At 42.2% G+C, this 144,179-nt stretch overlaps 1 protein-coding gene across 2 annotated transcripts; it reads left to right on the top strand.

Moving 5' to 3' along the window:
• The first annotated feature begins 61,735 nt into the window (after positions 1–61,735).
• SH3BGRL2 (SH3 domain binding glutamate rich protein like 2) lies at positions 61,736–127,167 on the top strand. 2 transcript variants are annotated; one of them, XM_021092127.2, is made up of 4 exons: positions 61,736–61,962; positions 99,926–100,111; positions 119,297–119,377; positions 124,113–127,167. In XM_021092127.2, exons 1-4 carry the CDS (start codon positions 61,918–61,920, stop codon positions 124,122–124,124), a joined length of 324 nt encoding a protein of 107 aa, XP_020947786.1. In that variant the 5' UTR covers positions 61,736–61,917; the 3' UTR covers positions 124,125–127,167. The 2 variants fall into 2 exon arrangements, with proteins under 2 accessions (XP_020947786.1, XP_020947781.1); XM_021092122.2 differs by having other exon boundaries at positions 99,911–100,111.
• The last annotated feature ends 17,012 nt before the right edge of the window (positions 127,168–144,179 follow it).

Raw genomic sequence — 144,179 nt, 5'->3', positions numbered from 1 at the left:
TTCTTACTCTTTTTTTCCCCTTTCTTTTTTTTGTCTTTCTGCCTTTTCTAAGGCTGCACCCGCGGCATATGGAGGTTCCCAGGCTAGGGATCTAATCGGAGCTGTATCCACCAGCCTACGCCAGAGCCACAGCAATGCGGGATCCAAGCCGAATCTTTGACCTACACCACAGCTCACAGCAACGCCGAATCCTTAACCCACTGAGCGAGAACAGGGATTGAACCCACAACCTCAAGGTTCTAGTCACATCGGTTAACCACTGCAACATGACGCGAACTCCAGTAGTTGAATTTTTAAAGGGTAAAACCCGGAGCTCCCATTGTGGCTCAGCGGTAATGAACCTGACTAGTATCCATAAGGATTTGGGGTCAATCCCTGGCCCCGATCAGTGGGCTAAAGGATGTGGCATTTTCATGAGCTGTGATGTAGATTGCAGGCACGATTTGGATCTGGCATTGCTGTGGCTGGCAGCCATAGCTCTGATTTAACCCCTAGCCCGGAAAATTCCATACACCATAGGTGCGGCCTTAAAAAGCAAAAAAAAAAAAAAAAAGTAAAACCCACTTGAATTGCTAAAGCATCATATAACTACAATAAACATATATTCTTATGGACCCATTTAAAACTCTTCTTCTCTTCATATTAACGAGGGGATGAGCCAAGGAATCTCTTACTTGTGTAATCATTGATGGTTTTACCATCACAGCAACGCTGGATCCTTAACCCACTGAGAGAGACCAGGGATCGAACCAGCATCCTAGTCAGATGCGTTAACCACTGAGCCATGATGGGAACTCCTAAGTTTCTTATTTTAATTGTTCTTTTTGATTTTACATTTGCCAGGCGAATTGTCATGACACATGTATTCATGATTCCCTGTTTTTCCTTTTCCCTATTATTTGTTGTTAAAAAAAGAAATCCTTGTTTATAAAACTTCTGGACTTCATCCTTGTTTCTGTCCTGTAGGAGTTAGATTTTGTTCTTCGTGTGTATGTCTGCGTTTGTCTTACAAGTGTGCTGGGAATGGGAAGCCCAAATTTATTTCCTAAAAACAGCCCCTTGAGTTACGCCTTCCAGAATTGGCCCACTTTTTCGTTACAAATGTCATGTAAAAAAAAGATGATTTTCCTTTGTAATACGACCTGGCCATAATACTCTCTAGATTAAATTTTAAGATAAAGCTGAGATCTCTGTCTGGATATATGTATATCCCTATACATGTCTGTCTTTGGATAATATTGTTGAAGTTAATTTGTAGATGAACCCTAATTTTTTTTTTAAGTAAGTGCTCACAAATTAAACATTATTAAATGTATGAGAAATTGAGCTAAATGAATATCAGGTTCATATGATCTGGGAAATATGCAGTATTAAATTGATATCTGGTATTAAGTTTAGTTTAAGTTTGTTAATTTGAAGTAAGAGTTTTAAGAAACAACCCCCTAACCCCCTACCTGACAGCAGCTTTGCTCACCCTATAACACCCTTTTTGTAATCTTGTAGCAACTGCATGCCTTATGTCCTTGCTAGCAGCTCTGCTAGCCATGCTGCAAGCATTACTTAGTTTCATTTTTGTAATCTTGTTTACTCAGCTTCTTAGGCAGGAACACTGTCTGCTCCTCGAAGGGGGAGGGCCAGACTGCTTGCCTGGGAAAAACAAGAATCAAAAGTCTGTATTATAATAAAAGCTGCCCAGAACAAAAACCTGGTGCTCAGTCTCTGGAGGTGACTTCTCTGAGCCCACACAGATGCTGAATAAACCCTGATATTCTGCATCTCTGAGTGCCATTTGTCTCTTCCCGCTGCCACTGTTTGTCTCTTTCCGCTGCCATGGTTTCTGCAACAAATTAATACAGACAGGTCTTTAGAATAATCACATTAATCACAGTGCTTTCATTGTATTTAGGGTTACTGAACAAGACAATTAACTTGGTATGGGATAAGACCTTCTGAGTGAACACTTTGGGAATAATTATATTTTAGAAATGTCTACTTAAAAATACTTTTGCATGGAGTTCCCGTTGTGGCACAGAGGAAACAAATCTGACTGGGAACCATGAGGTTTTGTTTTCAACCCCTGGCCTCACTTAGTGGGTTAAGGATCCAGCATTGCCATGAGCTGTGGTGTAGGTTGCAGATGTGGCTCAGATCCAGCGTGGCTGTGACTGTAGTATAGGCCAGGAACCCCTAGCCTGGGAATCTCCATATGCTGCGAGTGCAGCGCTAAAAAAAAAAAGAAGAAGAAGAAAGAAAAATAGTTTTTCGACTTGTTGGTAATTTAAAACTTTAGAGTTTTACTAAATTAAGATAAAAAATCATTAAATGTTTAAATCATTTTAGGATGAAATACTGGAATATTGATTGCTGAACAAAGCTAAGTTTACTTGCTTTTTGTCCTCCTGCAAGAGGGAAACTAAAGATATTTGGGTTTATTAAACATGTATGTTTAATAAAAAAATTATGCTGGGAGCTCCCTTTGTGGCTCAGCAGTTAACAAACCCGTCTAGGATCCATGAGGATGTGTGTTCGATCCCTGGTCTTGCTCAGTGGGTTAAGGATCTGGTGTTGTTGTGGCTGTGGTGTAGACCAGCAGCTGTAGCTCCTATTCAACCTCTAGCCTGGGAACTTCCATATGCTGCAAATGCGGCCCTAAATAGCAAAAAAAAAAAAAAGCTATTCAACTATATGTTTTTAAAGGTTATAAAATATGTCAGAAAATGCTGATATAACACAGTTCAATTACATGTTCCTTGGTTTTGTTAAGGTTTTTAAAGGTTAAAAATTGTAATATATAATTAAAGATAACTAAAATAATAAGGGAAACATTTTGGTATACAAACAACAGATATATGTTGTTGATGATAGAAGATAAGAGCATCAACAAAATTTTTATTGAGAAAATATAATAATAATCTTGTCCTACAGTTGATTGTTTTTGGATAAAAAAATGAGATGAATTAATTTAGACACAAAGTGATAGATGGTTTGTAAAAATGCTTAAAAAAAGTTTTATATATGGTCAAGATTGTTTAAGGTTAAATTTAATTAAATAAATGAATTTTACCCTCCTACACTGTTGGTGGGAATGTAAATTGGTACAACCACTATGGAAAACAGTGTGGAGGTACCTCAAAAAAGTAAATATAGAACTGCCATATGACCCAGGTATCCCACTCTTGGGCATATATCTGGACAAAACATTCACTGAAAAAGATGCATCCAGAGTTCCTGTCATGGCTCAGGGGAAATGAATCTGACTAGTATCCATGAGGACAAAGGTTTGATCCCTGGCCTCACTCAGTGGGTTAAGGATCTGGTGTTGCTGTGAGCTATGGTGTATGTGGCAGACATGGCTTGGATCTGGCATTGTTGTGGCTGTGGTGTAGGCCAGAGGCTATAGCTCTGATTCGACCCCTAGTCTGGGAACTTCCAAATGCTGTGAGTGTGGCCCTAAAAAGACCAAAAACTTAAAAAAAAAAGAAAAAGATCCATGCACCCCTATGTTCAATGCAGCATTATTCACAATAGCCAAGACATGCAAACAACCTAAATATCTATCAACAGATGAATGGATCAAGAAAATGTGGTATACATACACAATGGAATACTATTCAGCCATAAAAAAGAACAAAATAATGCCATTTGCAGCAACACGGATGGAACTAGAGATTCTCATACTAAGTGAATTAAGTCAGAAAGAGAAAGACAAATACCATGGATATCACTTATATCTGGAATATAATATATGGCACAAATGAAACTTTCCAAAGTAAAGAAACTCATGGACATGGAGAGCAGACTTGTGGTTGCCAAGGGGGAGGGAGAGGGAGTGGGATGGACTGGGAATCTGGGTTAATAGATGCAAACTATTGCCTTTGGAGTGAACAAGCAATGAGATCCTGCTATATAGCACAGAGAACTATATTCAGTCACTTGTGATGGAACATGATAGAAGATAATGTGAAAAAAAGAATATATATAAAACTGGGTCATTTTGCTGTACAGTAGAAATTGACAAAACACTATAAATCAACAATAATAGAAAAAATAAAAATCATAAAATAAAAAATAAATTTTATTATTAACAGTAAGTTAATAAAAGACTAGAGTTTGATTTTGTCTCTATAAAGAGAAAAGTTTTCTTGGAATGGTACTTTAGCTAAAAGATTATGTGAATTTCTTTGCCTTTAAGTGATTTATATTTGTTTTTGAAAGCTTTTGTTAACTTTGGTTAAATAAGTAGTATTTCACAGTAACCTATGATTCTATTTAACCAGGTCTTTTTAAACTTTTTTTATATTTTTGAAACTTCCTGAGTGTCAAATTCTTTTTTTTTTTTTTTTTTTGGTCTTTTTTGCCATTTCTTGGGCTGCTCCCACAGCATATGGAGGTTCCCAGGCTAGGGGGCTAATTGAAGCTGTAGCCACCAGCCTACACCACAGCCACAGCAACACGGGATCCAAGTCGAGTCTGCAACCTACACCACAGCTCACGACAACTTGGGATCCTTAACCCACTGAGCAAGGCCAGGGATGGAACCCACAACCTCATGGTTCCTAGTCGGATTCGTTAACCACTGAGCTACGACAGGAACTCCCCTGAGTGTCAAATTCTAATTAAAGTTCTTCGGACCTCCAGCTAACTTTAGGATGTTTCAGAGGACCCCTGAGGAATCTCAGAAAAAAAAAAGTATTAAACTAACAAGGATTATTTGGCAAATTAAATTACAAAAAAATTATTAAATAACAACAGCAAAATTTGTAAAGATTATGGAACATGTAAATAAAGTGCATTCTGTTTCTATAAAACTGTGAGTTAAATAGTCAGGGGGCTATGAGAGTCCAGCAGCTGCTTGGTTCTTCTCAGCTCTCTGGCAAATCTCATTTTTTTTTGTTGAGTTAAAGCCTTCCCTTATTACAAGGCTGATGCCTTCACAATAAAAAAATAGATGATAGGAGTTCCTACTATGGCTCAGTGGTTAACAAATCCAACTAGGAACCATGAGGTTGCGGGTTCGATCCCTGGCCTCTCTCAGTGGGTTAAGGATCTGGCATTGTTGTGAGCTGTGGTGTAGGTCACAAATGAGGCTTGGATCCCACGTTGCTGCAGCGGTGGTGTAGGCCGGCGTCTGCAGCTCCGATTGGACCCCTAGCCTGGGAACCTCCATGTGCCGTAGGTGTGGTGCTAGAAAAAACAAAAAGACAAAAAAAAATTTAAAAAGATGATAAATAAAGGTTAAAAATTGTGTTCTATAGTTAAGATACACTTCCTACAATCTTAATTTGTCTATATTTGGTAAAATGAGATAATTTTAGAGAGAAAAAGATTATATTACAATAGATAATAAATTATGGTTTTGTTTATCAAGGTCAGTATTTACTCTCTCAAGCTCACTTCCCAAATAGCGCTTTATTGCTATGCTACATTAGTATAAAGCTTAATTAAATCATTAAGAAGATATTGTAGGAGTTCCCGTCATAGCGCAGAGGAAACGAATCTGACTAGGAACCACGAGGTTGCAGGTTCGATCCCTGGCCTTGCTCAGTGGGTTAAGGATCCAGCATTGCCATGAGCTGTGGTGTAGGTCGCAGACTCTGCTTGGATCCAGCACTGCTGTGCCTCTGGCATAGGCCAGTGGCTACAGATCTGATTCGACCCCTAGACTGGGATCTTCCGTGCGCTGCAGGTATGGCCTTAAAAAAAAAAAAAAAAGAAGATATTCTTAGATTGCTTCTGAAGCTGATCATTGTAATCTATCTTTGGGTGATAACCAGGGGATTATAGATAGTAAAAAAACCCACCATTTTAAGGACTATCTGCAACCTAGCTAAGAGACTGCCTATCAGGTATTCTTAAGTACATCATGCACAAACAAATTGAAGGGAACCAATTCTTAAATGTATATTTCCCACTTAAGAGGGACCTCTGCAACAGACTGGGCTATAGAAAGGACTGCTGACCCCCAACAACATCCATTCCCAGATGGAAAAAAAAAAAAAGACAATAATGGCAGGCAACTGACCCAAGAATCTGGACCTGTAACCACCAAGCCATGACGGGAACTCCATACCCTCAGTTTTTAAAAAGAAATTACCTGGGAGTTCCCATCATGATGCAGTGGAAATGAATCCAACTAGGAACTATGAGGTTTCGGGTTCGATCCCTGGCCTCACTCAGTTGGTTACAGAGCCAGCATTGCTGTGAGCTGTGGTATGGGACGAAGACATGGCTTAGACTTGGCATTGCTCTGATTTGACTCCTAGCCTGGGAACCTCCATATGCCATGGGTGTGGCCCTAAAAAGCAAAAAATAAAAAATAAAAAACAAAAAATTACCTAATGGAGTTTTCACAGAGTACAACTACTCATGATGCGTAACACTGCTTAAAGCGTATGTACAATGTTTGTGTGACAATTGGGTATAATTAATAAAATATATAGCTTATAAATTGCTTCCTGGAGTTCCCATCGTGGTACAGTAGAAACGAATCCAACTAGGAACAATGAGGTTGCAGGTTCGATCCCTGGCTTCTCTCAGTGGGTTAAGGATCTGGCATTGCTGTAGCTGGGGTATAGGCCAGCAACTGTAGTCTGATTCAACCCCTAGCCTGGGAACCTCCATATGCCACAGGCTCAGACCTAAAAAGCAAAAAAAAAAAAAAAAAAAAGTAATAACAAATGAGACAGTTCATGCTATAGTCTCCAAAACAAACAAAAGGCTACTTGATTACTAATATATTTTTTTAAAAGAAAACACACCTAAATTTATTTTCCTGGTTGCCATCTATAATAGGAGGACTCTTGAAAAATACTACAAAGGATATTTTGATCATTATCATCAAGGTAATATGGCTAAGAATTTTCAAATGTTTTTCCAGGTGTTATGACAAAACGAAAAGAGAGGACAGATTTTCCTAATACAAAATATTGATGCTAAACTTGGAGCTCAAGATTATTTCCAACCCTGTGTCCATTCCCCAAAGTAGGCAGGACTACACCCCATTCCAGCAGGAAGTAGCCAGAGCAGTTGTTGTCCCATTCCTTCAAAGAGTTAGAGAAAATTTAAACAGAAACTGAGTTCCCCTGCCAAGTTTATGATTAACCTCTCAACCTAAAAACTTTATTGCCTTTCTAGTTCCACAACTTTTCCTCCTCAAGATTGAAAAGGAAAGGGGGGAACTGTAACCAAGTAGGACCCTGTGAGGCCTTTCCAGAGTGGACCCCCACTCATGTCCTCCTCTTGCCTTTTTGACTACAGAAAGACTTTAGTCAAAGAACTGAGTTAATCAGGGAAGTGAAAAAAAAAATACAGAGAAAAAGAAAACAAGTGTAATTCAGCCATTCAACAAAGTCAAGGCAACTTCAGTTCTTTAAAGACTGTAGGGATAATATTCTGAGCCATGTCCTTGGAGCTGTCAAACAGGTGCTGAAACCCCCACCAGTTGGAAGAAGTTAACTCTATGCTGCCCACAAGCATGTAGACCCCAGACTGGTTGGAACCAGAGGGTTGATGACGCTGACTCCCAGTTACCTCTCCACCCACCAATCAGGAAAATGTCCATGAGCTGATCATGCCCTACTCCTCAAACACCTTAAGACTCCTCACTACCCCCTCCAAGGGGGGTGGGCACAGTCCTTGAGGCACTAATCTGCTGTGTTCCTGTCTTTGCCTGGCAATTAAAGCTACTTTTTCTGTTTCCTCTGACTCTGTCTCTGAGTTTCCATTTGACATCGGTAGACAAAGGCAACCAATATTTTGGCAACACATGTAAGGAGACAGGTGCCCAAAAAAGCCCTTTTTAAGGCAGGGTGGGAGATGGGAGTTTCCGTTGTGGCTCAGCAGTAACAAACCTGGGTGTGGCCCTAAAAAGCAAAAGGAAGAAGAGAAAAGAAAAAAGAAAAGAAAAGAAAGGAAGGTAGGCCGGGTGAAGAAGGGGCAGGGTTAGCTGATGCAAATTTCTATCTTGCCTTTTTTTTTCCTTATTTTTTTTTTTTGGCCACCTCCTTGGCATATGCAATTCCTGGGCCAGGGATCAGATCTGAGCTGCAGTTGTGACCTATGTCACAGCTATGGCAACGCAGCATCCTTTAACCCACTGTGCCCAACCAGGCAGGGATCAAACCTGCAGCTCAGCGCCAGTGATGCCTCTGATCCCTTTGTCACTGCAGGAACTCCATTTGTTGCAAATTTCTTAGTGTCAGATCCTTTGTTCTAGTTTCTGTCTGCCTAGGTTAGGACACAATGTTCCTGAAGACCTCCAGCAAAATAAATGTTATTCTCTATTCTGAAACTTTTTTTTTTTTGCTTTTGCTTTTTTAAGGCCACACCTGCAGCATGTGGAAGTTCCCCAGTTAGGGGTTGAATAGGAGCTACAGCTGCTGTTCTACACCACAGCCACAGCAACTCAGGATTCAAGCCATGTCTGTGACCTACACCACAGCTCATGGTAACTCCAGATCCTTAACCCACTGAGTTAGGCCAGGGATCTAACCCAAATCCTCAAGGTTACTAGTCAAGGATACTAGTCTGGTTTTTACTAATGAGCCACAATGGGAACTCCCTGTTCTGCAACTTTTTATCTAAAAAATGTAGCCTACGCCACAGCCACAGCAACGTGGGATCCAAGCTGCATCTTCGACCTACACCATAGCTCAGAGCAATGCTGGATCCTTAACCCACTGAATGAGTCCAGGGATAGAACCCACATCCTCATGGATCCTAGTCAGGTTCATTAACTGCTGAACCTGGAAGGGAACTCCCTAAAAAGTGTAATACTCTTAAAGGTCATAGTTTTAAAAACAGGCTACCTGGTAGATTTCAAGCTATTGGCAGTATCCTTTGGCAAAAGGTGCAGAGAGTCAGGATAACTAAGCACAAGTGACAGAGGACAAAGGTTAAAGTAAGGTTTAAACAGAAACAGATTTAATATGGAGTCAGATCTGTTCTTCTCTATTACACACCCACTCCCTCAGACAGGGAGAAAACCAAACCCTCTACTCCTATCCCCCCAGGCACAGAAGCAGATACTATCTTTCCTCTTACTGCCTGAAAAAAAGTACTCCTTCTTTCACCCAAAGTGGGTTCCGGGCTTCTCTTGCCACACTAATCATTTGTTTTCTAAGTGTGACATTTCCCCAGTTGTCCCTTCTATTACTAGATCCTCATTTGGTGTCACTGATGTCCTTGATTTGCTCCATCACCACAGCTTCCCATTCTGCCCACAAATACTAAAAAGCATCTCAGGAGTCCCTCCTGAAGCTCCCCAGAACCCCCTCCACCAGCTGGAAACAAATCTCAGTGTCAACTGAAGGATTTTACACCTTGATTCTCCAAACTTGGATTATCTGGCAAAAGGGCTCACCTAAAGTGGTAAAACCTGCGAAAAATGCCTTTAAGAGAGGTTTTTCTTCCTTAAAAAGGTGGCAGGAAACTCAATAGGCCACATAGAAGAAGATTTTGTTTTTTGGGTTTTTTTTTTTTTTTTTTTTTTTAGTTTCATAAGCAAAAGTTACATTTATTGCTAAAACAGATATACCATCAACAAAAATTCAATAAAGGCTCAAAGTAGACATCAATTGCCACACATACATAAACCCAAAGGGCTCAAGAACAAGGCTTTGATTAATATATATCATATGAAAATTAAGGTTTTCATAAAGTTGTAAAATATTGCCAACAGGATAAATAAAACCATCAATGATTATACAAGTAAGAGATTCCTTGGCTCATCCCCTCGTTAATATGAAGAGAAGAAGAGTTTTAAATGGGTCCACAAGAATATATGTTTATTGTAGTTACATGATGCTTTAGCAATTCAAGTGGGTTTTACTTTTTTTTTTTTTTTTTGCTTTTTAAGGCCGCACCTATGGTGTATGGAATTTTCTGGGCTAGGGGTTAAATCAGAGCTACGGCTGCCAGCCACAGCAATGCCAGATCCAAACCGTGCCTGCAATCTACACCACAGCTCATGAAAATGCCACATCCTTTAGCCCACTGATCGGGGCCAGGGATTGACCCCAAATCCTTATGGATACTAGTCAGGTTCATTACCGCTACATTACATCAACTACTGGAGTTCGCGTCATGTTGCAGTGGTTAACCGATGTGACTAGGAACCTTGAGGTTGTGGGTTCGATCCCTGTTCTCGCTCAGTGGGTTAAGGATCCAGCGTTGCCCCCTGTTCTCGCTCGGTGGGTTAAGGATTCGGCGTTGCTGTGAGCTGTGGTGTAGGTCGAAGATTCGGCTTGGATCCCGCATTGCTGTGGCTCTGGCGTAGGCTGGTGGATACAGCTCCGATTAGATCCCTAGCGTGGGAACCTCCATATGCCGCAAGTATGGCCCTAGAAAAGACAAAAAAAATAAAAATTCAACTATATCGCAGATAAAGAAGATCTTTTTTTTTTTTTTAAATGTTGAGGTAAACCTCATGCTCTTTTTTTGTTTGTTGGGTTTTTTTTTTTTTTTATCTTTTTTTTGAGGGGGGCCTCAACCATAGCATATGGAAGTTCCCAGGGGTCTAATCAGAGCTGTAGCTGCTGGCCTACACCAGAGCCACAGCAACGCCAGATCCAAGCCTTGTCTTCAGCCTACACCACAGCTCACAGCAACACCGGATCCTTAACCCACTGAGCGAGGCCAGGGATCAAACCTACAACCTCCTGGTTCCTAGTCGGATTTGTTTCTACTGTGTCACAATGGGAACTCCGAAGATCAGTTTTATATGAAATGTTTACTTATTCTCCGTGACATAGCTGAGGAACAAAAAGGTCTTTTCAACTTTATACAAATATATCCGAAGTTTCTTTGGTTACTGGTCATGTCAATATTAAGAGCTAACCATTCATACTATACATTATTCTCTCTGAGATTCCTGAAAAATTATTTTACTATGAAGGACTACTTTTTTTTATTTAATATATGGTACTTGCTTTCAAGAAGGTTTTTTGAGGTGTCTTAAAATGAAAAACATAAAGATAATGGAACTACAGTAGTAAAATAAACGCTTACAGCAGGAATCATCACAACCTTGTAAATCAACTATAATTCTATAAAACTTTTAAAAAAAGAGAAAAGATAAGCCATGCAGAAGAAAGCATACAAATACACACAAAAGGAAGCAAATACAGCTACACTGTTTGAGCACTAATTTGAGTTTCCTAGCAGCCAAAGTAAAAAAGGAAATAAATCATACCAACACTTCAAATTAGAAAAACCGAGGAGTTCCCATTGTGGCTAAGCAGTAACAAACTCAACTAGTATCCATGAAGACTCAGGCTCGTTCCCTGGCCTCCCTCAGTGGGTGAAGTATTTGGTGTTGCCATGAGCTGCAGTGTAAAAGTACTTCACAGACAAGGTTCAGATCTGGTGTTGCTGTGGCTGTGGCCTAGGCTGGCAGTTATGAAATAGGATGTAGGTGGGCCCCTGGGCTGAGAACAGCTGGGACTTGTTAGGCCAAGTAAACTGGGCCTTCTTTCTCTTTGACCCCTCAAGGAAAAAGTTAGTTGAAGGAGCTGAGTTCAGCTGGCGTAGAGAGATAAGACTGTTAGAAGAAGAAGGAGGCAGAGGCTGGAACAATGAGATTGCAGGTGGAGTTTGCTGACCAACAGAGTGGTAGGGAGCTCTGAGCAGGCAAAACTCAGGCTCCCCCGCCCCAGGGGAGTGCTTGGTTTTTTTATAGACAGGGGCTATTTTGTTGAGCTATGTAGTCTGTGACCTTGGGGCTCTCTTTGTCTTTGGGAACTCATCCATTACATGGGCATGTTTGATAAGAAGGACTCTGTGTCCTTTTAGTCCTTGTTTCATTTTCCACCTAAAACAGAGGAACATTCAATCACTCCTGGGGTCAAGGAGACCTCCCCAATTACACATGCTCAGTAAGACTCTTAGGGGTTAGAAAGGGAGGGGGCACGGGACCATAATAAGTCCTGATACTGTCCCCGCATCCTTTGCTTTGGAATCCATCTTTGTAAATATACACATGCATATTGGGGAGGGTCCTATGTCCAGTTGGTGTGAGAATTAAAAAAAGATAATTGGCTAAAGGTAAACAAAGTCCGGGAAGAACCGTGCTATATAAGCGATTTAAATCACCTCTCTTGTGCGCTCCTCACTCAGGGGATGCCCGCACCTGCACTCCTCTTTAGGGTGTGTATTGCTGCTTTGCTTCTGACTTAAATAGACCACTTCTCTGTGTGCTCTCCCACACGTTGTACTGTGACTCTAACAGTCAACTTTAGACCTGTTTTCACAGCCTTTGCCTCCTTGAAACATTCTTGCTTTCAGCAGGGGGCAAGAATCAGGGCAATTCTGCTTCTAGTCTCTAGTTAGTCTAGTGGCAGGGTAACTAGTTTTCACCCAGGCTGCCCAGGTTCATTTCCTGAGCAGAGAATTAAGATCTCGCTCCAAGGGGAGTCCCTGTCATAGCTCAGCAGAAACAAATCTGACTAGCATCCATGAAGACGCAGGTTCAATCCCTGGCATCGCTTAGTGGGTTAAGAATCTGGCGTTGCTGTGGCTGTGATATAGACCATGGGCGACAGCTCTGATTTGACCCCTAGCCAGGAACCTCCATATGCTGTGGGTGGGGTCCTAAAAAAAAAAAAAATTCCCTAAGAAATAAAATGTAGTTTTCTGCACAAAGATAAGGAGATAAGTTTCAAGAGAGAAAAGACCCTGAAGTACTCTTACAGAAGATCTGATTTTTGAAGGGCAGAAACTCAGAGTGTGCTTTTGGATATATCCTGCTTAGTAATGTAAAGAGGGGCACATCAGAAATCAGGCTCCAGAGTTTTTAATCAATATACTAAATAATGGACTTTGGGATAGCGAGTCCAAGGAGACTTTTAATGAAAGGGTGGCTGGAAGTCAGATTTACCTAAAGAAGGAGCAGAATCCACTTCTAAGAATCCTTGAGGGTCTACATCTGCCTACTTGGACTTGATGTTGCCTAAACACAATGGTTAAGAATATCAGTTTCATTTTGGTAACTTTCTGGTCTTAAACTTATGATCCCTCCCTGCCTGTCCCATAAAAGGGATACATGTAAGAGCTGCAGTTTTATGATGGAAACATTATAATTCAGATTCATATTTAAGGTGTGAATAATTTAAAGACTGAAAAACCAGGAGGAAGTTATATGAAATGTCTTTGTTCTTTCTGAGCCTGCTGAGAGAGTGTGTGGGCAAAGGTGGAGAGGGCTGGGGGGAGGAGAAAAGGGGCAAGACTTGGGGGGAGTGAGAGTGAGAAAGGGTATGTGAGAGCAAGAGCAAGCCTCTGCTTTAGAAGGAATGTGATGCTGAAAAAAGCTGACATGCAGAAAACAAGCCTAAGTGGTGTTGCTATGGTTACGAACCATCTGTGCTCTTGTCTACCCCACACCAAAGGGTTATATAACCTTGTAACTAGATAAATATGAAAATGGACCTCACAGTGAAACCCGTTACCTTTGTTATATTTTAAAAGGGTGGTTCTAAATCAAAATGAAACACTACACAACTGCTTTCTAGGTCATCCTCCCTGAGATTTACTCTAAGAGGCAAGCACACCTCCCCTTGAGGGCATCAAGGAATCTCTGAAGTCTTGCAAGAGCCCTGGTTGTCAATCCTTGAGAGGCCATTGTGCCTATTTAATTTACAATTAGGCACTGTCCCAGCAGTTGGTACATTTCTATGTTTTCAACGGCAAATGACTTACAAACAATTCTCTACAAAGAAATGAGACTCTCCATTGACCCAAAATCCAATTTTCCTCAAATGTGGGAGCATGCAAAGAATACACTCTCCCAAGCACAGGGAAAGGAATATTCTGAATTCATCTCTCACCAGAAATAGAGTTTTCTTGTGCAACTATACAGGAGCCATGATCCAAACTGTTGTGACACAACTGGCAGAAAACCCAATTCTGACACTCTTCGCCGCCCCCCCTCCCCCCCCCCCCCCGGCGCCATAGCCCACAACATGTTATATTAGAAACACCCTGCCACAGATAGGCAACTTGCAACCATGACAAGCTAGAATTGGGCAGCCATTGGATTCCTCCCCCACAAGACCTTTCCCCGCACCCATTTTATTTTTGTCTTTTTAGGGGCACACCTGCATCTGGCCCGATTTGACCCATCGTGTGCATATGGCTAGGGGTCAAATCGGAGCTACAGCTGCCGGCCTACACCAAGCCACAGCAATGCCAGATCTGAGCCGTGTCTGCAACCTATACAACAGCTCACGGCAATGCTGGATCCTTAACCCACTGAGTGAAGCCAGGGATTGAACTTGTGTCCTCAGATTCGTTTCTATCGAGTCATGATGGGAACTCCCTTTTTACCCCCCATTTTAAAAAGTTTTGTTGAAGTATGGTTGGTTTACAATGTTGTGGTAATTTTTGCTATGCAAACAAAGTGATTCAGTTATACACATACACATACCATTCTTTTTCAGATTCTTTTCCCGTATAGATTTTCACAGAATATTGGGTAGAGCTCTCTATGCTATGCAGTAGCAGGTCCCTGCTGATTATCCATTCCATATGCAATAGTGTGCATATGCTAATACCAACCTCCCATTTCACTCCCCCCACCTGGCCCAAACCCATCCCCTTTGGTAACATAAGTTTGTTTTCAAAGTCTGTGAGTCTGTTTCTGTTTTGTAAATAAATTCATTTGAAATTCTTTTTTTTTTTTTAGATTCCACATATAAGTGATATCATACGATGTTTGCTTTTCTCCGATTTACTGCACTCACTATAATAATCTCTAGGTCCATCCATGTTGCTGCAAATGGCATTATTTCATTTCCTATGGCTGTGTTATATTCCACTGTGTATATGTACCACATTTTTATCCATTCCTGTGTTGACGGATATTTAGGTTGCTTCCATGCCTTCGCTATTGTGAGTATTGTGAGTATTGCTGCAATGAACATAAGTGTGTGTATCTTTTTGAATTATGGTTTTCTCTAGATAGATGCCAGGAGCGGGATTGCTGGATTTTATGGTAGTTCTCTATTTCATTTTTTGAGGACCCTCCATACTGTTTTCCATAGTGGTTGTACCAATTTACACTGTCACCATTTAAAAAACGTCTACAAACAATAAATGCTGGAGAGGGGCAGAGAAAAGGGCAACCGTTGCATTTTTGCCAGAGTCTCATCCCCAAACTGCTTCTTAATTTCCCTGGGAAAACTCATGTTAGGGTCCCTTGAAGGCCAGTGATTCCCAAGTCTGTATTTCCAGCCTCCAGCTATTCCCTGAACATGTTCTGCAGGAACCTCAAAATTCACACGTCCAAGGATTCATTCAACTTTCCCACCTCCTATCACTTGTTCTGCCTTCCCTGCCCCTGTTAATATGCAGGCCAGAAAGTTCAAAGCTATCTTCAACCTTCCCACCACCAAACACTTTCACCATGTGGTGAGTTATCTTGCTGTTATGATGTAGCCTGCGTTTTCCTCAATGGCCAAAGAAGTACTTTCTTCTCAAGTTAGTGAGAAGGTTAAGTGAGAAAGGATGTGAAGAATGCTCAGAACAGGGCCTGGCACTGGTAAATGCTCAGCAAATGGTGGTGCTTTCATGACCATTCCTCACCAGATAACTGCAAGGGCTTCTAACCCATCACCTGACAGCCTAACTTCCCCACTTTTCCCACCCTTACTCTCTGCTCCCTTTAGGGCCCTGGAGGAGCTCAGTACATAATCATTTGCCTGTTGTAGTTTTCCTGTCCTTGTGTCACCATTGTGTGGTGGGTGTGGGGGGAGCAGACTTGTCTTTTTATATATATATATTTTTTTAATTGAATCATAGTTGATTTGCAATGTTGTGTTAGTTTCTGATATACAGTAAAGTGATCCAGTTATACATATATACATATAAATATGTATTTTTATATAAAAATATATATTTTTTTCAGATTCTTTTCCATTATAGGTTATACAAGATATTGAATATAGTTCCCTGTGCTATACAGTAGGACCTTATCTTTTTTTTTTTTTTTTTGGCTGAGCCCATCCCATGGAAAAGTTCCTGGGCCTAGGGATCAAACCCATGCCATAGCAGTGAACCAAGCCACGGCAGGGACAATGCCAGATCCTTAACCTGCTGAGCTACAAGAGAACTCCTTATCTATTTTATATATAGTAGTGTATATCTGCTAATCCCAAACTCCTAATTTATCCCTTCCTCCAACACTCCCCTTTGGTAACCATAAGTTTGTTTTCTATGTCTCTGAGTCTATTTCTGTTTTATAAACAAGTTCATTTGTATCATATTTTAGATTCCACATATAAGTGATGTCACAAGGTATTTGTCTATCTGACTTACTTCACTTATTATGATAATGTCTAGATCCATTCATGTTGCTGCAAATGGCATTATTTCATTCTTTTTATGGCTGAGTAATATTCCATTGTACATAAGTACCACATCTTCTTTATCCATTTCTCTGTTGATGGACATTTAGGTTGCTTCCATGTCTTGGCTACTGTGAATGGTGCTGCTATGAGCAGCATGTTATCTTTTTGAATTAGAGGAAATTTGGTCTTTTAGTTCACAAGTTTCTAGATGGAGAGAACCACATCAAGCAGCTGTACACAAGGATACAAGGAACCCCTCCTTCCACACTGGCACCAGATGGAGATGACTGGATCTCAGTCTTGGAGCAGATGCCACAACAGGAGGAGCCATGGAGAAAGGTGGCGATGAGTGTATTTTGTGTGTGGCTGGAATGTGAATAGCTTTACTTAGGAGGGAGTATAGTAGATGGTTTCCCAAGATGGCTGCATCAATATTTCCCATCACACAAGCTTTGTGCAATGTGACTTTGCTACTTCTCAAGAGGTGAAGCCTATTTTATCTCCTCTTGAGTCTGGGCTGGCTTTGTGACTTGCTTTGCCTAATAAAATGTGACAGAAGTAACATAGGTCATATAGGGTCATTTAGAAGGTTTTATAGCTCTGCTTGGAATCATCCATCTAAGAATGCTGCCTTGGAGTTCCTGTGGCTCACGAATCCGACTAGGAACCATGAGGTAGTGGGTTCGATCCCTGGCCTTGCTCAGTGAGTTAAGGATCCAGCGTAGCTGTGAGCTATGGTGTAGGTTGCTGATGTGACTCGGATCCCAAGTTGCTGTGGCCCTGGCATAGGCCAGTGGCTACAGCTCCGATTCGACCCCTAGCCTGGGAACCTCCATAAGCCATGGGAGTGGCCCAAGAAGTGGTAAAAAGACAAAACAAAAAAACAAAACAAAAAAAAAAGGAATGCTGCCTTGAGCCCACCACACTGTAAGAAATGTGGAGAGCCACCCTGCAGTTAAAATCCATATGCTGTGGCTGACAGCCCCAGCTGAGCTGAGCTCCCAGCCAATCTGCCACGTGGGTACAGCCACATCAACAATGCTAAGAGAGATCAGCAGAATGAATCACCCAGGCAACCCACAGCATTGAGACGAAAAAAAAAAAAATTGCTGGACTACTAATCATGTGAATGAATATTTCTATAATCTTATTCCAATCTTCTTACAGTATAACTTCCTATCTCCTGCCCTTAGCCTGGGGAATTAAACGACTAGTAAGATCATAAGTTTCCTGACAGATTATTATCCAAAACCCTCTTGAATTTTGTGTTTTGGTAGAGCTATAATATTCAGAGTGAATTTTCAAATCTGGGGAACTGAGTCAATGAATACCCAGATTCAAGGGCAAAGTGCCAAAATGAAATCTGAGCATGCTTATCAGCCATTGACTGCTGGTGCACAGGAGAGTCAACATGCAGAGAAAAACATGGTATCATTTATATGTGGAATCTAAAAAAAAAAACCAAAAACAAAAAATACATGGTGAGGGGTGCTGCTATGGTGAGGCTGAGTTCAATTCCCAACCCAGGCACCGCCAAAAAACCCCACTCGAAATGAAAATGAATGAATGTATTTTCAAAATAGAAATAAATTGGTGCAAGCACTGTGGAAAACAGTATGGAGATTCCTCAGAAAACTTAAAATAGAACTACCATTTGATCCAGCAATCCCCCTCCTGGGCATCTATCCAGAGAAAACCATGACTTGCAAGAGACACAAGTACTTCAATGTTCATGCAGCACTATTTTCAATAGCCAAGACATGGAAACAACCTAAATATCCATCAGCAGCACAGTGGATCAAGAAGATGTGGTGCATATACACAGTGGAATATTACTCAGCCATTAAAAGGAATGAAATACCAGCATTTTTAGCAACATGGATGGGGCCTAGAAATTATCATGCTGAATGAAGCCAGTCAATGAGACACCAACATCAAATGCTTTCACTGACATGTGGAACCTGAAAAAAGGACAGAATGAGCTTCTTTGCAGAATAGATACTGACTCACAGACTTTGAAAAACTTATGGTTTCCAAAGGAGACAGACAGCGGGGTGGGGGGATGTGCTGGGGTTGTGGGATGGAAATCCTATAAAATTGGATTGTGATGATCATTGTACAAGTACAAATGTAATAAAATCATTGAGTAATAAAAAAAGTAACTTAAATTTTTAAAAAATCATCCATATGATAAACAATATTGTCTAACATTAAAATGTGTAGTTTTAAAAAAATGCCAACTCCAATTACTTTCATAATCTTTTTTAACTATCATTTATCAATCCTTTTGTCATTTTTATTTGTTAAATTAACTTCAATAAGACTGTTAAATTAAATATTTTATTTGAAATAAAAAAAGAAATAGGGCTACAGACATAGAAAATAAGCTTAAGGTTACCAAAGAAGAAGGGAGGGGAGGGAAAAATTAGGAGTTTGGGATTAACAGATACACACTACTAAATATAAAATGGATAACCAATAAGGACCTGCTGTGTAGCACAGGGAACCCTACTCAATATTTTGTGATAACCTATAAGGGAAAAAAATCTGAAAAAGAATTCAGAATGTATAACTGAATCACTTTGCTGTACACTTGAAACTAACACAATATTGTACATCAACTACACTTCAATTAAAAAAAAAAAAAAACTTCAGGGAGTTCCCATCATGATGCAGCGGAAATGAATCTGACTAGGAACCATGAGGTTGCGGGTTCGATCCCTGGCCTTGCTCAGTGGGTTAAGGATCCGGCGTTGCTGTGGCTGTGGTGTAGGCCAGCAGCTGTAGCTCTGATTCGACCCCTAGCCTGGGAACCTCAACATGCCGCTAGTGCAGCCCTGAAAAGGAAAAAAAAAAAGTAAGTTTTGTAAAGAAAACTTTGAATCTGTGTGGTTGATTATAGTCAGTTTCATTAAATACACTCAAAAGAGAAATGATTCCTGCTGAGTCAATCAGGAAGTGAAAACAAGAGTCTGAAAGTCTTATGGGAAGGCTGGTCACTGGGAAGTAAACTACTTCATCTTGAGATGTAATCTTTGGCGGAAAATTTTATTTTGGTTACTTCTCCTGGACACAAGATAGCTGAGTTAATCATATTAATCCCCAATGGAAAGAAACCACAGGCTTCTAATTTAAACTAAATAACAATGTAATGAAATTTTATAGCACTATTGAATGGGTCTTTAAAACCCAACTTTGCAGACTTCCTGTTGTGGCTCAGCAGAAACAACCCAACTAGTATCCATGAGGATGCGGGTTCCATCCCTAGCCTCGCTCAGTGGGTTAAGGATCTGGTGTTGCCGTGAGCTATGGTGTAGGTCGCAGACATGGCTCAGATCCTGTGTTGCTGTGGCTGTGGTGTAGGCCAGCAGCTGTAGCTTCAATTCAACCCCTAGCCTGGGAACTTCCATATGCTGCTCCTGCAAAAAGGAATAAAGTAAAATAAAACCTGACTTTGCAAGTTGGGAAAATGATGCCGAAGGGCTTTCTGGAGATGGGAGGTAGGCAAGGGAGCAGCTGCCTGAGGAAAGGCTCACAAGTCACCTGTCATCCTACTGATCCTGGGCAGGGGCTGCAAAGCCTCCTTTCTTCTGTAGGAGAGGACAAGTCTGCCTGGCTTAGAGCTCTTGGTATCTGTGAAGCCTCAGGCCAATCCGGACAAGATTCAACAAGTTTTTTGTTTTTTTTTTTTAACCACAGCCACACCTGTGGCATATGGAAGTTCCCAGGCCAGGAGTCAAATCAGAGCTGCAGCTGAGGCTGACACCTCAGCCACAGCAACACTTGATCTGGGCTGTATCTGTGACCTACACTGCATCTTGCAGCAACGCCAGATCCTTAACCCATTGAGTGAGGCCAGAGATCTGCACCTTCATGGATACTGTGTCAAGTTCTTAACCCTCTGAGCCACAACAGGAACTCTGTTTTTTTTTCTGGTTGTGTCCACAACATGCATAAATTCCTGGGCCAGGGATTGAACCCACACCATAGCAGTGACCTGAGCCACAGCAGGAACAACACCAGATCCTTAACCTGCTGTGCTATCAGGAAACTCCTTTACACAAGATTTTTAGTTGGTGGGCAAATATTTTGTTTTCCTAACCCTTCTTAGCCACATACACACCTACAGCTGCCTTCTTTCCTATTCTTCAGTCTCTGAAAATGTATTTTCTTTATGTTGAGCATTAGATACCCTTGCTGGAAAAATTCAGACCTTTCTGTTGTCATGATAAGGCTTACACTGCATTTCCCTTGCCATTCTGAGCATTGCTGAGTAGTTAAAACTGAGTAGTGATGAACAATGAGTGCATCAGAAAAACAGTCTGACCTTCAGTGTCCTGCAGGCTAGCTGGCAGGCCCCTTTAGAGGGTACTTGCTTTTTGGTTAAAATGTCACAAGTTGCTGTGTCAAGGAAATTTGATCTTTGGCTCTTTAGAAATCAGAAACCTCTATTCCCCCTTCTTTTATGATTTTTAAGCTCGGGAAAAGTTCTTTTTCCAATTGAGCTGATATACATGAATATATTCTATCATTTACTTAACCCACTAAAATTGGATGGGAAGTTCTGCTAGTACTAAATGCTGGATAAGTAAGTAAATGCTATGTAATGCTATTACCTACTACCACTTTTTTTTTTTAAGCAAACTATTTCAGTTTTGGACATTATTTTCAGGATGAAGTGCTGGGGCTTCAGTTTTGAGATAAACATAAATATATTTTCCTAGTTGTTTAAAAGGAAAACACACCTTGCTTCTTTTTTTTGTAGGGGCCACACCCACAGCATATGGAGGTTCCCAGGCGAGGGGTTGAATCCAAGTGGTAGCCGCTGGCCTACACCACAGCCAAACTAGATTCAAGCTGAGTCTGCGACCTACACCACAGCTCATGGCAACACCAGATCCTTAACCCACTGAGCAAGGCCAGGAATTTAACTTGTGTCCTCACGGATGCTGGTCAGGCTCATTAACCACTGAGCCACAACGGGAACTCCCATATCTTGCTTTTTTATTAAAGTAGTGGGCAACAAGCACCCCTCTATGATACATCTCTAGAGTTCTTTAGACCTTTAAAAGAGGCTTAGCTGCTGACTTTGTAACCAAGCAGGGCCCTGGGGGGCTGTCCTGGGGCAGGCCCTTCCCCCATAGCCTCTGCTTTGGCTCCTCTCTGAAGCATAATACATGTCTTGTTGGAGGTTTATGGGAACATTGTGGCCTGCCCTCTGTGGGCACCTGCAAGAACAAAGGATTCCTGCGCCAAGAAGTTTGCCACAACCAATCATGCCCCTCCCTCGCCTTGCCTTTAAAAATGCTTTGCAAGTTTGGTTCAGGGGTTTGGGAAATTTAGGGGGCATGTGGGCACCTATTTCCTGGCATGACCTTAAATAAACCTTTCTCTGCTCCAAATGCCAACATTTCTGTTTGTTTGGCTTCACTGCGCATTGGGCACACAAACTTATGCTAACAACTTTACTACCAGAACCCCATCCATCTTTCTCTCTTATTTTATTTTATCCTATTCATTTATTTGTCTTTTTAGGGCCACACCCATGGCATACGGAAGTTCCCAGGCTAGGGGTTGAATCAGAGCTACAGCTGCCAGCCCACACCACAGCCACAGCAACACCAGATCCAAGCCATATCTGTGACCTACACCACAGCTCATGGCAACACTGGATTCTTAACCCACTGAGCGAGGCCAGGGATTGAACCTGCATCCTCATGGATACTAGGTGGGTTCATTTCCACTGAGCCTCAATGGGAACTCCCTATCTTATTTTATTTTTTGGCTGTGCCTGCAGCATGCAGAAATTTCTGGGCCAGGGATAGAACCTATGCCACAGCAGTGACAACACCAGATCCTTGACTGCTAGGCCACCAGGGAACTCCTTATAAGGATGTAAATAACCTGGTTTCACAACACACCCTTCATAGGGGCCTGGGTGGCTCAAAGACTCACTGTGAGCTCCACTGACTCAGTTTAATTCAGCTGATCTTAAAATTTCCTGCAGTTTGGAGCGCCCTTCCCTTTGCTTATTCCCTGCAGCTTCAAAACCACAGCAGTGGACCTCCAGCTTTGCAACAGAGCATATATCAACAAGACAACCAGCAGCCCGGTGGACAGATCCAGGGATGGAAAGCAGAGTGCTGCAAACATTAGGCTCAGAATGCCCAGCTGGACAAACAGCACATGCTGGGCTCCCAGTGTACCTGGCTGAGGGCAGAATTCCTGGCTCTTCTGATTTCTTTTTCTTTTATCTTCATTAGCATTATCTCCCTCTCTCTTTTAACCCCCCTCCACCCTGCTCCGTTCCTCATGAGTACTTCCTGCACAGATCTCTGGCCTGACTGGCTATTCCAGCTTTTCTTCAATTCTTCCTTCAGAGGCTGGGAGGTACTGCCATACTGTGCGTTCCTAATCCTACTGAGATAGCTGCACCCAGCATACAGGTACTTCACCCTTGAGCGCTCCATCAGTGCTGAGAGAGAAAAGTAGCAGGAGAGGAGAAAAGGGCTCTCCTCGGCCTCCTAGAAAGACTGTTATCAACACCACCTGGATTGAGGTGTGCTAGGAGCATCTGTTCAGTAACTCTGGCTCTTTCAAATCTGTGGTTCATCACCTGATTATGCATGTAGAAGAGGCTCATCCTGGAGTTCCCTGATGTCCTTCCTAGTGGCTAAGGATCATGTGCAATCACTCCTGTGGCTTGGGTTGCTACTGTGGCAAGGGTTCAGTCCCTGGCCTGGGAACTTCCACATGCTGCAGGTGCAGCCAAAAAAAAAAGAGAGATTCGCATTTTCAACAGCCTGAATTTGGTGACCACTTCCTGTAAACAGGAAACATGTTTAACCCATCGAGTTGCCCAGAGGGATTGGCTCATAGACTATTCAAGACCTTCTGACATCATAGGATCCACAGCCTCATCTAAAAAGATCACAATTTAGATGAGGGAGAAAGAAAAAACCCCAGAAAATCAGCTAAGCAATGAGGAGATTCTCAGCCTCCAGGAAAAAGACTTTAGACCGTTGATGCTGAAGATGATGCAAGACATTGGAAATAAACTGGAGGCAAAGATGGATAACTTACAGGAAACACTGAGCAAAGAGATACAAGATATAAAACTTAAACAAGAAGAGATGCAAAATACAATAACTGAAATAAAAAATTCACTAGAAGCAGCTAACAGCAGAATACAGGAGGCAGAAGAACAAATGAGTGAGGTGGAGGACAGATTAGTGGAAATTATGGATGCAGAACAGAAAAGAGAAAAAAGACTGAAAAGAAATGAAGGGAGTCTCAGAGAACTCTGGGACAACGTGAAACGTACCAACATCTGTATTACAGGGGTGCCAGAAGGAGAAGAGAGAGAGGAGACAGAAAAAATATTCCAAGAGAAAACTTCCCTAACATGGGGAAGGAATCACTCACTCAAATCCAAGAAGCATAACGAGTACCATATAAAAAAAACTCAAGGAGGAATACCCCAAGACACATATTAATCAAACTGACCAAAATTAAAGACAAAGAGAAAATCTTGAAAGTAGCTAGGGAAAAGAAACAAATAACATACAAGGGAACCACCATAAGGTTATCGGCAGATTTTTCAGCAGAAACTCTGCAGGCCAGAAGGGAGTGGCATGATATACTAAAGGTGATGAAAGGAAAAAACCTCCAAACAAGATTACTTTACCCAGCAAGGCTCTCATTCAGATTTGAAGGAAAAATCAAAACCTTCACAGATAAGCAAAAGTTGAGAGAATTCAGCAACACTAAACCAGCCTTACAACAAACACTAAAGGAACTTCTCTAGGCAGAAAATAAAAGACAGCAACCGGAAATAAAAATTCCACAAATGACAAGGCTCACCAGTCAAGGTATATATACAGTAAAGATACAAAATCATCCATGCACAATTATACCACCAAAATCAGAAATCATGAGAAGAAGTGGGTACAAATGCAGGACACTGGAGATGAACTTACAATTAAGAGAACACGAACTTAAAACAATCTCATATACATATAGAGTCTTGTATCAAAACTTCAGAATAACTGCAAACCAAAAATCTACAATTGATACACAAACAATGAATCTCTGGAGAAGAAATATATCTCCTAGAAATATATCTCCTAGTAAATAAGCACATAATCCACCATCAAGGGGGTCATTTGACATCATTCTTGGAATGCTGAAGTCTTCTTAGATCTGATTCTGATTTCCTCTCCATCAAAGAATTTATGATAATTATAATTAATGGAACTGTACGATTAAATAATACAGTTCTACAATTGTATTATTAATAACCACTTCTTTCCATGGTACAATGTAAGGTCTATAATGCCTTCTTTATCGCATCACCTAGAATGGTGTAATGCCTATATTGAAGAATCAATAAGATGTAACAAATTGTGAGGACATTTTTATATAGTTACACTGTTTTTTAACCAATTTATGCATTTTATATTTTACTTATTTTCAGAGGGTATATTATTTTTGTTATTCTTACCAGTTATTCTTTTTATTATGCTATATAAAATATTTACTGGTATATAAGGCTTTCTTCGTTATACATTTTAGTTGCATAATATATACAATTTTAATATAATGCTAATTTTTAAAGAAAAATTGTAATAGATAATACTAAATAGTAAGGATGAAAGCCATACAAAATGGGATAAAGTATAGAATAAATTTCCTATTTGTCTCAGCATATTTTCCATTCCACTTCTCCAGAGGGAGTCACTTAATCTGTTTCTTAAGATCCATGATATAGTAATCTGTGTGAATGTAATTGTGTTTAAATATATGTATTTTATTCTGTAAAAAAAATAAAAATAAAAATTCAAAAAAATAAAATAAAATAAAAATTTAAAAAAAAATAAAAATTAAAAAAAATTAAAAGATCACAGTTTATATTGAGACAGGACCCTATACCATGGGGCATTGCAGTGGGTTTTATAAAGATCCCTAGAGTGTCTCACCAGTTATTATTCAGGGAGAAAATTTTCCTATGACCTACAAAACCTTTTACTTCTTTCTTTTTTCTTTTGCTTTTTAAGACTGCACCCACAGCATATGGAGGTTCCCAGGTTAGGGGTTTAGTTGGAGCTACACCACAGCCACAGCAACATGGGATTGCACCTACACCACAGCTCACGGCAACGCTGGATCCTTAACCCTCTGAACGAGGCCAGGGATGGGATCGAACCCAAAACCTCATGGTTCCTAGTTGGATTTGTTTCTGTGCCACAATGGGAACTCTTTTTTCTTTTTTTGATCTCTATTTTATATAGCTGATTTAAATGTTGGGTTAGCTTTTGGTGTACAGCAAAGTGATTCAGTTACAATAACCAATAATGGAAAAGAATCTGAAAAACAATATATATATATATTTGCCAGATTCTTTTCCATTATATGTTAGCACATGATATTGAATATAGTTCCCTGTGCCTTACAATAGACCCTTGTTGGTTATCTATTTTATTTTATTTTTCAGCGATTTTTATTTTTTCCATTATAGCTGGTTTACAGTGTTCTGTCAATTTTCTACTGTACAGCAAAGTGACCCAGTCACACATACATATATACATTTTTTCTCTCATGTTATCCTCCCTCATGCTCCATCATAAGTGACTATATATAGTTCCCTGGTTATATTTTATATATATATTTTTGTTTTTTTCTCAGAATTCAATCTAGGAATCTGGCTTCCCATCCTGGCTGTAGATCAGAATCAGATGGAGCACTTGCTGGACCTACAGCTCTCCTGTCCCAACCCTCATCCTCCTCACTACAGATTGTGATGCATTATATATGGGTACAGTTGGAAAATACACATTTATTTTAAGTTGCCCAGGTACCTGTCTCACACCTGGCAAGGTTTGGGTACACTGCCCCATGAGAATGCTGAAATGCAGAGCTGTGTGCTAAACCTTCCACACCCTGCAAAACTGCTGCAGGTGCAACACTAACAACCAGCTTCCTGGAGTTTCCTTTGTGGCTCAGTGGCTAAAAAACCCAACTAGGATCCATAAGGATCAATCCCTGGCCTTGCTCCATGTGTTAAGGATCCAGCATTGCCGTGAGCTGTGGTATAGGTCGGAGATACGGCTCAGATCCTGGGTTGCTGTGGCTGCAGTGTAGGCTGGCAACTACAGCTCTGATTCGACCCCTAGCCTGGGAACTTTCATATGCTTCGCCTGAGGGCTGGCACAGGGAGGTGTGGTGATTCAAGTTGATAATTTACACTAAACACATATTTACTTTTGGTGCTAGAGGCACCTCCTCATTGGTAAACGGTAGAATTTTCCCCTGTGTGATAAGCACCTTTCCAGTTCCTGACACCGGACATCAGGATATGCATTTGAAGCTGGTGTGCTGACAAAGAAATGAGGTAGCATTGGCTGCAAAATAAAAGCTCTATGGGGGAAAATGTACCTTAAAGATGGGAAGCATGGACTATTTGAAAAAAACTGCCTATTAAGGCCATTGCTTAGACACATCCAGATGAGCATGACCAGAAGACATGGAACGGCTGTACCCATACTGGCTTTTATTTTTTCTCTCTCTCTCTCTCTTTAGGGCCACATTGGGGGCATATAGAAGTTCCCAGGCTAGGGGCTGAATCGGAGCTGCAGCTGCCGACCATGCCATAGCCACAGCAATGCCAGATGGAGCTGCACCCGTGACCTACACCAAAGCTCACGATAACGCCCGATCTTTAACTCACAGAGTGGGCCCAGGGATTGAACCCACTTCCTTATGGATACTAGTCGGGTTCATTAGTGCTGAGCCATGATGGGAACGCCCCCATACTGGCTCTGATTTAACAATGGGCCTGCCTTTCCAGGCCCAGGCTGACAACTGGCACCAGCCCTGCCCTCTCCCTGCTGATAAGCATCCCCCAGCATTAGAGGATTTTCTTTCTTTCACTCCTTGCATTTCTGACCAGCCTCTGCCATCCCCAGCCCTTCGTCATGGTTAACAGAGCCATCTGAGTTGGCCCAATGCTTTTCTTAGGATTATTAAAGATTTATTCATACACAGTTGATCCAACAGACATATTGATCCAGTCACATAGCTCTATTTCCACTAGCTACTAGGATTCCCAAACACGGAATCAATCAGGACTCAGCCTGGCAAGCATTATTATAGAGACAGTCTTATCTTCCACTAATGCAGCAAATATACTTACAGACAAAGAGTTAGAAGAGGCTGGCTAGAATCTTATCATCCACTTATCTAACTAAAAAAAGGCCACCATTCAAGCTTCATTTCTCATGTGGCCCAGCAAATGGAATGCTTATTGCATTTCTACACATGGAAGTCATAATTCCTATGTCAAATTAGAGAATTTTAGAAATATCATCATGCAACCTGTTATTGTTTTAGAGATATACTGCCTGAGTTAAGGGTCCTGCCTTTACACATACTGACTTTACATTTGCTTCTTCAAAGACTGTAAGACAGGAGTTCCGGTTGGGGCTCAGTGGAAACGAACCCGACTAGGAACCCTGCTAGGAACCGCAGCGGTAATGAACCAGACTAGGTTGTGGGTTTGATCCCCAGCCTTGCTCAGTGGTTTAAAGATCTGGCATTGCTGTGAGCTATGGTGTAGGTCGAAGACGTGGCTTGGATCTGGCATTGCTGTGGCCGTGGCGTAGGCCGGCAACTACAGCTCCAATTAGACCCCTAGCCTGGGAACCTCTGAATGCCATGGGTGGGCCCTAAAAAAAAGACAAAAGACAAAAAAAAAAAAAGAGAAAAGATTGTAAGACATTTCGCTGACATTGTTATTCCGAGGCAAAGGAAGATACAATATTACTACTCTTTTTTTTTTTTTTTCTTAAATAGTGTTGAAAGATTCCAAAGATGCTAATTGGAAGAATGAAAGAGAACTTGGATGGAAGCATCAATCCAAGATTGCTGCTAACTAGTTCGTTACTTGACTCATTGAGCTCACTTTTCTGCCATGCATTTTTTCATTCAATATACATTTCTTCAATTATGTGCAAATATTTAGAGGCAAAGGAGTGTTATAAAATGTTTCAGGAGTCATGCTTTTGGCTCCGAAAGACAGAGAGGGTCTTATGCACCTGAGGCCAATGGAGAAAGCTGCACTCTAGGTCTGCCTTGGGTCTGCCTTGTGTCTGGTGAGGCCGCTCTTATCTTCAAAAATGCCCCCAGCAGTTCATAAGTCATGAACTTGATGAACACGGACATTTTTTATAGAAACAGATGTTTTTTCCTTATTCCTATTAACTACAATAACATAAATCATCCAGTGAGGTTCTAGTTGAAAGGTTTAGATTTCATTTTGTGCAGGACAAATCACTCCAAACTTAAATGGGAACTGGACTTTTGACACTCACATTCGAAATGTGATGCTCCAGCTTCCCTCTGGCTTCAGAGTAGGGTGGAGACTTTTCTCACTTACTATGGTCAGTCCTGTGATTTAGAGCTCATGTCTTGGCCACACAACCTTCCTATACAATGTCTAATGTGCCCTGCCTTCTACACAAGGTCTGAGAATATCCAGGACTTGAGTGCATACCTGTCATTTTCATAGTTCAAGAAAGGGCTGGTTGGTATTCCTGCTGTGGCATAAGGGGACTGGTGGCGTCTCTGAAGCACTCAAATGCAGCTTCGATCCCCAGCCCAGCATCGCGGGTTAAGGATACAGCATTGCCACAGCTATGGCGAAGGTTGAAACTGGAACTTGAATCTGATGATCCCTGGCCCAGGAACTCAATATGCTGTGGAAGGGAGGGAGGAAGGAAGGAAGGAATAAAGAAAGAGAGAAGGAAAGAGAGCAAGAAAGAGAGAGAAAAAGAGAGAAAGAAAAAGGAAGGAAGGGAGGAAGGAAAAAGAGAGGGGACGGGAGGGAGGAAGGGAAGGAAAGCAGGAATGAAGGAAAGGTGAGCTGGCCCCTGGTACCCAAGAAGGACCCCAGCAGAGATGAATTGTATGAAGGAGGAGTGAGCAAATGAATAAATGGACACAATTTGCATTCCGGTCTCTGCCATCATCTGTTTCCTTTACTCCTCAGGCTGCAGGATATTCCCTTATAGGATGTGGCATGAGCTTCATGATCTTGGGCCCCATATACTGCTTCTACACAAGATCTGACAGAAAATCTATTGGGTCCAAGAGACAGGAGACCTGGCCATGCACAGAACATAGTAGGCAGGCATGCACATCAAAACGGATTCATTGAATGGAGCCTGCATTCTCATCTCTGATGTGTAAATAACTAGATCATGTGTGATTTGGGGGGTAAGGTTCTACTCTGTTTTTTGTTTGTTTGTTTGTTTTGGGTTTTTTTGCACATGGAGGTTCCCAGGCTAGGGTCTAATCGGAGCTGCAGCTGCTGGACTACACCACAGCCATAGCATCCCAGGATCCAAGCTTCGTCTGCAACCTACGCCACAGCTCAAGGCAACGCTGGATCCTTAACCCATGAGCAAGGGCAGGGATCAAACCCAAACCCTCACGCATCCTAGTCAGGCTGGTTAACGCAGAGCCATGAAGGGAACTCCTTGGGGGCTAAGGTTCTAAACCTAAACTTTTCCACATGTAAAAAGTGGAGTTGGTCAGGGTCACCTTGACTATCCCTTTTGGCTCTAAGATTCTATCATTTTATGATTTTATATCCTGCCTACCTACAGCTTGGATCCATGGTCCGACCTTCCTGTTGGGGTCTGACGGCTGGTGAACTGTCCCTGAGAGGGTGCTAGGTAACTTCTCTGAGTCTCACTGTTGTTTTCTACAAAGGTGAAAAACAATCCCAGTCCTGATTTGTGACTTGAATGAAATAAGGGACATGAGGTTCCTAGAAACATTTGTGACACGTATAAGGTGCATAACAAACGATCACTGTTGCTGTTTCTATCACATATTAGCAGCTTTTCCTCTACTCTCACAGCTAATAGAGCTTTGCTAAATCAACTGGCCTTAAATTAACTACAGTTATAGCTCCTGTGTCCACTTTAAAAATATTCAGTCACAGACTAAATCCAGATTCTGATAACATCTCAGCCATTTACTAGCTGTCTACCCTGAAGTTACCTATCCACTCAGAACCTCAGTCTCTTCAGCTGTAAAATAGAGATGTTTATGTGTCTTTTGCTCGATTTCTCTGGGGATTACTAAATAAATTCAGAAAAGAATCTGGCATGGGAGTGGCTCAAAACTACCAGCTATAATTGCAAATCTCTAATGTTAGGCAAGGCTGGGCTTGGGTTTTAATAACTTCACTAACCACAGAAGAAAATAAGTGTAGTGTATTCAATTCCATTCTTTCAACTACAGCCTGCAGTGATTTCTGCCAGCATTCCCCATGGTGGTTTATTTCCCTCACCCCACCTTATTTGGGAACTTTCAGATTATCATAAAGGATCTGATAATTAGTAGATAAAAAAATTAATCCATTCCAACAATAAGGACAGTTACTGCAATCTTCTCACTGTTACAGTGCTGCTAAAATACCAGCTCACTATGCCTAAGTAACAATGCCTAAGTCATCCAAACCAGGGAGTAATACAAAAAAATTTTTTTTTTCTTTTTTAGGGCTCCACCCATGGCATATATAGAAGTTCTCAGGCTAGGGGTCCAATCAGAGCTGTAGCCGCTGGCCCACACCACAGCCACAGCAAAGCCAGACCCAAGCCAAGTCTGCGACCTACACCACAGTTCATGGCATGCCAGATCCTTTAACCCACCAAGCAAGGCCAGGGATCGAACTCACATCCTCATGGATAGTAGTCCAGTTTGTCACTGCTGAGCCACAATGGGAAGTACAAAGAATCAATTTGATTTGACTTTGACATGAAGCTTTACTGTTAGGGCAACAAACTTCCTCCCGCATTAAGCTCCGCTGGGGATAAAGATCAATTGCTAATTCCTGAGTTCACAGAAACTGAAAGAAGGAAGAGGCAGTTCAGAAACAGTAGGTTTCAGGAAGTTCCTGTCATGGCGCAGTGGAAACGAATCTGACTAGGATCCATAAGGATGCAGGTTCATCTCTGGCCTCGCTTCATGGGTTCAGTTTCTGGCACTGTCCTGAGCTGTGTGTGGTATAGGTTTCAGACATGGCTTGGATCTGGCATTGCTGTGGCTGTGGTGTAGGCCAGCAGCTGTAGCTCTGATTCGACCCTTAGCCTGGGAACCTCCATATGCCACAGGTGCAGCCCTAAAAAGCAAAAAAATAAAATAAAAACAAAAACACTGGTTTTCAGAGAAGCCCACCTTGCTCCAAATCCTCCAGCAATCCACAAAATGCACAAAACCAAAAATTGTCTACTTACAAATGGATATTGTGTGGAGAATTGACTCTGCATTCAGCAAGCACTGGGCAGTCCCATTCACATGCATGGGATCTTTCTGGACATCTAGGGGCCTTGAGGCAGCCCTCAGGGACATATGACTGCATCCCCTCCTGTCAGTGGCTTTGCCCAGGGGACCTAAGGCTCCCTGCTGAGACTGTTTTTACCTAAGAGGTGGGGGTGGGGACACATCTGCAGGACTGTTCACCCAAAGCCAGGCAGCACTCTATTTAGCACAGAGCTAATAAAAATCAACCATTCTGTCCTTTTTTAGAATCAGAAATGAAAAGAATCAAGGGCATCTCTCTTCATTGTTACTATAGCATCAAATACCATATTAAAACCCAGCTGTTTTAAGTGCCTGAAGAAGGCGTTTGGTCCCTAATGTTCCTGAAACAGGTGAGCAAGGACCTTGAGAAGGAAAGAGCCACATTCACTTAAGGGAACGAAAATGACTCCTTTAAAGTATTATGCTTCAGATTATAGTATATTACATTATAATCCATAATTTCTGGGAACATTTGGGGGCAATAATGTAGAAATTTGGGGGTTTTTTGCCACCTGGTAGTTATTTGTGCTTGTGTGTAAACTTTAGAAACAATGTTTGCATGTACCCTGGAACCCCCATCTGTCAGATTCATTCTACTTCAGTTACTCCTGGAAAGCAAATTATTTTGACCTGACTTTTTGTGGTACTATTGTTCTTTCCCTCTGGAAGAAGATGGGTTTGGAGCATTAGGTGATGTGAGACTGGGCATCTGGGCATCTGGCCCCAGTCCCAAGAGCAGCCAGTAGTCAGTGAGGGGAGAAGCCATTAACAGGGAAGAACAAATCTGTCTCTTTTACTCTAACTTTTGTATTCTATTGCTTTTGCTACAAGTTGCCTATAGCCTGAAATGTACAGAATAGCCCCCTCTTGAAGCTCTGCCTTTAAAAGTGTAACACTCTTCCAGTTCCTATAGAGATAAAAAGTTGCAGAACAGAGAATAACATTTGTCTTGCTGGAAGTTTACAGGAACATGGTGACCTGACCTACTAGGACAGCTGCAAGAACAAAGGATTCCTGCACTAAGAAGTTTTGCAACAACCAACCACACCCTTCCCTAACCTTGCCTTTAAAACTGCTTTGCTGAAACCCTTCCAGGGGGGAGGGTGGCATGAGCCACTCATCTGCTTGCCTGGACCTGCAATAAGCATTTTTCTGCTCCAAACTTACAGGTTTCAGTTTGTTCAGCCTGTGTGTCAGGCACACGAATGTGCATTGGGTAATAGCCACATCTGCCACCTCAGTGTCCAGAAGACACTCTGCATGACACAGGCTGGGTGATGGTCTGAGCTGTTCAGTTACTGTTTTTCTCCATAAATATTACCTGTTCTCTTTCCCCTCCCCCTGTCCACTTCTCCTCCATACAGAGCAAGATGGGAAGCAGAAGGGTCTGTAAGTCTTTCTGGGTGTTATTTCTCAAAAACCAAACCCATGGAAGAGAACAGGGTTTGTGGGAGAGGCAGACCCCTGGAGGACATGGTGCAGTGGTGGGGTAATGAGGCTTAGATTAAGTCATGAGATGGGGCTCTCATGATTGGACTAATGCTCTTTTTTTTAAGTTTTATTGAAGTATAGTTGATTTACAATTGTGTGATCATTTCTGCTGTACAACAAAGTGATTTAGTTATATATGTACACATGTTAAGTAGGATAGGATAGGATAGGGACTTGAACTGGGTTATTCAAAACAGGCCATTTATCGATGACCAAAAACAGAGGGCCTATGATCAAACAATGAAGACACATATAGGTGCCAGAGGAATGCTCTTTGGAGCACTTCCCTATAACCTTTTTCTCTGTAAATAGGCATCCTTGCCTGGAACCAATCAGAGGATCCAAACACGCCCCCCATACAGAGACCAAAACAACACTCAGCCCTTACGCAGGGGCGTGGGGGTTGGGGCAGTGGGGGACAGGAAATTAGTGGCCCTGGAGCAAGAGAATAGGAGTTCCCAAACAGGTCCGAGATATAAGGCTATAAGGAAAGACCCAGTTGAGGCCAGGGCCAGTCCCTACCCAAGGTGGCCTACTCTCTCTGATGGCATAAGTGAAACTTGCTGTACACTGCTACCTTACTCTTGATTGTGACTTCTGAGGCAACTGGCAGGAGTGTTTTTCATTTGGGAAGATAGACCAAAACAGCTCATTAAAAGAGCTCAGGTCAGGAGTTCCCATTGTGGTGCAGCAGAAACGAATCCAATTAGGAACCATGAGGTTTTGGGTTCAATCCCTGGCCTCACTTAGTGGGTTAAGGATCCACAGTTGCCGTGAGCTGTGGTGTAGGTCACAGACAAGGCTCAGATCTGATGTTGCTATGGCTGTCGCATAGGCCGGCAACTGTAGCTCCGATTAGACCTGTAGCTCTGATTAGACCCCTAGCCTGGTAACCTCCATATGCCACGGATGCTGCCCTAAAAAGCAAATAAATAAATAAATAAAAGCCCAGACCAGAGCTGTCACACTGTGGTGTCGGTTCGAGCTTGTAAATTCCCTTCACCCCAGAACCACTCCCATCCTGAGTTGATAGCTCCTGCCTGGAGAGACCACCTGCCTGCAATGCAAGACCGCTGGGTCTATCCCAGCACTGCTGCAGCACCTCCCAGCCAGAATGATCTCCTGCCAGACTGCCTGCCTCCATCCTTGCAGGAGGAAGCCTGCTGGCTCTGTCCCGGCAGCACTACAGTGCTTCTCGGCCTATACCTCCAAATCCTTGTCATGTGTGGACAAGCACTATTGAGAGATGGTGAAGAGCAAAAGACACACACACTCTTTTTTTTTTTTCTTTTCTTTTTAAGTCTTTTTAGGGCTGCACCCCAGGTATATGGAGGTTCAGAGGCTAGGGGTTGAATTGGAGCTGCCGCTGTCAGCCTACACCACAGCCACAGCAATGCCAGATTCAAGCCATGTCTGTGACCTACACCACGGCTCACAGCAACACCAGATCCTTAACCCACTGAGCAAGGCCAAGAATCAAAGCTGCAACCTCATGGATACTAGTTGGATTCATTACCACTGAGCCACGGTGGGAATTCCCACACACCTGTTCTTTTTCAGACTATTTTCCCACGTAGATGACCATAGAATATTGGGTAGAGTTCCCTGTACTATGTAGTAGGTCTCCGTTGGGCAACCATTCTATATACTGCAGTGTGTACATGCCAATCCCAAACCCCAAGTCCATCCCTCCCCCCAAAGCTCTGTTAAGAGGAAGAGAGGCCAGCATGATCTCTCCAGTTAATTGTAAGCACATGGCAAGAAGCAGGCCCTCACCAAGCACTGAATCTGCCAGCACTTTGATGCTGGACTTTCCAGCCAGTAGAACTCTGAGAAATAAATATGTGGTGTTTAAGCTACCAGTCTACAGTATTTAGCTAGAGCAGCCCAAGCTAAGACAGGGAATTCTTCAAAGACCACAATTTGGAGAACCTGTCTTCATTTTTAGCAGTCTGATCCTCCCTCTCAGATTCTGAGGCAACCCTGGAAGGGAGAGGAAGGGCCCCAATACTGAGTAAATGAAGCCCAGATCTGTTCAGGTAGGAGTGAACAATCTACCTATTCAGGTATGAGTGAGTAATCTATTCATCAAGATTAAGTTGATGAATAGATTATAGAAAAAAAACCAAAACAGTATTTCTTGCACAACTGCATCTGTGGACAGAATCATTTCAGCACATATAGATAGTGCTATGATCTGAATATTTCTGTTTTTCCTGCCTCAAATCTGTATGTTGAAAACATAATCCTGGCTTATGACAGTTGTAGGAGGTGGGGGCTTTGGGAGGTAATTAGGTCATGAGGATACAACTCTTACTGACTGGATTAGCACTCCTCTACAAGAGACCCCACAAAGTTCCCTAGATCCTTCCACCAGTGAGAAGTCTGGGATGCAGAAGAGGGTCCTGACCCCACCCTGCTGAACCCTGATCTCAGACATCCAGGCTCCAGAACTGTGAGAAAGAATTTCTGTTGTTTATGAGCTGCCCAGTCTGTGGCATTTTATTATAGGAAGCTCAAACAGACTAAGACAAGTGACTTTCTATTTTCAAACCATCTTGAAATTGATTTTATTTTTAAAAATGTATTTATTTATTAAATGTTTGGGGCCATGGCATGCAGTGGCTTGATATGAGATCTCAGTTCCCAGACCAGAAGTTGAACCTGGGCTGCAGTGGTGAAAGTACTGAGTCCTAACCACGAGACCACCAGGGAGCTCCCCTGAATTTTAATTTTGAGAGTCCCACAATTTTTACCTATCAGAAGTAATAATAAATGGGTTTCTACTCTTTTTTATTCTATCAAAAAATATCACATTCATCTGGAGTCAGTGCTCTTAGCACCAAAAGAAGTGCTTTTCTGCTTTTTGTTCTGCCTTTTAAAAGACATATAAGGGCAGGAGTTCTCTTGTGGCTAAAGGTCAGATGTTTTCACGAGAGTAGCTTGGGTCACTGCTGTGGCACAGGTTTGATCGATTCCTGGCCCAGGAACTTCTGCATGCTTCTGTGCTGCCAAATAAACAAATAAAAAAAATTTAAAAAGACATACAAGGTCAAGTAGTTAATTTAACTTCCTTAACCCTGTAGTTTTTCACCCATGATACTGAGAAGCCACTTACTGAATTGACAAAAACCATCTACAAAATGAGGTATTGATATTCAGTCTCTGGCTTTTCCACTCTTGGTCTCCATGGCTAGGCTACCATGCACTAGTTTCTTTACTCATGTTTAGTCAATGCTGAGTGAACTGAGGTTACTTGGCAAACAAACGCTGATGAAGAAACTCTGTATTGATAATAAATTCCTTGAACATTTGTCAAGTATTTTAAGGTTCCCAAGGCAGATCGAAATATTTCATATGGTACTCTTAGCAACTCTATGAAGTAGGTATTTCTATGCCTGCAGAGAACTAAAACAATAGGTTGTGGTGAAGATGTCCGGCTCATTGCTTGTCAAGTGGCAGAAGCTGTATAAAAATTTGGGGAGGTCGCTGGTGGCTCAGTGGGTTAAGGATCTGGCATTGTCACCGCAGCAGCTCAGGTCCTTGCTATGGCACAGGTTCTATGCCTGGCCTGGGAACTTCCACATGCCATGGGTGCAGGCCAAAAAAAAAAAAAAAGCTGGGGGTTATTCCACAGTGACATAGAGCTGGTTTTATCTTCTTTCTTCATTCTCTGAGTCCTGACTTCTTCCTTGATGACAGAGCCACCTATTTTAACAGAAATGTGAAATGTAAATGATGTTTTCCTCAGTTTGCTTCATAATAAACACACATAATGTGTCTGGTTTTTCTAATTCTCTCATGAAGGCTATTGATAGAAAACACTAAAATAAAGAGTATTTGGAGTTTGTAGCCCCAGGCTCCCTTCTCAGTCCCATTGCTTGCTCTTTGTCCAGTCTTCCTACTTCCTTGTTCTCTTGTGCTATTTGGCTCCTTTTCTGGCCTGAGGTTGTTGCCGGCGTGGACAGTGGAGCCACACTGCTTGGTCTGTGGCTCTGCTACTTAGGGGCTGCATGACCTCAGCAAGTTCCGCAGCCTCAGACTTCTCGCCCTGAAAATGTGGCAAGTAGCATGACTGCAATTCAATGGGCTCATGTAAAGAACATGGCATAGTGCCAGGCCATGACGAAGGGCATTGTAATTGTTAGATACTGTAGTCTTTCAGGAACACCACCATCAGCTCATCTGGCCTAAAGTGTGTCAGACATTTTTTTTTTCTTTTTTGTCATAGGTTTTTTAACCTTTTCCTTTAATGTTATGGTCCTCAAACTTTGAGACTTACCAGAATTGCCTGAGAAGCTGTATACCTTGCTGGGTTCTGAATCAGTAAGCCTGGGTGGGGCCTGGGCTGCTGGCCTCCAAGATAGCCTGGGGGGAACCAGTGTTCAAAAACCACAAGTATGGAATTCCTGTCATGGCTCAGTGGTTAAGGAACCTGACTAGTAACCACGAGGTTGCAGGTTCGATCCCTGGCCTTCCTGAGTGGGTTAAGGATCTGGCGTTGCCATGGGCCGTGGTGTAGGTTGCAGACACAGCTCAGATCCCGGCACAGCTATGATTTGACACCTAGCTTGGGAACCTCCATATACCGCAAGTGGGGCCCAAAAAAAAAAAAAAAAAAAGATGAAGAAGAAAAACACAAGTATAATGGGAAGAGCAGATTCTGGAGACCAGCCATGGCTTCAAGTCATGTGACCTGGGACCTGTCACTGAACTCTCCACACCGCATCCAAACATGAGGATACAATTTTTAGCAACATGGATGGACCTAGAGATTCTCATCCTAAGTGCGGTAAGACAGAAAGAGGAAGATGGATATTGTATCATATTACAATGTGGCACCTAAAATATGGTACAAATGAACCTATCTACAAAATAGAAACAGACCTACAGACATAGAGAACAGACTGGTGGTTGCTAAGGAGGAGGGGGGATGTTGAGAAGGGATGGACTGGGAGTTTGAGATTAGCAGATGCAAACTATTATATATAGAATGGACAAGTAACAAACTCATATTGTATTTCACAGGGAACTATATTCAATATCCTGCAGTATGGAGTTCCCATCATGGCTCAGTGGAAATGAATCTGACTAGCATTCATGAGGATGCAGGTTGGATCTCTGGCCTCGCTCAGTGGGTTAAGGACCTGGCATTGCTGGGGCTGTGGCATGGGCCAGCGGCTTCAGTTCTGATTTGACCCTTAGCCTGGGAACCTCCATACGCTGCAGGTATGTACCTAAAAAGGTCAATATACATACACACACACACACACACACACACACACACACACACACACACATATATATATCCTGCAGCAAACCAGAATGAAAAGGAAAAAAATAAAAATAGGAGTACCCATTATGGCACAGCGGAAAAGAATCTAACTAGGAACCATGAGGTTGCAGGTTCAATCCCTGGCCTCACTCAGTGGGTTAAGGATCCAGCGTTGCTGTGGCTGTGGTATAGGCTGGCAACTGTAGCTCCAACTGTACCCCTAGCCTGGGAACCTCCATATGCCGCAAGTGTGGCCCTAAAAAGCAAAAAATAAAAATAAAATAAAATAGATCTTAAGCATCTTCTTTTCCTGTGCTTTTCTGTGAAATATGAAGAAATGTAAGTTTAGAGTACTTGCAAGCAGTTAGTTAATGACAGAACCATGACTCTTGTGCTTTTTAACATGTTTCAGTAGAACAAACAATGCAGATCCTAGGTGACTTGGAGAAGAGTTAATTAAAAGGAAAGTTGACGATTAAAAAAATGCTAATAATAAATAAAGTGCACCAAAGAAGGGCAAAATGAAAACAACAACAACAAAAACTAGGCATAAAAATCCCTCTGTCATGGGGTTATTGTGGCTAAAAGAGTAGCAAGTGTATAAAGGTCCTAGCACAGTGATCGTACACAGAACCTAAGAGAAGTTCTTGGGAGTTCCCCTTGTGGCTCAAATGAAATGAATTCGACTAGCATCCATGAGGACACAGGTTGGATTCCTGGCCTCGTTCAGTGGGTTAAGGATCTGGTGTTGCTGTGAGCTGTGGTGTAGGTTGCAGACGAGATGCGGATCCCATGTTGCTGTGGCTGTGGTGTAGATGGCAGCTGCAGCTCCGATTCAGCCCCCAGCCTGGGAACCTCCATGTGCCACAGGTGTGGTCCTAAAAAAAAAAGAACCTCAAAAAAGTTCTAATTAGTCCTCTTTGAGTTAGAGGAGGAAAAAAAAAAGAAGACTTATGCAGTGAAATTAATAGGTGCTCAGAAAACACTCATTAAAAAGTGAGTATTTGAATGCCAGACCTCGCATGTCAGAGTTGGGACTTGACTTTGTTTTTCCTGTGAGTCAAACTCAGGACCTTAACAAAACCCCAGGCTCTAGCACTTCACTGCAGAGCTTGCTCCCTTATGTTAGGTTATTAGTGTGAACCTACTCACGATCTTTAGAAGGAGGAGTGATGACCACATAGTACTGTGCTGGAAATAGTGGGATTTTATGCACCAGAGAGGGAGTATTACACAACTAGGATTTGGGAGAAGGAAGGATTGCCGTTCCTCCTCTTCCACCTCTTTGTCTTCCATAGTCTTCCCTTCTCTCTCTCAATCTTTGGCAGATGCTCTGAGTTCCAACTGGAACTGTGCTCAGAGGGGTGCCAGAGAGCTTCCTCCTTACCCCTCAATGTGCAATTAGGAGCCAGAAACAATGTTACCCTAGAAACCTGGTACCTGCCATTGCACCATCATGAACAATTCTCTGAACTGAAGAAGCGGAGGATAATTGCCTTGTCAGCACAACCTAAAGTTGCTGACTGTTGTTATGAGTCACTCTTCCTTAAAAATGAAATTTTTCTGCTCAATTCCATCCTCAAAGTTGCAAAGAAAAGTTGAAAATAGTCTATACATCTTGAATTTTAAAGCTGAAAGGGATCTAAAGAATCATACTTTCAATCTTTTTTTGACCATGATGCATAGTAAGAAATACATTTCCATATGAACCTGTACACACACACACACACACACACACACACACACACACACACATTCTATTTTACATTATTGCTTGTTATTTATTCTACTTTTTTCTTTTCTCTTTTTTCTTTTTTATGGCTACATCCATGGCATATGGAAGTTCCTCCTGGGCCAGGGATTGAATCCAAGTCACAGCTTCGACCTATACCACAGCTTGGCAATGCCAGATCCATTAAACAACTGCTCTGGGCCAGGAATCGAACCTGTGCCTCCAGAGCAACCCAAGCCACTATAGTCAGATTCTTAACTCACCCTGCCACAGCAGGAACTACTTCTATTTCACATTTTAATGACTAACTCATTAAATTGGTTTCTTGACCCATTAATGTGCTATGACTTGAAGTTTAAAAATGCTGCTATAGATTAAGGATTCAGTGTTCTTACTGCTATGGCTTGAGTTTGGTCCCTGGCCAGGGAACTTCTGCATGCTGTGGGCATGGCAAAATAAACAAACAAAAACTTCTATTGAGATGACAGTTCAACTTCTCCATGTTATATGGAGGAAAAAAAACCAAAGCCCAGAAAAATGAAGTGACTTGTTCAAGGTTGCACAGTGAATAGAGTGAACAGCAAGTTGCAAGGCAAGAAGGACTGAAATAGGCTGTAGGGGAGGTCAGTGGAGGTAAGGGAGTAGGGGGCTAGTGAAGTCCATAAGCCAGTGAGCCAATGCATGAAGACCTGTGTGTGCTAACACACACATGTGCTCACACATACAAACTCCACAAACTATGGGGGAAACATTCCAAACAAGCAGTGAACCAACAAAGTCCATGTTTTCAACTTTTGGTGGCCAGGGCACTGAAGATGTAGGGAGGGGTGAGACTGAGGAAGAGGCAATCTCGTCTTCTTTTTTTGTTGTTGTTTTTCGGCCACACCTTGGCATATGAAGTTCCTGGGTCAGTGATCAGATCCAAGCTACAGTTGCGACCTCAACCCACTGTTCCGGGACAGGGACAGAACCTGCATCCCAGTGCTCCTAAGACACTGCCAATCCCATTGCACCACAGAGAACTCCTTGCCTTCTCTTAACTGTTGTACCTTCTCTTGTCCTTCATAACATCTTTCCAACCCTTGCCCACATTCCCATACGACACAAGGATACCATCCCTGTCTCCTGTCTTCCCAGGACATCCCTGCACTTCTTGATACCCAGCCACGGTGACTGAAAAACCCATTTGGATCATCCCTCTAAAGTCAGGAGTCGTGGCTCTGTGCTCCCTTGACTATGATGAACCCCATTCTACCTTCATCACCTGAAACACGGTCACGCCTTCAACCATACCAGCATTGGACACTTGTTCTCAGGTCTTAGTCTATGGAATTGCCCATATTCATCTCATTTTTCCACCCATCTGTCTCCAATTCCATCAAGTATTAATTAAATGCTACTAATATTCAAGGAAATGCATGAGGAGTGGAAGATACCAAGTTGTTTAGTACACAACACCGTGCTCTAGAAATTCTGACCAGAGGAGACACAGACAAATGAAGAATTTCCATCCACGTTCCTGTCATGGCTCAGCAGAAACAAATCTGACTAGCATCCATGAGGACGCAGGTTTGATCCCCGGCCTCACTCAGTGGGTTAAGGTTCCAGGTTGCCATGAGCTGTGGTATAGGTTGCAGACGTGGCTCAGATGCCTTGTTGCTATGGCTGTGGTGTAGTCCGGCAGCTGTAGCAATGACTGGACCCCAAGCCTGGGAACCTCCATGGGGGCAGCCCTAAAAAACAAAAAAATTCCCATCCAGGGAGATATATGCCATGCTGCTGGTGGTGGTACTAACAGTAGTAGCTAATAATAGTAATCATTAAATTCTGTCTGGGGCTTCTTACGACCAAGCACTATTCTAAGTGCTGTGTGGGTACAAACTCAATCCTCTTAAGCAAGTAAAGGTAGTTTAGCTGACAGGTGTCAGAGTCAGGATTCAGAGCCAGATGCTCTGGCTCCAGAAGCCATGCTAATAACCATGAGGGATAAAGAGAGACACTGTGGGAATCTGTTGGGGGGATGTCACAGAGAACATCCTGGAGAAGGTGACCCCTGACATGAGTCTTGAAAGGTGATTTATGGAGATCATGGATTGGAAGGAGGCGATCCACATAGGAAAAGCAAAGAATCAGAGGTGGAAAATGATGGACATAATAGGTAAAACAAACATTTGAGCCTGGCTGGAATGCAGGATGCTGGCATGGGAAGGGCAAGAGAAAAGGGAGGCAAGATGTGAATTTTATTTGCTTTTGTTCCCCAGCACACAACGTTCGGGGCTCCAAAAGGTTGTAAAATGCTATGACCTACTCAACGTCCTTCTTTATCCCTGACAACCAGAGGATCTTCCTTCTTCTTTTTATCTGTATGTATGTATGTATGTATGCATTTATTTATTTATTTATTTATTTTCCTTTTAGGACCACAGCTGTGGCATATGGAAGTTCCCAGGCTAGGGAACAAATCAGTGCTGCAGCCAAGGACTGCACCGCAGCCACAGCAACACCGGATCCGAGCCAGACTGCATCTGTGACCTATGCCACAGCTTGCGGTAAAGCCAGATCCTTAATCCTCTGAGTGAGGCCAGAGTGAACCCTAGTACTCATGGACACTAAGTCAGGTTCTTAGCCTGCTGAGCCACAGGAGGAATTCCTCCTTCTTTTTAGAACCCAAATAGCACTTTGTTTGGTATTATCCCTACAGCATTTGCACTGGGCCTCACAATGTCACCAACTCTGCCTTGTCTTGTCCTCTGCTGGATTGTAAGCAGCTCTCTCAGAATCTACAGCAGAGCTTTGCATATAGTAGATGTTTATTTCCTTACTCAACCAGTTCCAGGAAGGATTCAGGAATTGCTTCTGAGTATATACTTGGCACATTGAGTAGAAAAGCCATGACTCAGGTCTGTTGATGGAAACAAGGCATGTGCTTCCTGGGTCATGGAGGTCACGGGCCACAGGAGGGGGAAAGGGTAGTTTTAGGATGGTCTGGGACTGTAACAAGCCCAGACAGAAGGCAGGTCCACGGAGAAGAGGGCTAAAGCTACTTTGTGATTTGGTGAGACTCCAGGAGCAGAAATGGAAAGAGCCATAGAGGAGTTCCCTGGTGGCATGCGGTTTATGATCAGGTGTTGTCAGTGTTACTAGGGAAAAGCAAATCAAAAGTCACTGAATTTTTGACTTGCATTTCTTTAATAATTAGTGATGTTGAGCATTTTTTTCATGTGCCTGTTGGCCAGCTGCTTTTTTTTCTTTTTGCTTTTTAGGGCTGCATCTGAGACACATGGAGGTTCCCAGGCTAGGAGTCCAACCAGAGCCGTAGTTGCTGGCCTACACCACAGCCACAGCAATGCTGGATCCAAGCCGCATCTGCAACCTATACCACAGTTCACAGCAACACCAGATCCTTAACCCACTGAGCAAGGCCAGGGATTGAACCTGGGTCCTCATGGGTGCTAGTCAGATTCAATAACTGCTGAGCCACAATGGGAACTCCCTGTTGGCCATGTGTATATCTTCTTTCGAGAAATGTCTATATAGGTCTTCTGCCCATTTTTCAATTGGGTTGTTTGTTTGTTTTTTACTGTTGCGGTGTGTGAATTGTTTACAATATTCTGAGATTAAGCCCTTGTTGGTTGCATTGTTTGCAACTATTTTCTCCCATCCCATAGGTTGGCTTTTCTTTTTTTTTTTTATGATTTCTTTTGCTGTGCAAAAGCTTGAAAGTTTGATTAGATCCCATTGGTTTATTTTGTTTTTATTTATATTACCTTGGGAGACTCACCATTTGTATGGCTGATGTCAAAGCATGTTTTGCCTATGCTCTCTTCTAGGAGTTTGACGGTGTCTTACGTTTAAGTCTTTAGGTCATTTTGAGTTTATTTTTGTGCATGGTGTGAGGGTGTGTTTTCTAGTTTCATTGATTTACATGCAGCTGTCCAGTTCTGCCAGCACCACTTGCTAAAGAGACTTTTTCCCATTTTACATTCTTGCCTTCTTTGTTGAAGATAAATTGATGTCGGGTGTCTGGGTTCACTTTTAGGTTCTCTATTCTGTTCCATTAGTCTGTATGCATGTTTTGGTACCAGTACCACACTGTCTTGATGACTGTGGCTTTGTAATATCGCCTGAAGTCTGGGAGAGTTATGCCTCCTGCTTGGTTTTTGTTTCTCAGGACTGCTTTGGCAATTCTGGGTCTTTTGTGGTTCCATATAAATTTTTGGTTTGTTCTAGTTCTGTGACAAATGTCATGGGTAATTTGATAGGGATTGAATTGAATCTGTAGATCACTTTGGGAAGTATGGCTATGTATACAATATTAATTCTTCCAACCCAGGAACATGGAATATCTTTCCATTTCTTTGAATCCTCTTTAATTTCCTTGATTAATGTTTTATAGTTCTTGGCATATGTCTTTCACCTCCTTGGTCAGGTTTATTCCTAGGTATTTGATTTTTGGGGTGCGATTTTAAAAGGTACTGTATTTTTTTATTCCTTTTCTAATATTTCATTGTCAGTATACAGAAATGAAACTGATTTCTGAATATTAATCATGCATCCTGCTAGTTTGCTAAATTCATTGATCAGTTCGAGTAGCTTCTGTGTGGAGTCCTTAGGGATTTTTATATATAGTATCATGTCATCTGTAAAGAGTGACAATTTTACCTTTTCTCTTCCAATTTGGATACCTTTTCTTTTGTTTGATTGCTGTCATGACTTCCAATACTAAGTTGAATAAAAGTGGTGAGAGTGGGCATCCTTGTCTTGTTCTAGATTTCAGCTTTCAGCTCTTCTCTACTGAGTATTATATTGGCCTTGGGTTTGTCATAAATGGCTTTTATTATGTTAAGATATATTCTCTTTATACCCACTTTGGTAAGAGTTTTTAATCATGAATGGATGTTGGATTTTGTCAAATGCTTTTTCTGCAACTACTGAGATGAACATGGGTTTTTTTTTCTTTTGTTAATGTGGTGTATGATGTTGATTGATTTGCATATGTTGAACCATCCTTGTGCACCTGGGATGAATCCCACTTGGCCATGGTGTATGATCTTTTTTATATGTCGTTGGATTCAGTTGGATAAAATTTTTTGAGAATTTTTGAATCTATATTCATCAAAGATATAGGCCTATAATTTTCTTTTTTGGTGGTATCTTTGTCTGGTTTTGGTATTAGGGTGATGATGCCTTCATAGAATGTCTTTGGGAGTGTTCCTTCTTCAGTATTTTGGAAAAGTTTAAGCAGGATGCATGTAAGTTCTTCTTTGTATGTTTGGTAGAATTTGCCTGTGAAGCCATCTGGTCCTGGGACAGATGTTTGTAGGGAGTGTTTTTCTTACATATTCAACTTCAATTCTAGTGATGAATCTGTTCAAATGATCTATTTCGTCTCAATTCAGTTTTGGTAGGCTGTATGTATCTAGAAAGTTGCCTATTTTTTCTAGGTTGTCTATATCTAAGTTTAATAAGTCAGTCTAGATTAAAATTTCCTTGTCCCCAACTGTGTTTATGTTTTTGGTTTATTGCTCTTGTTTTTGCGTGTTTTTTTGCTTTCTTTATTTTTTTTTTTTTGCTTTTCTTCAGGGCCAAAAAGCAAATGGAAGTTCCAGGCTAGGGGTTGAATTGGAGCTGCAGCTACCAGCCACAGCCACAGCCACAGCAACTCAGAATCAGAGCTGCATCTGTGACCTACGCCACAGCTCACGACAGCACTGGATCATTAACTCACCGAGTGAGGCCAGGGATTGTATCCACATCTTCATGGATACCAGTTGGGTTCCTTTTTATTTTTTTTCTTTTGGTTTTTAGGGCTGCACTCGGGGCATATGGAAGTTCCCAGGCTAGGGGTCGAATTGGAGCTACAGCTGCCAGCCTACACCACAGCCACAGCAACGTGGGATCTAAGCTGTATCTTCGACCTACACCAGAGCTCACAGCAATGTGGGATCCCTGACCCACTGAACGAGGCCAGGGATCAAACCCACATCCTCATGGATACTAGTCAGATTCGTTTCTGCTGCACCACAACTTTGGGAATTCCCCTGGTCAGGTTCTTAACCCGCTGAGCCATGACAGGAACTCCTGCTTTTGTTTTAGAACCAAGATCCAATCAAGTTTCACTCACTGTATTTGGTTAAAGTTAAACAACAACAGCCCCTCAAACTCTGCTATATTTGTTTTGCTTTATGACATTGACTTTTAGAAGAGTCTAGGCCAACGTCTGGTAGCATAAGCCATATTCTGGATTCTCTGGTTCCTTGTGGTGTTACTTAACTTTTTCCCTGATTTTCCCTGTAAACTGAAAGTTGGGTGTAAAGGCTGGATTGGAATTATGTTAAACACTTTTGGCAGGGAAACTTCCTAGGTGATCTGTACTTCATATCACTTTCATCAGGAGACACAGAATGCCAACAATAATGACACAAAATATGATCACTTGGCTAAAGGGACAGCCCACACAGATCCTCCCATTGTCAAGGTGGGATTCCCTTGAAAATTTGGCAGGGTGTGGCTCATCTGTCCTGTAATGGAGATTTTATTTAATTTTACATATTGTTTAACTGATAGTTGCAAAATGATGGTTGTCTAAATTTTCCTTTCTTCATTTATTGGCAGGCATACCTCTGTAAACAAGAACTTTTCTTCACCTACTGGGACTGAATTACATTTACATTTCCTTTTAATTTTTTAATTTTTAATTTTTTTGCCACATCTGCAGCAAAGCAAATTCTCAGGCCAGGGACTAAAACCACATCACAGCAGTGACCGGAGCCACTGCTTTGACAATGCTGGATACTTAACCTCTGAGCCACACGGGAACTTCAACTATAGCAACTCTTTATTCTGAAAGTTAGCAACTGAAGAGAAAGAGGCACTTACCCTGCTTTTTATTTTATTTTATTATTTTTTCTTTTTGGCCACAGCCTTGGCATTTGGAAGTTCCTGGGCCAGGGATCAAACCCTCACCACAACAGCCACCCAAATCTCTGCAGTGACACCACCAGATCCTTAACTCTCTGTGCCACATCCCTGCCTTTTAAAAAGGAAATGTAGGGAGTTTCTACTGTGGTGCAGTGTGTTAAGGATCCGGCATTGTTACAACTGTGGCTCAGATTCGAAAAAGAGTTGCTATATTCACTTTCAATGGTGGCAAATCAGGTTTTTTTTTCTTTCTTTGAACAGTGCTATGGACTCGCAGCTCTATGTTGATTCAATGTTTACAATAAGTTGGAGTCATTTTTGGTGTTCAAATTGCCCCAAATCTTGCCAGAGGGAATTTCTTCAAGCTGGCTGACTCGTGGGTCCTCTAAGATGTCCCCATCATTATCTGAGCACTTCCTTGCTTTCTAGAGCAAGAAAATGTCCTGAACGCACCTGCTACTTTGTATTTACAGATCCAGAGATTGGCCATTTCCCCAAGGAGCCCTGAGACTTTTACTGGAGAATGGTATTTAAAATCCAAGATCTCTGGGGGTTCCCATCATGACTCAGTGGAAATGAATTGACTAGTATCCATGAGGACATGGATTCAATCCATGGCCTCACTCAGTGGGTTGAGGATCTGGTGTTGCCATGACCTGTGGTGTAGGTCACAGGTTCGGCTTGGATCTGGCATGGCTGTGGCATAGGATGGCAGCTACAGCTCTAATTCAACCCCTAGCCTGGGAACTTCCACATGCTGCAGGTATAGCCCTAAAAATAAATAAATAAATAAAAATAAAATAAAATCCAAGATCTCTGTAGTTGGTAAGTTCACTGCCATTGAAGTGTCATTGCCTGTAAGCTCTTCCAGTGGCTAAAGCTAAAAAAAATACTTAAATCATGAGTTAATATTGATATGCTCAATTCAAATGTGATATTACATGGGTTTTCTTAACTTTTTAAATTTTATATTTTACCACTTCTCTCTTACATAGGAAAGTATACATTTCTAATAACAAAATTGGCTATAGATAATAACAAAGTAGATTTAAAATGGAAATAGCAGGAGTCCCCATAGTGGCACACCAGAAACGAATCTGACTAGGAACCATGAGGTTGCAGGTTCAATATCTGGCTTTGATCAGTGGGATAAAGATCTGGTATTGCTGGGCGCTGTGGTGTAGGTCACAGACACCGATAGGATCCTGCATCGCTGTAGCTGTGGCGTAGTCTGTCAGCTACAGCTCCAATTTGACCCCTAGCCTGTAAACCTCCATACGCTGGGGGTGCCGCCCTAAAAAGCAAAAAAAAAAAAAAAAAAAAAAAAAAAAGAAAGAAAGAAATAGCAGAAAATTACTTGGTAAATTTCAGATTTTTTTTGAGGGGTATTTCTTTTTGTCCTTAGCATATATTCAATTAGGAGTTCCCATTGTGGCTCAGTAAGTTAAGGAGCCAACATTGTCTCCTTCAGGGGAGTTCCTGTCGTGGCGCAGTGGTTAACGAATCTGACTAGGAACCATGAGGTTGTGGGTTCGGTCCCTGCCCTTGCTCAGTGGGTTAAGGATCCCAAGTTGCCGTGAGCTATGGTGTAGGTTGCAGACGCGGCTCAGATCCTGCGTTGCTGTGGCTCTGGCGTAGGCTGGTGGCTATAGCTCCAATTCGACCCCTAGCCTGGGAACCTCCATATGCCACGGGAGCGGCCCAAGAAATAGCAAAAAGACAAAAAATAAATAAATAAAAACATTGTCTCCTTCAGGATTCAGGTTCAATCCTTGGCCTCACTCAGTGGTTTAGGGCAACACCACAAGCTACAGCACAGTTCACAGATGTGGCTTGGATTTGGTGTTGCTGTGGCTGTGGTGTAGGCCTGCAGCTGCAGCTCTGATTTACACCTGGCCCAGGAACTTCCATATGCCACAGGTGTAGCCATAAAAAGAAAAAAGAAAAAAAAGAATATATTCAATTAAAGATGAACAGTAAGAGTACTGTATTCCAAAGTGACTTGAAAGAACTATTTTTATATATATTATGTCATCCATATGATATATAGTTAAGAGTTATTTGTTTTGGTTTGATTTCAGATTTGGTTTGCTTTCATTTTGTGAGTAAATTTTATTTTTGAACAGGTAAAATGTGTTTGAGCATTTATATGGGTCAAATTCAAAATTACATAAAAACATAGCTAGGGAAATTGACTACATTCATCCTATCCTCTCCACCTTGTCCCTCTTTCCCTCCTACCTACATGGGACCCATTACTTTATTTCTGTAGTTTGATACTTTATATCTGGGAGTTCCCTGGTGGTTCCATGGGTTAAAAATCACAAGTTGTTACTTCTGTGGCTTGGGCACTTTTTGGTCTAATTTCCTCTCCCCATTTAAACGAAAGAGAACAATCTATATTTACTGCTCTGTGCTTTGTTTTCTTCCTCCCCAACAATATAGCCTTAGAATCCATTTTTGTCCCGACATATCTTCCCCATTCTTTTTTGTTACTGCATACTTTACTCAGCAGTCCTACACTTTCACTGCTATTCAGTCTCAAAACAAGCAGTTTTGGTCGTATTACCCTACTAGTGGACCTTTTAGCCTTTGTTCACACCCTTCTGGTCCTCGTAGGCATTTCACGTTTTGATCTCTGCTAAGGCTTTCCGGTGGGGTGCAGGCAGGGAACCCACGCACAGTTGATCCCCAAAGACTCATCACATCAACCCAGTTGGTTTTGGTGGAGATAAGGGTAACTAGGAACTGATCTCAGCTGTTTTCTCTCTGATCTGGCCCCAGACACTCTGAGTTTTTTTCCTCCTTTAGATGGAGAGCTGGAGAGTAATGAACTAGGGAAGGCTGTGGCTTTCACATAGCTTGATTTTTTTGTTTGTTTGTTTTTGTGTGTGTGATTTTGGGGGCCACACTTGTGGCATAGGGAAGTTCCCAGGCTAGGGGTCGAATCAGAGCTGCAGCTGCCAGCCTACACCATAGTCATAGCAAAGTCAGATCTGAGCCGCATCTGCAATCTACACCACAGCTCACAGCAATGCCGGATAGGATCCTTAACCCACTGAGAGAGGCCATGGATGGAACATGCATCCTCATGGGTTCATTACTGCTGAGCCCTAACAGGAACTCCCACAGCTTGGTTTTTAACTTCCCTTTTCTTCTCTTTCTCTAGTAGGTACAAATGGGAATCACTTCTCTCTTGTGCTAACTTAACAGGCCATTTAAAAAAAAGAAAAGAAACAGGAACCCAGGATTTTAATAACATTCAAAAGACATACCATTTGGTTAGAGAAATACTCTACTGCACACTGAAGCTGGAGCTTCCATTTTCGAAATTAATGTTTCAAATTGCTCAGAATTGCTTTAAATATTCAGTATGTCAGTTCTCTTTATGTTGACTTTTTTGCTGTGCTCATCTCCAAAGCTCATAACACAAACATTCTCTCGTCTTCTTTTTCTGCTGTGTTCCATGCATCAGTCTTAGAGGAGCCGAGGTCTGCATTTTTTTTTTTTGAGACAAACAAATGTCCTTTCTTTCTATTTTATTGAAGTATAGTTGATTTACAACATTGTGTTAATTCCTGCTCTACAGCAAATGACTCAGTTATACATATATATATTCTTTTTTCTATTATTTTCCATTACGGTTTATCACAGGACATTGACTATAATTCTCTGTGCTGTATAGTAAGACCTTTTTGTTAACAAATGTTCTTTCTGGCTGGGTAATTCTTTTGCAAATATATTCTTTCCAAGTTCATTTCTTAAAATATCTGTCCTATTTCTGCCCTACATTTTTTTAAGGGTGGATAAACCGTGTGGCTTAAATTTAAAGATTTTTGCCTTTCCCTACGATTTTTTTCTGACCTTAAAGCGTGATATGGCAAAAAACAAAAACAAACAAAACAAAATTAATGCAGTGAAGTGTGTTTACCATCTAGACAATGCATGCTGGGTTCATGACTGTTGCCTGGCTTATGAACTACTTATGCTTTAGCACACACAGAATAAATTAACTGGGCTCCGGATGGATCACCTATTTGTCCTTGGAGGATAATTGTCTCCTAGGAGTCTGGAGCCCTGTGCAAGGGTCAGTAGCCGTTTCAGCCTTGGAGTCAGGAGCAGGGCAAGGCAATGATGGCTTCTCGGCCGGCAAGGAAGGAAAGGCGATCATGAGAAAGAAAAATAGCACGTGTGAGAAAAGAAGGTGGAAGAGTAGATGTGAGAGCAAGTAGGGAAAAGGGAGAGAAGAAGATGGGAGAAAGGGAGAGGAACAAGGCTACTGCAAGGAAGAGCAGAAAGCGTCTAAATTATGTTCTAGACAAGTGTGGTGGGAAGGACTCTCTTCTGAGGGTCGGAAACCAGGTTTTCCAGTTCTGTATCTTCTATTCATGATGCTACATAAAGATTCTGAGGAACCGGGCTGTAAATCAGGCACTTTGGGAAATACGATGCCTCCCCCCCCCTTTTTTTTCTTTTTAGGGCCACACCCATGGAATTTGGAAGTTTCCAGGCTAGGGGTTGAATTGGAACTGTAGCCACTGCCCTATACACAGTCACAGCAACACGAGATTTGAGCAGTCTGTGACCTACACCACAGCTCACAGCAACGCCAGATCTTTCATCCCCAGAGTGAGGCCAGAGATCGAACCCACATCCTCATGGATACCAGTTGGATTCATTTCCACTGAGCCACTATGGGAGCTCCCTATTGTGCTTCTTTTTATTAGTAGTTAATATTTCTGAATGCTTACCATGTACTAGACATCGTAAACACTTAGCATGGATTATGCCAATTAATTCTTACCCCAGACTTAGGAATTAGTTTTTATAATTATCTCAGTTTTAGTGATGTGGAAACTGAGTCAAGGACTAAATAATTTCCCCAAGGTCACACTGAGCAATGGCTGTAGCACTCATTGTTTATTGCCACTTGCCCCACTACAACCCCCAGTCTTCCTGGCTCATAGAACCCTAGTAATTTGGGTGTATGTATGCCCACCCTTCACCCCAGCTCCTGGGGATAAAGACCTAAACCCGTATTGCCTCTGGCATTCTCCTTTCCCAGCCTCCCTGATAGCTGGCCATGTAACCCAGTTCTGCTCAAAGAGGTTTAGGGAGAAGTCCACTGGGGTGTTTCTGGGAAAGTTTTTACTTGGTGATCAGAGAAAAGCACAGTTTCTGCTTGCCCTCTTCTTTCCTCCTGCTTGAGAAGCTAGTATGACTATCTCTGTGGTTGAGGCAGCCACTTTAAAACCATGAGGCAAAAAACCCAAGGAAAAACTTCATTACCCCGAACATGGCAGAGTAGAAAGTGGAGAGGATTGGAAAGTGTGCTTTGAGGACACTGCTGGATTGGCTTCACTTCCTTGTACTTTGCTTGGTTCTTTTTTTTTTTTTTTTTTTCTTCCCAAAGCAGAAAATTTTAATTTTAATGAAGTCCAGCTTATCAATTCATTCTTTCAAGGATCATGCCTTTGGTGTTCTATCCTAAAAGTCATTACCACACCTAGCAGTTCCCATCATGGCTCAGTAGTGGTGAATCTGACTAGTACCCGTAAGGATGCATGTGCTAACCCAGGCCCCACTCAGTGAGTTAAGCATCCTGCAATGCCATGAGCTGTGGTGTAGGTCGCAGATGCAGCTCGAACCCTGTGTTGCTCTGTCTGTGGTGCAGGCCAGCAGCTGTAGCTCCAGTTCAACCCCTAGCCCCAGAATTTCCATATGCTGCAGGTGCAGCCTTAAAAGACAAAATACATACATATGTGTGTGTGCACACACACACATACACATATATATATCACCATACCTGTGGTCATCTAGGTTGTCTCTTGTTTTATCTTCTAAGAGTTTTATAGTTTTGTGTTTCACATTTAGGTCAGTGATCTGTTTGGAGTTAATTTTTGTGAAAGGTGTATGATGTGTCTACAATTTTTTTTTTTTTGCATGACTAGTCTATTACAGCACCATTGTTGAAAATGTACTCTGCTTGTTGTGTGAAATAATAATGTCACTAATGCTGCTGGACATTCCTCAGATTCAGCCAAACTTGAAACTGTAGATACATCAATAGCTCTGGGAACAGAACTGGCTTTTGGACATAGGAAGGCTGTTTCTGTTTTAGGCTGATAGGTGGTTATGGAGTATTGCAGAATTCTGTCTGCTTTAGCACCTCCCATCCTCAACCTTGACTCCAGATACACAACTGATACTCTTAACAGAGGAACAAAGGCAAAATGTAGCAAAGTGTAGGAAAACTGATGAGATCTTACCTACTGAAAACATTGCTTATTCTACTTTCTCATCTGAAATCAGAACAATAATGATACATATTGCAAACAAGTAAACTTTAGATCACACTACAAAGATTCCTTTCAAAGGACTCATACCCACAGTCCCTCTGCATTGTTCTTGTCACACACGCACTCACTCACTGGCGTTTGTGCTTCTGCCCAAGACTTGAGCTTGTGATAAAACTCTTTCACTCCATCCCCAACACACACACCCTGTTTTATGAATCTTCCTATTCCAGCATCTAGTACAATGCTGGTGCCTAGTAGGAACTCAACACTGGTGGGATGGAATTAAAATTGCATTGTACTCCTTCTATGGAACAGCTATCAAAGTTACATCTCAGGAACTCCAAAGACATATTAATATTTTCTTGATCCTGAGAGATGATTTCTTAAGAATTATTAAAAATGTAAAGAAGTGCAGGGAGTTCCCGCTGTGGCACAATGGGATCAGCAGTATCTTGGGAGTGCTGGGATGCAGATTCCATCCACGGCTCTGCACCAAAGGTTAAGGATCTTGTATTGCAGCAGCTGCAGTTTGGAGCTGATCCCTGGCCTGGGAACTCCATATGCTGCTGAGTGGTCAAAAAAGAAAAAATAAATTAAAAAATTTTTTTAAAAATGTAAAGAAGTGCAAATTGCTAAAGACAGGAAGTTTGCTAAGTTGCTAATAGAAAGCAGGTACCCAGCAAATAAATTGAACCAAACAGACTGGCTTTTCAAAAGCTACATGTTCTGGGAAATGCAAATTGTGGTTAAAGTAAAATAAGCCATTTCCACTACATTGTTCTTGGGGCAAGAAGAATTTAACGGATTTTCCAAATATATCTGGTTTACAATAAGAGAGCAAGGAACACTGGAAGGACTAGAGCTCCATTATTATTATTTTTCAGCTGTGCCCACATCATGCAGAAGCTCTATGGTCAAGGATCAAACTTGAGCCACTACAGTAATCAGAGCCACAGCAGTGAGAACGCTGGATCCTTAATCTGCTGAGCCACCAGGGAACTCCTAGAGCTCCATTATTAAGTGCTTCATTTTGTAATAAACTTAGTGATACCTGGGTCAAATCCCGGCTTCCCAGCACAGTGAATTACATTCACTGGGAAGTCTGGCTCCCTGACCGCAAGTGGTTCTTGTTTTGTTTTTCCTTTTTGGCCACCCCATGGCATATAGAGTTCCCAGCCAGAAGAGATCAGATCAGTTGCAACCAATGCCACAGCTGTGGCAATGCCAGATCCTTAAGCCACTATGAGGGGCTGGGGATGGAACCTGCACCCCAGTGCTCCCCCCCACACACACATATATTTCCCCAAAAAAAGTTGATTAGGAGACTCCTACAAGATTAGAGAACAAAACCAAACAATAAAAATAGTCTTTTCCTTCAAAGCACCTAACTTTTTTTTTCTTTTTAGGACCCTATCACCTGTGGCATATGGAAGTTCCCAGGCTAGGGATCAAATCAGAGCTACAGCTGCAGGCCTAGGCCAAAGCCACAGTGACACGAGATCTAAGCCACATCTACACTGTAGCTTACACCAATGCTGGATCCCTAACCCATTGAGCAAGGCCAGGGATCAAACCTGCATCCTCATGGATACTAGTTGGGTTCATTTCTATTGAGCCACAATGGGAACTCTGCACTTAACATTCTCTGTTCAGTTTTCATCTTCCTGATAAGCCATAATCTCCAGGAGGGTAGGGACTGTGATTTACTACTGAGTCCCCAGCATCTAACATAGCATCTGACACATACTGAATGACCACAGCTCTAAAAAAATGAATCACCTACAAGATTTTTAGTTCTTCCTGTGGTTACCAGCAGACCTCAAAGCTTCCTTGTTACGGTTCCAATAAAGCTCCAAGATGGTGGCCTGTGTCATTCACCTCTCTTCTCCTGTTTTCAGATTCTTGTGGGAACAAGGCATCTGGGAGATGAAAGGATAGGGACCCCTATTGGTTGGGTTGAATGTGAATTGATTCAAGAATATGTCCTGAATGTTGGTTTCAAGCCTAATTTCTTGCTTTATGATTTGCCTCCAGTTCTTAAACATGAGTGCTGAAAGTTCCATCCCATTCAGGGAGTGCTCAGTAGGCTTCTGTTAATTAAGATTTTATTTTATTAAGAATAGACAGAATGGGCCTGAGGAGGCCACATAAAAGCCATGGATAGATTCTTTATGAAATTCAAGCTGCTTTAGTTGACTTTATTGCTGCTTCATTTCACTAACATTCCTTTTATCTTAAGCATGGCCTCTCAACTTCATTAACATCAAAAAGATTTTGTTACGTTCTCTAACTGAACACAGCTCTATACAAAGAGGCTTATATGAACCAGGTCCTTGTTATTTAGAAAGTTCAAATCACAGACATGAAACAGAAATATTTATTGTGTTTATATGCCTTCTGCACATGAAGGCCATTCCCTGATTTACTCTGCATGATTCATAACAGCTAATACTTTCTGAGTCCTAACCACATCCCAGGCCCTGTGTGCAAAACACTTTACTTATATCTTCTCCATTAAGCCCCCAACAACTATGAGGAAAGGGAGATATTGCGAAGTCACACAGGAGTTCCTGTTGTGGCGCCACAGAAATGTATTGGACTAGTATCCATGAGGATGTGGGTTTGATCCCTAGCCTCAATCAGTAGGTTAAGATTCCAGTGTTGTCATGAGCTGTGGTATAGGTCACAGACATGGCTCGGATCCCATGTTGCTGTGGCTATGGTGCAGGCCAGCAGCTGTAGCTCCAATTCAACCCCTAGCTTGGGAGCCTCCATATGCCACGGGTTCGGCCCTAAAAAGCAAAAAGAAAAGAAAAAAAAAAAAGGAAGCCACATAAACTGCCTAAGGAAGGTCCTAGAGCTGTGACAGCAATCCAGGCCTGATCCTTAACCATTGTGACCTACTCCTGCCCTTTGGCTTATAACCTCCTTTCCCATAAATCTGTTACCTACAAACAGCACTAACTCAGCAGGCGCAACTGCCTGCAGCAGGGCAGGGATTGTGACAGGCACGGTGTGTGTGGTGACTGATGTAACTTAAAAAGTGAAATTCTTAGGCGCTAGATAGTACTGGATTAAGTGCTGTTAAGAACAGCAGCTCTGATAACACAGAATTATCCATCAGATTCATTTCTACTCTAAACATAAAATCTGGACAGTTGGGATTCTGGCCTGTTTAAAAGACCTCTTCCTTTAATCTGAAGATAAACGTGAATGAAGAATGTTTCTGTTCCCGGATTCCCCTTCAAGCTTCTGTCCTTGCTCACCTTCTCAGCACTCCTCAACTTGCAATTAGAAAAGACTAAATTATTGCCTCCACAGCCTCATTAGCCGTTGGTTTTCAGGCCGCTGTGATCTGACTTCAGCCTAGTCCTCCTTCGGGAAGTGCTCTCACAAAGGTCAGCAATGAAAACAAATCATTATTATAATCACAGCTGGTGCTTCTTGTGGATTTACTGGGGACCAAATACACTGAGTTCCGCTCTTTCTTTCCACTGGAGGGAGAAACCTGGAGAACCCTGGGGCCAGACAGGATTTGCATACAGCTTTGGATTCGTTGGCTCGGATCTTAAAAATCAAGTCAATGTTGAAAAATCAGAATATTTCAAGAAAGAAAAATATTGGCAACTGACAAAGGATTAATCTCTAAAATATACAAATAGCTCATACAGCTCAATATCAAACAAAAACAAAAACAACCCAATCAAAAAATGGGCAGAAGATCTAAACAGACATTTCTCTCAAGAAGATACACAAACAGCCAAAAGGCACATGAAAGATACTCAATATCACAAATTATTAGAGTAAATGTAAATCAAAACCACTATGAGGTATCACCTCACACCAGTCAGAATGGCCATCATCAAAAAGTCTACAAACAATAAATGCTGGAAAGGTTGTATAGAAAAGAGAACACTCTTACCTTGTAAGTGTGAATTTAAATTGGTGCAGCCGCTATGGAGAACAGAGGTATCTTTAAAAAAAATCAAAAACAGAATTGGCATATGATCCTGTAGTCTCACTCCTGGGCATCTATCCAGAGAAAAGTATAATTCAAAAAGATACATAGGGAGTTCCCGTTGTGCCACAGTGGAAACGAATCTGACTAGGAACCATGAGGTTGCAGGTTCGATCCCTGGCCTCTCTCAGTGGGTTAATAAGGATCTGGCATTGCCGTGAGCTGTGGTTTAGGCTGCACATGCAGCTTGGATCTGGTGTTGCTGTGGTGTAGGCCAGCAGCTATAGCTCCAATTAGACCCCTAGCCTGGAAACCTCCATATGCCGAGGGTGCGGCCCTCAAGAAGACAAAAAAAATACATGCACCTGGAGTTCTCATTGAGGTGCAGCAGCCATGAGTTGTGTAGGTCACAGAGGAGGCTCAGATCCTGCATTGCTGTAGGTGTTGTGCAGGCCGGCAGCTGCAGCTCCGATTGGACCCTCCTCCCCCCAGCCTGGGAAGCTTCATATGTTGCAGGAGGGGCCCTACAAAGCCAAAAAAAAAAAAAAAAAAAAAAAAGATACATGTACCCCAATGTTCAGTGCAGCACTATTTACAATTAGCCAAAACATGGAAGCAACACAAATGTCCACCAACAGAGGAATAGATCAATAACATCTGACATTACCAGGATTTCTTAACTTGGGATTCTTCACGTATTGGACTGACAACTCCCCCCTCTTCCACAAGGGACTTGTGGATAGAATTTAGGGAGTTCATGAACTTCAAGGAGAAAAAAAATAAGAGTTTTATACTTTCACTAATTTCTAATAGAAATTTACCAATTTCTTCAATTACAAATATAGGTAGTAAACCATTGTATTAGCAGCAAATATCTGTGACTTTATTAGCAACAGAAGTCACAGGTTTTTTAACATTTTTCGATTTTTGCCAAGTATCTCAAAATTTGATTTTTTTTCCCCATTATACTTCAAAATCATAGTGGCTACTGACACACTACTAAATCTTGATATTTAATGCATTAAGAAACAAGTAAGCACATTAAATATCCAAAATATATCTGTTGAATATTGATAACTGTTTTGCAATATAAGCAGTTTCCTTTATAATCTTCATTTATTTTCTGTATATAGAAACTTTTTTTTTTTGAAAAGGGTCCACAGACTTCACCAGACTACTAAAAGTTAAGAACCCCTGCTTTAAAACACTGGAGCTTGTTAACTAATCTTACTATGGTGATCATTTCACAATATATATGTATATCAAATATTATGTTGTGTACCTTAAATTTACACAATGTCATATATTGATTATAGGTCAATAAAACTAAGGAAAAAAACCCCACTCTCCCCAGATGGTTATCATGACTTGTAAAAGGGATTAAGTCTTAGGCAATGCAGAGCAACTTCCCTAAGGCCTTACTCCATTTTCTGAGTCGGGTGTTTAAGTTTCAGCCACCTGCTTTACCTGCAGACTTGAACTGTCAGATCTTCATCGGAATCCTCTCTGTGCTTTCATCTTGGACTCTTAGCTTCTCTCCCATATTGCTTGCTACTTGGTTACTCCCTGGGGTCTCAACTTCATAACTGGCTGTTGTGGGTTCCTAGACTGCTATGCTTTGTCCTGAATACAAGCTCTAGAGATAAACCTCATCACCCAGGGTGGGGAAAAAACAAAACAAACAAAACAGAACCATAACCAGAGTAATCTTCTCAAAGTACAGATTTGCTCATAGCCTTCTCTTCCTCAGAATGTGTACAAATCAAGCACCATTTCTCAGATAGGGCTCTTCTGGCTGCGTAAAACAGAAACCTATTTGGGGTGACTCAGGTAATATGAGGAATTTATGGTAAGGATGCAGGAAATCTTACCCATGCTTCAAGGGCAGGGATATAGGAACAGGTTGAACCACAACAGGGATTGGCAAACTTTTTCTGGAAAGGGCCACAGACTAAATGTTTCAGGCTTTGCAGGCTAAAGCTTTGGCTTTGCATAGTTAGGCTTTTCATGGTTTCTGTCACTCTGCCATAGACAAGGATGTTCCCATAAGACGTTATTTACAAGATAGATAACCAGCTGGATTTGACGCACAGGCCAGAGTTTGAGGGCTCCTGGCCTAAGGCATTATCAGGACTCTCTGAAACTCATCTTTGTCACTCTCCACACATTTGCTTTGTTCTCTTCCTGCTGACCCCTTTCCTCAGTTTGTCTGGTTCTCATGTTGGAACAGGGCTTCTGAAAGCACTGAGCTTCCATGTCACAAGATCAAGTTCAAGCTCTCCCTCTTTCTTAGTTCCAACCCCAAATCCTTAAAGCAGAGATGTTGCCCAGCCTTGCTTGGCTCAGAACTTCTCCCCTAGACAGATCAGCTATGGCCAGGGCTCTGGTCTTGCTCTATGAACCAGAGGGTGCTGAGAAAGCACCTTTACAGCCTCTTGGATCAAGGTGGAGGAACAGATTCCAGAAAAGGGCAAGGAGTTGGGCAGAACATCCAGTGAGAAGCCCCTTCTTGTATTCAACCAAAAGTATTCTCAGCGCTGTGCCCAGTTAGCACCCTCCCAGCCCTTCCTGAAGTGGAACCAACGCCCTTGCTGTTCCCACAGACTCTGCCCTCTCTGTTCTACATTCCCTCTGCCTGCCAGCATCATCTGATCCCTCAAAGTCTCTTCTACAAGGCTATCTTTCCCCTCTTTCCTTTATATCCACACAACACTCTATTGGTACAGCGTGTCTTGTTCTGTCGCTATTTCCGTATCTGTCTTTTTCCTTTGCAGTCCATAGATGCTCTTGCTGACAGAGGAAATGACTTATGCGCTTTTCATGCGCTCTGGTACCTGTCAGAGAGGATAGACTCTGAGTTCTCATTTGTTGCATTTAACCATATCATCAAAGCTGAGCAATTCCAAACTGAAGAAAACTTACACTTTTATAAACTGCATTTATATGGAGTATACAGTATCTACCTTAATAAAATTATTTTAAATTATAAATATTTCTGCATTTACAGTAGCCAAATAAAAGTACATTTGCAGAGAGAGGATTTACAGCCAGCACAATTTATATTTAAAATGGTTGAACAGGAAGAAGAAATAAAGTCCCATTAGGACTGTATCTTGTTATTGCACTAAATTAAAAAAAAAAAAAGGAAAATGGAATGACCTCCAATAAATAATAGGGAAGGTTATACCCTTGAAATATTCAAAATAGCTCTAAAAAAACAAATGCTTCAAAACTATTCGCGTTTGTGCAAGAAATCTACCAAAGAGCCAGAGACCTCATCATCTAATTTCTTTCTTCCCAAACTATTAATTAACGTTGTTCCCAGACCTCTGGCAAAGCTCCCCTGCTGAAAGGAAGAAAGTAAATACAGTAAGTAATGCAGAGAAAACTGGTTCTTTTTCTCGGAGCTGTGAGAAGCTTGCGCTTTTGTGAAACAGAAAACGCTTGCTGAAGAACTATTCCTAAACTATTAGCAACTATATAAAAGCTTTTTATTTAACAGCATCCTCCTGGGAGACTGCGCTGGAATGCGCAGCAGGTCTGAAAAAGGCACAGATTTGGCTCAACTGTAAATATTAGGTGCAGAAAGGCGAAGCCATTGTGTAAGGAAGGGGGAGCGGCGGGTGGGGTCCTGATTCCCGATGTTGATAGCAGGATTCTAATTTCGCTTGGTGTTTTTTTCTACTACAATTACAAGTTTGCTAGAAAAATAAAATATCGGTTGTGCTTTCACCTGGGTTTCTAATTTTCAACGTCTACCAAAAAAAAAAAAAAAAAAAAAAAAAAAAAACCAACAAAAAAACCGAATTCCGCTCATTTACCCTCAATCACCTTCCTGCAATCTCCAGAGCCTATGGGAAAACAGAGGAGCGCCCAGTCGTCCCCCCACGCCGGCCCCTCCACCCCCTCCCGGGCGCCCGGCCGCGCCACCCCGCCGGTTGCGGGTCCCTGGGGCTCGCACGGCGCGCAGGCGGCCAGGAGACTTAGGTCTCTGCGGGCTCCACGGTGTCTGTTGACGTCTCTGGGTGGGGATGCTCCAAGCCAGTAAATCACAACACAGCACCCAACCCTGGACTTTGAACCAGGCTATTCTCGCCTAGTTTTCTTTTTTTCCCCCTGGTCTCGCCAGGATCCCGGCCACCCCTGTCACAGCTCCTTCCCGGCCTCGGCTGTTCTTCTCTACCCGCGAGGGTCCGGGATCCACGCGCAGTAAGCAGGCGGCTGCAAGGAGCTCAGTCCACCCGCCACTCAGGAAGGGGACCGGGACTACAACTCCCAGCACGCTCCGCGGCCCGCTGCCGCCCCACCCCTCCCCCTCCTCCTTACCTCGGTTGGCGGCCGGGAAGCTCTGAGCTTTCATCTGCGGACCCGGCGGGAGGGAGCCGGTTCCCTGCGACCGTCCCGGCTCAGAGTGCTGTGCCCGGCGGTGGTGGCGAAGGCGGCAGCGGCGGCTCTCAGTCGAGTTCTGCCTCCGCGTCCGCGCCTGCCCGGAGCCCGCTGGGACAGACGGTTTGTCCCGGCGCGGCGAAAGGATGGTCATCCGCGTGTTCATCGCCTCCTCCTCGGGCTTCGTGGCGGTGAGCACTTAGGGGACCGGCCGCTGGCCGGTGTCGGCTCTGTTGGGGTAAGGGGCGTAGGGCGCGGGTCCTGCAGGAAGCGCGCGGCGCTTGCCCGTGAGAGTCTCCGCTCGCGGCGCGTCCGGCGGCGGGAGCCCGCGCCCGGCAGGTGATCCACTGCACTTGGACAACAATGAATAGGGCGGGGAGCAGAGGTGGATGGGGTACCCCAGACCCACCCACGTGCCCACCCTGCTCGGCCTGCTAGGAGACGGGGAAATGGACTCGGCAGGGAGCCCCTAGCTCCAGTTGTGGGGCTTGGGAATTTGGGGGGAGGGCGAGAGCTTCGTGGGTCCCACTTCCCTTGGTGTTAGTTCTTGCCGATTTGGGAATTTCAGCTTGGTTATGTTTTGTTAGGGAGCTTGTTAGGCTGCTGGGTTTGCTAACCTGCCTCCCTAGTGAACCAAGTTTAAGTGGGAATTGCTCCCCACCCCATACCCGGCACCAAGCGCGTTTCTTCAGTTTTATACCAGCGAAAAGTGGGTGGCCAACCAGGTTTGTCCTGTCGTGCCCGGGTTTTTGGTTTGTTTTCTCCTTTTTTTTGTTTTTTTTGCCTAGGGTGCTATATTTTTATATCTATGTAAACGTGGTGCGTTTGGTGCGTTTTTTTCCCCCTGAAATGTTAGTTAGTTTCATCTTGAAATATATAAATTGTGGTCTCTTTAATTATATTAAGCTTTTTTTTTTTTTTTTTTTTGGTCGATATTCTTGAATTTTTTAAGAAAGAATTTTGGGAGGAAGAAGTTACGTAGGTGGATGTCAGATTTTAAGGAAAATTCAGTCATGTATTTGATAGCCCATTAAGACTGGACCAATGTGTTTACATGATTATTAAGATTTGGTTACCTTAACTAAGAGTTAAACTACAGGTTTAAACTATAGATTTAAGAGCCTCTTTAGTGAGGCATAGTCAAATACATCAAAAAGTGCATTATTGATTGCTTAAAATATGGTCTGGTCACTTAGTTGCCTGCCCAGCAACTCAACCAGATTTTTCCAGAATTTGTTTTCTGAAGCAGAAGAGATGGAGGATGGAATGAAATAATTTGCAACACATCAGTGAGATTTTTAATTTAAAAAGGAATTGACTTCTGGAAGGAAAAAAAAAAAAAAGCCCTTTTTTTGCATTAGTAACAATAGATGGGAAACTTCAGTTTATCTTTATATGCAGGCATGTCCTGGTCCCCAGACCTAGATAGTTTTGGTGTTTCTTGTTATTTGTGGCTGCTTAGTCATACCTGCCTTTTATAGATTTCTCCACTGAAGTTACACTTCATGTATTTGGAAACTCCATACTGTTTCGTGGATAGATTTTTTTCAAATTCACTCCTTCATGAGAGTGATGCAAAGTTTTAGGTTTCATCATGGACCTGCACACTTATATAGTTACTGTAATAGCGTTTTACTGACTGCAGAAAGGATGCTTTATAGTATAAAGAAGCCTGCACTATTTATGATGAACAAGTCAAAGTCAAAATTGGTTGGATGCAGTGACTTGACTTATTCGTTCAGTAGGTAGTATATCAAGAGAGTTCTCGAACTCTGCATCTGTTTCCTCAATTCCATTAACAGATAGTAATTGCCTGCCTGCTGTGTGCCTTTTTAATTTTTAAATTTAATGTTAGGTGTTTTGCACATGAAGCTAGTCTTGAGGGACCCAAGCATTGAGGCAGTGGGTGTTGCCTCATCTCTGTCTGAGTTTCTTGTCCTTAGAATGAAGGGTTGTGGTAAATAACTCAGCATTTTATCCTAGCTTGAAGGTGCTTGGACTTGGTAGTTGAGGAAATGTAGATAAATCCCTATAATGGCTTCTTTCGCATTAACAATGCACATGTTGGTATCAAAGTGAATTTATTCTCTTCCTTTGGTCTTTACAGGGCTATCTCAGGTCTCCTCTCTGCCCCAGCCGGTAGTATGTGTTCTAACATGATAGGGTTTGAGCTGGAAGATGGACTCTGTGATCACATATGGGACAGCCCATAAACACATAAAATATGATAAAACTATCTATTTTAATGTGTCTGATCTTCCCAGGTCTCAGACAATCCTCAGTCATTCAGTCTCTCCAATTGTAATATTATGTCCTATGTCAGTATACAGTGTTTCTGTAATTATGTAATATCGATATTTTTGGTGATGATAGCTTATGCTAGCTTATAGGCAAGAGTAATGATTTCTAAGAGATAATGAAGTTGTTTAGGTCAACTACTGAGCAGAAGAGGCCAGCTGAGACTGGTGGCATTGTGCTGTATTGAGTATATTGGGCTGTGTTGGCACTTGTTCTCCCCTCCACTCTCAGGTAGGCAGTGTTGTGTTGACCAACTTTGTTTCCTTAGGTGATCAGCAAGCACATGGGAGAGCAAATGATTTGATTCCCAAGTCAATTTGATTTTAGCTGGAGTTGAAACTATAAGGAAGGGATGTGACTAGAAGTAGGCTTAGCTAAGTCCCAGGAATTCCCAAAAAGCTGCTCTGCCCTAATCACCAATAGATTTGTTTGTTTGTTTGTTTGTTTTGTTAAACAGCCCCTTTAGGGAAAAATCCTCAAGTCTTGTTCTGATTTCCCAGGACTCTCTAGCTTCAACACCTAGCAGTGGTGGTTGGAATAATTAACACCAAGGGGTGCTTGCCCTTTTCCCTAACTCCAGGTAAAATCTGCTTTTACTAGGAAATAAAAGCTATTATGCTAGCTTGAAAGTCAGGACAGCCTATGGAAGTTCCCGGGCCAGGGATTGAATCTGAGCCTCAGCTGTGACCTACATCACAGCTGCAGCAGTGCTGGATCTTTTAACCCTCTGCCAGGGATTGAACCCACACCTCCCAAGCAATCTGAGCCACTGCAGTTGGATTCTTTTTTTTTTTTTTTGGAAGTCAGATTCTTAACCCACTGTGCCACAGAAGGAACTAAAGTCAGATTTCTTATGCAGGTGACTGTGTTGCTGTCATTCACATCCTAGTGAAGGGCATTTTATTTCAGTCATAAGGAAAAAGTGCAGTCACAGAAGGGCCGTTTTAAAATTTAACTTACTCTGCGTCCTGGTAATTTTATCCAGGAAATATATTTCTCTGACTTTTACATTTCAAAGCATTGAAATTAGCCAATGATTTCATTCATTCAGCAAGCATTTTTGAGGGTCTGCTCCTGGCCCAGCCCTGTTCTTGGTCTCCTGGGAATTGGAGGCATGAAGAGGGTGTGGTTTCTGTCCTTAAGGAATTCAGGTGGGGACCAGGCAGCAAAATAAGATAGGAAAGGTGAAACCGCCAGTGATAAAGTACAGCCCAAGGACACATGCTTCTTTCAGGAACATTCTTACAGGAGATAGAAATAATATAGGCGGCAGAGGGATGCTTTGCAGGATGTCAGATAAGGAGGAAATGTGCCAGAAATCATAAAATATGCATGTGGGAGCCTTAGGCAGACGGCAGAGAGAAGGATTGATACTGGATTTGGATGCCAAGCCCACCTAGTTCAGGCTAGAGAGGGAGGAGCCTTAGGTGGGAGGGGCAGGCAGTGAGGGTCCTCATGGACTTCTTTTGAGGACAGGGTGGACTTGAAAGTCCTTGAGAACAGCCCATGATAACAAACAAACTTTTGATGTTCCCCCTGTGGTGCATTGGAAATAAACCTGACTAGTATCCATGAGGATGTGGGTTCGATCCCTGTCCACACTCAGTGGGTTGGAGATCCAGCGTTGCCATGAGCTGTGGTGTAGGTCGAAGATGTGGCTCAGATCCCGCTTTGCTGTGGCAGTGGTGTAGGCCGGCAGCTGAAGCTGTAGTTGAAATCCCTGGCCTGGCCGGGGAACCTCCATATGCCATGGGTGTGGCTCTAAAAACAAAAGAAAAAAAAAAGCAACAAAATTCCTAGTGCTCAGCATCTCAGAGAGGTCATCAAGATCTGTAGCTGGCCTGCAGTCTGGAACCTTTGGTCCCCAGGGAACAAGGTGCTGTCTGGCAGGGTGGGACCCCTGGTATGTGATTTCAGAGAATCCTTTACCCTTCTGCTTGCCTTGACCAAAATTTCTCAAAAGTGTTTCTCTTTCTGTTAAAAGTTCTTGGGCTCAGTTGTTAGAGCTGCAAAGTACCCAAAGAGATTTTGTAGTGAGGTGTCCAGCCACCTCATTTCACAGACAAGGACGTTTGGGCATAGAGACTAAGTGACTTGCCCTGATGTTGTCTATGTCAGTCAGTGCAGAGCTAAGGGTTAAAGGGAAGCGGGGTCTCCTGACTCCTGACTGTCTTTATTGGTGTGTCCATTCAGCTGGATATTCATTCATGCCCTGGTCGATGGCAGCCACTTATCAGGCCATCATTGAAAAACCTATTAAGAACCAGGCAAGCTGTTAGGTGCTGTTTGGTGCTAGGTGCAGATGACGGTCAGGAGAGCAGACACAGACTCTGGCTTCAGTGGCACAAATCAGTGCCGACTCTCCACAGCCCACAGGGTTGGGATGCAAACTATCTCATCAAGGAACATGGAGGGCGAATGTTCCTTCATTCAGCTTGGGGGGTATTTCCACGGGATGAGGTGAGATGAACTAGACAGCCCTGGCATGTCCCTGGATGTTGGAGGGAACAGTTATGGGGAGGACAAGGTACAGAGAAATTGGAAGCGGAGTTGGAAGACATGGACCTTTGCCCCTGTCTGTAGCTATGTTTTCAGGTGAGGGTGGGAGTGGAGGGAAGCACACGGAAACTGCTCAGAGTTGTCCAGATTTTTTTTTTCCTTTTTGTTGTTTTAGGGCCACACCTGCGGCATATGGAGGTTCCCAGCCGCAGGGGGGAACCAGCGCTACAGCTGCCAGCCTATACCACAGCCATGCCAGATCCAAGCCACATCGGCGATCTACACCACAGCTCATAGCAACGCCAGATCCCTGACCCACTGAGCAAGGCCAGGGATTGAACCCACATCCTCATGGATCCTAGTTGGGTTTATTAACCCAGCCAAAAAAAGAAACTCCTGTCCTGTTTGTTTTAGCTGTAGAAAGACATACCCATGCTCTGCTTTGCATGACTTAAAACTTTTAAACATGCAGTCATCAGTTTCATCTCTATAGGATGTACTGTGAAGCTTCACTTGTGTAAGGGAGCTTCCAGAAGGAGTTCCAAGGCACTTAAATTCAGGATGTGACCATGTAGAACAGAATGCACTTTAATTCCTAAGTGATTCTAATGCCAGACGGAGCTAGTGAGAGTAAGCCTGAGCTTGCTAGACTCGTTAACAAAAGCCTGAGTCACATGGCAAGGTTTATTCTCAGTTCGCAGGTAGAGGGGCTGAAGTTAACTGATCTGAGATCACGTGCAATAGATGGTGGGCCCCTGAGTCAAAATCTGGTGGACAGGTGGCTCCAATGCTTCTAGAACAGAGTTCCTCTGCTGTGGGAAGATGAGAATATAGGGACGCTGGAGGTCCTGCAGTGTCCTGGCCCGTTCCCCATGAGAGCTGCCCCTTTTACAATGCCAGTGGTACCCTGACGAGAGACAGTGCTGAAGGGCACTGGTGGGGAGAGTGTGGGGTGAGTTGAGGGAAGAAGTAAGCTGAGGGTGAGCAGGTAAGAAATAATCAGGAGAAGCAGGAGTAAGTTGGGGGCACATGGATGAGGATGTTTTTGTAAGGGAATGAATGTGCGACTGGGGAAAGCTATGTTGTTTTTCTAGGGCTGCCATTATCACAATACCAAGAATTGCCAGGCTTAATAGAAATTTTTGTTTTTTAGGACCACACCTGGGGCATATGGAAGTTCCCAGGCTAGGGCTGAATCAGAGCTATAGCTGCTGGCCTATGCCACAGCCACAGCAATGCCAGATCCCAGACCCACTGAGCAAGGCCATGGATGGAACCCTCATCCTCATGGATACTAGTTAGATTTGTTTCTGCTGTGCCACAATGGAAACTCCCTAAACAACTGAAATTTGTCTCACAGTTCTGGAGGCAGAAGTGAAGATCAGAGTGTTGGCAGCGTTGCCTCCTTTCTGCAGGCTGTGAGGGAGACCGTTCTGTGCCTTTAAGTTCCTGAGACTCGCTGGCGATCTTTGGCATTCCTTGGCATGTAGATTATGGTCCCGATATTCGTTTTATGTCCACATGGCATTCCTCTTCTGTGTGTGTCTGTCTCTGTGCCCACACTTCCCTCTTTTGTAAGGACACAGTCATAGTGACCTTGAGCCTACCCTAGTGACATAATCTGAACTCTTATCATCTGCAACGATCCTATTTCCAAATAAGGTCACATTCATAGGTACCTGGGGGGCAAGGGGGGTTAGGACTTCACCATCTTTTAGGGTGAGGAGTACACAGTTCAACCGGAGCATGCAAGATGAGGGTTGAAAGAGAAGGACTAATTGATGGCATTTCTCCCTTTTTTTTTTTTTTTTTTTTTTTGTCTTTTTTGTCTTTTTTTTGTTGTTGTTGTTGTTGCTATTTCTTGGGCCGCTCCCACGGCATATGGAGGTTCCCAGGCTAGGGGTCGAATCGGAGCTGTAGCCACCAGCCTACGCCAGAGCCACAGCAACGCGGGATCCGAGCCGCGTCTGCAACCTACACCGCAGCTCACGGCAACACCGGATCGTCAACCCACTGAGCAAGGGCAGGGACCGAACCCGCAACCTCATGGTTCCTAGTCGGATTCGTTAACCACTGCGCCACGACGGGAACTCCCCATTTCTCCCTTTTAATTGGAAAGATTATGGGTGAATTTCCAGAGTCTTAAAGTCAGCAGCTGGATATGGAATTATATGGAGTTATAGTCAATGTATAATAAGGTCCATTAGTAGAAAGGGAGATTTATCAATACCCCAAGTGAAGACCTGATCTCAGTTTTTCTAGTTCATTTTAATATTTCCCAAATTTGATATTTTTCCCATTCTGTGATATTTTGAACTTGTTAATATAAACAAGGGCATGGACTTTTTTTACAAAATTAGGGGCTTTTTACAATCAGTTTGTGTTAAGACAAATAAATATTTCATTCTCTTTGAGGAAACTAAATTTTGACAACTATCTATAAAAGTATGAGGTGGTTTCCACACTGCAGGATTGTAAGCTTGATTGAGTCCTTTTTTTTTCCTTCTGTATTTTTTCAATTTTTTGATCCAAACCAGAGAACAACTATTGTGGAAAAAAAACAAAAACAAAAACAAAACAAACTAACAGTTCTGCAGGAACCAGTGTGAGATACTAACTCAAAAGAATATTTCTTCTTTAGGTTTTTTTCATGTTTCATTTATAAAAAGTTCTGAAAAGAATTGTGGATTTTTTCAATAAAGTTAGAAATGGGTGACATAGAAAAAATCTGGATTCTTAGTGAAATGTTTCACTTTTGACATAAAAAGTGACATGACAGTGGTTATTATATGTGAAAGTTTGAAACATTTTATTTTGAAATGCAGATTTGAAAAAAATGGGGTCACGGATTATTAGTTCAGCTTGTAAATGTTAACTTTTAAGAAAGATACCCTCTAAACTCAGAAGGAGACCCTGTTACATTAGTTTTTCAGTAGGAGTGGCTTTAATGCTTGTTAGTTTAGTCACAGGGTTAGCTGAAAACTGAAGTTCTGATATAAATCATGTTCCTGTGTTTATTATTTTTCTGTGATCTTTTTTGTTTTGTTTTGTTTTGTTTTTAGGGCTGCACCTGTGGCATATGGTAGTTCCCAAGCTAGGGGTCAAATCAGAGCTGCAGCTGCCAGCCTATACCACAGTCACAGCAACTCAGGGTCTTCAACCCACTGAGCCAGGCCAGAGATCACACCCGTATCCTCATGGGTACTAGTCGGATTTGTTTCTGCTGAGCCACAACAAGGAACTCCCTCTGTGATCAATTTTATATATTATTCTCAAATAACAAATGCTGCAGAGGGTGTAGAAAAAATGAAACCCTCCTACATTGTTGGTGGGAATGTAAATTGGTACAACCACTATGGAAAACGGTATGGAGGTACCTTAGGAAACTAAATATAGAACTACCATATGACCCAGCAATCCCACTCTTGGGCTTGTATCCTGACAAAACTTCCCTTGAAAAAGACACATGCACCTGTATGTTCATTGCAGTACTATTCACAATAGCCCAGACATGGAAGCAACCTAAATATCCATCAACAGATGAATGGATTAAGAAGATGTGGTCATATACACAATGGCATATTACTCAGCCATAAAAAAACAAAATAATGCCATTTGCAGCAACTAGACACTCTCATACTAAGTGAAATAAGTCAGAAAAAGAAAGACAAATACCATATGATATCACTTATGTCTGGAATCTATGGCGCAAATGAACCTTTCCACAGAAAAGAAACTCACGGACTTGGAGAACAGACTTTTGGTTGCCAGGTGGGAGGGGGAGGGAGTGGGATGGACTGGGATGGGCTGGGATGGACTGGGAGTCTGGGGTTAATAGATGCAAACTGTTGCCTTTGGAGTGAATAAGCAATGAGACCCTACTGTATAGCACTGGGAACTATATCTAGTCACTTATGATGGAGGATAATGCGAGGAAAAGAATGTACATATGTATGTGTGACTGGGTCACCTTGCTGTACAGTAGAAAACTGACAGAACACTGTAAACCAGCTATGATGGAAAAAATAAAAATCATTTTAAAAAAAGATGAAAAAATTTTATGTATTATTCCATTTATCTACTTTGTGAAAAGGGATCTTAGCTTTCTTTTCTTTTCTTTACTTTTTCCTCTTTTTAGGGCTGTACCGCTGCATATGGAAGTTCAGAGGCTAGGGGTTGAATCAGAACTACAGCCACTGGCCTACACCACAGCTTGTGGCAATGCCAGATCCTTAACCCACTGAGTGAGGCCAGGGATTGAACCCGTGTTCTCATGGATACTAGTTAGTTTCTTAACCCACTGAGCCACAATGGGAACTCCTGACTAGCTTTCCAAATTAGAAATTTAGTGAAAATTTGTTTTTTTTTTTTCTCTATGAAATGACTCATGCTTATTAACAGGTGAGGGAACTTTTCCACTTCTGATTATGTATGATTGTCTTTTGGGGGCTTCTTTCTAGTTGTCTTTCATTATCATGTCATTGAACCTTTTTTGATGTTTTTAGACCAATAGCAGTTGGTATTTACCGCTGCCAAATTTTGGATTGGTGATTGGAGTTGCTAGGAGAGGTGGAGCCGGGGCTGGTGAAGTTGCACCTGAGCAGTCTCCTTGAAAGCAGTGGTTTCCCTCTTGTTCTCTTTAGGCTTCTCCGAGTCCATCTGCCAGCACAGGCTAGTTCCTCAGGAACCAGTCTGTGGTAATTTCTGGGCCAGGGATCATCAAATCTGAGCCACAGTTGCAACCTAACCTGAAGCTGCCGCAGCACTGGAACCTCTCTACAGGGCTGAGTCTCGAACCTGTGTCTCAGAGCTCCCAAGGTGCTGCTGATCCTACTGTGCCACAGCAGGAACTCGCCGACTGTGGTCATTTAAAGTTAATGTTGTTATTTCTTTTATGTTTGATTTTTTGTTTTTTCTCCTCCCGAACCCTAAAGAAGAAGTCAGACTAGGAACAACAGTACTTAATTGAATGTTTTCCTTTGGGACTCATGACAGCTCTGCTGCTGTAGGTCTGAAAGTTGAACTAGATGCCAGCAGAGAAGGTCCCCCAATGTGATCCCAGGCACTTCTAGCCTGGAATGGCCCCTGGGACACTCTGGAACAGTTTAGCTGTTCTCCTAGATCTGATCCTTTGTGTTACCATTGACAGCTTATTTCTTTCTGAGGGAACCTGACTCTTTAGGGCTGGCTTAGTAACTGAAAAAACCCCAAAGGAGGTTTCTTGGAGCTGACCCCCAAGAGTTGACCAGGAGGCATGTTGTGTATTGGGGTGTGTCTGCCTTGTTGTGGGACCTTCATGGGCGTCCTGCCAGTATCCCCTCAGAGCTCCCAAAGCGGAAATGGAACCTTGGCTGTGACTGAGGCCAGTTCTACTGCTTCAGGATGCATTTTCCATTTCCTGCTGGTGATAGCCCAGATCTGGAAATGGCTTTTTGTCCCCTTGGCTCTAGTGGCTTTGGGAGTGGAGGGGTGGGAGTAAGAGGTGACTTGCTTGACAGGTCAGTTCAGTGGTATTTGGTAAATGCAAATATATGTAGTTGAAGTCAGCAGCTATTGCTACATACCAATCAAATACTAAAAACAAAACAACTGGGAGTTCCCTGGTGGCCTACTAGTTAAGGATTTGTTATTGTCACTGCTGTGGCTCTGGTTTAATCTCTGGCCCAGGAATTTCCACATGCCGTGGGTGCAGCCAGAAAAACAAAACAAAACAACCAACCAAGACCTACTATACAGCACAGAGAATGATAATCTTTTGTAATAGCCTATAAGGGAAAAGAATTTAAAAAAGAATAGATATATGTACATGTATAACTGAATCACTATGCTGTACACTTGAAACTAACACATTACAAATCAACTATAATTTTTTTAAAGTAAATTAAAAAATACACTACCTATATGCAGCTTAGTTGGGAAAAGAGTTTGTGACTCTAATATCTGACTTAAATTGGTTTATGAACACAATCTGATTTCAAATAAAACAAGTTGAAATGATAAACAAAAGCCAAACAAGAACCCCCAAGCAACGCAGCCAACATAGCTTTTGAGTAGTTTCTTTTCCTTCTGTGGGTTGCACAAAGAGTGGGAGTATGGCCTTCATTCATGACATTCCATGTGGAGTGAAGCTTCCAGGTTCTTGGCTTTAGTAATTACATTCATTGTGACAGCTCCTTTGACTAGAAATTGGCCATTTTCATAAGCCTGGACCCCCAGTTGGCAGGAGGTTTGGGCCGTATTGTCTTTTTTTTTTTTTTGTCTTTTTGCCATTTCTAGTGCTGCTCCCACAGCATATGGGGGTTCCCAGGCTAGGGGTCCAATCGGGGCTGTAGCTGCATGCCTATGCCAGAGCCACAGCAACACAGGATCTGAGCTGCATCTGCAACCTACACCACAGCTCACAGCAACGCGGGATCCTTAAACCCACTGAGTGAGGCCAGGAATGGAAACCACAACGTCATGGTTCCTAGTCGGATTCGTTAACCACTGAGCCACAACGGGGAACTCCCTTTTATTTCTTTCTTTTTAAAATCTTTTATTTATTTTGCATTGTCCAGTAGGTCTTTGTGTTGAATGTCTGCTGATATATTTAATCCTGGAGTCAGTTTACATTCCAAAGTGCTTGCTTCTGCCTTATCTTTGGAGATCTGCCATTGGATAGATGAAACAGCGTAGCCCATTGACTACAGTGGTCATGACTGGGGCGGGGCTTGGCCCAAATCCTAGTCTGCCATTGGTGAGGGGCATGGTCTTAGGCAAGTAGCCTCTGCCTCTTCATTTGTAAAGTGGGACAGGAGCAGTACCTTGTGTATGGGGTTGCTGTGAAGGTTGAAGATTCCTTCAATGACATATTCCATATAGACTGCCTGGTATATAGGAAGCACTCAGTGTTTTATCTGTTATTCCTATTACATCATCATAAACAGCAGCAGTAGGAGTAATAGCAGTAATAAAAACCCAAAAAATTATAACCCTAGCTCATGCAAGATCTTTAATCATTGAAATAAAATATATAGTACATAATACTTACTAAGCCAACGGTGTATGTTGGTATAATTTTTGGAGAGTTTTTAGTAAATTTAAGTGTAAAGAGTTTTCTACTGAAATTTGTATTAACAAGAACATTACAATTTGAGGTTGTTCCCCAAACAAACCACTTAATTAGAGTTCTGTAATTTTTGAACACTTTATAGGGACATAGCATGCTGTGCACGAAGCATTAAACCATATTTATTCACTACCTACAAAGTGCTTACTGCGATGTAAGTGATTATTCTCTGCTGTACATAGTGCATGGTTGTTGTTGTTTTTCTCTTTTCTGGCTGTACATAGTGCATGGTTGTTGTTTTTTTTTCTCTTTTCTCTAGTCTTCCTGGGCTAGGGATCAAACCCGTGACACAACAGCAGCCCTAGCCACTGCAGTGACAATGCTGGATCCTTAGGGTGCTGGGACACCAGGGAACTCCACAATACATGATTTTAGAGTCCTAGTCTGATTTAAGGCTTCCTAAACTCAGTAAGTGGATTTCATCTCCCATGGAAGCTCTGACTGCTGGGTGGTGCCTGCCTGGAGAGCTGGGAGAGGGGTTTTGGAGCCTGGTCTGGGTCAGCTGAAAAACACTCAATGTGATTGACTGTTGATGTCTGCACTGGCACCGGAGGAGGGAGGACCAGAGCTCATTTGCATATGATGAACCAGCCCTGTCTTCACCTCTGTGCGGTTGGGCTCCATTTTTTAAATTTGTGTAACTGAATGTAGAATATTTTCAGACTGAGTAAGAAGGAGGAGAAATATGAGACAGCAGGTTGAATTGATGGATAATGTCCTCTGCAAATATCTCTGATGCGGGAGGGTGGGGGTGGGGACAGGAGTAAAGGGTCAGGATTTCTGGGTGGAAGGAGTGTGAGTGATACTTCCCCGAAAAGACAGTAATTGTTCTGACTGTAAAACTGGACACCAAACCTTGATGCTGGTGAAAGGTAGGCAGGGTGCTTCCAGATCTGCCAGATGGAAAAAGAGATAAGGGGGCTTTGTGGGACAAGATGGTGGAGACAGGGGAGAGAAGAAAAAGCACTGGAGTAGGTGGATTCTAGGATAAGCCTGCCCCCTGTGCTAAGCCTTGGACCTTGACAGGTCAGGTAAACAATGAGTGTTTACCTGGGCCCAGCAATGTGATATTTTCCCTGCAGATTATTCCATCCTTCCAGTCGCCCTACAGGCCATGGTCTGTTATACCCATTTTACAGATGAGAATGGTGAGGCACAGAGTGATTAGGTACCATCTCCAGGATCAGTCAACTCAGTGAAACCACGTTTGAACCCTTGTCTTCTCTTTTGTGTCAGGTACTCTCTTGGTTACTAATCCAAGACCGGTGAGAACCTGGTCATCTGACCCAGAAAGGTGGCCAGGCTAACAGTGTGTGAGTTCTTCCAGCTAACGAAAGGGCCAGGGGCAGGCCTCCGAAGACCATTCCCAGGGTCCCCACCCAGTGGTTGAGCAGTAATTATAGGCACAGTGTCCGCAGGGCTTGTGAAAGCTTGACTTCTTCATAGACTGATAAAAGATGTAAGGAGTATGGGTTGAGATGGACAGCTAATATTTCATGTGATAATAACAGCTACCACTTATAGCTTGTTCAGAAAGTACTCGGGGCTTTTAGTTTGCTCTTTGTATTCCTTAAACTAACTTGGTTTGGCATGGTAGCCCTTGGAAGTGGAGAGAATGTGGATTTTAGGAGTGGGAAGACCTGGGTTTGAATTAGGCCTCTGCTCCACTAACCAGCAGGGTAGCTTAGCAAAGTCTTTTTATTTGTCTGGACCTCAGCATCTCCATTTGTAAAGTTGTTGGAGCTTAAATAAGTGGTAATGTTATTATAAGTTTCATTCATATTTGTCAGCAGTAATTCTCTGGTCTTCGGTAAATGTTCAACTTTAAATGAACTACTAAGATTTAATTAATTAAGGAAAAATTTGTATAATCAGATAGCAGGTTCTGCATTTGATGCAACATTCCCTAGGAAGGCCTGAAATTGACATTGTTTATTAGGGTCTATAGTGTAAGCTAAAGGTCATGGTTTGCTTGTAGAGGCTAGAACTCCTTTGACTTAACAGTACTTAAAAAAAACTTCGAGCAAAGATTTTATTTTAAAATTTTATTTATGCATTTTTTTTAGGGTGGTACCTGCGACATATGGAAGTTCCCAGGCTAGGGGTTGAATCAGAGCTGCAGCTGTGGGCCTACACCACAGCCACAGCAACATCAGATCCAAGCTGCATTTGTGACCTACACAACAGCTCACAGCAACGTCGGATCATTAACCCACTGAGTGAGTCCAGGGATCAAACCTGCATCCTCATGGATACTAGTTGGATTCGTTTCTGCTGCACCACAATGGGAACTCCTGAACGAAGATTTTAAATCCTGGGAGATGTTTTTCTCTCCCACACACATCATCTGGGTTTCTCATTCTTCTTGAGACTTCTGAAGATCTGTTGACCCCAGAGCCTCACTCCATCCTGACATGGATCTACTGAAACTGATTAGTGGCGGCCCTTTCCTTAGGGCATGTACCCGCTGAAGTCTCCATAGCCCCTTATCATTCCCACTGTCTTCCCAACTCTGAGCCATTTCTTCACTCTTTTTCTTATAATAGAAAATATTTCTTGGCATCCATGTCCATCAAAAGTGGGTTATATTGAGAGGGTTATATGTTTCAAGAAGAATGGGAGCCAGTGAAATTTTTTTTTTTGGTGGAAGGAAGGAAATAATAGCTCTCACTGGTCATTAGGTGTTTGTTGGCTGCATTCTTTTATATTAGCTGCCGAACTCCTGTGGGTATTTGAATATTTGATTCTTTGTGAAAGCTAATTATTGTGGGAGGTAAAAAGTGTCTCTCTAGAAATGCAGCTCAGAACTACAACGAAGTACTACCTCATACCCATCAGAATGACCATCTACAAAAAGTCTACACATAAATGCTGGAGAGGGTGTGGAGAAAAGGGAACCCTCCTATACTGTTGGTGGGAATGTAAATTTTATTTTATTTTATTTTTTATTTTTTATTTTTTGTCTTTTCGCCATTTCTTGGGCCACCCCCGCAGCATATGGAGGTTCCCAGGCTAGGGGTCTAATCGGAGCTGTAGCCACCAGCCTATGCCACAGCCACAGCCACATGGGATCCGAGCCGCGTCTGCGACCTACACCACATCTCACAGCAATGCCGGATCATTAACCCACTGAGCGAGGCCAGGGATCGAACGCGCACCTCATGGTTCCTAGTCGGATTTGTTAACCACTGCACCACGACAGGAACTCCGGGAATGTAAATTTTAATACAACCCCTGTGAAAAACTGTATGGAGATGCCTTAAAAAAAACTAAAAATAGAGTTGCCATATGATCCAGCAATCCCACTCCTGGTCATGTACTTAGACAAAACTAAATAGAAAAGATACATGCACCCCTATGTTCATAGCAGCACTGTTTACCATAGCTAAGACAACCTAAATGCCCATCGACAGAGGAATGGATAAAGATGATGCGGTGCATATATAAAGTGTAATATTACTCAGCCATTAAAAAGAATGAAACAGTGCCATTTGCAGTAACATAGATGGACCTAGAGATTATCATACTAAGTAAGTCAGACAAAGACAGATAACTATATGATGTCACTTATATGTGGAATGTAAAATACGACACAAATGAACTTATCTGCGAAACAAGAGCAGATATAGAGAACAGATTTGTAGTTGCCAAGGGGGAAGGGGTGGGGGAGGGAAGGATTGGGAGTTTGGGATTAGCAGAGACAAACTATTATATATGGAATGGATAAACAAGACGATCCTACTGTATATATAGTGCAGGGACCTATCTTCACTCTTGTGTGATAAACCGTAATGGAAAAGAATATGAAAAAGAATATGTCTGTGTATAACTGAATCACTTTGCTGTACAGCAGAAATTAACACATTGTAAATTAGCTATACCTCAATAAAATTGTTTTAAAAGATGGTCTTCTGTTTCCGGTCTCTGCTATGCCAACTTGCCAGTCCCTCAGTAATCTGAGAACTGATGCTTATGGTCATCATTTTCTAGGACAGAGCTTCTTTTCGAAGGGTAAACTTGAAGTTGATCATACCCTGTGCCACGGTTTATCAGCAGCACCACAATTAACATCTTGGGCCACGTATGTCTTTGTTGTAGGGCTTATCCTGCACTGCGCCTTGTCTCTACGCACTGGGTACTGATAAGAATACCCCCTGCTCCCCAGCATGACAACCAGAAATGTCTCTAGATATTCTCAAATGTCCCCTGGGGGGTTAACCTCCTCTCCATCACCACCTGCCCCTACTCCTGCAGAAAGGGAGTGCTCTCAGTGTGAGACTTAAGTTGCTTTAAGCTTGGAAGGACCTGAAGGGATCATTTAGTTACCTGTTTCTTGGTGAGTAAGTAAATGACTAGTTCACATCTATGCTGCCTGCCCTGATCCTTCTGGAGCAGTGTACTGAGGGCCTGGGAGAGTATGGTTCTGGTAATGCCGTTTAATCAGCTTTGTGAGAGTTCCCATTGTGGCTCAGCAGAAATGAATCTGACTAGCATCCATGAGGACACAGGTCTGATCCCTGGCCTCGATCAGTGGGTTGGGGATCTGGTGTTGCCGTGAGCTGTGGTGTAGGTCGCAGACATGGCTCAGATCTGGCATTACTGCGGCTGTGGTATAGGCTGGTGTCTCTACCTCCAGTTTGACCCCTAGCCTGGGAACCTCCAGGTGCTTCTGGTACGGCCCTAAAACAAGTAAAAAATTAAAAAATAAAATAAATAACCAGCTTTGTGACTTTGGACAAGAAACTTCTCTAAGCTTCAGTTTCTTGCCATGTTATTACTGTTTTCTAACTGAGATAATTCATGTAATGTAATATTCACCATTTAAAATAGCTGTTTTTGTGGGTTTTGGTGTATTCCCTCTGTTGTGCAACCATCACCAGTAATTCCTCTTCATTCCTTCACACACACACACACCCCTGCCCCCCAGCCCCACCAGCCCCTGGCAACCACTAATCTACTTTCTGCCTCTATGGATTTGCTTGTTCTGGACATTTCATATAAATGGGATTATACAATATGTGAATTTTTGTGTCTGGCTTCCTTCACTTGGCATAATGTTTCTCATAGTCCATGCCTGTTGTAGAATATATCAGCACTTTCTTTCTTTTTTTTTTTTTTTTCGATAGGCAAGAAATAGATTTATTAAGGTAGGACACTTGTGAGAGATACAAGCAGTCAGGCAAGGAGGTTCTGCACCCTGTTTCTTTTTATAGTTGAATAATATTCCATGTATGAATATACCACACTTTGTTGATTCACTCATCAGTTGGTAGATATTTGGGTTGTTGCCATTTCTTGGCTGTTATGAACAATGCTACTGTGAATGTTTGTGTTCAAGGTTTTGCATAAATGTGGTTTTCTGGGGTATAGTCTTGGAAGAGGAGTTAGTGGTTGATATGGTAATCTCTGTTAGCTTGGTGAGGACCTGCCAGTCTGTTATCCAGAGTAGCTATTCCACTTTACACTCCCATGAGCATGTTATGAGGGTTCCGGCTTCTCCACATCCTCACTATCACTTGTTGTTGTCTCTTTTTCATTACGGCCATTTTAGTAGGTGTGCCGTGGAATCTCATCATGGTTTTTTTTTTGCTTTTTAGGGCCGCACTTATGGCACATGGAGGTTCCCAGGCCAGAGGTGAAATCAGAGCCACAGCTGCCAGCCTACACCACAGCCACAGCAAGTAGGGATCTGAGCCTCATCTGAGACTTACACCACAGCTCATGGCAACGCTGGATCCTTAACCCATTGAGCCAGGCCAGGGATTGAACCCGCAACCTCATGGTTCCTAGTCAGATTTGTTTTTGCTATGCCACAGTAGGAACTACTGAGATTCTTTTTTTTTTTTTTTTAATAAGCTAGCACTTTTTAATTTTTTTTATTCCACACTTAGATCAATCTGAAAAAATTGAGTCTCTCTATATAATTAACCGAGTTAATCAGTTCCTACTTATTTGTGAGTATCCCATGTTCAAGCATGTTCTGGATGCAGTGTTAATATATGACATGGTCCTTTCCCCACAAAGAGCTAATAATCTGATTGAGGAGAAAAGATGAACATAGAAAACAGAGCCACATACTAGAATGATCTATCTTGTAGGTAAGTCTCCAGGGCAAGTATATTTATGTGAATGAGGGCAAGAAATGCCATATTCAGAGCTAGACAGAAAGATAGCATCTCTTGAATTGGGAAAGTACATCTTTTTAAGATTGTAGAAAGTGTCACTTACATAAAAGGCTCCAGTGGAAAACTGAGAGACTTTTTTTTTTCCCCAAAATATTTTGTATGAGCTTGTGAACTGGAACAGATGTCACCCTTCCTGTTCCCGATTTGTCCAAGGAACAAATTTGATTTGTGTACCTGCGCCACCCTTCATTTTAGACCAGATGATTCCTTTTCCACTGTGTGCGTTTCCTGTAGGGGGAGAGTTTGACTAACAGACGTCCTGTAGTGAGTTCCATGGTGATAGTTTGGAGATAATTAACAATTCTAGGAGATAATTAACGGAGATGAGATGATTAATAATTCACCTGTTTGAATTCCTTTTCCATTAAAAGGGGGAGAAAAAAGGATCATCCTTTTAACAAGATTTAATCTATGAAGTTTCCTGCTAATGAAGTTTCAGGTAGCAAAACCTAATTGGCTCCCTAGGGCTTTTACTTTCAGGGCTTAACTTTCTGGCCTGGTATCTTGGGACTTCTGATTGGATTTTTTTTTTTTTTCCTTCCTTTTCTTTTTAGGGCCACACCCATAGCATATGGAATTTCCTGGGCCACAGGTGCAGCAGAGGCCTACGTACCAACACAGCCATGGCAACATCAGATGAGAGCTGCATCCGCAACCTATGCTGCAGCTTGTGGAAACACCAGATCCTTAACCCACTGAGTAAGACCAGGGATCAAACCTGCATCCTCACAGATACTAGTCAGGTTCTTACTTTCCTTTTTAAAAAAATTTTTAAAAGCCTAGTTGATTTACAATGTGCCAGTTTCACTTTGATCAAATCATGACCTACTTTTGCAGCATTTTCTCTCACTATTCTTGGGACTATTGTATACACACACCAGGCTTTTGCTTCTTTGCACTACTGTATACATACATACATGAGGCTTTTTTTTTAACCCCTGCCTTCTTGCCTTTTCTCATGCCATTTTCTTTGCCTTGCCTGTGCTGATCCTGCATTGGGACTAGTCAGAGTCCCCTCCCTTCTTTGAAGCTCATGCTAATAGCATTTCCCAATGAAGCCATCCTCCCACACACCCCCTTTGCTCTCCAAACCTGGAGGACAGCTTCCACAGCTTTCCAGGGCACAGCCCTTACAATGCTCTCCTGAGGCCTCGATGCATCTCACCTTGGCTATAATTATTTTGTACTCAGCTGGTTTGAACTCCCAAGTTCTAAACTCCTTAAGGTCGGGGATGGTTCTGATCATCTTTTTATTCTCCCCCCACCCCCAAGTTTCCTTTTAGAGAATTTGGCATAATGCATTTCCTGAACACATGGAAAAGAAATATTGCTTCTCTAGGAGTTCCTGTTGTGGCTCAGTGGTTAACGAATCTGATTGGGAACGATGAGGTTTCGGGTTTGATCTCTGGCCTTGCTCAGTGGGTTGAGGATCTGGTGTTGCTGTGAGCTGTGGTGTAGTTTGCAGACGAGGCTTGGACCCGCATTGCTGTGGCTCTGGTGTAGGCCGGTAGCTGCAGCTCCAATTCAACCCCTAGCCAGGGAAGCTCCATATGCCACAGGAGCGGCCCAAGAAAAATGGCAAAAAGACCAAAAAAAAAAAAAAAAAGAAAAGAAAGAAATATTGCTTCTCTAGCTTCCACATCAAAAATAAAAGCTAATAAAGAGTTGGTGACCGTGCCAGGGCGGGACTGGAGTGGAGTAGATGGAAGTCTGATTGGAAAATATAAAGGCTTCAAGGGACATGATGTATTTCACTGCTTTTTAAATAAGTGGTACGAAGAATTGACATTATCAGAGGTGAGTTTGTTATGGTCTTAGTTCTCTTATCAGATAACAGAATTCTAGAACTTTCATTTGGGAAGAAGCAGCGAGATTTGTGGGGCAGGGGGCTGCCCTCAGAACATCACACAGATGACTGTGAATGAAATAGGCCCCACGTAGGGGATCACCCAGGGAGGCTCTGAAAGCAGAAGTGGAGAATTCTAGAAGCACAGCTTCGGGCTCTCTTGGGCCTAAGATGAAACAACAGGCTCTGAGAATGTCAGCTACTACATCAAAGGACAAAAATGGGTCCTAAGGATGATTCTTAGTCTAGAGCAGATGAAATCAGGGTTGGCATATTTTGGTTTGATGTACCCTACTGAACAATGCAGGGAACACATGTGCATTTTAGAAAAATTTCAAAATAAAAATAGCTTAAAATAAGATAATAATAAGTTCCTGTTGGAGTCCCCGTCATGGCTCAGTGGTTAACGAATCCGACTAGGAACCATGAGGTTGCAGGTTCGGTCCCTGCCTTTGCTCAGTGGGTTAACGATCCAGCGTTGCCGTGAGCTGTGGTGTAGGTTGCAGATGCGGCTCGGATCCTGTAGTGTAGGCCTCAGCTGCAGTTCCAGTTCAACCCCTGGCCTGGGAACTTTCATATACCAGAGGTGCGGCCATCAGAAAGAAAAGAAAGTGAGGTAATAATAAATTGGTGCTTAAAGGGCCAAGTTTCAGTTATATGGAAAACCTCAAACTCCAATCCCAGGAGAAAGTAACCTCCTTTCTCTTAACTCTATCCCCATGCGGCAACTCCTCTTTGGCCTTCCTTTTCCCTGTCTCTCCCTTCTGTACTATACCTGTAGACTTTTTCCTCCTCATCCTAGGTGCTGTTTACTTTATAGTCCTTCTTTCCATATTTCTGATGCTAAGCTTCTGTTTCTTGCTTACACCTCAGCTGTAGCATTATAGCCCTTCCCATGTACCTTCTCCACTGAGCACCTGCCTTTGGGCTGCTCTAGCCCTGCGTGCACTTGCGTGTTACCTCCTTTGTCCTATGGAAATTACTTGTGGACAAGCCCTGTCTCCAACCCTGACCCCCAACAACTGTGCACAGCCTCAAATTGGACCTTGCTTTGTCACCTCTGTCCCCCTAGTTCCTAGGGCAGTGTCTACAGCATTGCAGGACCTCCCCAAGGTCTTGTAAAACCTGTTGAGTGACTCATGGCTCCTTGACCTTTCGGAGACTCAGGTTTTTCTAGGTCCTGCCTCTCTCTCTGCTCTCTGTCCCAGTTCTCTGTTCCTTTCTCCATGGCGTCTTTGGAGTCGAGATGGAATGCAGAAACTACATGGTGATAGAGGGAGAGGAATTTGAGGTGGAGACACCAGAATTTGGAGGCACTCTTCAAGACAGGCGTTATCTTATCTGGGCTGCAGGAATATTGGGTCTTCTGTTGAAAGGCTGGGTGCTTTCGGAGATTCCAGCAAACTTTCTATGCTCCTAGTGGCGCTTGTGCAGAACCTAAGCAGAATCAGGTGTCCAGTGGAGTGGAGTTAGGTAGTTGGGATTCTCAGCAGACAGGGTGCACCAGCCTAGCTCAGTAGCCCAGGGAGGGAGGAGAAAGTGATGGGGCGGGTCTATGGGATGCAAGCGAGAAGGTGCAGGCTTTCTCTCAAGCATCAGTGTGCACCTGCTATGGAAATATGCACTTATCATATGATCCCCCATAAAATGTCAGAATAATCTGCTGTCCCCATAATTATTTGTCAAAGGTAAACAGGTGTAGTTTCCGGATCATCTCTGAGTCTTTTCATACAAGCGATGATGGGCTGATGTAGAAGTGGGAAGAACAGATTTCAAACACACTGTTGCAGTGCCAAACTCCTGGCTGCAGATAAAGGCATGGCCTTTGGCTGCAGTCCTGTCATTCTCGGTGTGGAAAATACCATCCTCAGCAGGATTTCCTCATTACTGCAGAGGATTTTGACTATGATAGCAAGTTTTGCTGGAGCAGCTTTTTCTACACACTATCCCCTAATTAACAGGAAGCGTGTTTATGAAGTTATGCATAATTTTCATAGATAGTCTTGCAAGATAGTGGCATTCCAGGTTCGTATTTTATACTTGGGTGACTTTTCCCTTTGAAAAAGTAAACACATCATCTTGATGGGGAATGTAAAAACAATAACATCAAACCACCCACATTTCTCATTCCAGGTTTTTGCTAGCGATTTTTTTATGGCTTCACATTGCTAAGTAATACAAGTTATTTGGCTTTTTTTTTTTTTTTTCCAAAATGCAGAGTAAAAATATTTTATTGCCTGAGTTGATGGAGGAACTAGTTAGAGCTATTTACATTTAGCAGGTGGGAATGGAGACAGATCAGCTCACAGGTAGGTAACTAGCAGCTCCTGGAAGGCTCCCTGCTGAGTCCAGGGTGGGGGCAGATGTGAGGCACACAGTCTTCATCTTCCAGAGGATTTTGGAGTTAGATTGGGGAAAAAGGCACAGACACACACAACTGTTAAAAGCAGTACCAGGCCGTATGTCACTAAACTCTAGGTGGATGGTGACTGTGGGTATAACGGCAGTTTGAGGAGGAGGCGATCTGGGAGGACAATGGTTGGTGGAAGTCAGGGTTTCTCAGCATCCACACTGTTGACGTTTGGGGTGGGGGATGTCCTGTATATCATAGGATGTTTAGCAGCTTCCCTGGCCTCTGCCCACTAGCTGCCAGTTGTGACAACCAATGTGACAACCAAAAATGCCTGCAGACATCAGCAAATGTTTCCTCGGGGGAGCGAAACTGCCTCAACTGAGAAACACTGGGTTAGGGTAGTTGAACACAGTGTGGGTTTGGGGCTGAACTTGGAAAAATAAATAGAACTTGGATAGGAAGTGGAGACTGTATGGAGATGATTTAATTGACAGGAGTCATTATATAATGACTCAGCCAATTTTGGAGTTCCCGCTGTGGCACAGTGGGTTAAGAATCCAATTGCAGCAGCTTGGGTTATTGAGGAGGTGTGTATTCGCTCCCCAGCCTGGTGCAGTGGGTTAAAGGATCCAGCGTTGCTGCAGCTGTGGCTGAGATTCAGTCCCTGGCCCAGGAACTTCCATATGCCTTGGGTGTGGCCATTTAAAAAAAAAAAAAAAAAAAAAAAGATCCAGTCAAATTCTTTGCCTTTTTTTTCTTTTTAGAGCCACATAGGTGGCATATGGAGGTTGCCAGGCTAGGGGTCAAATCCGAGCTACAGCTGCCAGCCTACACCACACCCATAGCAACTCAGGATCCGAGTCACATCTTCGACCTGTCACCTGCATTGCAGCTTACGGCAACACTGGATTTGATCCTTAACCCACTGATAGAGGCCAGGGATCAGACCCGCATCTGCGTGGGTACTAGTTGGATTCATTTCTGCTGTGCCATGACAGGAACTCCTCTTTTCCTTTCTTTTTTTTATGTTTTCTTTTATCGATTGAGGTATAGTTAATTTACAGTGTCATGTTAGTTTCAAGTGTACAGCAAAGTGATTCATTTATGTCTGTCTATCTGTCTATCAAGATTCTTTTCCTTTATAGATTACTGTAAGATATTGAGTATAATTCCCTGTGCTATACAGTAGGTCCTTGTTGTTCATCTATTTTATATATAGTAGTGTGTATATGTTAATCCCAAACTCCTAATTTATTTTCCACCCTCATGACCCAGTCACTTTCTCCATCAGTCAGTTTTGGAGCAGGCTGAAAGTGTGATCTGTGGAGTACAGTTGTGGATAAAGATTTAGAAACTTCTCTGGCAAGTTTACAGAATAATTTTATGGTTTTTTTTGTATGTAATAATGAAAACTTGAGGCTTCTATTTTGTGTGTCTTTGTCATTTCATTTTTCTAGAAATTCATTTTCTGAAAGTATCAGAATATTAAAACATTGGGACATTAAAGTATGGGAACATTAGAACAGCAAGAACACCACCAAAGTGGTCCTTTACCACTGAGGCTTTGAGGAGCAATGAGGCTGTGGGCAAAGTGGACTTAGGATGCACAGTGAGAGAATAGGATGGGCTCGCTGTGGCCCGCATGGACCATAAAGGTGGGCTGATGACTGAGCTCTCACAGAGTGCCTGCCACATCTTTGGGCTGGTACTCAGTATTTGCAGGATGAATGAACTAATGCCCACACAGCAGAATGGACTTTGGAGTAGGGAGGGGGATCCAACGGATGTTTTTGAGATGGAAATAACATTAGGAGGGCATGTTTATCATTTGGCCTGAATCTGGGTTTCCTTTTCATCCATCCCATTATTTCCACTTAGAAACCTTTTCTAAGTACTTGGCTTGGGCCATGATTTTAAAGTGATAATTGCCCATTAGGAGCTTCCATTTGTTCATTTCAGACCTTGTGTTTAGATGATGTGTGTTCCTCCCCCTTGTGATTTGTAAACATTTTAATATCTTTGGCAGAAAGATACTTTTGTGATTATTCTGCAGTGCTTAAAACTTTCCCTTAAAGAAATAAAAGTAGCATGCATTTTGGTTCATTTGCATCTTCTGTGAGTGGAACAGGATTTTGTTTGGCCTTGGCACTTTTTTGTTTTTAGCCCAGGGCCAAGGATGGAACCCATACCACAGCAGTGATAACACCAGATCTTTAACTTGCTGATTGCCACTGTTTTTATAGTGGCATTGGTGGGTCTCTGCCTCTTTGCTCATAATTTAAATTCCTGTTTGGATCCCTGGATGTCCTTGGTGTGGGATTGTGGAGGCAGATAGCTTAGCTTGTGACCTTGGGCTTTTGCTCATGTCTTACCTGGAAGCTTTGAAGGACTGAAATTTGCTGAAATTCCACCTATCACTTACTTTTAAATTACCCCTTTTTTTTGACCTCATGTGGCATGTGGAAGTTCTTGGGCCAGGGATCAAATCTAAACCACAGCTGTGACCTCTGCTACGACTGTGGCAAAGCTGGATCCTAAACCCACTGCGCTGGGCCAGGGATTGAACCCTCACCACCACAGAGACAATGCTGGATCCTTAATCCGCTGTGCTACAGCGGAATTTCCAATTACCTACCCCTCTTTTCTTTGTTTGAATATATTGAGCAAACTTATTTTATATTCTGTGTCTGATCACTTCAACATCTGAAGTGTTTGTGTGGCTTTTTCTTCCCTTCTGTTTTTGTAACTCTGACTCATGATGTTGTGTGTTTCCAGAATGTTTAATTTTTGAACATTAACTGCTTCCTTGCTAATATCTTGAAACTAGTTGCTTGAAGTAGTTTAACGGAGTATAAGGCTTTGTATTTTCACTTGGGATGATATTCTGGGACAAGAGTTCTTGATCTCCCAGCTCCTAAACTTAAATCATTGGCAGAGGCAGAGAAACACATATTAGGTTGCTTGTTAGGAGATATGGATTCTAGTCCTGATTACTGGGTTAGTTACCTAGCTCACCTCTCTGTCAAAAGAGCAGTGACAAGTCACTGAACAGTTGAAAGACAAATGGCTCTATTTCAGGATTGTGGTCTGTTGTTGACAGTTTCACATCCATTGTTTCAGCAACTTCATTATTTGCTGAGGCTGTGTACAAAGTACTTTAAAATCAAAGAGGAATTCCAGTCGTGGCTCAGTGGTAACAAACCTCACTGGTACCCATGGGGACTGGGCTTTGATCCCTGGCTTTGCTCAGTGTGTTAAGGATTCGGCGTTACCATAAGCTGTGGTGTAGGTTGCAGATGCAGCTTGGATCTGGCATTGATGTGACTGTGATGTAGGCTGGTGGCTACAGCTCTGATTTGCCCCCTAGTCTGGGACCCTCCATATGCCACAAGTGCAGGCCTAAAAAGACCCCCAAAAAAGAGGTATAGCATACGTTCCCTGTCTTGCAGAACTGAAAATTACTGGACAGGACCCAGTAGCTCTTAGACACCAAGTGAGGAAGTAAGTGGAGGCTATTCTGGACTGGGGAGGTACAGGGTGAGAGGTGGGCTCTAGGTTGATCTTTGTAGGAGGAAGACCTAAATGTTGAGAAGTCAGGAAGGCATTCGAGGCAGGGGAGGCAAGTGTTAGTCACTGTGGTGAGGAGATAAGTGTAGGGAAGGGGAGATGGGAGATGACCTGGAGAGGCTGGGACCTCAAGTGCCAGTACCGCACCCCCTCGAGGTACCTACCCTGCCCCCTCCCCCTCACTCAGCCCTCGACAACCACTAGTCTGCTTCCTGTCTGTAGATGAGTCTACACTCTGGACATTTTAAGTAAATGGAATTATACATTATATGGCCCTTTCTGACCACTTTCTTTCACTTGAGCATAAATAACATTTTCGAGGTTGATCCCTATTGTGGCCTGTATCTGTACCTCATTCATTGGCACGGCCATGTAATACTCCATTGGATGGATGTGAAATGCAAATTCTTAAGCCCCAGCCAAGAATTGGCTCAGGTTCTTGAGCCCCACCCCAGTCTTACCGAATCAGAAACTTTGGGAATCAGCTTCCTCCTTTCCACAAGCAAGTAGGGAAACCACTGCAACAGGATCAGGCGGAGAGGGACTGTGAGCTGCAAAAGTGGGCTTGAGGGCCTGGGCATGGATTTCTACCTTCGCCTTAGGGATGATGGGAAGTTCCTGGAAGGTTTTTAAGCAGAGGTGTGAAACTATTAGGTTTGTGCTTATTTAAAAAGGTCACTTTAGTTTTTGAGGAAAACAGTTTTTGAGGAAAAACAGTTTTTGAGGAAATCTGGCTAGAAGAAGATATAGGAAGATAGAGGTAGATGAGAGGGGATGGCTTGGCATGGGCTCATGTCAGTGAAATGGAGAAGCATGGGTGAGTTCAAGAAAAACTTTGAAAGCAGGAACTTGATGATTAATGATTTAGGGATTCATTGTGTCATCAGGGAGAGTCAGAGATGGAATCAAGGTTTTTAGGTTGGGCAGGAGAATCGGTACCACCGCTAGATCTTCTGAATTTTCTGTTTTTCTAAGATGTGGGTAAATCCTAATTACCTGATTCCCACCACATTTTCTTTTCTTTCCTTTCCTTTCCTTTCCTTTCCTTCCCTTCCCTTCCCTTCCCTTCCCTTCCCTTCCCTTCCCTTTCCCTTTCCCTTTCCCTTTCCCTTTCCCTTTCCCTTTCCTTTCCTTTTCTTCTATTCCCACACCCAAAGCATATGGAAATTCCCAGGGCAGGGATGTAATCTGAGGCGCAGCTGCAACCAATGCCATGGGTACAGTAAGGCCAGATCCTTAACTCACTGAGCGACGCCAGGGATCAAACTTGCATCCTCATGGATTTTAGTCAGACTCGTTTCTGCTGAGCCACAACGGAAATTCCCCATCTTAATAACTTCTTGGTCTTAATCTGTAATTGCAGAAGAGGGGTGACTAAGTGTGACTCCAAATAAATGGCTATTTACGTTGATGTTGGCTGTCAGCTTTAAAAAATTGATGTTGATCATCAGTTTAAAAATAGACAAGGATGGACTTTTAGTTCTAGAGGACAGTGTGGGGATGTTTGTTAATTTCTCTTTGCTTGTCTGAAATCTATTCGACGTTCTATTTTTTTTTTAACTTTATTTTATTGAAGTGTAGTTGAATTACAAAGTTGTGTTACTTTATTCTGTACAGCAGTGATTCAGTTGTACATATATTTTCTTTTTCATATTCTTTCCCATCACTTTTTTTTTTTTTTTTTTTTTTTTTTTTTTTTGCTTTTCAGGGCTGTACCCGCGGCATATGGAAGTTCACAGGCTAAGGGTTGAATCAGAGCTACAGCTGCCTGCCTACACCACAGCCACAGCAATGCAGGATCCTAGCCGCATCTGCCACCTACACCACAGCTTATGGTGATGCCGGATCCTTAACCCACTGAGCGAGGCCAGGGATCAAATCTGCATCCTCATGGATACTGGTCAGGCTCATTACCCCTGAGCCACAACGGGAACTTTCTGAAACAGTTTTCTTTTTTTATAAAAGAAAAATATCTCTAGAACACACTTAAATTTCCAATGGTTGGATAATGTTCTAAATACTAGAGTAAGTACTTAATACAATTAATGCATGCAATGATGTTATAAAAACAAAATATTTTTAAAACAACCGAAACATCCTACCCCAAATATGTATGTTATTAGGGATACCATGTAAAGTCTGTTTCTAAATGTTGAGTTCTTGGAAGGTAATATGAAAACTAATTACTTCAGGGTGATATTATGGTTTTTTTTTTTTTAATTGAAAAGATGACTTAACATTATAAACATGGAAGAAAGCCAGTGCAAGTTAGTGAAGAAAACAAGATACAAAATGATTTCTGGTTAAAAAAGAAAATATGTTAAAAGTATTTATTCAAGCTCAATAATGTTTATTTGTTCAATACACACAAATTGAGTGCCTTGTAACTACCAGGGACTATGGTCTTGTTACAGAGACAAAAAAGCACAGTCTTTTCCATCATTACAATTGTGTTGCTTGGAGGTCCGTCATGGCTTAGCAGTTAACGAATCCCACTAGGATCCATGAGGATAATGGTTTGATCCCTGGCCTCGTTCAGTGAGTTAAGGATCCAACATTGTCGTGAGCTGTGGTGTAGGTCGCAGATGCAGCTTGGATCCTGAGTTGCTGTGGCTGTGGTGTATGCCGGCAGCTACAGCTCCGATTTGCCCCCTAGTCTGGGAACTTCCTATGCTGTGGGTGCAGCCCTGAAAAGACAATCAATCAATCAATAAACAAACAATTGTATTACTTTAATTTATAGCACATATAGTCATTCTTTAAAAAATGGCCCTGTATTTCTTGATTCCCCTTTCTGACACTCTAATTCCCTAAAACTCAAGTTTCAATCTCTCGCAGGATGGCCTTTCTCATTGTTATCTTTGGCTTAGTAACCTGGTATTTGCTTTCTAGGAAGGTAGAGTGAAATAGACACCAGAGACACAATACTTTATGTGTAACCTCATGTTTATTTTATTTTATTATTACTCAATTAATTTATTATATTTGTAGTTGTACAATGATCATCACAATCCAATTTTATAGGATTTCCATTCCACAACCCCAGCACATCCCCCGCACCCCCCAAACTGTTTGGAGACCATAAGTTTTTCAAAGTCTGTGAGTCAGTATCTGTTCTGCAAAGAAGCTCATTCTGTCCTTTTTTCAGATTCCACATGTCAGTGAAAGCATTTGATGTTGGTGTCTCATTGTCTGACTGGCTTCACTCAGCATGATAATTTCTAGGCCCATCCATGTTGCTAAAAATGCTGGTATTTCATTCCTTTTAATGGCTGCATAATATTCCATTGTGTATGTGTACCGCATCTGGGAGTGCTGGGATGCAGGTTTGATTCCCCAGCCCTGGTGTGGTGGGTTAGGGATTCAGTGTTGCCACAGCTGCTGCTTGTTTCTGAAACCTGGCCCTGGAACTCCATGTGCCATAGGGCAGCCGAGGGAAAACAAACAAACAAACAAACTTCCTCTTCCCCTCCATCCCTTACACCAGGTTTCCAGGCAAGAAGGAAGGGAAGGGGTACAGGACCTGGGACCCATAATCCCTTGGCTTCAGCAGGAGGTCAGAGCCTTGTGCAGCAGTTCCACCCAGCTGACTTCAGCCCCCAGCTTAGCAGCTAAATCTGGGTCATGTAGCTGCCCAGCTGAGGGGTGCCTGGGATGCTGGGCTTTCATCTTTCAGTCTTCAGGGAGGGGTAGTGAATAGCTTTTGGAGTAATTAATCTAGAAGCATACTCTATGAGAAATAATACCTAGTTTATGATAAATAATGCCCAGTGAGTCTAGCAGTGTATATTAGTTAAAGAATTTGCCATGAAATGATAGATCTCTAGGTACCCTACTTTCAATCACTGGAAAGTTCCTGCAGTCTTTGACCAGGAAAAGAGTCCTTTGCTCCCTTTTGAGTTGGATCCCCTCCTCCTCCTAGTCTGGTGTGCCTCTCCTCTTTGGTGGATCAAGTTATAAGCATCTATCCTTTCTGTTCTCTTGCTTCTGCCTGCTTTTGACTTGTTCCACAGGAGAGACATAAAAGGCCCTCATCAGTCTTACATCTGCCTCAAGTCAGAAGAAAGAAAACTTGTGTAATTGAAGGGTGAAAGTAGGTGAAATGAAGAACTGTTGCATCAACTACCTAAAGCTTTGCAGGTTCTCAGAAGCTACTTGATATTTTTTGCAGAAGCCACATCTAGGGCAAAGGAAGAATTAATATGCTTGAATGAATGAAGCAGTAAAGCAATGCTTATTCTTTTAATCTCTTTTCTTACTTAATCCTCCCAATAAACCTATAAAAAAAGGTACTGGGTCCATTCCACAGTTTTGGAAATTAAGGCCAAATGAGAAGCTTAGTAATTTCTCCAAGGCTACTCAACTGATAAGGCCAGGATTAAAACCAGGACAGTCTCACTCTAAAGTACATCCCTTTTTTGGTTCGTTCCAGTTTTTTTTGTTTTTTTGTTTTTTTGGTTTTTTTTTTTTTTTGCTTTTTAGGGCCACACCTGCAGCATATGGAAGTTCCCAGGTTAGGGATCGAATTGGAGCTATAGCTGCCGGCCTATGCCACAGTCACAGCAACACAGGATCCAAGCCGCATCTTCGACCAACACTACAGCTTAGCACAACGTGGGATCCTTAACCCACTGAGCAAAGCCAGGGATCGAACCGGCAACCTCATAGTTCCTAGTCAGATTCATTTCCACTGTGCCACGATGGGAACTCCTGTTCCAATTTTTCTTCTCTTCCATCTGTGCTTCTTCTTTAAGCTTGCTTTCCCACAGTTGCTCATGTTAAATCTCAGTTAAAGAAAAACAAGTCCTGTCTTATTCAAGTTGATGATGTCTTTATTTACTAGCAACTCCCCAAGTCCCAGAATGCAGCATCAGCTGTGTTCACCCCTGAATTCAAACATGACCATCAGGTCTGGAAGCATCTGGAAGAAATCTGACAGTCTTCTTAATTGCATAAGTTAACTGGCAGCCTTCTGGGAAAGAACTGATTCTACCAGGGGAGAGAGTGGAGGAGGATACAGTCTTACTTACGTCTAAGTCTGTGCCTCGGAATAGGGGGTAAGTGAAAGTCAAGTGCGGTGTAGTTTATTTAGCCTGGCCTCTGATCCACTTCCCCAGGGATTCCTGAGTCAGGAGGTGGCCACTGAAAACTACTGGCATTGTCACTAGGATTTCCACAGATCACTGAGTGTTGGTGCCGCATCAGCAGACTCATCAGTACCAGCCCAAACAGCTCATCACCCACACTCCCCTGGGGGTGGGTCCCCAGGATTTGGGTGCAGCAGTGGAGTCCTCAGCAAATCTGGGTCCAGCAGGAGTTTGGAGTTGAAAGGGTAAAGGTCTATTGTCTTCATCTGTTCAGGGTCCCATAAGAAAATACCATGGGCAGGTGGGGATTATCAACAACAGAAACTTTTCACAGTTCTGGAGGCTGGAAGTCCAAGATCAGGGAGCCAGCAGGAATGGGTTCTGGGGATACCTCAATTCCGGGTTGCAGCCTGCAGTCTTTTTGCTCTGTCCTCACATGGTGGATGGAGGCAGGAATGTTCCTGGTCCTCTTATATAAGAACACATCACCTTCATCACTTAATTCCCTCCCATGAACCTCACCTTCAAATGCCATCACCTCGGGGGTTGGGTTTCAACATAGGATTTGGTGGTGATACAGAAGGGGCCAAGAAGGCTGCTTCCAAGCACGTGGGAGGAACTTGATTGAGAGCTCCTAGAAATAATTTGGGGGAAGGGGTTGAGGGCACTAGAATTCTGCGGTAGCAACTGGAAGCAGAGTCAAGGAAATACCAACATATTTGCTTCATGTTCAGTTGCCACAATTTGCAAATATATCAACATTCTTATAAAAATGTTTGGGTAAAACAAAATGCTATGTTGTGTGCTTGGCAGTTTTTGAAGTTAACTGACAGCAGCATTTATTTAAACATATAATCATTGTGGCTCAGTGATTAAGAACCCAACTAGTATCCATAAAGATGCGGGTTTGATCCCTGGCCTTGCTCAGTGGGTTAAGGATCCGGCATTGCCACAAGATGTGGCATAGGTTGCAGATGCAGCTCAGGTCCTGAGTTGCAATGGCTGTGGCATAGGCCTCAGCTGTAGCTCTGATTTGACCCCTGGCGAGGGATCTTCCATATGCTGCAGATGCAGCCCTAAAAATAAAAATAAAATAAATAAATAGGCTTATTGCCAAACAGTAAAAAAATAAAACATCCAATCGCATACAACTTCTTTCTTTAGTATCATGTCAACCTTAGAAACCTTTTTTAGGCTCAGGGTCCAGAGATTCTTTGGAATGATTTTATGCAGTTCCTCGTATCTGAGACATACTGCTTGTATGCAGTTACTCATATCTGAGACATACTGCTTTTGAAAATCATACAGCTTTAGCATCCACTGCGAAGTATTGCTGTTTGATCCACATTCCTGTTTGGCTAAACTTCAGCTACTGAATTAAATCATCCTGAATTAAATTTTTCCTGAATTAAATTGTCAATTCAGTTTGATCTCTTGACCATCACCTGGAAATCTTTGATGTTTGGCCCTGGAGTGATCATTCTTTAATCATCAACTCAGTTAATATTTGCTGAGGGCCTCCTGTGTGCCAGACCCTGTACTTCCAGAACTGACAGTGGACAGAAAGGTGAGCATAAAAGCAAGTAAACAGATGAGTAAATACAATTGTAATAGATAATTAATACAACTGAGGTGTTTTGAGAGGGTTTTCCCAGGAGGTATCTCATCCTCATGGTAAGAGAAGCAGCCTTAGAGCGACACTGGTCCTTCTACTTGGGAAAATCTTAGTTGTTCATTAACAGCCATTTATTGAGTGTCTGGTCTGTTCCAGATGCCAGTTCTCAACCCCAGGACACAGTAGTGAACAGATGAGCAGATAGAACCCTCTGCCCACATGGAATTTGTATTCTGATAGGAGAAGGTGGCCAAATGCTTAAAACAACCAGAATGTCAGATGCCAAGGGCTGCAGTGAAAACAAAAGCATTAAAGGGGAGGAGGGAGTTCTGGGGGTGCTGGTAGAAATGTAAAATCACCTGGTCTGGGAAGACCTCACTGAGAGAGTCAGCTTTGAGCCAGAAATGAAAGACCTGAGATCTAGCACAGAGTTGGCAAACTTTGTCTGAAAAGGTCAGCTGGTAAGTACTTTAGGCTTTGGGAACCATACAAGGCTAAAGTACTTACAAAGGCTCAACAGTGCGATTCCAGAGGGAAGGCAGCAGTGAGGGATATGTAAGTGAACCGATGGGGTTGTCTTCCAACCCAGCTATATTTATGGGCATTGAAATTTGTATCTCATTGAATTTTTGGTTATTGAACTGTGTGTATATTTTGGAGATTCATCCCTTTTTGGTCGCATTGTTTGCAGATATTTTCTCCCAGTCTGTAGGTTCTCTTTTCATGTTGTTTATGGTTTCCTTCGCTGTGCAAAAGCTTTTAAGTTGAATTAGGTTCTGTGTGTTTATTTTTGTTTTTATTTCCATTCCTCTAGGAGACTGATCCATGAAGATACTGCTGTGATTGATGTCAAAGAGTGTTCTGCCTGTCTTTTACTCCAGTTAATATTTAGGTCTTTAATCTCTTTCAAATTTATTTTTGTGTGTGGTGTTAGAGAATGTCCTCATTTCATTCTTTTCCCATGTAGCTGTCCAGTTTTCTCAGCACCACTTATTAAAGAAACTGTCTTTTCTCCATTGTATATTCTTGCCTCCTTTGTGGTTTATTAATTGATCATAGGTGCGTGGGTCTCACAGAAGTTTTACATGTCATGAAATGTTATTATTATTTTGATTTTTTTTCAACCATTTAAAAAGATAAAGACCAGAGTTCCCATTGTGGCTCAGCGGTAATGAACCCAACTAGTATCTAAGAGGATGCGGGTTCAGTCCCTGGCCTTGCTCAGTGGGTTAAGGATCTGGTGTTGCTGTGAGCTGTGGTGTAGGTCGCAGATGCAGCTGAGATCCTGTGTTGCTGTGGCTGTAGTATAGGCTGTCAGCTGCAGCTCTGATTCAACCCCCAGCCTGGGAACTTCCATATGTCGCAGATATGGCCCTGAAAAAAGGGAAAAGAAAAAAAAGATGAGATCTGTTTTTGGCTGTGGGCCGTACAGAAATAGTTAGCAGGCTCGAATTGGCCTGTGGGCCTCCCTGTGATCTAGCTGGAGAAGTTTAACAGTGTCTGTTCCCTTTAATTGCTTTGAATGATATGTCATGGTGTATGTTTGAATGATAAGGTAAAAGGCAACTTGCATGAGTTCTTAGATATCTTCCTGTGTTAGGTCCAATAACTTTATTGTTGCTTTACAAGGAAAAGAATAAAAATTCCTCTGTTTATCTGGTGACAAATAGTCATTTCACTTACATGAAATTTATGACTTCCAGCTTTTATTTCTCAGCTCTGCTGTGCAGTAATAGCTTTTATTTTCAATCCATCATACTACAATATTGCTGAAGGCATTTTATGGAGCAATTAAGAGTTTTACCAAGTAGCACTGCGTTTAGAGGCAAACTGTAGAAAATTTGACAAAGAGTGCCTTAACTAGGACTTTATTTGTTTAATACAGAGAGGTTTAGCATGGGCTACACAAGACTAGTACCGAAGCTTAAAGTGTCATTCTCCTGTCATTCTGCTCTATCACCCTTAGCCTATGGTGTTTGTTTTCACATTTGCCAAATGGTTTCTGCACCTTCAGGCACCATGTGCATACTTTTTCTGGGAGAAGGGGGAAGAAAAACCAGGTGCAAAATGGACTTGGTCTTTTCATTCATGAAGTGGAGCCTTCCCAGCGAGCAGCCACTGTCTGTCTCATTGGCCAGCACTGTGTTTTGGGATCACCCCTATAGCTGCAGAGGAGTTTGAGACAACGGGGTTTTTGTAGCTGAGTACATTGCTTTCTTTTTTCTTTTTCTTTTTTTTAAAGTTTTACTGAAGTATAGGTGACTTAAAACACTGTGATCATTTCTGCTATACAGTAGAGTGATTCAGTTCTACGAAGACACATACATCCATTCGTCTTCACATTTTTTTCCCTGCACGGATTATCGCAGCGCATTGGATAGAGTTTCCTGTGCTATACAGCAGGTCCCTGTTCATTGCTTTCTGAAACAAAACTAGGCTTCTGTTACCAAAAAAGAAAGGGAGATTGGCTGCTGGGTAAATAACTGTCATTATCTGTTATGGCTTCTTCTTCTTCTTCTTCTTCTTGTCTTTTTTAGGGCCACACCTGAGGCATATAGAGATTTGCAGGCTAGGGGTCCAATCAGAGCTACACCGAGGCCACAGCAATGCGGGATCTGAGCCGTGTCTGCAACCTCTACTACAACTCGCGGCAATTCTGGATCCTTAACCCACTGAGCAAGGCCAGGGATCAAACCTGCATTCTCATGGATGCTAGTTGGGCTTGTTAACCGCTGAGCCGCAAAAGGAACTCCTGCTATGGCTTCTAAGTGTGTTTGAAGGAAAAAAAACCCTGCCAAAAAACTTGTTCAACATACTGTCCCCTCCTCAACAAGGGCACATTGACGTGGGTGAAGGCAGCAGCCTTTGGCCCACAATTTCCTCCTCTTTCACCTGCTCCCCAAATTTCTTCTGGTGTTCATTGTAAGATACATTTTGTTCAGGATGGTTGAGACGGAGGAGAAAACAGCTCTTTGTGTCAGGGAAGTGACGGTTTATGTTATTGTTATCTGAACTCTGGGTTTATGCCAGCCTGTGAAGTGCCCTTGACGCCTCCCATTGCCACAGGGGAGGCTTTCCATTACCTGGGGCCCTGCTTCTCCCAAGTCCTGCCAGTTTCTGCCCTCTTCACCTGGTAGACCTCAGGGGGAAAGAAAAAAAAGAAAAAAACAACTGGTGGCATGACTCATCTTCCTTCCTGATGATGCTAAGGTCACAAACAACCACTTGGAGCTTCCTTCCCTGGGTTAATTATCTTCTCTTTGTTTATTTGGGTGATTGCTCTAGCACTGTTTTTTTCCTTTTAATCATTTGGCTTTCCTTCTTCTTCTTCTTTTTTTTTTTTTTTTTTTTCTTGCTTTTTAGGGCCCCACCTGCAGCATCTGGAAGTTCCCAGGCTAGGGGTTGAATTGGAGCTACAGCTGCTGGCCAACGCCAGAGCCACAGCAACGCCAGATCCGGGCCGCATCTGTGACCTACACCACAGTTCATGGCAAAACCGGATCCTTAACCCACTGAGCAAGGCCAGGGATCGAACCTGCAACCTCATGGTTCCTAGTCAGATTCGTTAACCACTGAGTCACGACGGGAACTCCAGAAGCTGTATGTGTCTTGATTTATCCTCATACTGAGTATGGGTGAGCTTTTATGTATGCACATTTGGGGGTAATGATGAAGGTTGTACATCTGTACATTATATAAGGAAAACCAAGGTTTGACCATGAACGTTTTCTTGTTGATCACACCATGCACAATTGAAATGTGCTGGCTTTGTAGCGCTCCAAATAGAGGCATTAAATCCAGACCCTTTCCCCTGTTTAAATTTTGGCAGTGGTTGTGTGGGTAGTAGGACTGTGGGTAACTTCTTGTTGGTTTATTTTACACAGGGCAGTGGGGAACCATTAAAGAAGGATTTCAGGACCATGATTGTCTTGACAAGAACGCACACTAGGATTTTGATCAAAATAGGTGAACACTTATAAACTCTATCTGGTTGGGTTGTAAGGGAAAATTAAGTAGGATGGATGATGCTTTTTTGCATGCTCACTTTCCAAAAGAATATGACTATATTCTGCAGTCGGATGAATGAGGGGAAAAAGTCACCTTTTTCAGCCATGAGAAACGGCCTAACTCAAGAAATTGGGGTACTGTCATTTTCAACTTGGATTTACAACCATACAGTAATTCTGTCATTTTATAATATCATTGAGCATACAGTGTTCTCTTTTGCCAGCTTTTTATTTCTGTCCATACTAACTATGCCATCTTGCTAGTCACTCACCGACTTGAACCCAGTGCTCAGAGCCTCTGTGCTCAGGATGAGTAACATGTCCACCCCAGAGACATGGATCACTGAGGCTTTTGGGGAGCTGGATGAAGGCAAATCAGTATGTGAAAGTTTGTTCTTCAGCGTTTTATTTTCTGAGACGAAAAGTCTTTCTAGCTGCCCGGCCACCCCAAAAGGATTCTTTTCTTTGGCCATCATCACATTTACTTCACCACTTAAGTTTTTGTCTATTTCTTTTGCTTTTTTAGAGCTGCACTTGAGGCATATGGAGGTTCCCAGGCTAAGGGCCCAATCGTAACTACAGCTGCCGGCCTACACCACAGACACAGCAACATCAGATTCAAGCCGTGTCTGTGACCTACACCACAGCTCACAGCAATGCCAGATCCTTAACCCACTGAGGGAGGCCAGGGATCGAACCCACATCCTCATGGCTATTAGTCGGGTTCGTTTCTGTGGTGCCACATGACGGGAGCTCCTTAAGTTTGTTTTTTATGCGAGTTCCCAGAATCCTTTAGAAAAAGCTCGCTTGCTTTCTCTCGTTTTACATGCTGTGTTTACAATATTGATTATTGTCGCTCTCAACTCGGTTGGTTAATACAGGACCTTAAATTAACAGGATTGGTGACATTTTGAAAACCTGCAGACATGTTTGCAGCTCTTCAAGAGCACACCTGACCCCTAGTGACTGAAAAAGGAAACATGAAAGATCAGAGGCACAGGAAGGGTTAAGAAATAGAGTTCAAAGTAAGACGATGCTTGTTGTTTACTCCCACCTTACCAGTGGAGAACATTTTTCTCTTGTGAAACTGATGAAAGGATGCTTTCATGACAGTGGCGACGGCTGTGGAATATCTGAGAGAGGCTGCTGAGGGGAATAAAAATGTGGCCGCTCCCAGGAATCAGTGAAGTGTTGACATCTCAGAGGGGCTACACCTGGTCTTCAAACGGTTCGGGGCAGAGGGGGGCTTTCATGACTGTAAATGTCGACTCCTGGGGGTTAAGAGTGGGGAGGAGGTATGGACCCTAAGAACTAAGTGAATTTTCACTTCAGACCTGGCCTGCCCCTCCCCAGACAGTCTGAGTTGTGCCCCAGAATTCTGTGAAGAAATCAGAGTGGCAAAATTTGCTCAGATGTTTGCTGAGTAACCAAGGAGGAGCGGGCAGTGCATGGCCTCAGCAAAAATCACCTTTTTTTTTTTTGGATCAGTGACCTCCATCCATGAGAAATCTGATCCTATTCCAATTGGAAATACTTCCATGTGGTTTCAGAGGAGCATTTCTCCTTATTTGTAGGTCTTCTCTCTGCAGATAAAGAAGAAGCAGCAGGATGTGGTGAGATTTCTGGAAGCCAACAAGATAGAGTTTGAGGAAGTCGACATCACAATGTCAGAAGAACAGAGGCAGTGGATGTACAAAAACATCCCTCCGGAAAAGAAGCCTGCTCAGGGCAACCCTCTGCCCCCACAGATATTTAATGGTGACCGATACTGCGGAGTAAGTAGCTCCTTTGTTACCAAGTTATTCCTTTGCCTGATTCAACACACAGCATCACCTAGAGTGCAGTCGGGTGTTTTCAATGCAGACTGTGACCTCTGCACCAAGTAACTAATATCAAAGGGTAGAGTGGAGGGCGTGTCTGAGTCCAAGGTCACAAACCCTGTGAATGTGAGTACAGGTGGGCCTGTCTTTCTCTTTGCTTTGGCAAAGGGGGTGGGAAGGGAAGCTCAGTACCTGCATGTTAACTGGGATCAAGATTTTAACGATATATTTTGATTAATACATTTTGGGGGGCAGAGTAGAAAGGGTCAGTATTCTTTTTTTTTTTTTTTTTTTTTTTTTTTTGCCGCACCCTTGGCATATGGAAATTCCTGGACCACAGCTGCAACCTACACCACATCTGCAGCAATGCCAGATCCTTTAACCCTCTGCACAGGGCCAGTGATGAAACCCATGCCTCAACAGTCACCCAAGCTGCTGTGGTCAGGCTCTTAACCCACTGCACCACAGCAGGAACTCCAGGGGTCATTATTCTTAAATCTTTATGTCCCTCTAGTGTAAAAAACTACTGATAGCTGATTATAGACGAGTTTCATTTTTTTTGTGATCACGAGCCAGAGGGTCAGTGTGAAGAACTAAAATACTTTAGGTGCCTTCCTGGTATGTGTAGCATTGAGAAGATGAAGGCAGTTCTGTGTGTTATCTCTTTTCCTTCTCACTCCTTAGGTTAAGGGGAAAAAATAGAGAAACATCTCTTTAATGAATAGTTAGGATTTGCTTTTTTATATTAAATTTTTATTGAAATATAGTTGATTTACAATGTTTTATCTTCAAGTGTACAGCAAAGTGTGTGTGTGTATTATCCATTTCCCTTTCGTCCTACTAAGAGATTCTTTAACTTACCCCTGAATTCTTTCATTGCATTTTTTTATGTCATTCCTCTCCCCTCCTTTCTCCTTTCTGATTTTTTAAAAAATAATGTTGTACTTTTATGAGATGAATGCAAGATCATAACTCAGTGGAGTTATTAAATACGATTTCTTTGAAGTTTTCTTCTCTTACCTGTATTGTCTCTGTTTCCACTTATTACCTGTTTTTCACTTTATTTTGGTCCTTTCTCTCAAGTGTGGTGGACTTTCCTCAGATGTCTGGTGATCCTCCTCTTTTGTTTATTTAAGAAGTGAGGCACTAAAAAGCTGATTAGAAGTTGTGTGTGTGCCTATGTGCCGTTAGGCTTGTTTCTCACCAGGCTTTTCTGTAGGATGACTGGGTAGCCTATTAGCATTCTCATTGCAAATACTCATAATAGTATTTGCAGGTCTTTTTTCAGATAATGGTTTCATTTTTCCAGAGAATGGCCTTCTGTTTTCTTGCTTTGGGAATATCAGCCTGGCTCCTAGAGTTCTGGACCCGTAGAGGGAGAGAGCTAGAAGGTCCCACTCTAGGCCATGCACATTTTGACTTCGTATCCCTGTTTTCACCCCCACTCTATTCAGTGCTGGTGTTTATAAGCTTGTGTTGCTTCCCAGAAGCCATGTCTGTTAATAGTCTGTCTCCTCTGGGAAGAGTGAGGCACCCTGGCACTCAAACTGCTGCCCCTATAGACTTTCAGACAGTCTCCCTGTCTCCTGCCCTTGCCCATTCAACCCATCTTCGCATGAGCAGATGTTCCCAATCCCTGATTTTGGGGGGGCCCTGCAGCTTGTTTCTTGATGACGCTGACTGCATAGATTTGACCATCCTCTACCCTCAGCTTTCCTCTCCATTTTTCTATCCACCTCCTGCATATATGGTTCAGGGCTATCAATATCTCCTAGGTTCATTTTAAAAAATGGAGTTTTTTCTGTCTTTTTCTTTATTGGCCACCACAAGGCATATGGAGTTCCCAAGCTAGGGATCAGATCCAAGCTGAAGTTGCAACCTAAGCCGCAGCAGCGGCAACACCAGACCCTTAACCCACTGTGCCGGGCCAGGGTTCAAACCTCCATCTCATTGCTCCTAAGATGCCAAACTCCCTTTTTTTTTTCTTTAATATATAATTCTTATTGTTTTATGGATCTCTCAAGAGGAAGGGGTTTGAAACATCTTTGCTCTATCTCCATAAATGAGAATTCTTCAGAGCTCTTTGAGGAGAGGAATGTATTTGATGAATAAAAGAATGTAATGTGAAGTTACTGCCTTCTCTTTAATTTCACCTCTTTATGACGCTCAATCTCTGTGTATCTTTGTCCTACAGAGTATATGGAAATTTTTTCAGATGGACTGTCTCCTGAGAGCTATCTGCAGGCTTACATATTGATTAAAGTGGCAGATAACTGGCATCTTCCCTGCTGGCGCAGTGTCAGTCCCGTGCTGGGGGTGACGGCAGAGCTAGTGTCTGCATTCTGTCTTCATAGTCTTTTCTGGCAGGAGTTGTGAAGACAGTGTCTGCTCTTATCAAGGTCATATAAATTTGACTTTGACAAAAGCAAAAGCAATTAGAGGGCAACTAACCATGGCCTCCTTCATCCCACCTACTGCTGTGTGCCTTGCTTTACCTGGTGATGGTTTATGAGTGGTCTTATCTGCTTGGATAACCGGTAGAAACCTGCCATACTGCAAGTGACAGGATGCAGTTAGGCATGAAGATTCTCCTGTTTCCTGAAACTGGCTGGAAACTTATTACTTTATTTTAAACTGGATGACCTAGGTATGTGAGACTTACACAGCTGCTAAGCCACTTACTAACCAGTGTGGATAATTGACTTCTCCCCCAAAGCATTTGAATTTCTTGCTTATTGGGAGGAATTTCCCCACCAGTTGGAAGTTCCCTGGCAGTCCAGTGAGTTCTTCCCACCTCAGATTTGAACATTCAGAGAACAATGCAGAAACATAGTGTGAGTGTGCCAGGGTGATGGGCCAGCCATAGCCTGCTAACTAGACATCATAAGGCTGGTGTTGTCCAAGTGGGGCTGATCCTGAGATGTGTTCTTGGCTTCCCAGATACAGAAATTCCTCCTGTTTTCTCAACTGGTCCTCTAGCCTTCATGTTAATTCTGAAAGCTCCCCCCAGTACCTTCATACATTTTCCACCCCTTTAAGTTGTCCATTTCAGTCATTTGTCGGCAAGAACCCTTAATGGTGCAAACTGGTTGTTCTTGCTGTTTCCCTGGAATGTCCTACCATGAGCAAGTCTTCTCCGGAAATGGGGTCCTAAAGGTGAACAGCCCAATGCCTTGGCTTATCTCATGGGTTTTTGAGTCTGATTTGGATTTTAGAAAGCTCAGATCCTCATGTTCAAGGTTTCATCCCTGTTCTTTCTGTGGAACTGGCATGTGTGGAAGGCACCAGAAATGAAAACACATACATCTACACAAGAGGAAAATATTTACTCCCATTTCTTTTATCCCTCCCCATTCAAAAAAAAAAGATTTGGATCTCTTTCTTTTTATTTTTTAATTAAAACTTTTTTCTTGTGGTAAAAATATGTATCATACAATTTACTATCTTAATTGCTTTTGAGTGTACAGTTGAGAGATGTTAATGTATGTTCACATTACTGTGAAACAGGCCCCCAAAACTCTTTCATCCTGTAGAACTGAAACTCTGTATTCATTAAACAACTCTGACTTAGCCTCTCCCCCAGCCCCTGATAACCTTCATTCTCTACCTTCTATGTCTGTGAATTTACCTACTTGAGATGCCTCATAGAAGGAAGTCATACAGTATTTGTCCTTTGTGACTAGCTTACTTCTCTTAGCATCATGTTCTCAAGTTTCATCCATGTTGTATGTTGGTCCATTAAGGCTGTAGTAACAAAACACCAAGACTAGGTAGCTTACAAATAGCTATTCCTCAGGGTTCTGGAGGCTGGGAGTTCAAGATCAGGCTTATACTAGGGCTGGGTTCTGGTGAGGCCATCTTCCGGGTTGCAGGTGGCCCACTTCCTTTAGTGTCCTCACAGGGTGGAAAGCGTAGGGGAGCTTTCTCAGATCGCTTTCCTAAGAGGCATTAATCTTGCCCATCAGGGTTCTGCTGTCATAACCTAGTCCCCTCCCCTTTGGGCATCAGCACTTCAGTGAATGAATTTTGGGGGATACAAACATTCAGCCTATATAGCATTGAAGCATGTGACAAGACTTTCTTTGTATGTATATATCATATTTTGGTTTTCCACTCATCCATTAATGGGCACTGGTTGCTTCTGTCTCTTGGCTTTTATGACTAGTGCACCTATGAATATGGTTTTACAAATGTCTCTTCAAGATCCCATTTTTAATTATTTGGGATATATACATAAAAGTTGGATGGCTGCATCATATAGTGGTTCTATTTTTAATTTTTTTTTTTTTGGCCACACCTGCGGCATGCAAAAGCTCCTGGGGCAGAGATCGAACCCATGCTACAGTAGTGACAATGCTGGATCCTTAACCTGCTGCACCACCAGGGAACTCCTATTTTTAATTTTCTGAGGTGCTGCCATACTGTTTTCCATAGTGGTTGTGCCATTTTACTTCCTCCATAGTGCACAAGAGTTTTCCACATCCTTACTAACACTTGTTATTTTCTGTTTTTTTTGGTTTTGAGAGTAGCCATACTAATGAATATGAGGTGAAAATGGGTAGAGTGGTTTTGACTTGTATTTCTTTGATGATTACTGATGTTGAGCACTCTTGTTTGTATATTTGTTGCTTGCTGTCCATTTGTACATTATGTTTGGAAAAATGTCTATTCAAGTCCTTTGCCCAGGTTTTTTTTTTTTTTTTGCCATTTCTTGGGCCGCTCCTGCGGCATATGGAGGTTCCCAGGCTAGGGGTCGAATCGGAGCTGTACCCACTGGCCTACGCCAGAGCCACAGCAACACGGGATCCGAGCCGCATCTGCAGCCTACACCATACCACAGCTCATGGCAACGCTGGATTGTTAACCCACTGAGCAAGGGCAGGGATGGAACCCGCAACCTCATGGTTCTTAGTCGGATTCGTTAACCACTGTGCCACGACGGGAACTCCCAAGTCCTTTGCCCAGTTTTTAATTAGGTTACTTGATTTTTTTGTTGTTGAGTTGTAAGAGTTCTTTCTATATTCTGAATATTTACCTCATATCAGGTAAGTAATTTGCTAGTATTTTTCCCCGAATCTTAGGTTGTCTTTCTCTTGATTGCATCTTTCGATAAACAAAAGTTTTTAAGTTTGAGGTAGTCCTATATGTCTGTTTTTGTTCTTATTGCCTGTGCTTTTGGAGTCATATCAGCCAATAGTGTCATGAAACTTTTCCCCTATGTTTTCTTCCGGGAATTTTAAAGTTTTAGGTTTTTTGTCGAGGTCTTTAGCTCATTTTTAGTTAATTTCTGTATATGGTATAAGTTGAGTTCAACCTCATTCTTTAGCATGTGGAGATCTAGTTTTCCTAGCACCATTTGTTGACTAGACTGTACATTCCCATTCAGTGGTCTTGGCTCCTTTGTTCAAGATCATTAAACAATGTTCATGAGGGTTTATTTATTTATTTTTTTTGGACTCAATTCTGTTACATTTGTCTATACGTCTGTCTTCATGCTGGTACCACATTATTTTGATTACTCTAAATTTGTGATATGTTTTAAAATTAGGAAGTATGATTTCTTTTACCTTGTCCTTCTTCAAACTTGTTTTGGTTGTATGAGGTCCCTTGAGATTATATATGAATTTTAGAAATTTTTTTTCTATTTCTGCAAAATATACCATTAAGATTTTGATAGGGAATATGTTGGATCTTTAGGTTGCTTTGACTAGCACTGATGTGTTAACAATATTAAGTCTTCTTGTCTATGAACGTGGGATGTCATTTCATTTTTTGTGTCTCTGTTCATTTCTTTCAACAATTTGGTAGTTTTAGTGTTCAAGTCATTTACCTCCTTGTTTAGGCTTATTCCTAAATTTTGGAGGGAAGGAGTTGGTACTATTATAAATAGAATTATTTTCCTAATTGTCTTTTCCTCTTTTCCAGTTGTTCATTATTAGTGTATAGAGACACAGATGATTTATATATGTGTATGTATTTGTCCTGCAACTTTACTGAATTAATTTATTAATTCTTTCATTTTATACCAAAAACTGGTAGTTAGAAATGGGAAAGCAGGAGTTCCCGTCATGGCTCAGAAGGTTAAGAACCAGACTAGTATCCGTGAGGATGTAGATTTGATCTCTGGCCTCTCTCAGTGGGTTAAGGACCTGGTGTTGCCGTGAACTGTGGTGTAGGTCGCAGACGTGGCTTGGATCCTGAGTGGCTGTGGCTATGGTACTGTGGTGTAGGCTGGCAGCCATAACTCTGGTTCAACCCCTAGCCTGGGGGCCTCCTTATGCTGCAGGTGGAGCCTGGAAGTAGACGAGAGCCATGCTAATCTTCAGGAGGCACAGAAAGACTAAATGACCAGCAGTGGTTTTTTGTGGAGTCTCCTCTCCTTTTCTTTCTGAAGTATGAAAGGAAACAGGGAGATGTGTTAGCATTTTCTAACCATCGTTCGAGGTGAAGAAGCACACCACAAGAATACCTAAATGTACGTAGTTATGTTGTTCCCAAGTACAGTGTTTAAGGCTTTTGAGAAGACTACCTTAGGATAATATATTTTCATTGTGTTTGGGGATCTTTTTTGAAGCTAAACAACCCCCTTAATTATTAGTTTTATAAATCCCTGCCTCATATAATTTTATTTTAAAAAGATTACACACACACACATACAGGCACATACACATGCACAAAGGCACACATGCAGACAGTCATCTCTTATCATCTGCAGAGGACTGGTCCCAGGATTCTCCAAGGATACCAAAATCCACAAAAGATCATACTCCACATACTGTTTTGTTTTTGTTTTGTTTTCTTTATTATTTATTTATTTTTTTTTTTGATGCACCCAATGCAGCTTCCTGGTCCAGAGATTGAACCCAAGCCACAGCAGTGACCTGAGCTGCTGCAGTGACAACACCAGATCCTTGATGCACTGTGCTGCAAGGGAAGTGCTGTGTATACTTTGTCCAGCACTGCTTTGTTCTCCAACAAAACTGGCTTCCATGTCATTGTAAACAAAATTTTTAGAGGTTGCATATTATTTCCTTGGGTGGATTATTATAATTAACTTAATTATTCCCCCACTGTGGGCTCTTTAGTTTGTTCCCAGCCACTTAAAACAATAGTTTGTAACTGGCAAGGTGAATAGTGAATGTCATTTTATTCTGAAAAGTGCATTCTCATTTTAGGCTATTTCACTCTTCTTCCTTTTTTTAAAGCCCTCTATCAAACAACAAAATATTTGGGGATATATTGTTATCGAGATATGAAAGGTTATTTTCAATGGCCCCAGAATCTGGGTTCAAGCTTCGGAAAGAGCTACTTAGGGAAATAAAAACTAGTAAATGTTAAAACAAAGTGATTACTATATGTGTTGCTGGTAAAACCAGAATTGAGTTTCTCAGGGCCTCAGGGTACCTGAAGTCATAGAGTAGAGACTGCATGTCTACCTGAGCAGTCATTGGACTTGAAGATTTTGAGCACCTTGCAAAGTGTACAAAACAAACGCAGATATGTATTTGGGGCAGTATACCCAGTTTCCATGAACTTTTAGGTTAAACAAGGCTTCAAGGAAATTTAACATTTACCTCAAAATATGTCTTCTAATGGATAAAGAAGATACAGTGTATCTGGTATGTGTGTGTGTATATATATATATATATATGCACGTATGTATACACACACACACACAGACAGAAATATTACTCAGCCTTAAAAAAGAATGAAGTAGGAGTTCCTGTCATGGCTCAGTGGTTAACGAATCTGACTAGGAACCCTGAAGTTGTGGGTTCGGTCCCCGGCCTTGCTCAGTGGGTTCAGGATCCAGTGTTGCCGTGAGCTGTGGCATAGGTCACAGATGTGGCTCAGATCCTGCGTTGCTGTGCGTCTGGCGTAGGCCGACGGCTATAGCTCCAATTTGACCCCTAGCCTGGGAACCTCCATATGCCATGGGGGCAGCCCTAGAAAAGGCAAAAAAAAAAAAAAAAAAAAAAAAAGAAGAAGTAATGCCATTTGCAGCAACATGGATGGATCTAGAGGTATCATACTAAATGAAGTAAGTTAAAAAAAGACAGATACCACGTGATAACACTTATATGTGGGATATAAAAATAATATTATACAAAGGAACTTATTTATAAAACAAATAGACTCACAGACATAGAAAACAAATTTACAGCTATGAAAGGAGAAAGCGGAGAGATAAATGAGGGGCTTGGGATTAATAGATATACACTCCAGTATATAAAATAGATAACCAACAAGGGTCTACTATAGAAACTTATACTCAATGTCTTTTAATAACCTATAATGGAAAAAAATCTGAAAAAGCATAGGTGTGTACACACACAAATATATGTATGTATTACTGAAACTAGCGCAACACTGTAAATTAACTACTTCAGTTTTTAAAAATGGTTAAAATTAAAAAATAAATAAAAATCAATAAAAGTATCTTCTAATTCTCTGGATCAGGGGTTGGGCCACCTGGTAAATACTTTACACTTTGGGCTGCATAGTTCTCTGCTCCATATTCTTTTTCATTTGATTTTTGTTGGGTTTTTATTTTGCTTTCTAACCTTTGGAAATGTCGTGCTTCTTTAGTTCATGGGCCCCTCCATGATCCATTTCCCCCTGCTTCCTCGGTTCTGTAGTGGGTTTCATTGGTGAAACATAGGATTAGCTCCCCCACCCCCAGCTCCTTGAAATTTGAGCATATCCCCTGGCCAAGTGGAGGAAAATGGAGTGATGACAGAAATTAGACTTTTGTTGGAGCCCAGCTGCCTGCCATAATTATGTTAATAGAACTTTGTCTACAGTCAGTAAGAAAAATAAAAAGGAAAGTGAAAGTTCAAAATTTGCCTCACCCGCAGAACTTTGTCTCTAAAGTATGGACGTTCTTTATGTAGATTTAACGCAAAGTCCTGAAAGCCACCCCACACCCATTTTCCTCATCTTAATACTTGCTTGGTTGCCAAATCCTGTATTTTTTCCCTCCTGTCCTATTTCTCTTTCAAAACACAGTTTCAAAGGGGCCTTGATATTGACTTTGCCTAATTAACCAGGACTCTGGTTATTTCTCCCCCTCCCCCATGCCTAGCTAACCTGTGTGTCAATAACTCCTATTATGACCTTTATAGTTCATAGCATTTTATTTATTTATTTTTTTTAGCCTTGCTCCTGGCTTGTGGAAGTTCCCAGGACAGGGATCAAACCCTTGCCACAGTAGCGACCTGAGCTGTTGCAGTGACAATGCTGGATCCATAACCTGCTGTGCTCCAAGAGAACTCCCTAGAATTTTTTTTTTCCTGTGTCTGTGCCTTCAACCAGTCTCTTGAGTTCCTTGTGCTCATTCTCAGCAGATCCCATGGCCTATTTATCATAGTACCTGGTACCTATCGGAAGGCTAGGAGCATAGACCATACTTAACAAAAATTGCTTAGAAACGTGTGAATAGCTCCCCAGAGCTTTTCAACGAAGCAGGTAGCCAACCCATTCTCTTGGCTCCCATCTTGTCAAGGTTCTGAGCATTTATGTTCCTGTTTATTAATGAAACTTGAAGCTGGGTCGCTCAAAAGCAGGCTTATTGGATTTTGCCAATTTTACAGTGAAATCTATTTGGAGGTTCCCAACTGAGTGAAGCCAGGGATTGAACCCATGTCCTCATGGATACTAGTTGGGTTCGTTAACCACTGAGCCACGACGGGAACTGAAATCTATTTGGAAAATCACCTCTCTCAGAAGCTCACCTACCCCACAGGTAGAATTTTCTTAGAAGATTTTTGATCTGAATTTGGATCTAAATTTGAAAATCTGCATTCCAGGCTTTCTGTCTAAAGGATCAGTTCTTGAATCAAGGAGAATCTTCTCTCTCCTTTAGATGTTTTACTGTAATTGAGCTCATATGGCACCCTCAGAGATGCTCTGAGAGGGTGGTGGGGAAAGGTGATGTCAGTTCCTCTTTACTGCTGATGGCTGGGTGCCCAGAAGCAGGGCAGTAGAATTAGATCTTTGCAGTTTTATTTCTTCTGTATAACCCTGGTTTTTATTCTTCTGTCTATAAATGTTTAATCTCCCATTTTCACCTTACTGAGATGTTTGCCTAGATAGTCTATAGTGATGAATCCCTGGAACGTGTGTGTCTTTCCTAAAAACGATGGCTTGTGCTTTGACTATTGAAAACCTTCATCCAGACATTGTCAGCATACCCTGAATGTTTAGCGGTATTATCTTAACTTGCCGTTATCCATAACTATCCAAACTAGCAGTTCTCCTGTTGTTAAAGCTTTCTTCTGTTTTTTGGAGGCTTACACAGTTAGAGTTAATGAAAAGATAACTGTTCAAACACCAAGGTCATGTTTATATCACCCTTAAGATAGTAAAGCTTGTTGACAGGAGGGTCCAAAGTGAAAAGTCAGCTTTCCTCTGCGCTTCTTGGTGGCCTCCCCCAGATTGCCAAGAGGTAACCTCTTTTATGAATTCTGCCTTGTGGTTTTCTTAGTTATCACTACTATTATGTTTCATTTACTAGTAAATATATGCCTTGATTTTATTTGTTTTTATTATTATTCTTTTAAAGATTTTTATTTTTGCTATTACAGGTGATTTATAAGGTTCTGTCAATTTCTGCTCTACAGCAAAGTGACCCAGTCATACATGTATGTGTGTGTATATATATATATATATATATATATATATATACATTCTTTTTCTCACATCATCTTCCACTATGCTCCATCGCCTAGATGTAGTTCCCTATAAGTTACAAGAATGTAAATTTCTCATAATGCCATTCTGTAGCAACAGATCAACATAGAGATTCTCATACTAAGCGAAGTAAGTCAGAGAGAGAAAGACAAATACCATATGATATCACTTATATGTGGAATCTAAAATATGACACAGGAGTTCTCATTGTCCTCCTAATTGGATTCATTACTGCTGAGGCACGACAAGAACTCCTATGTTGTATTTTAGATTCCACATGTAAGTGATGTCATATGGTATTTGTCTTTCTTTCTCTAATGTAACTTCGCTTAGTATGCTGCAGAATGGCATTATGAGAAATTTACATTCTTACAACTTCTCATTTCTCCATTTTGATTTACACACTCACACACACACAGTATTTGCTGAAGTTTGTAACAGTCACATTATCTTCTGTAACTATAGTAGCTATTATATAATGTGTAAATATATCTCATTTATACTGTTATGTACACATAAATATTCTCTACAGAACTGTTCAGTTGTGTGAGTGGTCATAGAGGAGTGTGTATAATTCTGTTTTACTAAATTTCTGTGGCTTGAAGAATGACATATTTGTAAGATATTGCAAATATAGGTTAACAAATATTTGTAATTAATTTTAGCCTTTTCACTTACCCCTTTGGATATTTCTTTAAAAATTATTCCTGGTTGCTTTTCCTGTGTTTCAAACAATTATTTTTTCCCACCCAGTGTCAGCGAATGTTTGGGTGGATGGATTTGCTTGCTCTGCCATCTTGTACCAATGTGTCAGAAATGTTAAACATAAGTTCCAGGTTTTAAATCTTCAGCTTTGGACTTATTTAGAGTTTTTGGGTTTTGGCCTAAAAATTGCTGAGTGAAGCTGTTCTAGACAGCTACATCTCACATATCCTTCTGGGACTCGGAGCTATCAACTATTTTTTTCCTTCTCTATCAAAATTTCACAAAACAGAATATGGCATTAACAGTCCTTAACCACTGAATCAAGAAATTCTGCTCAGAGGCCACCCTCAGCCTTGAAAGAAATTTCAAGGAGTCTCTGACCATTTGCAGCAGCAGCAGCAGCAGCCGCAGTAGCTCTTACAGTCTGAGCAAGACATTTTTAAAAGAACTTCCTCCTTTGGGTAAACCAAATTTGATTCGGCTCATTTAGAAGTGATTGGTACCACCATTTCCTCGTGGGCCACACGTGTTGTTTTTGTTCCCTGCAGCCTTCTTTTTGGAAAGGCCCTTGGCATGTGGAAATAAGACGGGTCTGTCACTTAATTATCATGGACTTAGCGTGGGAAGTGATACAGCTTTGCAGAGTGGCCGCTTGGGTTTCCCTTGCATTCTCTTAGTGAATGCCGAAAGGGCAAAGAACTTAGGGCCTTTGTCTCAAATGCTTGTCCAGCCCATAATAGTCTAAGCTTGGTAAACGAGGAATGTCCTTAAGTAAGCTCTGTGCGATAATGAGGCTATTGTGAACTCTACCTGTTGTAGATTTTATCATGAGCTAATAACGGCTCTGACCTTGATTTTCACTTAAAAGCAAACAGACGTATAGGTAATGGACGTTTTCCCCCCTTTTCTTTTCAACAACTGTTCAGTTTGCTTTATTCTTAAAATTGCAGCATTTAGATAAATCTTCCATTAGTAAGAGCGCTCGGTTATGCTGATATCTACAGAGTCCAGGATTTTTTTTCTTTTCATAAGTAGTTGGCCCTAGAAACAAGATGAATTCTTCAGCTTTGTTTTACATGTATGAAAAATGTACCAGCTTTTGAAAGTGAACGATTGCTTTATGTGTTTGTACTCTTCTCCAAAGGTGATATTAACCAATCATTACATTCTGTAGTAATAGGGCGTTGATTGTGTTACAGTGTGCAGTTTGCAGATATGTATTTACCAACACTTTATTTTATTTTTTTGTTTTTGCCTTTTTCTTGAGCCGCTCCCACGGCATATGGAGGTTCCCAGGCTAGGGGTCTAATCGGAGCTGTAGCCACCGGCCTACGCTAGAGCCACAGCAACGCAGGATCTGAGCCGCCTCTGCGACACACACCACAGTTCAGGCAACACCAGATCCTTAACCCACTGAGCAAGGCCAGGGATCGAACCCGCAACCTCATGGTTCCTAGTCAGATTCGTTAACCACTGCGCCATGATGGGAACTCCTTTACCAACACTTTAGAGTGTGTCTTTGACTATAAGGAATTTAGCAAGCCTATTGAGAAACTCTACAGTGAGTTTTAAAAACGCAGTGCTTCAAACTTTTGAAGTATGAACCCTAGTATTTTTTTTTAATGTAAGCCTGATAAGCAACTGAATTTGTAAGAAAGCGTGTCTTTCTCTTTTGTTAGAGAATGCGGCCTAAGGCCATTATATAAGAACTTAAATATTAACAGGAGGTGATTAAAACATTTTTAATACTATTTTAAATTATTTGACTTCATACTCTTTAATTTGTTATCTCTAAAAGAGGGTAGTAACTATTAAGAAACTCTGGATTTTAAATTATCAATCAACTACTCTGAATGAACATGACAAAAAAAATTATTTAACTTCTTCCAATTTGAGATTCATCAGGCCACTTTTGTATGTCAGAAAGTAAATTTTTTACATAAAATCTTTAAAATCTGAAATAATAGAGTAGAAATAGGATTTACTCAAATAACATTACTAGCAAGAGTAATGTCAAACATGACATGTCATTCACTCATTAGCAAACACTGCTCATTCAATTACTTTGCCTCTGTGTGTCAGGTTCTCTTCCAACATTGACATTTAAAAGTTATTTCCTGGAGTTCCCATTGTGGCTCAGTGGTAACAAACCTGACTAGTGTCCATGAGGATACAGGTTCGATCCCTGGCCCCATTCAGTGGGTTAAGGATCTGGCACTGATATAGCTGTGGCATAGGCCGGCAACTGCTGCTCTGATTTGACCCCCAGCCTGGAAACTTCCATGAGCCAAAGGTGCAGCTTAACCGCTAAAAATAAAATGATTTCCTTTAAATTGTTCTGCTTTTAAAGTTAATTACCAAATTTTATAGTTGTCAGTCTGGAAGGAGTTAAACACCTTAAGTGATAGTTTCTAAATTGTTGGGATCCAATTTAATATTCAGGTAACAAGTCCCCTGGCCGTAGTGATATGACGCTGAGTTAAAGGTTCATAAAACAAAAATAATGGTTATAACTTTTATAATAGAAATAAAGTTCAAGAGAATTTCTTATGTAAATAAGAAATGTTGCCATTCTGAGATTTCTAAATATCTGACATTTCTGAATATGTTTGTTGGTTGACTAACATTTGGTTCAGTGTGGTTAAATGGATTATTTATAATGGCACATATTTTCTCTACATGTGTGTATTTTGTGTCTTGTTTTAAATATATATGAAACTTACCTATTTCTAAGTCTGTGTTTTGGAGTACTGTAATCATTTCAAGATTAATGTTTTTAGCATAAACTCTGAAACCTGAATTATACACTTTAAAGCCTCACAACTTGCCTTTTGATCTTTTACATGCATTGCATTTTCACACTAGCACTTCAGTCTTTAAAGTTAAACTCACACTGCATTTGTAGAGATTGAGTCAGGCCTTGGTTCTCATTTTATTTCTTACCTTCATTAGTTTTTTCACTCTTGCACTTCACACTGACACCAGATATTAGTCATCAAGAAGGAACAGGTATAAATTCAAGAATTCAAAATTCAAGAATAGGAACAGCATTTTGATGACTAAGCCACCAGTCCTCATTCAGTCTTTTTCTCTCACCTTTGCTCCTTCCCTTTCTTGTTAAGCCTGTTCTCTATTCAGAGAGGTAAACTCTTCAAACAGGTATCTGTAGTAACTATCTGTACAGATAACAGAATCTGTAGTAACACGTAGGCTGGACTTTATATCTGGACACAACTATAAGTTTTGTTTTTTTGTTTGTTTGTTTTTTTTCTTTTGTCTTTTTAGGGCCACACCCATGGCATATGGAGGTTCCCAGGCTAGGGGTCAAATCGGAGCTGTTGCTACTGGCCTAGCCACAGCCACAGCAACGCTAGATCTGAGTTACATCTGCAACCTCACCACAGTCTCAGCAACGCCGGATCCTTAACCCACTGAGCAAGGCCAGGGGTCGAAGCCCCAACCTCATGGTTCCTAGTTGGATTCATTTCTGCTGTGCCATGACGGGAACTCCAAGAATTTTTTTGTTTTTTTTGTTTGTTTGTTTGTCTGTTTGTTTTGCCATTTCTTGGGCTGCTCCCTCGGCATATGGAGGTTCCCAGGCTAGGGGTCCAATCAGAGCTACAGCTGCTGGCCTACACCAGAGCCACAGCAACACTGGATCCTTAACCCACTGAGCAAGGCCAGGGATCGAACCCATGCCTCCACAGAGACCTGAGCCACTGCAATTGGATCTTTAACCCACTGCACCACAGCAGGAATTCCAACAGCCCTTTTAAGAGTATCTCCACTAAATCCTCTGTAATTGTATATAATTCTGGAGCTTCTTTAGTTGTATCTGATACAGAAAGGAAGAAACATTCAGAGTTGGTCGGGGCCGTAACTGGGAGTACATTGGCAGACATCAGTCACATCTGCAGGTGACTGAGCCGGTATACACCATTCAATGTCCCAGAAATGGACGTGTGAGCCAGATGGTGGTGGGTGCAGGTGGCCTTTCAAGACCCTCTGCTCCTCAAGGAGCAATGAGAAATCTTGAACGAAAGGATTTGAGTGGAGGATGATATGATCAAATTTGCAATTTTCAAGATCAGGCTGTCCTCACTTGAGAATGACCAGAAGGGAGTACCCATCGTGGCTCAGCGGAAATGAATCTGACTAGTATCCATGAGGATGTAGGTTTGATCCCTGTCTTCACTCAGTGGGTTGGGGATCCAGTGTTGCCATGAGCTGTGTTATAGGTCGCAGATGCAGCTTGGATCTGGCATTGCTGTGGCTGTGGTGTAGGCCAGCAGCTGCAGCTGCAATTCGACCCCTAGCTTGGGAACTTCCATGTGCCATGGGTACAGTCCTAAAAAGACACACACGCACACAAAAAAGGAATGACTAGAGGGAAAAAGGTTAGATTGGAGAAGGGTTGATGAATTGAGGTTCTGTTGCAGAAGTCTAGCTTGGATTAGGGCAATGAGACTGATGTAGAAAGAGATTGGAGTTCCCATTGTGGTACAGCAGTAATGAATCTGACTAGGAACCAGTTTGTGGGTTCGATCCCTGGCCTCGCTCAGTGGGTTAAAGATCCAGCCTTGCGGTGAGCTGTGTTGTAGGTTGCAGACATGGTTTGACTGGTGTTGCTGTGGCTGTGGCATAGGCCAGCGGCCGTAGCTCTAATTAGACCCCTAGCCTGGGAACCTCCATATGCTGTGGGTGCGGCCCTAAAAAAAAAATTAGGTTGAGGCATATGTAAGATAGTTACTGGTTGAGTGAAGAGGAGTCCAGGGATGCCTTGATTTCTGGCTGGTAGAGCCCGGAAATGGTGGTGCCATTCTTCTGCAAGTTCCAGCCTGGGTAGTGAAAGGAAGAAGGTCAGGAATGGCAATTTAGACCTGTTATGTTTAAGAATCTATGAACAGATACTTAACATGGAACCAGAATTGAGAGAAGTCAGAGCTAGGGATCTGAGTTTAATTAGGACCATGACCATGAATGAGATTCCCAGGGGAAAGAATTTAGACCGAATAGTGGCAGAATATGGTGTATTAAGCAACAGGTAGACCAGTTTTCACATGGTGGATATGTAAAAGGATGAGGTCATGTGGCTGTAGTTTAGCCCTTGTCCTCCTGTTACCACACTGAATATAAGCAGCAAATATTCAGGTAGAGAAAGTATGTGTCAAACAGGATTATATCTTTAACCCAGGTCAGTGAAAATGCTGCTCAGCTCTCTGGAACTGTCTTTGTTGCAAAGAATACACTCAAACACACACACACACACTTTTTTTTTTTTTTTTTTTTGTCTTTTTAGGGCTACACCTGCAGCATATGGAGCTTCCCAGGCTAAGGTCTAGTCAGAGCTACAGCTGCCAGCCTATACCTCAGCCACAGCAACACCAGATCCGAGCTGTGTCTGCAACCTGCGCCACAGCTCACGGCAACACTGGATCCTTAACCCACTGAGTGAGGCCAGGGATCGAACCCGCGGATTGAACCCGCATCCTCATGGGTACTAGTGGGGTTTGTTAACCACTGAGCCATGACAGGTATTCCAAGAACGGCTTTAACTCTTAATTCTCGCTAACCTTCTACACCAGTTATGCAATTGAGTATGATCTGTTCTTCCTCCAAAATATATCTCTAGTCGACTTGTCCCTGTCTACTTTACTACAGCTGCTGTGGTTCAGGCTGCCAGCATCTCTTCACTGAGTTACCACACAGAACACTCTAGCCTTTCTACCTGCTTCCCATCCTGCCTGCCTCTCTCTGAGCCATTTTCCACATGGTCAATATATAGGCATTTTCTTAAAGGAAAGAAATCATTCTGCTTCCTTGCTCAGAACCCGTATGTGATTTGCTTGTATATTTAACATAAAATTCTGGGAGTTCCCAATGTGGTTCAGTGGGTTAAGAGCCTTACATAGTCTCTGTGAGGATGTGGGTTCAATCCCTGGCATTGCTCAGTGGGTTAAGGATTCGGCCTTGCCGCAAGCTGCAGTGTAAGTCACAGATGAGGCTCGGATACAGTGTTGCTGTGGCTGTGGGGTAGCCCTGCAGCTGCAGCTCTGATTTGTACCCTAGCTTGGAACTTCCATATGCCACATGTGTGGCCATAAAAAGGAAAAAAATTTTTCAAATCTTTTTTCTTGGTTTACAAACTCTAGCATAGGTGGATCCCATCAAACCTGTCAGCCTCACTCTTCACCGGTGCTATTACCTGTCTCAGATGCTCCGATCCCAGTGCTTGGCTGATTCTGGTCATTCTTTGGGTTTCTGCTTAAAAGTCCATTTCCAAGGAGGTCTTAGCTGAGCCTCTCTCTTCAGAGGTTTTCTTGGTTCTTCTTGGCCTCGTGGATGACAGCCTCTCTTTGGAGGTGACTGGCCTTCAGGCTGATCCTAAATGACAACGAGATCCACTGCATGAAGTTCTGCAGAAGGGGCCACATCTGCAAGGTCTGAGCCTGAAATGCCCAGGAACTGAAATCGAGCTGCCTTCCAACCACAGAAGACCCAGCTTGCTATAAAGCTCTTGGACATAAAAAGACCTATAAAGTCTTTCCACAGTGTCGAATAAGTCCACGTTTTTCATCCACGGGGGTGCGTTTTACAAGAAGGAGATCCCCACTCTAAGCCATTGAGTGCATTGAGCTGCGTAGACAGCTGTCAGAAGTACTTTCAATGCCATTGACTCAGCTCAGCTGTGGGTTCATTAGGGCTCAGTGACTCTGACATACAGGTGCCTCATACTTGCTTCCCTCTTGGGAAGAAAGCATTGTAGAGTACCCATAGCATGGATTTCAATGCCGAGGCCCAAACCTCAGCTTCCTCACTTATTGGCTGTCAAACTAAATTTTAAATAAAAATAAATTCTAATAGCACTGTATTTCTTTGCCCAGAGCCACCCTCTCACCTGGTGGGCACCAGTGGGGATTAAATAATATGCCAGTTACAAGACACTGAGCACAAAGCAACTGCCTAAAAATAATGCTGCACCCTGCCTGCCTGTGATATTTGTCTTCTGCATAAAGTCATCAGAGGGACTTCCCTCAGCTTTTACGACTGCTTTACGTCAACTTAGCAACTATGTGGTATTATATGAGCAAACTTTTGAAAGAGATGAACACATTGACCAGAATTCCTTTATGACTTTTCTCTCCAAAGTAGGAAGGAAAAATGTGTCTGAGGCAAAGATAAATGTTATAGCGAATATAGTTTCCTCCAGTTTTTATTTGATCTTTTTATTCTCTCTGAAGACAGAGTCTCAAAGAATGCGGAAAACTTCAAAAGCAGCAGAGAAGCGCTCACGTTGACACACGGAGACCTTTATGGCTTTTCTGTTTACCCTGTGATTTTTTTTTTTAAGCCCTAACCCTAGATAACAAAATATCAAGAGCAGTATTGGGAGACAGCCTTCCATGTTGAGTGCTTGAGTAAAATCTTAAGGCAGAGTGAGTCCACACAAAGAAATGTTAGCTTGACACACAAAGGAGCGTGTTGTGATTTCAATTCTGTTGTCAGTGTTCTACATTTTAATCCTGTGACAGGCTTTGGATTATAAACTTGTTCCAGTCATTCATCATCATGCTTCAATGTTTAGTCTCAAACAGCAAATCCAGTAGATTTATATAGCTCTTTCCTGGCCTACATGGAGCAGTGGTACTTTTTTTTTTTTTTTAATTTACATAAAGAATGAGTCAAAAGCACCAACTACAAAGACAACTGCTTGTTTTTATTGTCTCCTCTTCTTTTTCCTAGGATTATGACAGTTTTTTTGAATCCAAGGAGAGCAACACAGTCTTTTCGTTCTTAGGCCTGAAATCACAGTTGGCATCAAAGGTAGGTACATCTTTTTGTATTTTGATGTGTATCTTTCTTGAATTCTTCTTAAGGATTGCTGTTAAAAGATTGTTAAATTTTTAGGTTTTGCTTTCTCAAGTGCATGATTAGGACTGCTCAGGGTAAAGACACAAAAAAAAGCCAGTTTTTTTTTTCTTTTTCATTCCCAGTTTCAGTTGTTGCTGTCTATTAGAGTTTATTTTTATTTAAAATTTAGTTTATTTATACTTTATATGCCCTTCTTCGAAGAAAAATTCAAGGGAGCAAAAAGTAGTAGATGCTTTTTAAAGTACAAGTTCATATTTTTTTTTTTTTTTTTTTTTTTTTTTTGTCTTTTTGCCTTTTCTAGGGCTGCTCCCATGGCATATGGAGGTTCCCAGGCTAGGGGTCGAATCAGAGCTGTGGGCACCAGCCTACGCCACAGCCACAGCAACCTACACCATAGCTCACGGCAACGCTGGATCCTTAACCCACTGACCAAGGGCAGGGACCGAACCTGAAACCTCAAGGTTCCTATTCGGATTTGTTAACCACTGCATCACGACAGGAACTCCTATATTACTTTACATTTTTTTGAAATAGCAGAATCAAAGCCATATTTTAAGGTCTTTTGCACATTTAAGTCGTTTACATTGGACGGGAGGTGGTTTACAGTGGTCAGCCTTGAAAAAAAAACACTACAATTCCAAAATGAATCAAAGTGGTTTTGAGGCCACTTTATTATGTCTTATCTATTAGAGAATGTAGAAAAGCCTTGAGCTTTTCTTTATTTTTATTTTTATTTTTTTGTCTTTTTAGGACTGCTCCCTCGGCATATGGAAGTTCCCAGGCTAGGGGTCTAATCGGAGCTACAGCTGCCAGCCTACATCTCAGCCACAGCAACACAAGATCTGAGCTGCATCTGTGACCTACACCACAGCCCACAGCAATGCCAAATACTTAACCCACTGAGCAAGGCCAGGGATTGAACCTGCGTCCTCAACCCACGTCCTCATGGATCCTAGTCAGGTTTACTAACGCCTGGGCCGTGAAGGGAACTCTAGCTTGAGCTTTTCTGACACTTAGAGCCATAAATTATAGATATTATTGCGACTTTTTGAAGCACATGGATGTACTTTCCAAACAAAAAATAGCATTTCCTTGTTAAAGGTAATATTTTGGAGTTCTCATCGTGGCTCAGCAGAAACGAATCTGATTAGGAACCATGAGGTTGCAGGTTCAATCCCTGGCCTCACCCAGAGGGTTAAGGGTCTGGCTTTGCCCTGAGCTGTGCTGTGGGTCGAATTTGAGGCTCAGCTCTGGCATTGCTTTCTCTGTTGCGTAGGCCGGCAGCTGTAGCTCTGATTAAACCCCTAGCCTGGGAACCACCATATGCCATGGGTACAGCCCTAAAAAAGACAATAAATAAATAAATAAATAATGTTTTGATTGCTATGTCCCCTTTAAAAATACTTTTTTTTTTTTCTTTTTTCTTTTTTGGCTGCATCCTTGTCATATGGAAGTTCCCTGACCAGGGATCAAATCTGAGCCACAGCTTCAACCTACACCACACTGTGGCAACACTGGATCCCTAACCTGCTGCACTGTAGTGGGAACTCATAAAAATTACTATTTTATCTAATTATGAAAGTAGCCTAGGCTCATTTAGGAAAATTGGGGAAATACAAAAAATTATAAAGTAGAATATAAAAAGTCATCCATCATCCTACCACCCAAAGAAAACCACATATTTCAGGGTATTTCAGTGTGTTTCCTTGCAACCTTTGTATACATAGCAGTTGAGGTTTTGACTGTATTTCAGTATTAAGACTGAATCCTAAAACATCCATTTTTAACACTGAATTGAAATGAAAGCGCATTACTGGGAACTTTGATGTCTATAGGTAATAGGTCTTTTGAGGCTACCCAGCAGTGGTACCATTTCTGGAACACCTGTGGGAGGAAGGTAGAGACTATCAATAATATAAATTATACACCAGCACCTGTAATTCCTCACTGATGTGAAATTGGGCTTTGTTTTACATCAGTAAGTCCACAGATGGTTGTGGGCGGTTTCCTGCACATGCTTTAAACAGAGGCAAAACCCACACATAAAATATTTAAAGGCTCTTAAAACTATTTTTATAAAGATGGAACATTGGACTATTTGTTAGGGAAATGATAGTATTTTTATAAAATGTTTCATGCAAAGATATTAAACAATCTAGCTTTATCTTCAAAGGACTGGAAAAAAAACGGGATAGCAGTCTTCTGATGGATGCATAAATCCATCCATGTCTGTGCAAAAACCTCTGGAAAGTCCTCCGTGTTTGTCATCTTTGCTCTCATTTCCCCTGAAGATGTAGATTCCTTAGAGACTTTGCAGGCTGATGTTTTTACCCTTTGAAAATATTTATTTTTGGAGTTCCTGTTGTGGTGCAAGAGAAACAAATCTGACTAGGAACCATGAAGTTGAGGGTTCAATCCCTGGCCTTGCTCAGTGGGTTAAGGATCTGGTGTTGCTGTGAGCTGTGGTGTAGGTCGCAGATGCAGCTCGGATCTGGCGTTGCTGTGGCTCTGGCATAGGCTGGCAGCTGCAGCTCCGATTAGATCCCTAGCCTAGAAACCTCCATATGTCGCGGGTGTAGCCCTAAAAGGACAAAAAGACAAAAAAAAAAAAAAAAGAGAGAGAATATTTATTCTCTTGGACATTTCTCAGGAAACCTACAATCTGGGGGGGGGGGGGGGACAAGCATTCTCACGTGACTTCTGCTCTGGGATTAAAGTTGGTCTTGATACCACTGAGGTTTGCTTGATTTTAGGGGACCATTCTGTGGACAGTGAGGGCCCTGGGTGTCCCCATCGTCCAGCTCACCATGTCCAGGCACCTGAGGCCGTGGACCAGAGTGGAAGGCCGTCATGCATGCTACAAGGTTGATGCCACCCCCTCCACCAACCATCCAGGGCCTTAAGGGTTAATGACAACTCATTCTTCATTTTCCTAGAAGTGAAAATATCTTCCAGAGCAATTCAGCATCCTCCCCCTCGTCATTCTAGTTATTTATTTTGTACCTTGGTAGCAATTCACCACCCATCTACACTGAGGCCTAAATGGAGCATTCACGGGTCATGTACTAAAAGATGGACCCTCTTTCCTTGTCTCCTTTTCTGCCCTCTTTGCAGTACACATACATAAAAGACAGGGCGGCAAACCTGCCAGGGGGCATCTAATGACCCCCATGGTGTCTGTAATTGCTCATCCCCAGTGAGGAGAGAGAAGAAGGTCAGGAGAAAAAGAGACAACTATTCACAGGCCCAACAAGCAGAGGTGTAGTGTAGACTTGAGGCGGTTCTCAAAAGTGCATGGTGCTGAAGTTCCCCATGTGGCTCAGCGGAAACAAATCTGACTAGTATCCATGAGTATGCCGGTTTGATCCTTGGTCTCACGCGGGGGTCTAATAAGGATCCGGTATCACTGTGAACTGTGGTGTAGGTCGAGATGTGGCTGGGATCTTGTATTACTGTGGCTGTGGTGTAGCTGGTGGCTACAGCTCTGATTCAACCCCTAGCCTGGGAACCTTCATATGCTGCAGGGTGTGGCCCTAAAAAAAAAAAAAAAAGATAGAAACAGGAGTTCCCATTGTGGTGCAGTGGAAATGAATCCGACTAGAAACCATGGGGTTGGGGGTTTGATCCCTGGCCTCGCTCAGTGGGTTAAGGATCCGGCATTGCCATGGGCCGTGGTGTGGGTCATAGACATGGCTCTGGTCTGGCGTTGCTGTGGCTGTGGCGTAGGCCAGCAGCAACAGCTCCGATTAGACCCCTAGCCTGGGAACCTCCATATGCCGCAGGTGCGGCCCTCAAAAGACAAAAGGCAAAAAAAAAAAAAAAAAAAAGAAACCCCAAAACCAAAAGTGCACAGTGCAGAGGAGGGTAGGAGGCCCCAGAATGGTGGCCCACAGGCCACATCCGCTCTAGATGTGTTTGTCCTGCACAGACTTTTTAAAAGGAATTCAAGTGGGTTGCTAATATTTAAAACGCAGATTTCACACTTTTTTCCAGAAGTTGAATTGTTGAAATCTTGGGGGCAAGGGGCACATTCTCCCACGACCACTTGGAGCTGGCAGTGGCTGGCCCACCATGCTACCTACGGATCAAGGAGGTCTTTTCAATGATTTTCAGGCAGAAAAATCATCAGGTTTGTTATAGACTCAAAGCAGAGCCAGAAGTGGGAGTTTCTGCTTTCAGATCCCTGCCATTCAGGGGTGATATTCAAAATATATAACAACTAGTAACCCCTGGGCGCTGACCAGCCAGGGAACCTGTCTCACAACCACCCTTCCTCCCACCATGCTGGGGGTCAGCCAATCAGGGGTTGTATCAAGGTGGCGCTTGGGGCATTGGAGTATCAGCTCTTTACCAGTAGGTCTGGCCACATCATCTCCCGGGGTCACCCTCCTTGGGCCCTGGAGTGAGGTGACCCCTTCCCACCCCACTTACCCAGGTTTAACTTTCAGCTGTTGTTGAAAATATGTGGCTTTATTTCCGCTTTTGGCAGGGCAGGTGGGTGTGATTTAAATCTGGGCTCTGATTCTGAAACCTAAGGTTTGCTCTTGTCAGTCACACGAGTGTGATTTATCATGATTTCCAACATCTCTGTTCCTGACATTGGAAAATATCACTGCCAGAGAGAATTTCTTTGTCAAGGCCATGCAATAACCAGTTTGGGCTTTTGTTTTTTGTTTTGAATAAACAGGCAGAACCTTAGCAAAGCCAAGTGGAAGAGGATGGAGATGCATTTTGGAGCATCCCCTGGCACTCGGCACACACCTGCTCACCGAATGCATCACTGTGACGAAAGCCACACGCATAATCAGTAACTTTGCTTGCCATGGAAAAGGTGTTTGGGACGACATGGGTATAAGGGGATTGCATGATTGCTTCAAACCAAATCAGGACTGTGGTGGGTTTTTTCTTCTTTTCAGAATTGCCTGCAGTTGCCTCCCTCAGCCTGGAGGTACTGTAACCTGTGACAGGTGTGCTTCCTGAATGGCTGAGCAATAAGTAGGTAGCACCATCAGAGAGAAAAGATTGGATCCGCCCTGGGTTCTCGCTGATGCCAGTACCACTCAGACCTGCTTCTCCTCAAGCTGCCTAGGTGGTATCCTTGAAATGAGTCTGCAGCCTATTAGAATATTTTGATCAGGAAGAAAAAAAAACAATTTGGTTGATCAAGGGGCTGGTGATCTTTGCCTCAGAACCACAAATATCACTGTTCAGGGCTTTGTAAGAACCATAGAAAAATTTTGATCCTCCTTTGGGAAATAGAAATTCTCACCCCTGTCAATCCTCCAAGCTCCTACAGATGTTTCCAGAAATCACTGTTGCCACCATGTGTGATCAGAACCAAGTCACAGGGATGAAAAGAATTGCTATTTTGAAAAAAATATATGCTTCTTTATCTCTTACAAGGGGAAGATTTCACCTAATGTGTAAGACTGCTTAAAACATATATTTAAAAAGGTGCACTAATTAGAGATTAAACTTAGAGGGAAATTATCTGACTCGTACCTGCAGGCATTTCAGCCCTAGCAACTTAATTTATGCTTCAGTGCAAATATATTTTTCAATGCAGCTCCCATAACTAATAGCTGCTGACTCTATTTTATGAAGGGATTCTATTTTTTGAGAAAGGAAAGTCTTGGTTAGATATATTTTGTGAACCCATGATGAGGCATGTTAAAAGATACTAATATTGCTGTACACTAACTTCTTTTTCCTGTGTTACTTTCGATTGGTCCTCTGACTTTGCCAGCTCATGTTTCTGGCCAGTGCACAGCCCCAGATTTTCAGAGTAAAGTAGATACGTGTTCTCATGCCACTTATGAGCACCAGTGATCTTTCAGAGCAGAACACACAGGAGAAACCGGCTGTGAGAGACTCACTCTGACCTCTGACATCTCTCCTCCCTCTGTAGTGGGTGCTGATCAACACTGAATGAGTCTGCTTCATTAGAGCAGAAGCTGCTGCTTTTCTGCAGCCTTGTCCCCTCTCACCTTTTTTTTTTTTTAAGAGTTTTTAGTTGCCAAACCTGGGGATAGTCTTGAATAGGACTCAGAGAGGACTGCCTAAGACATTCTGCTATTCTCAGCATCCTGATGCAGGACCTGGCTTTTGGATTCAGAGCAGGAAGTTTATAAGGAATGGAGAGAAGAGAAGAATTAAGGCCCTGTCACCTGTGTTCTCTCTCCCTCCAAACTGCGAAGTGTGGAATATTTGCAAGAACTTGTTGAACATGAAAGCCAAAATCCCAGTGGGAGGTTTGTGCAAGCCCAGGACTACAACCAGAAGAAAAGCACGCCATAGATTCCCACTTGACTGAAACCATACACAATCCATGATTTTCTGTCCAAGGAATGCTGCTGTGAAATCATGGGTATTACTACTCATGGGCATTCAATAAGATCCAGGTCCAGTTCTACTTGAAAAATCCCAGGGATCATCCAGGAAAAAAAAATCTTTTTTTGAACTGGATATTGTGTTAAAATCTGATAAGACTTAGAATTTCTTTTTAAGATACAGCAATTAAAAAAATTAATGTTAATATCAATTTAACTTAGATTGTGTCTATTCTTGCCAGTCAGCACCAAGAACCAGCTTTGTAAGATTTGTCTTTGGGAGTTAAATCCTGGGGTGGGAGGATCAATATAAGACTTGCTAGACCAAGAAAGCTACTCAGACTTGTTTGCCTTTTGCATTACCCTGGTTAGGGTGGGCCCAAGGATGGTTCTCCTAAACAGCCTAGATGGTTAGGAGTGCTAAACATTACCACAGTTACACATCATCTATTTTCCAGGCCCTCCCCCCCTTTTTTTGGATCAGCAAAGAAATAGACCAGCTTTGACTGGTATCATGCACGTTGTGAATGAGCTAGAAGCACATGGTGTGGCATTTTCCACGGTACCCAAGCTCTGCAGAGTCCTGAGGTCTTGCCCTTTGGGACCACACTTTGTTCAGAGACTGTCGTATCCTTCCTTGTTGTGTTTTACCAGCTGAATTCCAAACATGCAGTGATTTTCCTCATCCCTTCTTTAGCTGCCTTTAGATTTGGAAAATCCCAAGTCTTCCACAAACCTAGGAAAGCAGTGGATGGGGATGGCAGACCTAGATGTACTATCAAGAGCATTTCAGGACAGAATGTTTATTTCCTGTAGTAGGCTTGTTGAGGCGTCAAGGAAATGTGCTGCTGCTAAAAATCACATTTTAGGCCATTTTAAAATTAGCGAAAATAGCCATCCTGCTAGGTATATGCAGACCAGAAGCAAATTTAGTTGGAGAAATAATGGTTTTTTTTCCAAATTCTGGTATTCTATTAAAATCAAAGAGAAAAGGAAGGTTTTTGTTTTTTTTTTTTTTTCTTTTCCCTCTGTCTCTCAGGCTCTACTATGTTTTAGATTTGTTTCTGTTTACAGATTTATTCAACACATCCATGTAGATGTTTTTATATTACATGAATTCCTATTGAACTGAACTTGTTTTTGTCCTCTGTTGATGAAAGGTACCAAAACCTCTTTCTGTCTTGTTTGCTTTTGCTTTTTAATTTGATTTTGCTATATATAGGGTTTGGCTTTTTTCAGAAATGCATTTTATTTAACATCTTTTCTGAAGTGTCAGGGCCCCCTTTGATCTGCACATTTATTGTTTTTCGATTTCAATTTGTATGTATTTGTCTCTAAAGGCCTTGGTGAAATCTCAGATTTTATATTCAGCATTAAAGAGGAATAAATTCCAGAAAACACAGATTCTGAAAATGGAGTGTTTGTTCCCCATCATTTCTTTACAGCTTTTCTAGTTTTCTGTGTCTGGTGGCGACCTTCCTGTTTGGTTGGGATGCTGTGTTTTTGCTGCGGGTTAGATGTAAAAATGCCGATGGATCATTTTGTGGGTGTGGGGGAGTGGTGTGTGTTGGAGGTAACTGCAGAAGTATCTCAGACCACGACCAGGACCAGGAGTGACATTGAATCACTCTTCGCTTGCTTGGTTCAAATAGAGGGCTGTGGTTTCGAGAGTACACTGAAACGACAGGCTGCACCCCTTAATAGCAGGGTTCCCTCTGATGCCGACACCTCTGAAGGCAGAAGCCTTTTCTGAACACAGTGTCTGAGGTTGAGCTCATCACTGAACTATTTCTAACCTTAAACACCATGACAAGGGAGGGTGGAGGAGGCGGTAGAGAGAACAGGCTGTAAGTTTCCAAAGATGTGTGAAACCAAAGAAGCCAAGCAGTCTCTGCCCATGTATAATCCAGACTTGCAAAGTTTTCCTCCTTTTCTAGACATGCAGTTCAGGTGAGTTTGATCAACCCTTTAATCAGCATGTATTCAGCCCCTAGAATGGGCCAGATACTGTCTGAGCAGGACAACCTCCCCCTCCAAGAGGAGAGAAAGGAGAAGCAAAAGCAGCAGGTCTGGGCGGTGATGAGTGAGAAAGTGGAGGTAAGTTCATAGCACTCCAGGCCATGGATGGACATAGGAAGGATCATGTATGTATAATCTTTGTTACAACCGTTCGAAGTTTTAGAATTATTTCGCACGTGTAGTGGAATAAGCATACACTCAATGTATGTGATATATACATATATATACTGACATATAAAGAATAACACACAAGCCCCTGTGTTCTGCCACCAGCTTCTTGCCTTTCCTTTGTAGCACTGCTCGTGCCTCCATGACCTGCCCTGCCCCATTTCATAGCGCCCCCACCTCTGTTTTTGTTTTTTTTCTTTTTCCTTTTTTGGCTGCTCCATGGCACACGGAGTTAGTTCTGGGGCCTGGGATCTGATCTGAGCCAGAGTTACAACCCAAGCCTCTTCAGCAAACACTGGATTCCCCAACCCACTGGCCGGGGCCGAACCTATGTCCCTGCTCCCCTAGATGCCACCAATCTGGTTGCACCGCAGTGGAAACTCCAGCAGCCTTTTGAATATTGTGTTGATCATAGATAGCCTTTCTGTCCTTTATTATTTTACCTCCATGTACATACCCTTCAAAATCAATAAGTGAAATTAACCTGGACTCTTCTGTTATTTTCTTTTTATGTTCATTGCCTTTGAGTGTTATCATTTTGAAACAAGCACCCCAGCTTATTTATTTTCAGGGCTAAGTGTTCTGTCAAAGCAGAAATAGATCACAAGTTTCCCTCCTGTGGTTGGATATTGAAATAGATCTTTCTTTGAAATGGAAGACTAACTGTTGCTGTGAACATCCTTTTATGTGATATCTGGGTGCACGTCCACAAGAGTAGATGTATCGCTTGCATAGAATTACTGTATGACACATAGAATAAAGCACATCATCAACTTGAGCTAGGGCCAGATTTTTTCCCAAAGTAACAGTACCAACTGGTACTTGCCATTAGTGTCCTGGAATTTCTGGTAATCTAGATTCTTGCCCACATTTGGGATCATCAGACTCAAAACTGCCAAGCTGAGGAATATAAAATGGTATCTCATTGTGGTTTCATATGTTTGATTGCAGGTAACATGAACATGTTTTATTATGAAAATTCCTATTTTGACCTGGAAACCCCTTGTCATGTCTTTTCTCATATTTTCTATAATATTGTGTTTTTGATTATTAATTTTTTTATATACAATGATTTTTATTTTTTCCATTATAGCTGGTTTACAGTGTTCTGTCAATTTTCTACTATACAGCATGGTGACCAGTTACACATGTATACATTCTTTTTTCTCACATTATCAAGCTTCATCATAAGTGACTAGACATAGTTCGCAGGGCTACACAGCAGGATCTCATTGCTAATGCATTCCAAAGGCAACAGTCCACATCTGTTAACCCCAAATTCCCGGTGCCTCCTAATCCCTCCCCCTGCCCCTTGGCAACCACAAGTCTGTTCTCCAAGTCTATGGTTTTCTTTTCTGTGGAAAGATTCATTTGAGCCATATATTAGATTCCAGATATAAGTGATAGCATATGGTATTTTTCTTTTTCTGACTTCCTTCACTCAGTATGAGAGTCTGGTTTCATCCATGTTGCTGCAAATGGCATTATTTTGTTCTTTTATATGGTTGAGTAGTATTCCATTGTGAATATATACCACATCTTCCTAAACCAATCATCTGTCGATGGACATTTGGGTTGTTTCCATATCTTGGCTATTGTGAATAGTGCTGCAGTGAACATGCAGGATTGTTAATTTTTAAAAGTTCTTTATACTTTTTATTGATTAGTGCTTATCTATTAAGGTAGAGAGAAAGCATATTGGAAGCAGAAAAATCTGAAGCTATTTCCAAAAGTATGAAAAGCATGTGAAACTATTTATTCTCTTTGGAGAAAATAAAGTTAAATGCCTACATTGGGTACTTTTATTGTGGCTAATTTTTCCCTTGTCAGCATATTAGCCAAAAAAAAATACACTTTGGAAATTTTCTTATGTTCTAGAAGGATCCTAGAACACTAGAAGTGTTCCTTTTTTGGAGCAATTTTAAGGCTCATGAATTCCAGTTATTTGGTGGAAAATTAATGTCATGATTTCGTTTTCTGTTCCAGAATTTCACCAAAAGGCACTCTTTATATAGATCCCATGTTTGTATGTACACATTTCCTTAAGATGTCAACATGTAGTAGGCTTACAGCAATAGACCAAGTGGTATATACTTTTAGAACAGCTTTTTAAATGATTTGAGTCATAGGAAATTATATTGGACATATAATTAAATAATCCTTAAGCTAAATGAAACAGCATCATGCAATTATAATGCAGTTTGTGGTAGTGATGTGTTTTCATGTACGTAAACTGGTAGGTATGAGAACTACAGTGCTTATTCTTTTCTGAGGTTTCTGCTAAATAAGGGCTCAGCATGTTAGTTTTTTGTTTGTTTTGGCCATGTCTGTGGCATAGGAAGGTTCTGGGCCAGAGAATGAACCAGCGCCACAGCAGTGACCCAAGCTGCTGCAGTAACAAAGATGGATCTTTAACCTGCTGCACCACAAGGGAACTCCTAGGGAGTTTGTAATATACCAAGGACCCTGGTATTTGAAAGGATATTAACTGAAAACTTGGTCCTGATTTTAATGAACAGTACAAAGATTTAGATCTTTCCATGCTCTCGTAATATACATCCCTTTGAGGCCAATGGTGGTAAAATTCACTGTCACAAAACTTTCTGATGAAAAAGCTCTATCATCATTCATGTCTTGGCAATGAAAGTACTATGGTACAGAACAGCACCACCCAGTGTGGTAACCAGCAAGCCGCATAGAATTATTGGGCACTTGAATTTGAGATGTGCAGTGAGTACAAAGCATATTCCAAATTTTGAAGACGGTATGAAAAAAAATGTAAAATCTCATTAATTATATATTGATTATATTTTAAATGATAATATTTTGGATAGACTGGGTTAAATTAAATATTTAAAAACTAATTTCACCTTTTATAAACATGGCCACTAGCAAGTTTTCAGTTACATATGTGGCTTGCATTAAAGCTCTCTTGGACAGTACTGTTCTGTTCCAGCCTCTTTACCTGAATTTATAATAAATACCTTTAAAAGGTTTTTTTGGGTTTTGGCAAAATATGTCCTTCATTTATTTGTAATAGGAAAGGAAATGTGAACATCTTCTGGGATACAATTTTCTAATACTTCTGCCAAAGTAAATGCTTTTCTCATTTTGCTTTTTTTGTCCCTCTAGTGTGAAATATTTTTGTCATGAAGGAGGAGGGTTTTTTTCCCCCTGGAATAAAAGAGTAACATGTGTGTCTTGTAATATGGGCCATCTCTCTGTGTCTAGCCTCTTGTTCCTTTATATCATATAAAGTTGATGTCCCCTGTTGAGTTGGTCCACATCTGTGAACTAGTCATGGGGACATTTTGGTGTTTTTTCTTTTTTTAAAGAAGGAATTTCATGACTCACATGGATACTATCTATAATCTGCAGAACAGTGATGAATATTAATAGGATTTTGTCCTAGATTTCCTAAAATGTTAATTCTCAGTATCTGCAAAACTCACTTGAGCTGTTCAGAATATAAGGATCATCTGCTTTTTCAAAGTTTCATTCTGTTCTTATTGCCAAAGATTAAAACAGCATGTGAGTATTAAGGGGAAATATCTTCCTTTCTCTGCCTTGGGTTTTTAACCATTTTCTTTTTGCTCCTCTCTTAGCAGAATCAATTTGGGGGGACACCTGTATCATCTTTGTCTCGAAAATAATTGATAGTAACAGTACTTATGAAGCAAATGAGGTTTCTTTGGACTCTTGCTGGGGACCGTTCCCTGAAATAAGAGTGTGGTATATAGCCCTTGCTATCCTGCCAGCCAACTCTTTGTTTCCTGGAGCTGTTTTGCATGCTGCTTTGGGGCTCCTTATTTGTCATTCTAATGAGCTGCCACACCTAGGCAGGATTTAGCCTTTAGGGATGGGTGGGACAACTTGTCCGGAATAAATTACAGACACATTTTTCATGCTAATTTAGCTTGTTGATATTATGATCCCATCTGTTCAGTTGAGATAATATTTTTCTCTTAATTTCCTCCCTGTCAATCTGTGTCATGTCTTGTACAATAATATCCCTATTGAAATGCAGGTTCTGGGTTCTAGGACAGCCCACAGCTAGACTGGAAGAGGACTGAGATCAAGAGCTGGGGCAAAAAGAACCAGCAGTTTGGCATTGACTCTTCCCTTGGGCTGGACTTGTCCTCTCTCCCTGTCTTTGGTGGCTAACCACTCTTAAACAATGTGCTCCTAACCACATCCTAACTAACTAGCATGGGCAGCAGAAGTCATGACAACAGCAATATTTTTACTCCCCAGATTGGCAACCCGGAAGAATGCCTCCAGCTGCAGCTTCCCTTCTGTACAGTTTTTTAGGCCTCATAAATACTTATTCTGCAGTATTCCAAATCATGAATGAGAAACTGGGAGTTCCCACTATGGTGCAGCAGGTTAAGGAACCAGTGTTGTCTCCGAGGTGGTGAGGGTTCAGTCCCTGGCCCAGGAACTTCTATATGCCATGGGTACAGCTGAAAAATAAAAGAAAAAAAAAGGGGGGGGTACTGAATAGTAACATACTTTCTATCCTAGTTATCAAATGACTGGCAAACTGAATTTTAGTGTGTATATTTAGCAAGTAAAATGACGGCAGCATTCAGGCTTCTGGGCAGTTTCTGAATAACAGCCAGGAACCCCTTTCCTGGCATGGACACATTCGGGGACCGGGCTGCCTCTTTTTGTTTGTTTGTTTGCTTTCTAGGGCCGAAACCGCAGCATATGGAGGTTCCCAGGCTAGGTGTCGAATCGGAGCTATAACCATCGGCCTACGCCAGAGCTACAGCAAGGCAGAATCCAAGCCGCGTCTGACCTACACCACAGCTCACGGCAATGCCGGGTTCTTAACCCGCTGAGCGAGGCCAGGGATTGAACCTGCAGCCTCATGGTTCCTAGTCAGATTTGTTAACCACTGAGCCACAACGGGAACTCCTGGGCTGCCTCTTATTGAGACCATTCAAGAGTGACCCAGTTCTCTAGGGACAGCTACCTGAATCCCTAAGGTACACGGTTACACCTGCAGTGAAGATGGACAGGGGTTTTACTGGAGTCAGACAGTGCAAGCACAGTGACACGTGGTTGAGAGGGGATGTGGATGGTACACCTGAAGCAGGTGTATCCACAACAAGAGCACTTTCAGAGAGGTTGGTTATTACCAGGTCAGGCCAGAGCTACAAGGTCCCTGAGCCACCGCATGTTCTGGGACTCAGAGTTGAAGCAGCACCATCAGACCCACACCATTGACCTACCACGCAGCAGCCCCCAAGGAAAGCCCCCTTTCTCCCGCACTGTCCCTCTACCGCCCTCTACTGAGAAAGCATAATGTGCTTGTAGAAGAAAATGTCCCTATAAAAAGGTGGAAAGAAGAGACCTCGGCCATGATGACTAAGCAAAGTCCAGCCAACTGCCCCTAACCAACCCTCCCCCACACATCTGCTTCTGTAAACTTTCTTCCACATCTACTACCTTGCCTGACCTCACAGCGGTCTGACCAGCCAAGCATGGACCTGGAAGAGGTAGCCCATAAAAGCCTTGTGAAACCCTTTTTTGGGGCTCAGACTCTGCAGAGAGATCTCCTCTGAGCCTGCCAGCGTAATAATCCTGAGTTCTCCAACTCTCCAAGTGCTCGTTTGGTTTCTCGAAGGTTAAAAGAGCTGATATACTTCAGGCACAGAGCTGCTGGAGCTGGTACACTGCAATCACAGGGCTGTCTCTAGAGCTGATGCATTGCAGCCGTGGGGCTGCTGGGCAGCTGCTGTAACATGCTCACTGAAGGAAAGACACTTAAAGGAGTTCTGTCAACCATGACAACATGTGTTGGCGGGTGAATATGAAGCTAATACATTGATACATTGATAGCTGGCACACATTGTAAAGGAATTCTCTTAGTGGCGTCTCATCTAAAATTCACCATGTTCATTAAGAACAGAAGGATGATCAGTGTTTTATGAACTATAGGTTACTGAAGTGAAAATTAGCCATAAGAGCCATACTGAGGCCTTGCTGACCAGTAGGCAAAACTTCACCATGGGAAGCTTGTAATTCAGTTGTTAACCGAGCTGGTGAGCATCTTGTCACAAATATAAATATTACAGGAAGATGCAAAGCTTGGGATGTAACTGTGACGTCCAGGCATCCTCACTTTGTGGTTCTTAGTTTTATAAAGCTGTGGAAATTGAAAGGAAGAAGCAAGATGCTGAGGATTATATTTAAAGCTTCTAGAAATGAATTTGCACACAATCAGATCTAGACGATACACACCAAACAATTTTTTGAGCATTGATCTTAGACTAGCATTAGAATTTCTCTTTAATTCCAAAACAGTGAAGACCAAGGACTCAATTCTTTCATAAAGGCCATGAGCTATTGGCTCTTCTTGTTTTTAGTTTACTCCAGTGGCAAACAGAAAATTGAAAAACCTTGCTGTAAAGTCGATCCTATTGACTCACTCTGAAAGACCTACCCACCTCTAATGGAAGACCAAGGCAGAAAAATATTATTAGGAAATGGTAGGTGCCAGAACCAATTAAACCCAATGACTCTGTGCCTTCTAGACTCTAGTCCGTGGTGGCTAGTGATTAAGCAGATCCATAAATGGAGAGAGAGAGAGATGATCCTGCCAGAGAGCCTACCTTTGTTAACCTTTAAGTGAGCCTGCAGTGAAAGAAAAATTAATTTTCCTGAGAAACTAATTGGCTTCACAAGATGACCAGCACAGTATTCTCCATTCTTTCCCAATGACTTTCTCAGCTTGCCACTGAAATGCTCATTTTCTGTTGTGGTGTCTCCACTATACCTGAGGGTTATGTATGCCATCAAGACACGTCTACTAGGAGTTCCTGTCGTGGCTTAGTGGTTAACGAACCTGACTAGCATTCATGAGGACTCGGGTTCGATCCCTGACATTGCTCAGTGAGTTAAGGATCCGCTGTTGCCGTAAGCTGTGGTGTAGGTTGCAGAGGTGGCCCGGATCCCACGTTGCTGTGGCTGTGGTGTAGGCCAGCGTCTACAGCTCCAATTGGACCCCTAGCCTGGGAACATCCATATGCTGTGAGTGCAACCCTAAAAAGAAAAAAAAAAACACACATCTATTAATTTAAGAGTGACAGATATTCAGAGGACCAGCACCGTTCTGGACTTTGTTGGGAATGGAGAAGTGACTTCCAGTGTGGCTCTGTCATATTAGGAGCTTGTGGTGTTGATGTCATCCAAGGCCACCTGTAGAAAGATTTCCGTAGTGCTGAGGAGATGCACCAGGCAGCCTCCGCACCCTTCTAGCTCTTCATTTCTATGGTGTGGATTTTACAGGAATCTGTAAATCAGTAGGAACATGGGTGTTTGTTTCAGGAATTAATTATCCTTACCCCACAAGCTCAGACTTGTCAACTGTTAATACCTATGCCTGGTAGGCTTGGTATTCTGTAATTTTACACAAGTATTAGTTAACTAAACAGTCTAGCTTCCCCAGGGGCCAAATGGAAGTATCACTGCTGGTGTACAATGGAAGCAGAGCAAAATCAGATACTCACTTTTACTATGTAACTACCCACTTTTTCAATCTGATTAGTATACATACATACTTGAAAATAAACGAACAAAAACCCCTTAACTAGCACAGCCAACTCTTCATGGACATAGCCTTTGGGTTGTTTCTCTGTTGGAAGAAAAACCCTGGCCTTCCTCTGCCCCTTATTAATTTTAGCTCCAAAGTCAGAAATCAATGCGAATTGCTTTTAGAAGCCTGACAGAAATCTGCCAATTTAGCAGTAACTAGATATAGCCTTTAATATGAGCTAACTGCTGTTCAGTATTTTTCTTGGGTAGAGCAAGTGGGTGGATGATAAAAACAGCGTGTTCCTTTTGTCTTACAATAACCTTGATTACAGTCAAGGTTCTTTGCCTAACAATAGCTTTGATTATATTCAAAGCTAACAGAAAATGACTATATATTTGAAATTTAAGATTTGGAAAGCCCCCATTTATTTATGAGTGTGTTTGTGTGTGTACACACACATATATCTTAATGGAAATTTGTCTCAATTTTTAGTTCTACTTAGTTTTAAATAAAGAGAGGCAAGGAGTATCTTTAAACAGAATGTTCTTTCCAGTTATTCGATTCAAGCCTTGGTCTAGCCTATGACCTATAGCAATCACCAGAAAGAAAACGAAATGATTACAAAGTCAGTCACAAGGAACAGTAGCAATGCCAAAGCATAAAGACATAGGAACAAAGGAGGCAATTCCGGAATAAAGAGAGAAAGTAGTATAACTGAACTGGGTAATTGTTGTAAAACTTGGCTATATGTTTTGAAATCAAGACAGACACGTGCTCTGGGTTGTCCGACTTGGAGAAAAACTTCCTAAGATCACAAAGGAGCAGAATTGGAAGGCAGGGTTTCCACCCTTTCAACTCTTCTGAATTCTCCCACCCAGCATTCTTCTTTCAGATTCCTAATACCATAGATTTACATTTGTTAAGCTATAAAATTTCAGAGTGGGGAAGAAGGAAACGTTAAGTGATTTTAAGTGATTAACTGATGAACTTTTGAAGTATTTCCAGAAGTCTAAAAGCCTCCACTCTTCCGTGTTGGCTGCTTTCTGCTTGCTTTGAAAACCAAATCAACTCATGGTAGTCTCCAGAAACGGATGCGGGTCCAGAGGAAAGGAAAACACCCACACCGTGTTGTAGGAGAAAAAACTTCTTGTTTGTGTCTGCGGAACTTGGTGTATCTTTAATGAACATTCTGATAGTCAAGCAAAATCCAAGAAGTTCCAGTGCCAGTGAAAATAGAGCAAAATAAAATTAGCAAGTAGCCAGGTACAACATATACTCTTAGTTTGAATTTTGCACAGAAAATTAGAGCTGGCACAGAATGAAGGAAAATTATGATGTGTATATATATGTATGTGTGTAAGTGTGTGTGTGTAAAGTCTAGGGCAAAAATGTATATTACACATTTAATATTTGTGAAAAAAATACATTGTATATATAGTATATATGATATGCATATATTTTTCCTGGATCATCTTGGGGAAAATAAATGTTCAGCAGTATGGATGTGCAGAACCGGCGCCCTTGGTTAACAGGACTTGGGTGGTGGCGACACCTAGAGGCCTGATAGCTGAGTGCAAGTCAGACTGAACTGCGTGTTGCATTTTAACCGTCACTATAACAATGAAAAGACCGGTGAAGATAACAGTGAGAAGGCAATCTACCTTTCAGAACAGGCCTTTTTCAGTATATATTTACGTAAGTTACATTGGAAATGAAGGCCTGGGGAAGGAGAAGGTTTGTGACTGGGGAGACCTGAGTTCTCCAGGGAGGTGGGCGGGCCTGTCTTCCTGGGGGAGAAGGTGGAGAAACCCGTGGAGGGCGGAGGATCGCCAGAGGGGTTTCCTTTGAACTTACCTTGCTGCAGTTCTCAAGGAGTTCTAGAGAATCTTAAAAGTAAGATAGAGACCAAATAGGATTGCTCACAGCACCAACCACAGGAGCCTTGCCCCAGTAGGTGATAGAAAATGATGAATGAAGTGCGACTTTGCATTTTGGTGGAGTGAACTGGAAAGAAGCCCCTATTTCCCTCCCAGCCCTGACTCAGCTGAGCCAGCAGAAGGGCAGGGGGTTGCAAAACATGTGTGGGTGTGAAAGTTATCTTGGCAGGCCCCTTGCAGCTCAAGGAGGAAGAGGAGAGAAAAACAGCACAAGACAGAGAAGATGAGCCCAGAGGCATTTTTCTCTTCTTCATGTTGCAAAAGAGCATTAATTTCACACTGTGTTAGATTCCTTTTGCTGCTGTAACACATCACTGGAAGCTAGTGGCTTAAAACAACAGAAATGTATCTTAGGGTTCAGGAAGTCAGAAGCCCCAAATAGGCTAAAATCAAGGTGTTGGTAGGGATGCAATCCTTTCTGATGGCTCCTGGAGAAAAACTATTGTCTTGCCTTTTTCAGCTTCCAGAACCTCAGCTCCAAGCTGTGTGACTCGACCTCTGCTTTCATCTCACGTCTCCGTCTCCTTCTCTGACTCTGACACTACCTCCTTTCCCTTAGAAGGATCCTTGGCATTACATTGGACCCACTGATAATAATCTAGGTTAGACTCCTTTCCAAGGTCATGAATTCCATCTGCAAAGTCCCCTTTACCAATGTAAAGCAGGTGTGGGAGACCAGGACACAGACATCTTTGAGAGGAGAGGGCAGTCTCCTGTCCTTCACAAGCACCTCATAAATCACCACTGTGCCAGCTGGGCACAGGAGGTATAAAGTCCCAACCTCTAATATGGTAGGGATAGGGCCCTGCAAATACATCAGATTTTCCACAGTACTGTTGCCAAAATGTTGGCTGCCTCTGTCCACCGAGACCAAATGGAAACTCAGAGACAGAGCTGGAGGAAATAGAAAATGTAGTTAATTGCCAGGCAAAGAGGGGACACAGCAGGCTAGTGCCTCAAGGATTGTGCCCACCCCCCTTGAAGGGGTTAGTGAGGAGTCTTACAGTGTTTGAGGAGCCGGGAGTGATCAGCTCATGGACATTTTCCTGATTGGTGGGTAGTGAGGTCATTGGGAGTCAGCGTCATCAACCTTCTGGTTCCAAACGGTCCAGGGTCTACGTACTTGTGGGCAGCATAGAATTAACTTCTTCCACCCGGTGGAGCTTCAGCACCTGCCAAACAGCTCCAAGGACTTGGCTCAGAATATTATGTACAGTCCTTGAAGAAGAACTAACTAAAGGTCCTTGACTTCGTTGAATGGCTTAACTGTTGTTATTCTGTCTTGCTTGACTGTTTTCCTTTTCCTCTGTATTTTTTCATTTCTCTGATTAAATTGGTTCTTTGATTAAAGTTTTTCTCTAGCTAAAAAGGCAGGTGGGAGGACACAAGTGAGGGTCCACTCTGGGAAGGCCCCACAGGGTCCTGCTCGGTTACAGGACCAGTGGTGGTCATTGTAGGTAACTCAGTAAGAAGCTGAGGCTATCAGTTCAGGCTTCCAGATCCAGGTGACATTTAACCTAGTTCTGAAAGATCAGGATGAGTTAGCTACCAAAGGGAGAAAGGGAGTTTTATTTATTTTTTATTTTTTTAATTTTTTTTGGTCTTTTTGCTATTTCTTGGGCCGCTCCCGCGGCATATGGAGGTTCCCAGGCTAGGGGTCGAATCGGAGCTGTACCCACCGGCCTATGCCAGAGCCACAGCAATGCGGGATCCGAGCCGTGTCTGCAACCTACATCACAGCTCACGGCAACGCTGGATCGTTAACCCACTGAGCAAGGGCAGGGACCGAACCCGCAACCTCATGGTTCCTAGTCGGATTCGTTAACCACTGCGCCATGACAGAAACTCCGAGAAAGGGAGTTTTAAACATAGCAAATAGTATATGCAAAAGTACGGAAATGTGTAAAGACAGCTCAGCATTTTTCGTGACTAATAGGATGTTGTGTTGTGTTGCTGGACATGGTGGGAGACAAGGCTGGACCTAAAGACTCAACTACGTGATGAGAGGCTATTCTTTTACAATAAGGATCTGTTCTGGGCTCTAGGAACAAGGAGGTTGATTTTCTTTCACGTAAACCTTGCTTCCCAGTATTCATGGTGTTAGGAAAGTATGTTCAACCCCAGTCACACAGTATTTTAATCTATCTTTTTATTAGCTACTTCTAACGATAAAAGAAAAGAAACTATTAAGCTAGAATGAAGATAAGCAATTGATAATCCAAGGAAAATATGAAAAGACAATATCTAAAGGAAGATGTATAATATATTTTTCATGAGACTCAATATAGTTCTGTTCTTTTACCACCGGCCTCATGAAAATTTTAGTGAGATTTTTATTATTAAAAAAAAAAAAAAGATTACCATGGTAAAGACCCAAAGGTGAATTGTTAAGAAATATGAAACACATGTGAGATTATTGAACCATTTCACACTAAAGAGCTTGTAAAACATGTATTGCCCTGCTATTATGGAAATTTGATATGATTTTTATCTTTTGAATATGGACTAATCCCCAGCTGGTGCTTATTTTACTGGCTGACCAAAAAAAAAAAAAAGGGAACTGTGGCTAGAGGTTCTGTGTGGCTCAGCAGCTTAAGAACCCAACATAGTGTCTGTGAGAATGCAGGTTTGATCCCTGGCCTCACTCAGTGGGTTAAGGATCTGGCATTGCTGCAAGCTTCAGCACAGGTTGCAGATGCGGCCGGGATCCACTGTTGCTGAGCCAGTGGTGTAGGGCGGCAGCAGCAGCTCTGAGTTGATCCCTAGCCCTAGCTTGGGGACTTCCACGTGCCACAAGTGCAGCTGAAAAAGAAAAGGAAGGAAGGGAGAAAGCTAGAACACCGGTATTTCCTGGGCGATGTCAAGGTCTCAGCTGTCAAGGACCAGACTATAAGGGGCTATGGAACTTGGATGTGAACTTGGAAGTCTTGCTATCAAAGTGTGGTCCAAGGAGCAGCAAGAGCAGCATGGGGAATGGGCTACAGCCCCGCCCCCATGAAAATCACATTTTAACAAGCTTGAAGGTGATTGAAAGTCAGGTTGAAATTTGAGAAGCCCTGATGTAGAGAGAAGGCATTGAAGGATTGAAAGCAAGGGTCAAAGAATCGTATTTGCATTTTCAGAAAATCACAGAGTTGGGAGAGGAGAAGATAGGATGTGAAGAAGGGTGATGCTGGGAAGAATGGAGGCTGGGGGAATGATTATAGAGTTTACTCAGGGAGAAGGACTAAGACTAGGTTCATAGCCATGGAAATGTCTTATTAGCTGCTGGGGAGCAAAAGGAGTTAAGCGCGACACCTGCATTTTCTGGCTTAGTTGATGGATATAGTTAAACAGAATAGAGATAATGAGGCTGTGTTTGGACACTGAGTTTGAGGTGAAACACCCAGGTGTTTATTTTTTATTTTATTTTATGTTATTTTATTTTTTTGGTCTTTCTTTTTTTTTTTTTTTTTTTTAAGGCCGCACCTGTGGCATATGGAGGTTCCCAGGCTAGGGTCTAATTGGAACTGTAGCCACTGGCCTACATACACCACAGCCACAGCAACACCAGATCTGAGCCGCATCTGCAAACTACACCACAGCTCACGGCAATGCTGGATCCTTAACCCACTGAGCAAGGCCAGAGATCGAACCCACAATCTCATGGTTCCTAGTAAGATTCGTTTCCACTGTGCCACGATGGGAACTCCGACCCAGGTGTTTAAATTCACCGTTGGACAGCGCAGTGGCTGTGATGACACAGTTCGGGAAGTCCTGGAGAACAGAAAATGAAGGGAACCCCCCTCCCCGAGAAGTGGGAAAGTCAGGAGAAAGCATTGTATGGCCAGCTTCGAGAGAGAAGAGTCTCGAAGAAATGTCAGATCAAACAAACTCTAGACCTTATCCTTCGGATTTGACAATGTGGAAATCTGAGGTGAGGTCCTTAATTATTTATGTGCTGAAAATTGTAGGAAAGAATTGCTGAAATTGGGAGAGAGTGACTAGAAATGGAAAGGAAACTTGAATGTATGCAGAATGTCACTAAAGAAAAAAAAATCTTAAGTTGAGGCAAGTGGACTTGTAGTAGCAGGTTTTGATTTTTAAGGACTCTCATGGAAGCAGGCAAGCCACTTGAAAAGGAGGATGCTTCGGCAGAAATCTGATAAAACCCAACTGGAGCATGCAGAGCCTAGAAATAAGAAGAAAAATGGAGAAAATTGGAGATCAAAAGTATCAGAGGCTTTAGGAAGATGCTTAAAGAAGGAAAACAGAAGAAAGTTGGAAATAAGTGATGGAGATGGAATGACTCTTTTTTTAAACCTTGACTATTAGGGAATAGGGAATTCTCTTGCAGTGCAGAAGGTTAAGGATCTGGCATTGTCACTGCAGTGGCCCAGGTTGCTGCTGTGGCATGAGTTTTATCCCTGGCCTGGGAATTTGCACATGCCACAAGCATGGCAAAAAAAAAAAAGCGTCTTCAATTCTGTGCTGTGTCATTAAGAGCAAGTATCTGGACTTAAACCTGACATAACTAATAGCTTCTCAGTTGGCTGTTTATGCTACACAATGTGTTGGAAAGCTGTCCGTGCCCCAGCCTGTTACCTCACCATATTTCACTCCCAGGTGTAATTCTTTTAGTGCGTTAGAAACTATGCGGGCTTTATCAAGTTCTTGTACTTTCTTCTTTCTTTCTTTTTCTTTTTTCTTTTTATTTTTTGGCCATGCCCCAGGCCCCTGGAAATTCCCAGGCCAGGGAGCAAACCTGTGCCACAGTGGAGTTCTCATTGTGGCACAGCAGAAATGAATATGACTAGTTTCCATGAGGATTCAGGTTCAATCCCTGGTCTCGCTCAGTGTGTTGGGGATCCCGAATTGCTGTGAGCTGTGGTGTAGGGTGAAGACATGGTTAGGATCTGGTGTTGCCATGGCTGTGGTGTAGGCCAGCAGCTGTAGTTCCAATTCAGCCCCTAGCCTGGGAACTTCCATATGCCTTGGGTTTGGCCCTAAAAAGCAAAAAAACAAAACAAAACAAAACAAAACCCTGCCATGGCAATGACAACACCGGATCCTTAACCTGCTGAGCCACCAGGAAACTCCTCTTGTACTTTCTTAATGCTGCATAGCCTGTAAGCTACAGAGCAATGTTTCTTTTTTTTTCTTTTTTCTTTTATATCATGGTAATTTATTTTTAGTGTCTTTAAAAAATGAATGCTTCGGAGTTCCTGTTGTGGTGCAGCAGAAAGAAATCCAACTAGTATCCATGAAGATGCTGGTTTCATCCCTGGCCTCTCTCAGTGGGTCGGGATCCAATGTTGCTGCGAGTTGTGGTGTAGGTAACAGGCACGGCTGGGATACTGCATTGCTGTGGCTGTGGTGCAGGACAGCAGCTGTAGCTCCAATTTGAACCCTAGCCTGGGAACTTCCATATGCTGAAGGTGCTGCCCTAAAAAGGCAAAAAAAAAAAAAAAAAAATGAATGCTTCTAGGGAATATGATATCCTAAGATGGCACTCTGGACCTGCACTGCAGACACATCTTCCCCAGAACTCTAGGGGGACAGGCACCCAGGCTGTGTGGAAAGTATATAGCTTGGGAGGGTTTATGTATTGTTTGATCAATGTCTCTGATAGGGACAGTTCCAGTCTACTGAATTCCACATTCTGTCAGAGTGGAACCTCCCTAAGACAGGTCCATGGTCAGCCATCTCAGTGTCTGCACCTGCCTGCCAGGGAACCACCTGCTCTGTGCTGATGTGGGTTGTGCCTACCAGGTGTGCCATATGTCCTGTAATCCACCTCTGGACTCCTTGAAAACAAAGATGCTACTTTTTTTCTTCTTTCTTTTCTATTGAAATATAGTTGATTTACAACATTGTGTTAGTGACAGGTATACAGCAAAGTGATTCAGTTATCTATATATTTGCATATATATAGTCAGATTTTTTTCCATTATAGGTTATTTACTGCTGCACAGTAAATCCTTGTTGCTTATCTGTTTTATATATAATAGTTTGTATCAAATATGGTACTTCTTTTTTTTTCTGGCCAAAAAGTGAGTATTAGGTAAATTATCTGTGTTTTAAATTTGAATTCTATCTATAAGCCTATCTTCACCCCATACACAGTGAACTTGTCTGCATTTACCTTCATTTTCTTAATTTACTGCTTGAAAATTAATATTTCTCTCAGAGCAATTAAATTTTAAGTAAAGAAGAGAGAAATATTTAATAATCAAGAGTAATCATTACCCCCAAATAAGTTCTTCTTTTCATTTGAATGTATGTTCCCTGGACAGTATCTCAGCTGCAAATATGTTAGGTTGGTTAGGTAAAAAATGTTTTATGCATCACCCTCTAATTAGAGTTCAGGAAGTGGTTTTCCTAGCAGATGAGTAAAATATGCCTTTATTTTGACATTGCACTATTGTTGAATTTATGGAGTTGGAGAAAGCTTCAGAAAATTCTTCACCACTTATTAGTATTCAAGGCAGGAACTGACCTGAACTTCATGATTTTTAAAATAACCTTTTAAAGAAACCAGACATTCAAATGCGTTTTATTTTCATTTGAAAGGTGCACAAATAATTTTTTTCTGAGCTGGCAATTTGCCTTCTCTTTTGAAGTTTTGTTTTTTTTTTTTTTTCCTTTACTTTTGGAAGAGCTTCCTAGAGCTTTTATAATCTAATTCTAATTGCCTAAAGAATCACATTAAAATGTAACAGGACAAATTTAATCCAGAAATTATTTTTTAATGGAAAATGGAAAAGCTTTTATAAGCC

This window comes from Sus scrofa, chromosome 1 (assembly GCF_054392235.1).
Source record: "Sus scrofa isolate SSC_HxYL_T2T_F1_AM1 chromosome 1, Sscrofa_HxYL_maternal_Yorkshire_Landrace_v2.0, whole genome shotgun sequence".
NCBI lineage: Eukaryota > Metazoa > Chordata > Mammalia > Artiodactyla > Suidae > Sus > Sus scrofa.
Note: the sequence above shows the minus strand (reverse complement) of the source record. Positions and strands in the feature narration are given on the sequence as shown.

Excerpts from the sequence above, each read along its gene's own strand:
- SH3BGRL2 (XM_021092122.2), top strand. The coding sequence starts at position 61,918 with ATGGTCATCCGCGTGTTCATCGCCTCCTCCTCGGGCTTCGTGGCG. Across the intron at positions 61,963-99,910 it reads CCTCCTCGGGCTTCGTGGCG|GTCTTCTCTCTGCAGATAAA; the intron begins GTGAGCACTTAG and ends CCTTATTTGTAG. Across the intron at positions 100,112-119,296 it reads ATGGTGACCGATACTGCGGA|GATTATGACAGTTTTTTTGA; the intron begins GTAAGTAGCTCC and ends TCTTTTTCCTAG.